General features: G+C 47.5%; 2 protein-coding genes across 4 annotated transcripts; one reads left to right on the top strand and one right to left on the bottom strand.

Annotated features, from left to right (window-relative positions):
• The first annotated feature begins 9,527 nt into the window (after positions 1–9,527).
• LOC146035883 (SLAIN motif-containing protein-like) lies at positions 9,528–37,533 on the top strand. 3 transcript variants are annotated; one of them, XM_083159576.1, is made up of 9 exons: positions 9,528–9,654; positions 17,830–18,453; positions 20,229–20,368; positions 22,943–23,092; positions 24,839–24,979; positions 27,932–28,246; positions 30,539–30,676; positions 33,282–33,588; positions 36,500–37,533. In XM_083159576.1, the coding sequence occupies exons 2-9, from the start codon at positions 17,843–17,845 to the stop codon at positions 36,564–36,566; spliced, it is 1,869 nt and encodes a 622-aa protein (XP_083015702.1). In that variant the 5' UTR covers positions 9,528–9,654; positions 17,830–17,842; the 3' UTR covers positions 36,567–37,533. The 3 variants fall into 3 exon arrangements, with proteins under 3 accessions (XP_083015702.1, XP_083015701.1, XP_083015703.1); XM_083159575.1 differs by having other exon boundaries at positions 9,645–9,776; XM_083159577.1 differs by lacking the exon at positions 22,943–23,092 and having other exon boundaries at positions 9,645–9,776.
• A 2,621-nt stretch (positions 37,534–40,154) lies between these two features.
• Positions 40,155–104,767, bottom strand: VAMP7 (vesicle associated membrane protein 7). The gene is made up of 9 exons (XM_083159574.1): positions 104,687–104,767; positions 80,224–80,268; positions 66,995–67,147; positions 66,052–66,109; positions 51,994–52,131; positions 49,965–50,055; positions 48,115–48,182; positions 44,145–44,237; positions 40,155–42,823 (listed from the first exon to the last, which is right to left on the bottom strand). Exons 3-9 carry the CDS (start codon positions 67,138–67,140, stop codon positions 42,755–42,757), a joined length of 663 nt encoding a protein of 220 aa, XP_083015700.1. The 5' UTR covers positions 67,141–67,147; positions 80,224–80,268; positions 104,687–104,767; the 3' UTR covers positions 40,155–42,754.
• Positions 104,768–128,369: the final 23,602 nt, after the last annotated feature.

Genomic DNA, 128,369 nt, shown 5'->3' with positions numbered 1-128,369 from the left:
GATACAAATACAATTATATTCTGGGGTTTAGTGGCAACTTGGAAGTGAAATGTTGCAGACTACTTGCTATCATTATTTTATATTCATTTAGCGAATAATATTTCTGTGAGTTTAATAAATATATTACACGCCTGATTTATTCAGAATAACATTTTACTCAATAAAAACTATATATTTCTAAATATGCATCCACATTTGTGCTCATTTATTGACTTATTATGACAATATATCCTTAGACTTATATAGAATTATATGGGATTCTAAAAGCATAGCGATGTTTGGGATGCAAGCAGTCAGGATACCAACGCCGGAATCCTTACACCGAGCAGAAAATTTTCACTGGGATTCCAACATTACTGACTATGATGTCAGCATCACAGTCATGAGTACCCTGGGAAGGGTTAGGCTGTTGGGGATAGGTAGTTATAGGTTGTGGGGTTACTCACTAATACCACTTTAACACCAAAACACCTAGGTACACCTGGGTTTTTGAACCTACCTCCAACCCGGGTGAGACGCAGCATTTGTCTCCTATTACACCCCGTCCCCATGGGTGGGTGACGTCGGCAGATGATGGTCCTGAGCTGGAGCTTTCGAAATTATATAGTGTCCAAGTTCCGGGTAATCCACCACCCAGGACCCCTGCAACGTCATTGTACACACTGGGAGAGCTGCTGGGCTGCCTTCAACCTCCGTGCCTCCATCCATAAGGTAAATGGATTCTGCACTCAGGCATCAATTCACTTCCTGGTAGAAGGAGATAATAAGGACCCTTGGCAAGGGTCCTTATAATCTCCTTCTACCACTATTTCCACTACTATTTCCACTACTGGTGTAGGGAACACCAGATAAGGAACCCAGGCAGCTGTGAGGAGGTGCGCAGGACAACAGTGCTCAAATCAAATTGTTTTCATATCATCACTTCCTCCCTGGCTCCGCTGCTGTCTGCGTAGTACAGGACTGCAGGATGCTGCCCCATTGTTGGAAATGGGTCGTTGCTCGGATGACCAGGGTTACCTGTTTACACTCCCCCTGAACTCAGGTCTCACCCATGTTCAATCAGGAACATTTCCCGGGTTAAATTGGACACAGGACCTGGTCTTTTTTTTTTTTAGCACATCTACACCAAGCAGTGACCCAGGTTGACTTGGCAACAACCCGGGATATTGCTTTGGTGTAAAATGGGGTTTAGTTAGTCTGCAAGGGGGTGGGGTTTAGGATTAGGCTGGGGGGGGGGTCGGTTGCAGGTAGGAAGAGTAAGTTTGCAGGTAGGAAGGGTTGCAAGGTAGGAAGGGTTGCAGGGTAGGAAGCTTTGCAGAGTAGGAAGAGTTAGGTTGCAGGTAGGAAGAGTTAGGTTGCAGGTAGGAAGAGTTAGGTTGCAGGTATGAAGAGTTAGGTTGCAGGTAGGAAGAGTTAGGTTGCAGGTAGGAAGGGTTGCAGGGTAGGAAGCTTTGCAGAGTAGGAAGAGTTAGGTTGCAGGTAGGAAGAGTTAGGTTGCAGGTAGGAAGGGTTGGGTTGCAGGTATGAAGAGTTAGGTTGCAGGTAGGAAGAGTTAGGTTGCAGGTAGGAAGGGTTGCAGGGTAGGAAGCTTTGCAGAGTAGGAAGAGTTAGGTTGCAGGTAGGAAGAGTTAGGTTGCAGGTAGGAAGGGTTGCAGGGTAGGAATGGTTGCAGGGTAGGAAGAGTTAGGTTGCAGGTAGGAAGAGTTAGGTTGCAGGTAGGAAGAGTTGCAGGGTAGGAAGGGTTGCAGGGTAGGAAGAGTTAGGTTGCAGGGTAGGAAGAGTTAGGTTGAAGGTATGAAGAGTTAGGTTGCAGGTAGGAAGAGTTGCAGGGTAGGAAGGGTTGCAGGGTAGGAAGGGGTAGGTTGCAGGTATGAAGAGTTAGGTTGCAGGTAAGAAGAGTTAGGTTGCAGGTATGAAGAGTTAGGTTGCAGGTAGGAGAAGTTAGGTTGCAGGTAGGAAGAGTTGCAGGGTAGGAAGGGTTGCAGGGTAGGAAGAGGTAGGTTGCAGGATAGGAAGAGTTAGGTTGCAGGTATGAAGAGTTAGGTTGCAGGTATGAAGAGTTAGGTTGGAGGTATGAAGAGTTAGGTTGCAGGTATGAAGAGTTAGGTTGCAGGTATGAAGAGTTAGGTTGCAGGTATGAAGAGTTAGGTTGCAGGTAGGAGAAGTTAGGTTGCAGGTAGGAAGAGTTGCAGGGTAGGAAGGGTTGCAGGGTAGGAAGAGGTAGGGTGCAGGGTAGGAAGAGTTAGGTTGCAGGTATGAAGAGTTAGGTTGCAGGTATGAAGAGTTAGGTTGTAGGTATGAAGAGTTAGGTTGCAGGTATGAAGAGTTAGGTTGTAGGTATGAAGAGTTAGGTTGCAGGTATGAAGAGTTAGGTTGCAGGTAGAGAGGATTAGGGATATATTTGTCTAATAGATGTCAGGATGCTGCTGTCGGTATTCTGACCATTGTCATCCCAAATAATGTTGGGATCCTGATACCATCCCCTTAATATTATCCAACCAAGCAAAGTTAGGGTTATGGTTAGGTTTTTTTTTATTATTTAATAAAAATCTTGAGCATGATACAGTAAGTGAAATATACTGGCAGTGGCGTAACTAGAAATGTTGCTCCCCCCTGCCAAAAAAATTCTGGCGCCCCCCCCCCCCCCCCCCTCCCATTTTTGGTCAAACAAATTATATATATGGCTGGAGTGTGGCATTTCTTGTGGTGTGTGTATGTGTATATATATATATATATATATCTATATATATATATATACATATATATATACACACACACACACAGTATATGGAAAAAAGACAGAAAAGAGTATAATATGAGCCAAATAGAAACAGTAGACTGGGGGCACGCAGGTGGCATGTTGGCGCTGGCTCCACCAAGCCACTAACAACTAACCTCACCGCACGAGACTAGGTGACAGTCCTCCCTCACTGTTCCTCAACGTGCCTCACTCCCTCACGGTACCGGGTGCGCACAGCACAGTCTCCTCCTCAGGCTCGCACTGCTGCTCCTGAGTCCCCGACGCCAGAGAGATGATGATGTACACGGCGCGCCTGCCCGCACAGCGTGTTTCCTTTCCTGTGCCCCTGTGCAGTAAGTGACGGGTGCGTGCGGGGGCCGGGGCAGCAAGCCGGGCTTTCATTAACTGCATGCTGGTCAGCGGCATGCAGGAACATGCTGGAGACTCGGAGGCTGTAGCCGGGGGTAGGGGGGTTCCGAGTCCACGTCTGTGCTGCACCCAGTATTGCCGCGACAGAAGGCACACTGCAGCAGCAGCAGCATGTAAGTCATTATTGATGATAATTTTCAAACAGTGTGCCGGACAGGTGCCGGCGCCCCCGCTGTTGCCCGCTCCCCCAAGCAGCAGCGGGGGCTGCCTTACACTAGCTACGCCACTGTATACTGGATATAAAATTGCCCCACTCATTGATGTGCACATTCACATAGGAACACTAGGGTTCTGGGCCCATTTTAATTAAGGTATTAAGATGTGGGTACTAAGTCAGTTTGTATATGGTATGGGATTTTTTTTTTTACTCCAGCATGTGAAATTCAGCACCTGACAGTCAGACTTAGTTGCACACAGATGTACAAATATTGAACATTGTATTGATCAGTGAAATCTAGCAGATTAGTTTTTGTTGTTTTATTTATGCAAATAAAAATAATAACATCCATATTAAGGGAAAAAAAAGCTGCTTGGTGCGCCAACTTGTCCGGTAAAATGTGGAAACTCCATCCTGGGTAATATTTAGACTTGGATGTCAGAGGAGAAGATAAGATACGGTACTCTTTACCTAGCACGGCGCCCACGATCTTGATCGTGGGCATCGTGAGGTAAAAAATCGCGTCGGTCGCGTCGTATGCGGGCTAAAGATGCCCGGACGCGACCGACGCGATGTCCACGATTTCCCCATTGAAAACCATGTTAAACATGGACATCGCGTCGGTCGCGTCGCGGCCGGCCATAAATGTGCACACGATGGCCGCGTCGCGATGCCCACGATTTGCCATAGGAATCAATGTTAAAAGGCCCGATGGACACGATTTTCATGTTAAATGGCTGAATGGACCCGATTTTACCATAGGAAACAATGTTAAATGGGCCTTAGAGCCCAAATAGTTACCCTGAACTCTGAAATGGCCCCCCCAATTGTTTACGCCACCCCACGATCAACGTCAACCCGAAGCGTGGCGAGCGCAGCGAGCCCGCGAGGGGCGGTGGTACGCGTCCTCCGACCTTTTCATACCCCCACTATCCACGTCGGCGTGGAGTTGAGAATAGAATAGTGTGGCGAGCGCAGCGAGCCACCGAGCCCGAAGCGTGGCGAGCGCAGCGAGCCCCGCGAGGGGACGCGGATACCTTCACAGGTAAATGCGTCCCTTCGCGGGCTTCACAGGTTTCCGCGTCGCCATGGACACCTGTGAAGCCCGCGAGGGGACGCGTATAGCTGTGAAGGTATCCGCGTCCCCTCGCGGGGCTCGCTGCGCTCGCCACGCTTCGGGCTCGGTGGCTCGCTGCGCTCGCCACACTATTCGGTACTTGTGAGTTATCTGGACGCCCGATTTTTTGATTGTATGCCTTAAGTTAAGGCATACAATCAGATGCGATATCGCATCGCATCGCATCGCATCGCATGCGACCATCGGATGCGATGACCTGATTTTTCCATAGGAATCAATGTTAAAATGGACTGAGTCCATTTTAACATGGAATTCAATTGGAAAAAGGGGTCCTTTTCATACCCCTACTATCCAAGTGGGCATGGAGTTGGATATAAACCTGTGGCGAGCCCGAAGCGTGGCGAGCGAAGCGAGCCCCGCGAGGGGACGGTATTCCGTGTCCCCTCGCGGGGCTCGCTACGCTCGCCACGCTTCGGGCTCGGTGGCTCGCTACGCTCGCCACAGGTTTATATCCAACTCCATGCCCACTTGGATAGTAGGGGTATGAAAAGGACCCCTTTTTCCCATTGAATTCCATGTTAAAATGGACTCAGTCCATTTTAACATTGATTCCTATGGAAAAATCGGGTCATCGCATCGCATCGCATCGCATCCGATGGTCGCATGCGATGCGATGCGATGTCCCGATCCGACCCGATTTAGAAATCGGGCGTCCGGATAACTCACAAGTACCCACTATTCTATTCTCAACTCCACGCCGACGTGGATAGTGGGGGTATGAAAAGGTCGGAGGACGCGTACCGCCGCCCCTCGCGGGCTCGCTGCGCTCGCCACGCTTCGGGTTGACGTTGATCGTGGGGTGGCGTAAACAATTGGGGGGGCCATTTCAGAGTTCAGGGTAACTATTTGGGCTCTAAGGCCCATTTAACATTGTTTCCTATGGCCACATCGGGTCCATTGAGGCATTTAACAGTAAAATCGTGTCCATCTGGCTTTTTAACATTGATTCCTATGGCAAATCGGGAGCATCGCGTCGCGGGCATCGCGGGTACATTTATGGCCGGCCGCGACGCGACCGACGCGATTTCCATGTTTAACATGGGTTTCAATGGGAAATCGTGGACATCGCGTCGGTCGCGTCCGGGCATCTTTAGCCCGCATACGACGCGACCGACGCGATGGGCGCCGTGCTAGGTAAAGAGTACCTAAGATACTTTAAAAACACTGCAGATTGGAGCTTAAATTAATAGTTTGATATAGCACATAGCAATGTTTCTGGTCTCTCATACATCTAGAGAGACAATCATTGCCAACACCAATGGTTCTTGACATCATAAACATAATAATAATAATTTATTTATATAGCTCTCTTTCTCAAATAGGACTCAAGGTGCTTAACAGATAGAATGAATGTAATACAATACAGGAACTATGAAGTACAGAAAAGCTTTTCATAAACTATACTTACCCGGAATTACATAAATGCTTCAGTAAACAGGAAAGTCTTGAATCTGTTTGTGAAGGATTCTAGAGTGGTGGTCTCTGGAACTGTGCAGGGAACTGAAGTCCATAGATTCAGTCGCATTTCTAAAATCTCAACCCCCAGATCAATTACAAATTATATTTTGTTTGCACATTATTTGGGGCTTATGATACTCTATTAATCTTTTCATTCAATCTGTCATTTACGTTTTCCTGTATCAGTTGAGTATTCTCACTGTGAGCGGTAAAAATGCAGTAAGACCTCCGAGAATGCAGTTTTCTGAGGTTTGGCCGCATTTCTCATATGCACAAAAATATAGAATTCAATACATTCCAGGGCTGGGACATGCTAGGCAACATCTGTACGTGACTTTCACTAACGGAAGCTTTGGGCTTCTTTTTGCAGTGTGCACTAATCCGATTTCTCCCAGTATCCCTTGGGGCATGGATGTCATCAGATGCATGCGCAGAAGGACTCCCGGGTCATAAACCCACGCATAGGGCATCATGGACGATGTAATGGTTAGCATGAGGTCATGCTCACAGCGCTGAGGTCATGGGTTTGATACCCATCATGGCCCTAACTGTGCAGAGTTTGTATATCCTCCCCGTGTTTGTGTGGGTTTCCTCCGGGTACTCCGGTTTCCTCCCACAATCCAAAAATATACTGGTAGGTCAATTGGCTTCAACTCTTCAACTATACTCTGTAAAGCGCTGTGGAATATGTGTGTGCTACATAAGAAACTGTTAATAAATACATAAACCATCGAGAGAGCTGTCCTTTTTGATTTTTTCAAGCTTACGGCATTAATAATAGCCACAGCACAACAATCACACATGTGCAGCTGCAGCATGCCATCTCCGAGCGTGCAGTGGTGAGTGACAAGCGGCGGCGGCGCCGCCGATCATGACGTCATTCGCCGATACCCGCTCCACTCAGCTATGCCGCTGCACTGCCGGCTCGGCCACCCAATGTTGCCCACTGCTGCCCATAAAATGTGCCGCCCCTAGGCCCGTGCCTCATGGGCCTAGTGGGAAATCTGGGCCTGGTGTCACCCCTGTTGTGTCCCATATTTGTACTGTTTTGCTGTCTACCTATCTAGCTGTTGCAATCACCAAGTGGCACCGCTGAGTGGCTGCCTGGGTGCTGTACAGCTCAGTAACTATATGTTCCCTTGTCCCTCATCAGAATACATCTAGTGCATATCTGTACGTGTTATATTCATCTGTACTGTGACTGTTTTTTACGTGTTCCCACCCTGGCTGTTGCACAGCAATCCAAACCAAATTCCTAGTATACGTAAGTAAGTATACCTAGCTAATAAAGCTGATTTTGATACCCATTGGTCAGTATGAATTAATATACATCGCCGCCCTTCGCCACGATGCAAGCGCATATGTACTAACATATGCGGCTGGCATCGCGGTGCGGTGACGGAGCCCCCCCGCAATACCTGTACTCCTCCTCCCCCCTGCAGCCGGAAGGATGTCCGGCTGCCTTGCTAGGGGGAGGAAGGGCTTACCTTCCGGGGTCCAGGAGGACCTGCAAGAAGGTAAACTGGAGGGAGGGGGAGCAGGGGGTCGGCGAGGCATCGGGGTTGTGGCGAAGGCGGCGGGCCCATAGGCTTCTATAGCGTATCGCCACCCAAAGGTGGCGATACCCTACTATGCGGTATCGGTGCGGCCGGATATTGGGGCAGATGTATTAAGCCTTAACAACATACCCTCCAACTGTACCGGTTTAGCCGGTACAGTACCGTTTTTTAACGGACTGTACCAGCTAAAATCCAAATGTACCGATGTAACGATTTCCTCCGGCGGTGGCAGCAGGCGATGACTCTGGGCTGCAATCAATCATGGACGGAACGGATCGGGCCCAGTGGGGGGTAATTGTCTCCTGGTGCAGCTGCTCCCATTCCCAGTGGTGCCTTGCGCGGCGTCCCGGCATCCAGCGTTCAAACGTCGCATGATGTCAGAATGCTGCCTGCGCACCCTTCCCGCACACTTCCTGGGCACCCTTTGATCTGGGCTGACTGGCGCCGCGGGACTCGGGCGACAGAGCAGCTCAAGGGGGTACCGTAATAAAATTAATGTTCGTTCGTCCTCATGTGGGGGCGTGGCCACAGAAATATGAAATGTTGCCACACCTCCTCTACATGTGGCCACGCCCCTCTATACGTGACCATGCTGTACCGATTTCCATGGACAAAATTTTGGAGGGTATGTAACAAGCAGGGCCGTCTTTTCGTATGGGCTTAATGGGCACTTGCCCAGGGGCCCCAGGTGTATAAGGGCCCTATTCTGATAGCTGAGGGTCCCCTTTTTCCAGGGATACCAGAATTTTGAAAATCGGCCCTGGAGAACTGGAGATATCCAACTTCAAAGCAGCAGTCCACATCTGACCTGTTAATTGCAATTCCCAGTCATATTTCTCAGGTTCTCTCTGACAGAGTTTTTCTCAGAGTATGTTCCAAAAGCTGGGACTCTCCCCTGTCGACACTAGCGGCTTGTCTCTATCATGCCCAGAACCAGAGATATCAGCCTTCCAGCAGCCGGTCCCTGCTCCAGCTCCAAACGTCTGGTGTACAGTTTTATATTCTTGTCAATGGATTACTCTGGCTCCTGATCTCTGATCCCCAAGTCCCCAGCACCTCCTGAAAGTTGGGACTCTAGGTTTTTATACTATTGAAGGCTAAGAAATCTATTTCCATATAATGGCGATATCTGCAGTCAAACAAGCTGCCCTTCCACTGTAAAATGACGAATATTAAGCCCACTCCATTATCCAACCCTCCCCTGCGTATAAAACACCCCCTACCTCCCTGGAAGTCATTTACAAGGGACCCTTCATTCAGCTCAGTGCCCCCTTCCACTCGTTAGTGTTTTCCCTCCCACCACCTGTGCAGTAAAGGGGTAATTAGCAGAAGTTACTGCTCCAGGTCCTACATGTTGAGCGGAAGATAGAGCACCCCCTGCCACCCGTGGGACATCAAAGCTGCTGCTGATAGCACCCCCGACCCCTAGGAGGGGAGAATGGGTAAGGGCCCCAGTGCATTGCTTTGCCCAGGGGCCCACACTGCTGTTAAGATGGCCCTGGTAACAAGAGATAAATGCAAGTGTGATAAGGAGAGATAAACATCCAGCCAATCACCTGCCAACTGTCATGTTACAGGCTGTGTTTGAACTAAGTAAGGAGCTGATTGGCTGGACGTTTATCTATCCTTATCACCCTTGAATTTACCTCTTGTTAAGGCTTAATACATCTGCCCCCCTAATACATAGGAAAATGGGGTAAAACGGGGGTTTTACCGCATTTTCAGCTTAATACATCTCGCCCATTAAGAGGGAAGTCCAGGAACAGAGCATTCTCTCTGTCCCTCCTGGAGAGGTTCATGTTGGGATGGAGGTACACTTAAGTTGCAATATCATTTGTGATCTTAACCATCGATGTCGACCACACCGATGGCATCATTAATAACAATCATTCTGCATACTCCCCGCCCCTTCCACTATTTGTGATGTAACGCTCGTTCACGTTTGGTCCCGGCCGCTAGCTGAGCGCGCCCCGCCCATTTCTGTTTACTCTGCATTCGAGCCCCGCCCCTATACTCGTTGTGACTCAGAACTCCAGGCACGCCCTCCCTCCTGTCCGGGGCGGGGCTCAGGGCTGCTGTCGGTGCCGCGCTCGGCGTTGCTGTCGGTGCCGCGCAGAGATGATGAGTGCGCGCTCCCGCGGGATGCTGCAGCTGTGCTGCTGGTGATAGCGAGGTAAGGAGCGCGCCCGGTGACAGGTGCCCGGGGTCGGGGAAGAGGAAGGGAGAGTCGGGCGGCGGCGGGCCTGGGGACAGGAGAAAGAGGCAGCAGGAACGGCATGGACAGGACGCACCGAGGTAGGATATCGGGAGGGAATGAGCCGCTATATGGCGCCCCAGGGTGTGATATGGTATCTCCGGCAGCTAGCTTTTGTCTCCGTGCGCGGCGGCGCTAGTCTTTCTAGGTGTCAGGGCCCTTTCCGCCTCATTCACTGTGTGTAGCGCCCTAACCTAGCCAGCTATGTGCCCTATACCGCTCGGACCTCCATCCTATAGGGACAATGCATCCAGACCACTGCTAGGACCTCCATCCTATAGGGACAATGCATCCAGACCACTGCTCGGACCTCCATCCTACAGGGACAATGCATCCAGGGCACTGCTAGGACCTCCATCCTACAGGGACAATGCATCCAGGGCACTGCTAGGACCTCCATCCTATAGGGACAATGCATCCAGGGCACTGCTAGGACCTCCATCCTATAGGGACAATGCATCCAGATCACTGCTAGGACCTCCATCCTATAGGGACAATGCATCCAGACCACTGCTAGGACCTCCATCCTATAGGGACAATGCATTCAGACCACTGCTAGGACCTCCATCCTATAGGGACAATGCATTCAGACCACTGCTAGGACCTCCATCCTATAGGGACAATGCATCCAGGGCACTGCTAGGACCTCCATTCTATAGGGACAATGCATCCAAATCACTGCTAGAACCTCCATCCTATAGGGACAATGCATCCAGACCACTGCTAGGACCTCCATCCTATAGGGACAATGCATCCAGACCACTGCTAGGACCTCCATCCTATATGGACAATGCATTCAGACCACTGCTAGGACCTCCACTCCATAGGCACAATGCATCCAGGGCACTGCTAGGACCTCCACCCCATAGGGACAATGCATCCAGTGCACTGCTAGGACCTCCACCCCATTGGGACAATGCATCCAGGGCACTGCTAGGACCTCCAACCCATAGGCACAATGCATCCAGGGCACTGCTAGGACCTCCACCCAATAGGGACAATGCATCCAGGGAACTGCTAGGACCTCTACCCAATAGGGACAGTGCATCCAGGGCACTGCTAGGACCTCCAGGTTTCACCCCATAGGCACAATGCATCCAGACCACTGCTAGGACCACCCATCTTAATCCTTATGTTGGTAGCAGCAGTGGCACCCTCATCACCATATTTAAAAAAAGGAAGAGTGTGTGTGCTGAAGATGCGCATCCCAAAAAAGGGGAGTGTTCTTAGTGGTAATATTACACTACACAGTAGTGCAATCTTATTCACAATACAGGATAGTGCCCCTTATCTTGTTACATCACTCAGAAGTGTTCTGTATTCACATTGTGCCTCCCCTTTGTGCTCCATATTCACATTGAGCATTAACCTTTGCGCTCCTTAGTTACACCACGCCACACTATACTGCTCCCTATTCGCATTACACCACCCAGTACTGATAATTATTTAAATAATTCCTCCTCCCCATTGTGTTCTGTATTCACTTTGTACCTCCCCACTGTGCTCCTTATTCACACTGTGCCACCCTATAGTACTAATTATTCACATGGTACCTCACCTATTGAAAAATAGGCCCCTATGACAGATTTAACATAAGAGCATTTACTGTTCAAGTTATGCATCACCTGGCTTGCAGATTTTCCAAGCAAAGTTGGAAGTAATATCACCAAAATATATTAAAACTGATTTTTTTTTATATGAGAAAGTGTGAAACATTTGTAGAAAAGTTTGTCACGGTGTGGTGCACCAAAGAAAGAGAAATAATCATAAAATATAACATTTTTTTTTTTTTTTTAAGATATTTATTGACAGATAATACAACAAAATACAACAATACACGTCTGAGACATAACTTGTAACACATACAATAATTTGTTGTCCTTGATGCAGTTATCATATAAATGATGCTTTGGTAGCGTAACATTATCTTTGCGCAATATAGTACCATAAACATACCTCATGAGTACACCTAACACACATGCACTGCAGGTTTTACCCAATAAAAACAAAACAGAGGAACATTCATAAATTATAGAAGAATTAGATTAAACAAATTGAGGCAGTTGGTCAGGCATGACAAACAGTCGAAAGGGGGCACCTGCGGCTAACACTTCCATGTTATACCAAGTGGTAAGCTGAAAGCATTTGCGAAGTGCATCTTTAACTTTTATTTTTTAATGTATAAAAAAATGCAAAGTATAAAACCAGAAATGCGTAGTTTCATATTGATTGAGGCACTTATATATGTAATAGGCCTGGTGGAGCCCTTGTCTAATCTGCAACATGTATTACCATTTTCTGTTACATGAAGAGTGAAACAGACAAGGACAATAATTGTTGAGTGGCTTATGAAGGAGATTACAGCTCTGTGGACATACAAGTCATTAGAAAGTTTGAGATTCCCCTTAAGGTTAGGTTTTTTTTTTTTTTTTTTTGTGAATATCCTAATACATGAACACGTAATCCAGCTGGATAGCACACAATATTATATTGCTTATTGGTATTATGGGTACAATAAATGAGATGCTAAGTATGCAGGGAGACTATAGAGAGAAGCAATTTTGTCTGCTGTAAATGCTTTATAAATGAGTTGTATAATGGTACAAGTATCAAACTACTGTTATAAAAAATTAGCAATACACACACTGCCCATCTCATGTGTCCCCTCCAAACAGCCCCCATTCCCCACTGCACTCCTCAACCCTTTTCTCTGGAAACCTATGTGGAAAAGTAACTAACCTTATGTTACACGAACTGTGCTTGTCGGCTCCTCCCATTGTCCCATCTCTATAACACGGACAGCGCTGCAGTGTCACCGACGTTAAGAGATGCAGGAAGCTATGCACCTCTACTGTAAATGGCTGATTGGGCCCTGCCTCCCTCTCAGATCTTCTGGGGACCTTTCCAAGAACATGATCCCTGTTCTAGGACAGTCTTTAAAAAAGTAACCGGCCATCTGAGTGTCCCTCTAGCCTTCAAAATGGCCAACATTACCATCCATCTAATCATGCAAGGCTCCTATTTGTAAAAACATGTTATCAGGTTTTTCAATGTATAAGAAACCAATTGTAAGAATAAAGCAGTAATAAACTAGTGAAGGCTTGCGGTAATTGGGGTGGGTGGAGGGTAGCATGCGTTCCTAGGTTCTAAAAATAGCCCTTTTCCCATCATATAACCTACTGTAGGACCTGGTTTATCAATCGCTAGAACTTCTAGCAATTAATTTTTTTGGTGGGTATTAAAGCGGTTAGGTGCAAAACCCAATGTATGGAGAATATATTCTCATCCACCAAACTTTGCCTTTAATGCAGTTGCCGATTTGGTACTTGTGTAGTTTCACGGCGCCAGTATGGCGCCGTGCGTCTGAGTCCCCCTGCGGGGCTCGCTTCGCTCGCCCACGCTGCGGGCTCCGTGGCTCGCTATGCTCGCCACGCTATTTAAAATCAACTCCATGCCAACATGGATAGTGGAGGTATGAACTATCCATGTTGGCATGGAGTTAAGTTACTTTTTTTAACATAGTTTGTGGCAAGCGTAGAACCCGGAAGTAGCACGGCGCCATGAAACTACACAAGTACCACCGATTTTAAAAAAAAATCTATTCTTGGCTCTTTTGGCCAAATGTAGCCTGCAAGATTTGCAAAGTACAGAGATGAAGCTGTAAATTTTTTTTTTTTTGTGTGTGTGTGTTTTTTTTGTTGTTGTTTGCTTTCCACATCCTGCAAGCCTACATTTGTCTCTAGAATGGTTACACTGTAAACTATATGCCTGTCTGGTCAGGTGGATTGGACCAGCATATCACCTACATCGCTCATTGTGTACCAGTAATATGCGCCCTCCTGCGGTCACATGCACCTTCAGGTTGGAAGTGCTGCACATCCAACCTGACAAGCTAGTGACCTAATGCATGTTAATGAAAAATGGAACAATGATCGTCCCCTCCTTCATTAACATCGTGCCAGTGTGTACTGGCAATTCCCGCTGGCAGGGATTCATTCCGATGTCACAATGAAGGGTGTGGTATAGGGGTCCGACAATCATTATCCCAACTTCGGGACCCAGACAGCATGGCGGGCGCAACAAAGCCCCTTGCGGGCTCACTGCGGTCGCCATGCTGCGGGCACGGTGGCTCGCTACGCGAGCCACCTATTCTATTCTCCCTCTATGGGGGTCGTGGACCCCCACGAGGGAAAATAGCCGACGGCCATCGGGAACCCGGCTGTCTGTGTTTTAACAGTCGGGATCCTGACGTTGGGTGAATGCCTGTCGGGATCACGACTGTCGGGACCCCGTCCGGCACCCACAATAAATCCCCTTCACTCGAGTATTTATTTATTTGATAACAGTTTCTTATATAGCGCACACAGATTCCGCAGCGCTTTACAGAGCATAGTTATAATCAAAAACACATAACAAATTACAGTACAAGACAGTTTAGGACAAGTACATGGTTAATATGGATAGTTGCACCAGGGGACAGGCACTGAAGCAATTATCAGGGTGGCAGAGGTTTATATATTCTAAGAAAGGCACATAAGGAGAGAGGGCCCTGCTCGTGAGAGCTTACATTCTAAAAGGGGAGGGTTAGACAGACTGGGGTGACACAGAAGGCGAAGAAATGAGCTTAAACAGGTTAGGTTGAGAGATTGTCAGGTTTTATGCAGGAGGGTGGGAAGAGGTCAGCTTAGTCTTTAATATTTTAAGTCTAAAAAAGCGCTGGGCCATCCAGGAGTAGACAGCAGAGAGACAGTTGGAGATATGAGTGAGGATATAGGGAGAAAGATCAGGAAAGGATTGGTAGATTTCAGTGTTATCAGCATAGATGTGATAGTGGAAGTTAAGTGAGCAAATAAGCTCACCCAGAGAGGACATGTAGAGACAGAGAAGAAGAGGGCCAAGAATAAAATGTTGGGGGACACCTATTATCAATGGAAGAGCAGGAGAGGTGAGGTCATTAGAGGTACAGCTGTGCATTTTCAAAACAGACAGTGCATATGCAAGCAGAAAGAGTAATATTCAAAGTTTTAGCAGTTAAGAGTTGCACTTATGTTGATTGTAGTTTCCTTCAGTTTCTGTCCAGTTTAAGTCCAGGCTAAGTCTAGGCGACAGTATGCGGTTGTATATTCCTACTTAGAATCTTCCTACTTTGAATTCTGACAAAATTTCTAAAGCCAGATTTCTATAGCCAGCCAAGGCTTAAGGTGCGTACCCACGGTAAGATATAGTGCAAAATCTAGCACACTATCTAGCTAGTTTCGAATAGCATGCTAGATAGTGCACTATATCTTACCGTGTGTACGCACTATCCGACGTACGATGCGCGCTCCCGCCGGTCGTCTGGGAGGGAGCTGCTCGGGTGAGCATGCAACTCAATCTGGCTAGAAAGCATAAGATAGTATAGTGTAGTACAGCTGTGTTGTCATATCGTATAAGATATCTTATGCACATTTGTACGTTATTTTAAGCACAAATCTTATGCTTTTGACCACTGGGGCTTTCCTGGGAAATCGTATACAATATCATACGGATCATAAATCGTACCGTGGGTATGCACCTTTAGTCAGCCTCCTATACTCTGAGTATTATTTAGAGTCGCATGCATTACCGATATTTACATAATTCAGCAACTTATTGCACAAATTTTCTAAAAATTAGCATTACACAAAGTATACACTAAGGCACTGTTGTGATCGAGACATAATAAATAAAAATGTGGGAAAGTGCTTGGGCAGCACGGATGGTGTAATGGTTAGCATTACTGCCTCACAGCGCTGAGGTCATGGGTTCAATACCCACCATGGCTCTAACTGTGCAGAGTTTGTATATTCTCCCCGTGTTTGCGTGGGTTTACTCCGGGTACTCCGGTTTCCTCCCACAATCCAAAAATATACTGGTAGGCTAATTGGCTCCCAACAAAAATTAACCCTAGAATGTCTGCGTGTGTGTGTACATGTGGTAGGGAATATAGATTGTAAGCTCCACTGGGGCAGGGACTGATGTGAATGAGCAACTATACTCTGTAAAGCGCTGCGGAATCTGTATGCGCTATATAAGAAACTGTTAATAAATAAATAAATAAATAAATAAAATAGGTGTCCCAGGCCAGTGACTGGTATGTGGCTAGAAATGCATGTGAAAATGTTGGAGAAATCCTCTGCCACAGAGTAGCATGTGCAGGTTTTAATGGTGTAAGGACCTGAGTTAAATCCGCTCAATTATCAAATGACTGGGCATGAATGCAGATCGTAGCGCACATGCGTCGAACAGCTACCGAAATAGCATATAGATCTAATCACAATCCCCTTGCAATTTGACTGACAGAAAGCTGGCATTTGGGGGTGGTTAAGGGACATTTTCTGGGTGTGTCAGAAAAAAAACGCAGGCCTCGATCAGCCTGTCTGTTGCGGAAGGGTCAAAAAGAAAGAGCGGGGGTAGCAGTGTTATTGTCTCTGAATTGAGACAATTTTTATGGAAATTAGAATATATTTATATATAAGAGATTGGACTGATTTCACAATAAACTGCAATTTTTAATATAAGTTTATGACCAAATAGTCATATCCAGTATGTATGACTGTAGTGGTCATAAAAGGTGCTGGATAATTGATATTGTACCTGTGTACATATAATGTGGAGCAGATCAAGGACTTCAGCCTACTGCTTTATTATATTTTGTGCGATCTGTAAAAGGAAACGTTCGTCTGACGCTGTAATTCCCGTTGCAGAAGCCCCTGAGGTCTGGAGGAAGTCTGTGGTAATTGTGGCTCTGTGGGGAGCTTTTCTGTTTAATGTTGCTTTTCCATGTGTGCTTAATGGTTGTTTATATTGTGCACAGGCGTTTGTTTCTGTGCTTGTCAGAGGTGGTTCCGTGCACACCCTGTCCTTCTGCAAACAATAGCAAATACTAACTCGGTGGCTATTTAACGTGTTACTGCACCCGGGAACCTATCACTTTTTTTATTACTGTCTTTTTACAGTATTTGGTTAACTAACTTTGAGCTCATTGCTGTATTTTTATGGTGATAATGCTTCAGACACCTTCAGATAAGCTGAAAGGATAAGTATTCTTATCCATGTTTGGTTTTGTAGATTATTCTGTAGAACAATGTAGGGGACGTGTATGTTACCCAGCCACAGGTGGCCCACGCCTGTGCAAAGCATTATGTAGTGTATGTAGTAATTTATTCCATCTTCCCTTCCTATTAGCAGGTGGTTTCTTTTGTGTTCTGCGATATTTCATATATTTGTGGGGGCCGGGGAATAAAGCTTTTTTGCTTTTTTGTTTTTTTGTTGTTTCCTTTAAGTATTTTTACAGCTAGGAAATGAAAACGCCAGACTTCTGCACGTGGGTGTGTTTTTATGTGACTTTAGTCTCTTAGTGTTTTAAACTTGAGCTTTTCATCCCCCATGCAAAGGAGCCCTAACGTAGGCTGCATGTACTGTAATGCGCCTACTCTTCCTGTAGTGAGCACTGATCCAGTGCGATCAACCCTCTGTGCCGCTTCTGTATTGCTGCACACTACATATATTGTTTTTACCAGTGGTTGGAAAAGTAGGAGTATTGGAAACTGCTTGTGAGTGGTAAGGTTATGCAGTAGTGCAACATGCAACCCAGAGCAAGAGTAGGCTATGGAGCTAAGGACCCCAGAGCTGCCCCTCCACTCTGCCTGCTGTCTGGCCATAATTCAGTCAGGCTTCCCTAGCATGGCTGCAACCACACTGAGGAGAGAGGACCCCAGGGCTGCCCCCTCCACTCTACCTGATGCCTGTCAATAAATTAGTCACACTTCCCAAGTGTGGTCTTGAAGTGCACGCTAGAGAGAGAGGACCACGGGGCTGCCCCCTCCACTCTGCTTCTGTGCGCACTGCCTTCCCCTCCCATATACAGTACAAACTCCTCAGTCTGAAGCTTTAACCAGAGGGACCGTGCAAATTTACAAGCGCTGGTACCACATACATTATCATAGCAGCACACTTCCCACAAAAAGTAATTTTTTGATTATTCGGCAAAAAGTTTGTTTTTTAGATTATCATTATTATTTTTTTATATTTTTGTAATATTTCTACTGTAAATTTTTTTTTTTTTTTTTGTAGTGACCATTTGACAATGGTGGTCCCTGGAAGCGCCCCTGGAATCCAGCATGATCGCACGATAGTGGCTAATGACAGCAGTATGAACACGAATACTGAGCCTGATTGTAGTCCTGACCTAAACGAAGTGCACAAGCTGCAGGAATTGGTCCGAAGACTTGAAATTCAGAACCAGCAGTTAAGGATAAAGAAGAACCCCCAGACCACCGGCGATTCTGGCATTGACAATTGCCTGTCTACATTAAACTGTACGGGAGTCATGAATAGCATGAACATCCAACCTGAGAAAGGAGACGTGGAGATCATTCCCAACCTCCACACTAAGCTAGAGGAAATGCACTCGGAGAAAGAGAACATCCCCCGACTAAGGGTGGACTCCCAAGTACACTATGACATGATGTGCTCTGATACGAAGCCTGTCAGTAAAGGAGGAAGTCACACCGACTCAGAGGACAGCTCGATCTTTAGTATGGACGTCAGTGGGATGACAGACCCAGATGGGGAACTACGCAAACTGTCTGAACGCAGTTCAAGCGGGGATTTAGTGGCGATCTTGGATGAAACGGCCCTGGACGATGTCGAAGTGCTGGAACTTGACTCGTGCAGCGAGGATGAGGAAGACTGCTGGTAAGTTCTCTGTGTTGTCAGACTAGGTGTAGAGTGCTGGCAGATAAAGCTTCGCTTGTTTGATGTTTACGCTGTATTCCACCAATGGTTTTTTAAGAATCCTAGTATTTGTTTTTAGAAGACGTAAAATGTTTTTTTTTTTTTTTTTTTTTTTACAGTTCTGACTGTTCATTGGTTTGGGTTAACTTTTAGCAGACCCTTTTAATAGGGCTGATAAATTCCGTACCAAAATATTATGCAAATAAAGCGTGGGCGATGGACAGGCGCAGAAAAGGGGCTCCTCTGTTCCTTTCTGCCTAATGGTGTCAGTCTTTTCCTGCGGCTGCTTGTTACATAAATATTAAAACTTTGCGACTGCTTTTGAAGTCTCCAGTTATGCAGAAACAAATTTGCTGCTTTGAAATATTTAAACAGCGTTCTCTAGTATGAAAGGGATAAACATTCTCTTGACCTAGATTTTACGATGGAGCTGCACTCGGCGCGTACTGAGTAACCGCCGAGGTAACTGCTGTTTAGCTGCAGATTTATTGAAAGATTTTGTTTTTTTCTTGTATACTAGAATGTTGAATCTGTGGTATGATCTCTTTGCATGTAACTGTTGGGCATATTCTATTATTTTTGGAGACCTTTCTATTTGAATTAAAACTGTAAGACCATTGGGACCTCTTCCCCTCCCTCACTCCCTTTTTTTTTCCCACACAATATTGAATGCCATCCCACTGCGTAGTCAGGTATAGAGTTTGTCTAACCACTGATGCGTTTTGGTCAGGACTTCAGCTGTCAATATCACCCTGCCTCTCTGAAAGCCTGCGTGATTCCTAATTCCTGCCCGGGGTGTCTCTCTGTTGTGGTGGTTCTAGCACAGACCTGGTCTGCATATCAGTACTGAAATACATAACACACTGTGCTAGAATCACCACAGCACAGAGCGACAACCCAGGCAAGGAAGAACTGCAAGGGTTTTGAAAGATGCAGGGTGTTAGAATGAACATTGTCAAGATAGTCCATCAAATGGTGACAACTTAAAGCCTAAAATAAAGGCTTCACTAGATGAAAATAGTACTTGAAAGTGTAGTTGTATTACGGGTCTGATTCAGACCTGTCCACTAGGCTGCATGTATTCATAGCCGAGCGAACCTCCCACCCCTCCACCGACCTAATCTCTGCATTTGCGTATGAGTGGATGTGTATGCTTACACATCCAATCACATGCGGTTGCACAAAGGAAAAATCATTCATTGGTCGCTTATCGAATGTTTTTTTTTTTTCATTCATAATGAAAAGTCAGCCTGGACTAACTTTCATTTCAATGCCGTCTTCAGAGTTTGGGGCTGGTGCTGCCAAGCAGGCATAGACACGCCTGCATTACCAGGGGAATGCCCAGCATTTCTATGGGCACGCCCATAAAATGCTGTGCCCCCTTCCCTACCCACACTTAACGAGCGCCTCAGCGAATGTGAAACTCACGATGGCGTTGGCACAGGGGGATTGCGCATGCACAGACCCCTCGCCATCGGCCAGGAGACAGAATTTGGCTCGCTGCGAGTCGCTCTGAATTGCCCCATATATATGACTACAGATTTGTTCTTCTACACCGTGGATGGTTCTAGATCTCTTTATTTGTGAACAAATATTACTAATTACCAGTAATGCCATTCCTTTATTTGGCATTCCAGCAGGGATGCCCTCTTTTATGTAGCGGGAATTTGTCGGCAAACTTGGGGTCTACGTTGGCAATGAGATCATATGATAAGTCCATCTATTTTTATTCAAAGGCTTTATGTCTCGCCAAATAAGCTGGCAATGGCGGAGATGAAACCAGATTCTCCCTTAAAGTGGTGCCGGCAAGTGTTGGACCATCACAGTCCGGAGACGGAGGCTGCATGTCGAACCCTAATTGGCAAGCTTGATCAAGGTTGGTAAAGTGATGCCTTGTAACATGTGCCGTTCCTCAGCCTTATTGCAGAGAATTCCTCTATGGCTGCCCCAGGACACTAGAGCAGAACATGGAGATGTCCCGACAGTCCGTTCCATATCTTTTAAATGCAGCTAAAGTATAACGGTTATCAGACTATAGATCATCTGTTCATAGTAAGCTGTGGGTGAAGAATTAGGTCTCCAAAGCTGAGCGTGTATTGTGATATAAGATGTCTTGGTGCTCTGTCTGAGGTTAGAAAATGCCAGATTGGGACCTTCGGCATTACATAAGTGATTATCTAATGTCTGCTCTCATGTAACCACCTCCCGCTCTTTGTTATAATATCACCCTTTAATATCTCCTCTATGGAACAACCTAACACTTTTTAGGTTCCTCATATCAGAATTCCACTGAAGACCCGATGCTCTAAAAACACATACACATTTCCCATGTAAATAGACGGTCTTTGAATGATAATATTGATACCTAATCTGCTTGCACTGGCTGAATCTACGATTGAGTCTGCCTGAGGGTTATTTTACACACTCCGGTTTCCTCCTTTCAGCAAAACGCTGGAGGGGCAAAAACCGTGCCGGACATTTAAATCACAATGGGCAGCTAATGTATCCTTTCACACGTGCCGGTCACAGCTGGCCACGGAGTAGCAGCCAGATATAACCACTGGAAAGGGTGGCTGCAGGGCCGGAGCCGTACCATCCTAACAGGTCAATGTGTGCAGAGGGAGATGGGGGGTCTTTCACACACACTGGTCGTTTGGTGTGCGCTTTTAGCTATCCCCCGCCCCCAACCTGACATCACTGTAATTCCCACCCACAATTTTACACAGCACTGGCTCACAGAGCCGATGCATGTAAAAGGAACAACTGTCAGGCAAAAGGCCAAACAAAGTTTGTCCGTCTTTTTGTCTTCCGGTCAAAACCGGAGTGTGTGAAATAGCCCTAAAGGGGCGTACACGCAGTGAGATGTGTGCTGTGATTTTGCGAAGCTATTTAGGGTAGGCGATTTCCCGGTGTCTAGATCGCCCATAGAGAGCCCATACACATGCAGCGATTTTGCTAAGCTAATTTACGTAAGCAAAAAAAAAAAGTCAGGCTAGTGGTTCAGGATGATGTGGATTGCTATTGCTCATACTGTACACACAGAGGGATTTGAAGTCTCTTGCTAAGCAATTTGACTAGATTTTGACTGCATGCACTGACTTAACTAGCGGGCGATAGCAACATGCGGGACTGTGCATCATCATCGCTCTGGGGCTCACACACGGAGCAATCTGTGCTTACTTTACTCTAATAGAGCACAAAATCGCTCCTTGGGTTTGCCCTTCAGTCAGGATACGGTCATTAGGTCAACAAGACAGAAGGTCGACATGGGGATTTTTTTTTGAGCTGATGTGCCAATAGGTGGTATTTCATGCCCTACCATCCACTAGGGCAGGCCTGGCCAACCTGTGGCTCTCCAAATGTTGTGAAACTACAAATCCCATCATGCCTTGCCACAGTTTGCTATAAGGGAGTGTTAAAACTGTGGCAAGGCATGCTGGGATTTGTAGTTTCACAACATCTGGAGAGCCACAGGTTGGCCTTTTCTGCACTAGGGCGTGGTGGTGGGAGAATAAAATAGTGTGCCGAGCATAGTGAGGCACCGTGCCCAAAGCACGAGCCATGCGAGGGGACATGGTGCTACGTTTCAGTGTCCATGTCGACATTCGGGACAAGAAGTGAAAAACACCATATCGACCTAACCCATGTTGACCTAATGCATGTCGACCTAGTTGTTGTCCACCCAATGATCCATACCACTTTAGTCTGTTATGTTCTATATACGCTTATGCTGTTGGTAAAGCAAATGCGCAGGTCTCAAAAATGTTTAGGCTATATTTTAGTTCTTTTAGATATATCACACTTACCCTCTTCCTATATTATGGAACATCATAGGCCACATCCATGTAGTCCTTCAGGTGCCCTCCCATCCAGAAAATCCCACCATTATCTGTAATCATTTCATGGCTCTTACAGCGCTGCTTTCTGTGGCCAGAAGATGGCAGTAGCCACAAAAAGGGGAAGCATCTGCCACGTGCTGTGCACCCATTTGTCCTAGCAGTTAGTGCAGAGCATCTGATAACTCGATCATCAGTATCCTGGTGGATGTAGGAAACTGGTAACCAAATGCGAAGTACAACATTGAGGGTTCTGAGCCATTGTCCTGCTATGACGTACAAAACATTTGGTACTCTCCTAACAGGGCCCAAAGATATACATGTGGCATGCCCTTTGTCGCAAACTATAATATTGCTGTATTTATGTTCTTGATGTTTGATAATAAAACCTTACTCCTTTGTATGCATCATTTGTTACTCCTGATCCATATGTGCACACCTCCTTTCTTTGCAGTAATGTCATACCGCCCAAGGTAAGCATTGTTCCTATTCCAATCTCTCTCAGCACTGGGCCTTTCCATAGAACAGATCTGTAATCTATGATAGTGTTTGCATCTCCTCTATCTGATCCTTGTTTCTGCTAACCTGGTACTACTTTTAAATTGTCATTGTAGCCAGTAGATGGAAAAGTCTGTACTGCAGCCCGCTGGCATCGCCAAGTGCGTATAACGGCATCAATGAGAGCAGCTGTTGTAGCAATACACTAAACTCACCGGGGTGCCCGAAATCCACTAACAAACCACTACTAACCTGTGGCAGCTCAGGTATGGCATGTTGTCATGCAGAATGTGAATGGCATGTTTCCTAATGACTGTGCTGATTGTTACAACCTTTTATAAATCCTTTAAAATTGTATGAACGGGAGGTTTTGTGTTAAAGTTCGTCCTCTGTGCGGCTTGGCTTGTATGTGTTGCTGCAACGCTGATGATGTAACTTGTATGGATTACTCTACACCTTGGACTTGTTAAACATGTTGGTGTCTGTTTACTTTGTGCGTCTGTCAGCCGTTCTGTAGCTCGCTCTGGTGCACCAGGTTGTGTTCCAGGACTCGGAGTTAAGTAAAAGTAAACTTTCATGTCAACGGAACAAAGAAAAGTTTCCTACAAAAGTATGTTTGCGGTTTGGCATAAAGTATTGGTGAATAGGTTCCATAGGCTAGTACATGATTTCAGAATATTCTTAATTGTTTTCCAAGCCGCAGTTCACCTGGTTCTGAGCTGGGAATAGCTCTCGTCATGAGTGCAAATATTTCCCGTAAATACCATGATCAAGCCACTTTGTCTCCGCATCTGCCGATAATAATAATAAGGGACAGATAAGGGTGCGAGAATGTCTCGGGCAGCCCATGCAAATTATAAAAAGTTAGAGGGACAGAAAATAGTTTTATATGGAGAATATTAGTAATATGCGTCAGGCTGTTTATACCAGCTCAATATTGCATGCAGATCAGTGGGACAGCTCTAATGCACCATGGTACAATGCTGTGCTATTCTACCACCTGCATGTGGATCACTTCTATGCTGGGTGAGGACATTAGTGCAGTGAAAGATGTGCACACATATATAAGACATCTACCAACTTGCCCTATAATGGTCTGCATAGTGTTGTATGAAGTTATTTATTTATTAGCAGTTTCTTATATAGTGCACACAGACTCCGCAGCGCTGTACAGAGAATATAGTTGAACATTCACATTAGTCCCTGCCCCAGTGGAGCTTACAATCTTTATTCCCTACCACATGTACACGCACATACAGACATTCTAGGGTTAATGTTTTGGGAGCCAATTAACCTACCAGTATATTTTTGGATTGTGGGAGGAAACCGGAGTACCCAGAGGAAACCCACGCAAGTACAGGGAGAATATACAAACTCCGCACAGTTAGAGCCATGGTGGGTATTGAACCCATGACCTCAGTGCTGTGAGGCAGTAATACTATCCATTAGACCCTATTACCATCTAAAATGTATGAAAACTTTTATAAACCACTTTACAAGTCCCTTAAGTGCCTCTCAGGCCTCCCCAAATGCCATTAGCAGAAATGCCACTTTAATGCTTCTCAGTCGCAAGCCTATCTCTGTGCCCAACATAGTATGCCACATAGTAGTACCCCTAGTTCATAGCATGTTACACAATAGGTCCTTAATGCATAGCATATCAATTAGATTTGGGTGAGTTATTTTGTTTCTGTGCAGGGTAAATACTGACTGCTTTATTTTTACACTGCAATATAGATCTCACTTTGAAGTAAAACCCCACCCAAATCTAATTCTCTCTGCACATGTTACATCTGCCCCACCTGCAGTGCACATGGTTTTGTCCATCTAAGAAGGATTTTGTCAGAGTGAACTAGAATAAGGCCCCCAGTCAGTTTGTCTACATTAGTTGTATTTACCTGATTGTGGCTTGCTTCATGGGGGTAATAGAGGAAAAAGCCACAATGTATTAGGTATGCCTTAATGTCTTCATATGTGTTCACTTCCTTTTTACCTTCTTCTGTTTCACCAAGGTTATTTGAGTGTCCATTCTGCACTCAGCTCTCAGTCTTCTGTGGACAGTGAATTGAGCACATCCGATGACTCCATATCTATGGGATACAAGCTTCAAGATCTGACTGATGTCCAAGTCATGGCCCGACTACAGGAGGAGAGTAAGGCCACTACTTGTATTCTGTCGGAGGTAGTGTGGTGGGCTTTTTCTCAATTGTGCTCTGGGACAAAAACATGGTGGTTCTGTAAGTGTGGCACAGTGCCGCCCTAGTACCCCTTTGAACACAAATGACCAGAGTTTTTCCCCAGTGTGACCTGTGTTGCTTCTAGTGCAGTGATGGCTAACCTTGACACTCCAGCTGTTGTTGAACTACACATCCCAGCATTCCCTGCTACAGTTTTACTATTTGGCCATGCTGAAACTGATGCAGGGCATGCTGGGATGTGTAGTTCAACAACAGCTGGAGTGTCAAGGTTAGCCATCACTGTTCTAGTGTGATCGCTTTCAATCTGGGTGTTTAGACAATGATCTCTTGGCCCTTGGTGCTGGTATTAGCTGCAGTGCACCCTGTATGTGTCTATGCATTATAATGCATCCTTTTAGAAAGGCTGAAATATGCATAAAAAACATTGGTTAGAACAGATCACCCATAGAAACCTCACTGTGTGTACGGGCGATCTAGCCACCGGCAAGCTCAAGGGGTATCTCCTAACTTACATTGACTACTTATTTCTAATGGGTTAGCAAACTCTTGGTCACAGCTGATTGTATTGTTGGTCCTCTATGGGCAGTATTCAATGAGAAAAGTTCTCCGTGTTTTGTGGAGAACTTGTGCTTTGTTCGCCTTGGACGGAGCATTTTGCTCTCCAAAAGCGAGCAACCCTATTCAATGTGAAATGTTCTCCGTCTTTCTAAGTGACTTTCTCCGTGTCTCTCCGTGTAGCAATTTTCCATCTTTTGATGGAGAGCTGGAATGTGAACTTTTAAACTAAAAGGTTTTTTTAAGAAATTTTGGTGTCAAAAAATCAGTTTTTTTTTCTGTGAAGGGGCATGTTATTTTTATTCATGTGCTTATAGCACATGACTATATATTTAATTTTAAAAAATATATTTTTTTTAATTTTTTTTTTTTTTTTACACAGTGCAGCCAGCAGGGGGCCGGAGCGCTCGAGCCGCTCATTAGATATTCATATATTCACTGCACCCGAACGTAACTATGCACAAACGGGTGCAGTGAATACTGGGTCCCCCGCTGGCTATAGGGGGGTGCAGCCTGGGTCCTGGAGAGCCCCCCTCCCCTCCACAGTCCTCTGGAGCAGCCAGGGAGACTTTAATCTCTCTGGCTGCTTCCGGCTCCCTGAAAGCTCCCTGCTCCCTGCAGGGGTTAAGACTCTCCGCGAGTGGCGGAGAGCATCAGCCACATTGAATAGAGGGAGCAGGAGTGGCAGAGAGCCCTCCGGAACACGGAGAGTGCATGGAGAGCGAAATAAAACGCTCTCCATGCACGGAGAACTTTTTCATTGAATACTGCCCTATAAGATAATGAAACAGCTGCTATTCACACCGTTCTAGTTAAGTTTCAGTAGGGAAGATGTTTGGGGTAAGGCTTGCTATGCGCAGCAGGCGTTCTGTTAGTAATGCCATTATGGGCGCCGTAGGCAGCTATTATTTTTCCTGTTGCTCTAGCGAAGCAAACAACCAATCGGAGACCATGCTCTTCAAATAGATTGGATGTTCACTGGAGTCTTGATGTAGAGAAAACTCTTTTTTAAGTTTATGGTAAAAGTCACATTGAGCAGGAACCTGTGTCCTCTTCTCTTCATATTTTCCTAGCCTCTACAGCCCAGTGATTCCTAGGAGACCGCACATCGGTGTTTGGCTTACATAGCACCAAGTAATAGAACAAACGAGTGGAACATGTAATAAGTACATAATAAAATACAATAATATGATTAAAATATTTCAAACTCAACTCTTCCTATATGTTTTAATAGTGTAACTCATTTATGTAAAGGGAACTTGAATTTTAGGAACTTTTATCATTGTGCAGGGGTAGGGAAGGTCAGAGGTCACAGCAGGTATAGCGGAGGTAATAATAATAATAATATTAAATTTTATTTATAAGGCACCACAAATGGTTTGCATACATTAGAACAATACAGGGTATACAGAACTAAATAGAACAGTAACTTAAGATCAAAAGCAGAGCACAGGTAGCAATTAGTTCGTACACAATACAGGGGAGCTGTCCGCGTACTACCAGGTGCAGGTTGTCATTGGTAGAGATGAATAAAGAACAGGTGAGAAGAGATGTGGGTATAGATGGTAGATGGGTAAAAGAGCTGTAATTTGAAGTGCAAGAGAAGAGGGCTGTGAGAACAGAGAGGAGGAGGAGGAGGGGGGAGGGCGGCCCTGCTCTAAGGTGCTTACAGTCTATGATGGCTAACCTTGACACTCCTCCAGCTTTTGTTGAACTACACATCCCAGCATGCCCTGCTACAGTTTTACTATTTGGCCATGCTAAAACTGTAGCAGGGTATGCTCGGATGTGTAGTTCAACAACAACTGGAGTGTCAAGGTTTGCCATCACTGGTCTAGCGGAAGGGGGAGACAGACAGGTGACACGAGGTGCAGGCCGAGAGGTCTGAAGGCCAGAAGTGAGCCTGGCAGGGATGGCTTAGGACAGGGGTAGCCAACCCTAGTCCTCGAGAGCTACCAACAGTGCATGTTTTGCAGGTCTCCTCACAGAATCACAAGTGAGCTAATTAGCTCCATCTGTGTATCTTTTAAAATGTGTCAGTGATTAATGAGTGCAGCTGTGCAGCAGCTAGGTTGTCTGGAATGTGAACTGTTGGTAGCTCTCGAGGGCTAGGGTTGGCTACCACTGGCTTAGGACGTGAGGTGGCAGGTAGGGAGAGCAGCCGCTGGGTTACCATCCCTGTGATTATTATTGTGCATACAGTAATACAAATGATGCGCCGTACACACTGGGGGTTATACATAGAGGGGCACATGGCCATGTTACTACCAGAGTAGATGCTTTTGGCTTTCCCTTGCATGCAGATGTATTGAATTTGTGCGAAGTCAGTGCCTAAACGTTGTCATTTTGCAGGTCTCCGGCAAGACTACGCCTCCAGTTCGGCATCCGTCTCTAGGCGCAGTTCCAGCGCTTCCCTCCATTCTCTCAGGAGAGGGACGTTCAGTGATCAGGAGTTTGACACCTACAGTCTGGAGGATGACGATGACTGCGACTGTTCTCTGTCCTACCGTAGTACACACCGGTATTCTCCTTCCCCTCTCAGTTCACCTCGATGCCAGTCCCCTTCAACCCCAGGTGACGTCCGGTCAACCGCCTCCCGCATAAGACCTCCTCGTAGATCTATGCAAAATCCTGTGCAGGACCGCATGAAGTACCCCAGCTGTGAAGGTAAAATGTACCCATACTATATGAAATTACACTGTTATCTGACTCGTTTTGATAGCTTGATCTGTAATAGGGGCTTCATTTTTGCAAATCTAAATCATGCTGAACTAAAGAACCAAAATCCTCCTAACAAATCGTATTATCAAATCAGACGTAGTAATCCGAAACTGCAGATCTGCTTTACACAGGGCAGGATGAACCGACACCTCAAACGGGGGAGCCTGTGAGCGTAAAATATGAGTATGCTTCTAGCATGTGTGTTTTTTTTTTTGGGGGGGGGGGCGTAACTATATATTTGTAGGTCCCATAGCAATAGTTTGTAAGGGCCCCCTATTTAGCAACTGATGGTAATACATGTATGTAAAACGTATTACTTAGATCAGGCATTTCCAACCACGGTCCTCAAGGCACACCAACAGTGCAGGTTTTGTAGATATCCAGGCTTGAGCACAGGTGACTTAATTAGTATCTGAGGGATTCTGATTAAACCATATGTGCTGAAGCCTGGATATCACTAAAACCTGCACTGTTGGTGTACCTTGAGGACCGTGGTTGGGAATGCCTGACTTACAGTAGATGGTTAAGATGGGCCCCATAGCAGCTGAACCCCTTGTACCTATGGTAGTTATGCCCTTGAGTATTTTCTGATTATGTTGACGCTAGTTAATTGCCCGTCAAAATGACGACTCCTGCAATGTACTTTCACTTTGAGCAGAGGCTCCACCCCCGGTCCCGATCTGCTCCTACCTCCACTCTGTCTTCACAGCTCCCTATCTCCATAGCCAGCAAGTTTGTAACAGATCAGTGCACCTGCAAAAATTGCTTTCACTTTCAATTTGGTCCGTAGAGTGGTCACTAAAGGTACTTCACCTTATAGAAGTGAGGAGTAGTTAGCCATAGATAGATACAGATAGGGGTGTGTGTGTGTGTGTGTGTGTGTGTGTGTAGATATTTAAACTAATCCAAGAATAACCAGGTTCACAAAATGTTAGAAGTGCAAAAGTAAAGTAATTTTTTAAACTTACCCCATTGATGCATCATGTGGCAGGACCATTCTACAATGAAGCACTGACCTACAGTATTGCGAAGACACTCGTTCTTATACTTAATCCGTTAATAGGCAAATTAACTTGAATCAACTAATTACCCATACCCATAAAATACCCATTTGTATATGTGATAAGGGTAATATGGCCAAATCTTCAAGGCTTGGTCTTGGAGAGGTTACTCTAAAGGTGCGCACCCACGGTACGATTTATGTTCTGTATAATATTGTATACGATTTCCCAGGAAAGTCCCAGTGGTCAAAAGCATAAGATTTGTGCTTAAAATAACGTACAATGTGCATAAGATATCATAAACGATATGACGTCACAGCTGTACTACACTATACTATCTTATGCTTTCTAGCCAGATTGAGTTGCATGCTCACCCGAGCAGCTCCCTCCCAGACGACCAGCGGGAGCGCGCATCGTACGTCGAATAGTGCGTACACACGGTAAGATATAGTGCACTATCTAGCATGCTTTTCGAAACTAGCTAGATAGTGTGCTAGATTTTGCACTATATCTTACCGTGGGTACGCACCTAAAGTCTAGGGCATTCTGACTCTACCCATGGGCAAAAAATCTTGGGGCATATGTAATCGCATCCAAGTAAGCGGGAGGTGCGGGATGCTGGCCGAACTGATTGTTGTGGCTTTTTTAAAAGCATGGCTTAAAAACAAAAACCGGAGTTTAGCCAGCGTCCTACATCTCTGGTGAACTCTGATGCTAATACCTATGTCCCCTTAGCTCATCTTGTGTTCAGGACATCTCCGTACATGCTGTGTTGATGCTAAAGACTACACAATAAAGAACAGCCTTTTTTTTTGTTAACTAAAGGTTCTATTCATCTATGGATCAGTGTCTAGTAAATTGCTATTATACAACTATCTGACTGAAGGGAAGCCATTTTGTCACAGTTTATAATGAACATGCTTTTCCCGACATACGTAGTAGTTGAGGTTGAAAAATGATCAACCTTTGACCTAGATTTGACATCTTTATAAACTCCCAAGGACACTTTTCTTTACACGTCGATATTGAGTCCCATCTTTCTGGCTCCTAATAGCATCTTATTGGCGCCTATAATTTGAGAACTGAAAACCAAAACACTAAATATTCAGAAAACCACGGTTTTCTGAGTATTTTGGCTTTTTTAAATACACTAGACAGATAAAGGAGACACGACCTGTATTAAATTCTATTGTTTTTGACCTAACAAACTAGCTATAATTGTCATTGTGTATTTTAGATGACCTTCGACACAGTATGCCTAACCTTGCAAAAACAAGTCTACGGTCGTTGGAGGCTGTGAGAAGTAGCCGAAGCTTGGAGTCTGATCTTCAGGGACCAGGCAGCCGACTAACCAGGATTCAACAACCAATAGCCAGTACGTTAAATAAAAACTAACATCTGAAATGACCAATATAAGCCCTACTGTTCAGAACAAAGTTTGGTAAAGTGCATTTGGCACTTATTTTGCACTATATTGGAAAATATCCCCCTCTGTTACATCTTCAGCCATGGCCAAACGTTGTGAGAATGAGACACATTTTTCGTTTTTATGATGGCAAATTGCATATACTGTACTGCAGAATGTCATACAGAGTGATTTAGATGAATTACAAAGTCCATTTTTACCATGGCAATGAACTTGAGCCCAAAAGCCTTTTCCACTGCTTTTCAGCCCTGCCACAAAAGGACCAGCTGATAATTATGTCAGTGTTTCTCTTGTTAATGCAGGAGAGAGTGTGGACAAGGCTGGAGATGACTTTGTTAGAATAACAGACTGGAAGCTTTATGTAGCTTTCACATCACACTTTTAAAACGGTATATTGCCGTTTTTTTGCCTTTTAAAACGTTTAAGGCTGCAGTGTGAAAGTGTCATAGTTGAAATACCATTTAAAGTTAACTGGTATTTCAACACGTTTAAAAAGCAGTCCTACCCGTTTTAAAGCCAATTCAGAGCCGTTTTTTGTGCTGTCTGAATGGCACTGAAATGGTATTTAATAAAAAATAAAGGTTAGAGCACTGTGATAGGCTGTCCCTTGTCTTGTGTCCCTTCCCTGAACCAGGAAATAAGCTGTGGGTAGAAACGTGTTCAGAGGTTAAACGGCTTGACTGGTGATGTGAATGGTACTTAAACTGTATTTTTAAATGGTAATCTGCTGCAATATGAACACTAGACCCGTTTAAAATACCATTTAAAATTACAGTTTTTCAAAACGTTTCAAAATGTTTTATGTGATGTGAAAGCTACATTAAAAGGAGGGTGGTGCTTGAAATCATTGTTCTTCCTCTGTTAATCATGGTTACCTGCAAGGAAACACATGCAATCTACATTGCTTTATAAGCAAGGGGTTAAATAGAATGGGACATGAGCTGCCAGGAATGATTGCTGCTTTAAAAATGCAGGTATTCTTGCCTGAAGTCTTGCATGCCGGGCAACGCGGACACTTACCTGGGTCTTGCAGTTTCCTGTTCTCTCTCTCCCTCCCCCTCCAGATTTTCTCAATGGCAGGACCTGCCAAATCAGAGAAGCAAGAATTGGTGTAACTAGCTATAATGGTTTAGTGTAGATCTCCGGTGTCTAGGTAGATTGTCATTCGGTCTACCCCATATCGTTGACATGCATTAGGTTGACAGGGACTGTAGGTGGACACACTGAAAGGTAGATGGTGAGATCACCACTTTCTGGCAAGGTGGCACGTAGTGTGCCACACCTATTCCCAATCGTATTCCACGTGAATAGCACAACAACCAAAAGTTGGGAAAACCTGTAAGAGCCTCCAAAAATCTGTTGACCTTTATGCATGTTGACCTTTTTGTATCGGTCAACCATATGGTGTAAACCTGTCATCTGGATACTGAGGCAAATGTTTTCTTTTTCTTTGGCTTCTAATAGCATTGTTGAGACCATGCTCTGGATAAAATAACTTGTATTACCCAAGAATACTCCTAAAGCCTGGAAGACCTATATCTTGATGCAAGAAGGAATCCTAACTCTGCATTAGGCGTTTGAAAATTGTTTGAAACTTGGGGTATACTATAAAAAAAAAAAAATATTATTTACTATTTGTGGCTAATGCTGCAGCAGGAATCTCTGATAATGGCTGTGATCCCTCCTGTCCTGCCCACAGCTGCATTCCCCATACAAAAATACTAGATCTTTTACTTTGGTAATTCTGACAGGCTTACACTGGGGAAAACAATTTATGTAAACGCGAGGTGCCTCCTGGCCGAGGTGGCTTTAGGCCTGAATCAAGCAACTGCCCCCTTTTTGTTGGGGTTTTATTTTGACGACGTATGTTTTGATGAGGTTTTGTTTCTCTTTGGATGGGACCTGTTGCCCATCCAACCTCCGACTCGGCCCCCTCCCAGCAGCATGTGAAACATTGCATATGATAGGACCGCATGTGATAAATCGAATGTAATCCTGCCGCTCAGGGGAGGTCGGATGACCATACACTGCTGCGATACATCGGAGCAGTGTGTGGCCACCTTGAGATTCCTGTAATGGGTGGCTATAGAAGTGGAGAAGTTTCAAATATACTGAGGAACTTGACATAAGTGACTGGTGTATGTAGCTTGAAACTATGAGGATTTTGCATGTCAGCATTATCCGATGGATTTCATATATGCGGCTCCAAGTGTTTGTGTAACTACTGGTCCTTGCAATGTTCTACTAGGCCAGTCTTTTTGATATCTTTAATACATTCCAGCCCCATATGCACTAGACAACTTTTTAAAAGCTATCAATTGGGAGGGCCCTTCTGCGTGAAGTGTCATCGGTTATGATACATTCCCTCTAATCAGCTGATATTGTTGACGAATATTGTTAAGTGTGTACACTCAATTAATTTACTCGCGGCTGATATCGTTAACAATATTGGCTGCAGTGCGGGTCGTCTAGTTGGGGCTTCAGAACAACTGTAGTTAAATGTTCACTAAATATGTGTATTTTTATGTATAACGTACAGTATATATTTTTGTAGGTCCCCAACCAAGTAAACTGAGGTACAGCACCAGCTCCAGCCAGTCGGCAGCTGTTCGTCAGTCAAGCAAAGCGGGTTTAAGCACAAGCTCCCTCCTGAACTCAAGGCAGCCAATAAAATCATCTGGCTATAACAGCTCAAGTGGTATCCGTAAAATACAGTCTTCAGCTGGATTAGCTGCAGCCATTCCTGGCGCAACTTCTAGAACCAGTAACTTAACACCCACCATTAAACACTCAGGTGTAAAATCTCCTGCATCTGCCGCATACATGACTCAGAAGAGTAAGATGATGCAGCCATCCAGGAGGTAAGTGTTTTATTTTTTGAAATTATGTCTATTTTGAGCAATACGCCTGTGAAAGGGGCTGATGGGAAGTGTAGTTGGCATGCTAGCTGTGGAGTATACAATAAAAGGGCTCAAAAGATGCATTAACCTATCAGGTTTTCATGGAAAGCCTTTAGAACCTCGCTCCTCAAGTACCCCCAACAGTGCATGTTTTCCAGGTCACTTGGCAGTTGCACTCCTGATTCACTGATACATTTTCAAAGATCTCAGGTGGACTAATTATTTTACTTGTGATTCTGTGCGGAGACCTGGAAAATGTGCGCTGTTGCGGGTACTTGAGACCGAGGTTGAGAACCACTGCTTTAGAAAGTATACAATTTGTTCTTCACATAACCTCACTGGAGACTTTTTTTCTCTTCTGTGGTCCATATCTGTACACAGAAGACGGGCTGGAGGAATCTGCCGCACAGGATTTGGTATTATAATTGAATGATGGATATTCTGGCCCCCTATTTTTTATAGAAGATGTTGACAACAAATTTATTCAGGGGTGTGCTACCACTGACACTATCATATTGAAATGTATACAACAAAAGAAAAGTGTGTCATGGTGTGGTGCACCGTAGAGAAAAATAAATGATACCAATAAAATATAGCCTTTATTTAGATATTTTTTAAAACTGCGAAATCCAAAAGAAACCTAGAAATAGACGACAAACCAGGTGAAAATAGTGCGTGTTTAAAACCAGCACGTGCAGGGACTTATTGTGTGTTTTTATATGGGGTCTATAATAATGGTATATCGAAAAAGAGAAAAATATAGCAGCGCTATACCATAAAAATTTGAATGATGCGGATTGGTTAAACTATCACAATAAATTTATTCAGGATAAATACACTGCTAAAATGATGGTTGTACTGCCAGCAAACATATTAAAAACAATGAAAATAATGTAAAATAACACTCAGGATTTGTGTGATAGTATGGTTCCTCACCAACCAAAGAGTTGGATGAGTCCTGTATTAAGGGCCCATAAGTTGGTTTAGGGGTTCCCCAAACGGTCATCCAGAGGGAGAATCACGTGTTGCAGTTCTTATGCTTGGAGTGGCCCAGATTGGCACAAATAACTCCTGCTGCAGAATTTTCTTGTGAATGATGGAGAATTTCTCAACCTTCAATGGATCAACCAACAATTTGTATCCACTTTTGGAGGGAGAAAGGAAAATTCATGGTCCAAATGGAGGAGTCAGGACTGCAATCCACAAACACTAGATGGTCAAAAACTGTTTCATGAAAGGCTGCCTATATAATAGACAGGATATGTGCACGTTTTACCAGTGATAAATAAATCTATTGGGACCAGTTTTGTGTGGATGCCTTAATGGCAGTATATTGATCTACTTAATGAGAAAAGAGTTGACCTAATGTGTCAATTAAGATATGCTCAATACATATGATGCATACTCACTGGTAGATCTTAGGACCACCTACTCAAAATTTGCCTTGATAAAGCGGGAAGCGAAACGCGCGCCGGCAGTACTGCCGTGCGGGTGTACTATTGTGTGCTGTCTCTCCCAGCCAGACTCATACCGCTTAGTGTCTCATAATCTAGCCCTTTTAACGGCTCTAATTTGAAATTGTAAAAAAAATTGTCTGCTATTGGCCTGAATCAGTGAATAGTAACAGCGACCATGCACCAGCATAGCGGGCAATGCTGTTACACTGAAAACTACACCCACTTGAGTAAAATCTATTGTCTTTCTGCATGCAATACTCTGGCAGCAGCGATAACATATTAGTGGTTTTCATACCCTATAAATTTATAGGGTATCGCCCGCAACAGTGCAAGAATGTCAGTTTGAGTAGGTGGTCCTAAGATCTACCAGTGTGTATGCATCATATTTATCTTTCAATCCAGTGTGCGGACACCTATATATAAGTAGAGTTAATATATCACTTTACATATTGACATATACAACAACTGTCCACGAATGTATTGAGCATATCTTAATCGACACATTATGTCAACTCTTTTCTCATTAAGTAGACCAATATACTGTCATTAAGGCATTTGCACAAAACTGGTCCCAATAGATTTATCACTGGTAAAACATGCACATATCCTGTCTATTATAGGCAGCCTTTGCATGAAACAGTTTCTGACCATCTAATAACATTGATAAAACAAATGTAACAGAGTGACTCTCATAGTGTGTACACACGGTTAGATTTGGCTTCCGATGTTCCCGACCTAGGGAACATCGGAAGCCAAATCGCATGCGCTCCGTGTGAGCGCATATCGGCAGCCAGATAGAGAGGGCAGGCAACACTATATGGTGCAGATCTGCACTATATAGTGTAAATTGTGCCCCTCTGGCATGCCATGCGATACGAGTCCCGATGCGATCGGATCGCGTCGGGACTCGCATCTCACGGCAGTATCTGCCGTGTGTACACAGCTTCACTTAGGTGAATGTATTTAAACAGAAACTGTTGCCATATCGAGACAAATTCACACAAGTCTCTATAATAATGGTATAATATAGCGTAAGTCCCTGCGCGTGCTGGTTTTAAACACGCACTATTTTCACCTTGTTTGTCATCTATTTGTATGTTTCTTTTATATTTCGCAGTGTTAAAAAAAAATATCTAAACAAAGGCTATATTTTATTGGTATCATTTATTTCTCTATGGTGCACCACACCATGACACTTTTTTGTATACATATCTGTACACAGCCAGCAGCCCTGTTAAGCCCATGTTTATTGGAGTCTGTGGTCACATCGCCCAGTACTGCTAATATATGACCTTATGGTTCCCTGCAGGACAGTGGGTTACATCAATAATGCCAAAATATTTTAAAATCTAAAAACCCACTGTTTTCAATGATTTATATATATATATTTTTTTTTTTTATTTATATGTATACAGATCTGCAAACTCCTCAAAGTCCCACACACTGGATAGCGACGACTCATGGAAAGATGGATGCTACTAGATCACCCCAAAGAGGAGGCTATTTCTCTATGTCCAGCTGGCTGGACTTCAACATTTTAGGGTGAAAAAGACGCAGTCTTGGCCCCGTGATGAAGACTTTGGCGTCTTCAGTATGGTTTACATTTCAAGGTTTTTGTTTTCATTCCGCAGGATTTTGGATTTGTAACAAAACGTAGTGTTTCCATAGCAGCCAATGCACCTGATCTGAGACATTGGTTTTAGGAGGATAAAAAAATAAATTAAATGTAGATTTGTTACCACTGACCGTTTTGCACGATTGCTGTTAAAATTTAGTGTCACCTGCCCTGACTGGAGGCAGCCATTTTGTGCAGAGAACTAGTGTACTTTACAATGCAGCATATCCGTTCCCTGGAATGTAGCGACATCAATCACTAACGACTACAAAATGTCTGCCTCCTTCATGGCGCACTTTCTCCGTTCCTCAAACCATGTGAAATCAATTGTTAGAATCCAATGTGTAATGTTGATGGTCTTAACATTTTTAATGTATAAATATCTAGTTTTTCTGTTCGGTCACCCATGTTTTTTCTACTTTTTTTTTTTCTTTTCTACTTTGCCGCAGAGACAATTTTTCATCTGCAAGTTTTTAAAGTCCTTGATGAATTGACTTCAGAAAAAAACAAAAAAAGTGTGAATATATATGTATATACATAGTTCTATTGGGGTGATATTAAGAGCCTGCTGCAAGGGTTCCTTTATATCTTCCTGGCCAGTTAGAATGGTATTAAGAGCCTGCTGCAAGGGTTCCTTTATATCTTCCTGGCCAGTTAGAATGGTTTAGATGAAGTCACAAATGATGATGATGGTGCACAATATTTGTGTGGTTATATGAAGTTGATTAGTTATGTGTAGCAGACTATGTTTTTGTTGTGGAACGTCTCCTTTTTGGTTATCCTGCCTGACGACCTCTCGATAAATGCAAAACAAAATAAAATGGACTAAATCAGCACTGCGCACTTTTGCCTCTTTTATCTGAAATGTGACTATTGCCTGGCAACCTTCTGTATTTACCATTTTAATGTGTTTTTTTTTTTCTTTTTGTCATTTTTATGTCTTATTTATTTAGAATTATTTGTCGGGAACGCCATTTAGTTTTGGGTCACCGTAGCAATGAGAAAATGTTTATGTTGCAGGTGGTGTCTGTGACAAAGGTGCGTCCTGACAGCACCGCTTCCATCAATCGCACTGCTGAATAATCGGTGGAATTGCTCAGTCATGTCCAGGAAATCTGCGTTCAAAGACATAAACAGAGGGCATGCCCCCATTTTGTAGAACTGTCACCATCATTCTGCCTCCCCACCCCCGAACACCAGGAAAAGACTGCCATATGTGCCAATCCTGTAATTTATCAGAGATGGATTGTGTACATATCAGATAGTTAGAGATTGGGAATCATATTAAAGCGAACTCTGTAGCCAAAGTTGAGATGAGGTGATGTGATGCTCATTAGAGGTGAACATTTCTGAGGTGCTGGGTGTTGGCGCGATCCTACGGCAGGGCCCCTACATGACTAACGAGCAGGAGAGGTGAAATAATCAAGGTGATACTGTGGTACCGCGGGCTTACCCCTGCCTGTTCGTGATGGACCTGTCAGATGTGGTGCAGCCTGCGTGAATGACTCGCAGTAGAGATGAAGCTTCCGTGGTGCTGGATAATGCTGCGGTTCCACGCCACCCCAGTGCTCACACGTGCAGGTGACAACAAGTACTTGGTGGGCCCCATAGGAAAATCTTCAAAGCATTTGGCCATGCAGAGGATGCCCATTACAGGTGAACCTGTCTGAGATGTACGGTGGTGGTGCTGCCCAGTGGCAGGGCTCTTGCATGAATGATGCACTGGAGGGGGTGAAACTATTGGGTAAATCTGTGGTCCTGCCCAGGTGACATGCTTTAGGGGTAATCCTGTAGGAGGTGTGGTCCTACAGATGCACTGGAGGCGTGAACCTGCTTGAGTGACACGCAGGAGGATGATCCTGCCCAAAGGTACTGGGTGGTGGTGCAGTCCAGAGGGATTGTCCCGCAGAGACTGATGCACATCAGGGGTGAAGCTGCAAGCCATCTACTGAGTGCATCCAGCAACAGCGCCAATGCCATTATATTTTCTAAAGTTTTTAGAGTTAAAAACAATTTTTTTTATATATAAAGGACAAATATCTCATGTTCCGGAAAGTTACTGACACACTTACCCATGTGACTGTCACTCAGCAGCTTTTAAATTTCAGGGTAGATTAAGGTGCGCCTACAACAGTGGTCAGGGAACTCGGTCCTCATTACCCCATGCAGTGCATGTTTTGCAGGTCTCCTCACAGAATCACAAGTGAAATAATTAACTCCACCTGCGGACCTTATAAAATGTGTCTGAGTAATTAGTACACCTGTGCACCTGCTGGATTACCAGCAAAAAATGCAGTGTGGGGTAATAAGGACCGAGTTCCCTGACCACTGGTCTACACAGTACGATTTAGACGATGTGATTTCTCTTGAACTCACCAGAGCCCAGAAACCATTGATATTGGGTATGGATCATTAGGTCGAATAATTTTTTTACCCGAATGTCGACACAAACACTAAAACGTAGCTCCACGTCCGCTCGCCATGCAGCACCGGGATACAGTCATTGGGTCAGCAATCATTAGGTCGACATGGTTCTAGGTCAACATGGGTCAAGGTTGACAGGTCATTAGGTCGACACAAGCATTGGGTCAAAAGGTCGACATGGGGTTTTTGAGCTGACATGTGCCGACTGGTGGTATTTCATGCCCTACCATCCACTAGGGCGTGGTGGGAGAACAAAATGGTGAAACATACTGTAGCAAGCGAATGCAGTGCATTGGATACTGTGTCCACGTCGACTGTCAACATTTGTGTGAAAAACCCTATCCCTATATTGGCCTGTCAACCTAACCACATGTTGACCATGTCGCCCTAGAACCATGTCAACCTTTCCCCATGTCAACCAACTTGCTGTAGACCCAATGATCCCAACCCCTCCCACCACACTAGTGGATGGTAGGGCATGAAATACTGCCTGTTGGCACATGTTGGGTGGACATGGACACCGAAATGTATCACCGCCATGCATTGAGCATAGTGCCTCACTACACTCGGCACACTGTTTTATTCTCCCACCAACCCTAGTGGATGGTAGGGCATGCAATACCGCCTGCAACTCAAAACACAGTAAAAAAAAACACGTGTCAACCTAATGCTTGTCGACTTACTTGCTGGTGACCCAATGACGGTATCCCTTGATATTGAATATACACACTACAATTTCAACTATGTATTCTTTTGGTTATACTACAAAAATTGCTGTTTCACATATATTGATAACACAGGCCAATATAGGTCACTCATTGACACACATACCAATATGCGCTAAACTGTACACTTTGTAGTTAAAATTGAGCTGCCTGCAGAGTATTTTTTCTAGCAATACCGACCCTGCGTTGGTACGTATGGGCTGCATACGCACAGTGCGATATGGACTATATAGACAACATCTTTAGTACATATCGCATCGCACACAGGATAGTGTTAATATTATACCACAACACTAAAAACAGTGCTATGATGATTTTATCTTTATTCAGCAATCTAAGACATTGTTACAGAGGAAAAAAAGCAAAAGTTCTCTCAGTCATTTAGGAAAACAATAGCAACAGATTAAACTACTTAACAAGTTATGGTGAACACAGATTGTCCCAACAAATGAAGGCTGTAGATTAGAACATTCAACTGAAGTGCAAATTTATCCCAGCACGGGTCACAGTTGCCTGTTTGTGTAGCTGAAATGATGGAGGGCGTTCAGGAATTGTTCTTCAGACACCAACCCTAATCTAGAAGGATTAGTTTAGAGTCAGGCCTGATGTCATTACATAAATGAGGACGCACACAGGACTGCAAGCCTTCCATAGTGTTCCCGCTAGGCTGTTTTAGTGGGGCGCTGCGCCCTGCCCGATTTTTAAAGGGCAAAATGCACCCTGCCCCTCTCGCAGGGGCCCGCTAAAACAGCCTCACGGGGGAGCCCAGCGTCGCCGTAGACGGCAATGCCCGGCGCTTCCCCGGCAGCATAGTGGCTTTGGAGGGGCCGGTCCCACCCCCTTTGACGACGCCAGCAGCCCGGGCACGCCCCTTTGATGGCGCCGGCGGCCCTGCCATGCCCCTTTGATGCCGCCCCCGGCACCCTGCCCTGTCTCCATCAGAGTGAACACTACTTCCATACGTAACAGAGGAATTTAAACTAGTAGTTTTACCTCAGCATTCTATTAGTGTTTCCTACATGTCATTCTAGCATATTTAGGTGCAGTTTTATCAAAGTTTGGAGAGAGATAAAATGGAGAGCTACTAGGACGATCTAAATAGCCCAACCAATCACTATCCCAACAGTCAGAATGCAGATACTATAGTTAACAGGATCTGTTGGGATGGCATGAACTCTTAAGGTGCATACACACTGTACAATTTTTTTGACCAATTTTGTTGAAAGATATTTCCATTGGACCCAGTGTCCTGGACGAAAGATGTTGACGAGAGACGAACAACGAATGATTATGCGCATACCCACCAGTTGTTCATCAACTGTGCATGCAGCTCAATTTGGATATCGTTCAAAAAGAGCCTATAAACTGTAGCTAGATCTTTCGTCAAGGACACTGGGTTCAAGGGAAATGTCTTTCAACAAAATTGGTCAAAAAAAATTGTGCAGTGTGTATGCACCTTAACCCATACGGAGCTTAACCCTAACACTCCTCCCACTGCCTAACCCCTCCCCTTAGTGCTTAACCATAACCCCAGTATTTACAGTCAGGAGTGTTCGGATGCCAATGTCGGCTTTCAGACTGTTGAGATGGTGATTGTCGTGACAGTAATTACATCCCAAGCTCTTGTCAATTTAAAGGCTGTGTGGCAGATGTATTAAGAGAAGAGATACATTTATAGGGTAATGCACCAGCCAATAAGCTCCTGACTTATTACAGACAGAGTGGTAGATGTATGAAGCAGTGATAAGGAGGAGAAGCGAGCCAGAGGAGAAGTGGCCCATGGCAACCAATCAGCACTGAAGTCAAATCTATAATTTGCATAATATAAAATAATGCAGAGCAGCTGATTAGTTGCACACGGGCCACTAATCACTGCTTCATACCTCTACCCCTGGGTTTGAACAATGACAGTTAGGAGCTGATTGGCTGGTGCGTGATCTATTCTCCAGGCTTAATACATCTGCTCCTGTGTTTGAAAAATGACCATTGAAAGCCGATGGGTTGGTACTTGTTCTCTCCAAGCTTTGATAATTATCTATATATATATATCATAATAAACCAATGACATAAAAAGGTCCACGACAAAAATATATAAATGGGTTAATGCTTGGAATATATAACCAACTTATATACTGTACTTCAGTAAATCTCGATGAAATAGGCCACAATTACTGAACTTATACAAAGATTTTATCTACGTAAATGAATTAAAACCTTAACGCCTGCACTTTTAGACTTAATTTTGAGGCAATTCAAAATGGCAGCACCATTGTACAAGACGCAATCATCAGCCGACAGATAAATCAGCAGAGCACAGTCACAATGTGGGTGAGCTTTAATCATAGTTTAACAGCAGCTGGAGAAAACATGAAATAATGTGTGTGCCGGACATAGATAAGAAGTGGATTATGGTTTGTGTCACATAAGAGGAGCATTATCTTCGTCACCGAAATAACACGTCTGCTAGTGCAAAAAGATAAAGACTGTGCAGCTGGATGAGTAAAAACAGAATGTAAACAAACATTCAGCGGAGGTTAAAAACATTAACCTGTCCAAAAACATACCAAGGATCATTGGACGAAAAAAACGTGGACAAACCAAAAAAAACCAAAATCTAATGCTGAAGAGGAAATCTCTGCGGTTTCCGAGCTTCTTCGCTTTAATTGTCTTTTGTCCGGGACGACGGGCTCCCCGAGTGAGGTTTCCACGTATATATGTTATAAGGCATAGAGATACAATGTCCATTAATGATGGAGGGATGAGAGCGTTAATGAGAATATCGGACACGTAAGTGCCTGGGGAAAAGGCTTTTCCATCAAGTCTCTTTTCTCGGGATGCTACGGGTGTGGACAGAACTTTATTCGCTGGTTACTGATGAACGCGGTCATGCATTAGACGGAAAGGGATTACTTGTTCACACAGCTGGACCACGTCAACCCTCCGCATGCTACTGACACAATGATATAGATGACAACCTAGAAGGAACATAAATACGAGGTTAACAAAGGAGAACAAACTGTATAATACAGGAGCTGTCCAATAGATTTTTGGTGCGTGCAAGTAATGGACACCTGATGGGCAATTTTCAACTGATCTATATAACATAAAAGACCATGCCTGAAGGTCATGGTTTACTAAAGGCTGCCAGTGTGCGCAGGGTGGTTATGGGATCCCCCCAGAGAGGGTCTATATGCCCCCTCCCCCTCAGACATGTTAGGGGTGTGCGACAAGCAGTGGGCGTTTGTACCGTGGCACAATGCCAGGCGGTACACTAACCCATTCTGGAATGTGTCGGCAGAAGGGATCGGCGCAGCACCTGAAGAGGTTGTATCCAACCCAACCGCCTGCCCTCCCCTTAGGTTCGACGTTGCACGCCCAAATAAATAAGTTTAAAATAACGAAGAAAATTATTACACATTATTCTAAACTGAGCTGTGGGAGGGGCATAGAGGGGAGGAGCCAGCACACACACTTTGAAGTTTTATGTGCACAGGCTCATTTGAACCCCATCTATACCCTATAGTACTGACTCCCCAGTATCCCTTATGGATGATAGAGAAATAGTTTCCCTATCAGCACAAATGGCATCTAATGGTCTGTGATATAAGACTGGCGAACTGTACACGCATAAGCAACTGATGCCAACCGTAAAACTATTGCAGTTCTATATATGTGGGGAATATGCGTTTGCAACTTTATCGATTGCTAATTTAACTCATCTTGCACTAAACCCTAAATAATACCTCATGATGATGGGATAAATAATGCCTTTGGGTAATTTACTAAACAGCATGTCTAGCTTTGTGTTCTATTTCCATTTTCTGCTAAAACATGCGCGAAGAGGCTACTTGCTTAGTAAATAAACCCCTGGTCTCTGTGAGCATGGGCCGGAAGCCCACATATAAAGACCAAATCTATCCATAGCCCGTGGGAAGGAAAAGTATATCATATATATTCAAATATTACTAACCACTAAAGTAAAGCCTAATTCTGAAGTCACGGTGTCCTTTAAAAAGGGACCTTGTACTGAAACTTTATTGAGATTATTTGAGTGTAGACAAATTACAGATGCTTTCTCAAAACATCAAGTACCGGGCAGGTTAGCAATTGCTCCACCCAGGATTGATTGGCAACACCCCCCCCCCCCCCCAACCAATACCCATCAGATATCAGATTCACTGAGGCACAGCAGGACATGATAAGCTGCAGAAGGATGAAGGTTACAAGATGGCTGCTGTGTCTCGTGGCATCTGTGGCTAGTAGTAAGCACTGGTACGGATAACACAGAACACTTACTATTGTTATGACAACAATAATGATGGTGAGCTTCAGATTCTTCATGCACATAGCTCGTGCCAGGTTTCTGCTTGTGGTCTTGAAGGTGACAGACTACAAAAAGAAAAAAATACATGAAATAAAAGAATGTGTCATAAATAACATCCACCATGCTCTCATTGCCTCTGCGTCATATTTCCATGTTAAGAGAGAGAGAGCTACTTTTCTAGCAGGCCTTGCACAAAGTGTCAATATTCAGTACATTGCACATATGTTGGTCCCCCGTATTGCGCATATGGGCACACTATGGCTTCAGACTGGCGGGGATCAACAGTCTGAAGCCTCTGCTTAGTGGGAGTGATGAGGCCATGATGTCCATCAGAAGATGGAGATTTCCTGGCCTTTTTGTTGACTGCAGCAGCCAGCTTGCACTTCCCCAAACGTCACGCAGCTGGGCGATGAGGTTGCAGGTGAGCCAATGCTGCATCCTGGTACTGGAAAATGACTGAATAGTAAAGGTATGCAGAGACTAATGCTGGTCATACACTAGACCAACTTTTCTACAACTATCCAACTAGTTGGTTGGACTGAAAATTGGGATTGTAAATGACAATACATTTTTCAGTCCAACCAACAAGTTGGATAGTTGTGGAAAAGTTGGTCTAGTGTATGACCAGCATTAGGATGTGTATCACTCATGAGATGAATGATGTGATCTGCTGTGAGCAGTTACAAAACAGCCATGCTGGGGAATTGTTTGGGGGCAGCAGAGTGTACACAGACTGAACCAGCAGACAAAACTGGGTCTGGGCACAAGGCCTGGGAATGTTAATGGCTACTAAATACTGAAGCAGAAAAGAAAGAGGGACCGACAGGGCTGCCATAATTGATAGGCACATAGAAACATAGGGCAGTATTCAATGAGGATAATTCGCCCTGTTTCACGGCAAATTTGTGCTATTTTCGCGTTGGAAGGTGATTTTTTGGGGTCAGAAAGTGAATCACCCTATTCAACGTGCACTTCTCGCCCTCTTTCTAAGTTATTTTCGCCGTGTGTTGCTGTGTAGCAAATCACCATCTTTTCATGGAGAAGTGGAAAGTGAACTTTTAAAATAAAGTTGTTGTTGTTTTACATTTGGTGTAAAAAAAATCAGGAATTTTATTCTGAGAAGGGGCATGCTATTTTTATTCATGTGCTTATAGCATATGAATATATATTTAATTTTAAAAAACATATATATATATATATATATATTTTTACACATAGCAGCCAGCAGGGGGCCAGGAGCTGCTCATTACATATTCATATACTCACTGCTCCCGATCATCATTACATATGCATGATCGTGAGCAGTGCATATTTGGTCCCCTGCTGGCTCTCCTGGGGGGGGGGGGGCAGCTTGTGCTGCCTGGCTCCCGGGGAGCCCACCTCCCCCCCCTACATACGTTCTGGGGCAGGGAGGGAGACTTCCATCTCCCTGCCTGGCACTGTCCTCCGGCTCCCTGCGGCGGTTCACACTCGCCTTCAGGGGCAGCGAGCCCCTGCCTCATTCAATAGGGGGATAGCAGTGGGACAGCGAGGCTCCGGAACACAGCGACTGTGCAGCGAATCCTAAACAGGATTCGCTGCAGGCCGTGAATATGTTCATTGAATACGCCCATAGTATTTGATGACCCTTCTAGTCTGCCCCTTTTTCTCCTGACTGGGACATTTTCTCCTCAGCTTCTGCCTTTGCACACCTGATCACTTTCTCAGCCTTACGCTAAAATAGAGCTGTAATTCCATTAAAGATTCGGCTTTGATTCATTGCAATGATTCACCTATAGTTTGTCATACATATGTCATATGGTGACCGTCAGGTCTTTGAGTGTCTATTGAATTTTGGCAAATGTAGGTACAAATAGTTATAGTCATAATAAATTATTCTTCGGCAAATAATGGTAATAATCAGATGCTCCTCTCTGCAGACAGCTCTACTCGGTCAGTTTACTGCAGGCATGTCCAACGTTGGCCCCCAGATGTTGTAAAACTACACATCCCAGCATGCTTTGCCACAGTTTTGCTATTAGAGAATGCTAAAACTATTGCAAAGCATGCTGGGATGTGTAGTTTCACAACATCTGGAGGGCCAACGTTGGACATGCCTGGTTTACTGCATAATTCCCCAATTGTGGGAATGGGTTCCTGACCAACAGTATCACAATCTATCATCCTCTTAAATGCTTAGACATAGCTATATATTGATGCATGTTAACCGTTATTAGATAACGGACATTGTGTGCTTCTGGTTAGGACAATACAACATGATCTTTGGTCAGGCTTTAATGAAAATCCAGCATCTGTGCAAAAAAAAAAAAAAAAAAAGAAGCAAGAAAAAAACAAAAAGAAAAAAAAGGGGTTCTCTTTACTTAGTTGGGCGCCAGCGATTGAAATCGCGGTCGTCGGGGGTAAAAATCGCGGTCATCGCGGGTAAATCGGGATGCCCGCGATTTTCCCATAGGGAACAATGTTAAAAAGGCTGATTGACCGCGATTTTACTGTTAAATGCCTCAATGGACCCGATTTGGCCATAGGAATCAATGTTAAATGGGCCACAGAGCCCAAATAGGCACAATTGACCCTTAAATGTCCCCCCCAATTTTTAACGCCACCCCACGATCCACGCCAACCCGAAGCGTGGCGAGCGCAGCGAGCCCGCGAGGGGCGGCGGTACACGTCCTCCGACCTTTTCATGCCCTACTTTCCACTAGGGCATGGAGTGAGAATATAATAGTGTGGCGAGCGCAGCGAGCCACCGAGCCCGAAGCGTGGCGAGCGCAGCGAGCCCCGCGAGGGGACGCGGATACCTTCACAGGTAGACGCGTCCCCTCGCGGGCTTCACAGGTGTCGGCGTCGCCACGGACACCTGTGAAGCCCGCGAGGGGACGCGTATAACTGTGAAGGTATCCGCGTCCCCTCGCGGGGCTCGCTGCGCTCGCCGCGCTTCGGGCTCGGTGGCTCGCCACACTATTATATTCTCACTCCACGCCCTAGTGGATAGTAGGGCATGAAAAGGTCGGAGGACGCGTACCGCCGCCGCTCGCCACGCTTCGGGTTGGCGTGGATGGTGGGGTGGCGTTAAAAATTGGGGGGGACATTTAAGGGTTAATGGGCTCTGTGGCCCATTTAACATTGATTCCTATGGCCAAATCGGGTCCATTGAGCCATTTAACAGTAAAATCGGGTCCATCGCGCCTTTTAACATTGATTCCTATGGTAAATCGGGAGCATCGCGTCGCGGGCATCGCGGGTACATTTATGGCCGGCCGCGACGCGACCGACACGATTTCCATGTTTAACATGGGTTTCAATGGGAAATCGCGGGCATCGCGTCGGTCGCGTCGCGGGCAGACATAAATGTACCCGCGATGACCGCGACGGGCGCCCATCTAGGTAAAGAGTACCAAAAAAGGTATAAAAAGAAGGAAGAACACTATACAATGCACTGTGAATATCCACGATTAAACAAAGGAGAAAAATAAAAAACTCTCTTTTTTGGGGCACAACTTGATTGGTCGATCAAGTTGTGCCCCAAAAACAGAGATCGTTCTTTTTTTCTCTTTCTCCTTTGTTTATACTATATCACTCTCTAGGGAGCACCTCCACTTAGAGCAGGGCTGGGCAATTGCGGCTCTCCAGATGTTGAGGAACTAAACATCCCAGGATGCTTTGCATTAGTTTTGCTATGTGGCCATGCTGAAACTGATGCAAGGCATGCTGGGAGGTGTAGTTCCTCAACATCTGGAGGGCCGCAATTGCCCAGCCCTGCCTTAGAGGAATAGATACGACTGTATCATACCTCTCATATTGTGGAATTCCATAAAATACTTCCTATAGAATAGTTCATATATAATAGTTGAAATAATCAGTGTACCTTTTGCATAGGCAAAATTCCCCAATTTCCCCCATTTCCCCCTCCAATCAATATCTAAGATTAGCAGACATACTTACAGAATCAACAAGGTTTTCGGTCTTATCGATTAATAATTCTAATCGTTCTCCTCTTTGGGCAACCAGATCTATAATACAAAAAAGAAAATGTAACTTCGTTATAAGCGATTCTCGTTTGCTATGCAAAAACCTTCTCGTGTTCTGACGGATAAACGTTGTACCCTGGCAGTATAGTGGTTCAATGGTATCTAGTGTCCTAACACTGGTACAGAGGTGTCCTCATTCCGCTTGCTGTATTTGACCAAACAGCTCCTCTTGGCACACCAGGTCCTGTGAGACTGTGCTCGCATCCAGCATCTTTTTGTCTGTGCAGATTCCTTTGATATGCGACACTTGTGTATCTGTATGCGACTCTCTGATTCTGCATACGAAGTTCTCCCTAACCGCGGCTACCGATGTTTTTCATACCAAGTTCTGTCGGGCTTCATATACAGACTTGGTCACACCCAGATATAGAAAACTTTCGCATATAAAACTAATCAGCAGTCGTCTCAAGCGTCCGAGCCACTTCATGAGGCATTATTGGTGCATTTGCGACAAGAAAAGACTGGTCAGCTCACTCGCGCCAGGCATCTTGTGCTGCGTGGCGTATTGAGACAAGATGTAAGAAGACGCATCACTGTAGAGGTAATCACCCACAATGCTCAGATCATATTCAATAGTAGGCCTAGATTATTTGTAGAACCATGGCTAAGACTTCCTATCACACTGGCACTCCACTCCAGTAATACGTGCCATCTAGAGACTGCAGTGGTGATGTTGCGGGTGATGTTGCGTGGGCATTTTAGCAAAACCTTATTATCCTTTTGAATTTAATCACACTCCGGAATCCCAATGCAATAGCCCTCTAGGGCAGTGATGGCTAACCTTCACACTCCAGCTTTTGTTGAATTACACATCCCAGCATGCCCTGCATCAGTTTTTGCATGGCCAAAAAGTAAAACTGACGCAGGGCATGCTTGGATGTGTAGTTCAATAACATCTGGAGTGTCAAGGTTAGTCATCACTGGTCTAGGGTCAGAGGTTTCATCTGCACACATGAGACACACTGATCACGTTACGTTGTACGACATCACCATCAAACAGGAGCAATGACTATATTTTGTTTCTAGCCCCCATTACCCCAGCCACATTATAGAAATACATTCCCGGGAACCTAATTTGTAGAGCCCTGCAGTCAGATATACGCCACCCCGCCGCCAGGGGATACGGTCACTGGGTCACCAACCATTATGTCGACATGCATGAAGGTCAACATGGGGTTAGGTCGACATGGGAGAATAAAATAGTGTGCAGTGTGTAGCAAGGCACCGCGGCCGAAGCATGGCGAAAGCAGCGAGCGGGTGCTACGATTCGGTGACCATGTCGACGGTGACATTTGGGTCAAAAAAACCTCATGTCGACCTAATTCTGTGACGACCTTCAGTCATGACGACCTAATGCTTGTCTGTACAATGATCCCATTCCTCCGCCAGAGAGAAATCCCGCCCTGTGCAGGCCTAAGAATTGTTTAGCACGGCTTCTCTCACATCTAATGATTTCCCCAGTGTGTGCAGTCTGTGCATAGCCCAGGACTTACTCGCGGCTACAATAGAAACAAGATGATCGGGGCCATAGCTGACATCACACACACCCTCCCTCCAAATGCCTGGGCACCTGCGTTTTCCTCGACACTCCCAGAAAACGGCCAGTTACCACCCATAAATGCTGGCTTCCTGTCAATCAACTTGCGAGAACCCAGCAATAAAAAATTAGCAGGATTTTATCGCTAGATAGGCTTGTGCATGTGTAGTCCTACTATCCTCCTCTGTTATAACGTATAAATTGGTTTCCCTCTCCGAGAGCTGTACCTATGTTCCGGACCATAATTCCTTTCAATTCATCCACCTGGGCCTGCGTCTCCACAACACGGTCCACACTCTTGCTCTCCGAGTGGTGTTTCTAATGAAAGATAAAAAAAACCCAGAAAAATACATTTATAAACAATCAATCCAGCAGACATGCAGACAGCTTTTTATGTATGCTCTAAACTTTGCTGTTCTAGAGCAGCTTCATCAATCAAAAATAAGTCTATTCTCATTCTATATCTGGTCTCAATGTAAAGCACCTGTATGTATACAGACATTTCCTGTGATTGAACATTTTGGTGTAGAAAAAAACAAATGGCAATGATGGCAACTAATGAGAATCTAGTGGAGTAATTGGTACTTGTTTCCTAGCACGGCACCCCCGATTTTTAATTGTACAAACACCCTGATGGGTACTTACAATGTTAAATGCAACCCCATTGGCAACGCCACCCCCACTATCAACGCCAACCCGAAGCGTGGCAAGCGCAGCGAGCCCACGAGGGGTGGCAGTACGCGTCCTCCGACCTTTTCATACCCCCACTATCCACGGCAGCGTGGAGTTGACTTTAGATAGTGTGGTGAGCGCAGCGAGCCACCTAGCCCGAAGTGTGGCGAGCACAGCGAGCCCCGTGAGGGAACGCGGATTACTTATCATGTATTCAATGTCCGCTCGCCATGCTTCGGGCTCGGTGGCTCGCCACACTATGTAAAATCAACTCCACGCCGATGTAGATAGTGGGGGTATGAAAAGGTCGGAGGACGCTTACCGCCGCCCCTCGCCACGCTTCGGGTTGGCATTGATAGTGGGGGTGGCGTGGACAATGGGGGTGCATTTAACATTGTAAACACCCATCAGGGTTGTACAATTAAAAATCGCATTTGCTGGCGATATTTAACTGTACATTCCAGGTCATTTTCCCGAATATCGCATTGCATCCCTTATGGCATGGTATTCGATGGGCGCCGTGCTAGGAAACAAGTACCCAGTAATTCACTTAACAGCAATAGTCCCAAAGTGCTAGAGAAAAGGTCTACAGAAAAATGGCCACACAGGCCGTACATTTTCCCTTGCACTCCATAAGGATGCACAGGATTCATCTGAATATATCCATAACGGCATTTTAGTACATCTGTTTGGGAAGTGATTGTAGCATGCTATTTAGTTGCTATGGGCAACTGCGGTTTTTCTACAATTTACAGTAAGACTATTTTCATATGCCCCAAACGGTGATTCTGGTCTATAAATTTTGGCAAACTGGGCCTGCCCAGCAAACTTATGTAGGGCACACACAGATTGTATGGAAATTGAAAGAATTGATGAAAAATCATTGTGTGTGTACCCAGCATTAGTGTGCCATTACATGCAGTACACACCACACTGTAATTATATGTAGCAATATTAACCTCTCAAAGCATTTAAAAAATATATATAGATTACAAGCCACGCGGAGAAGTCAGTGCAGCACCTTAACGATCCCAAATTCCAGAAATCTAAGTATGAATGAGAAAAGGTTGTGAGAAATGACCCTGGGTGCGGTCATGAGATGTGTATGCGGAATGCAGTGGTCACATGTGTCCGTATGACCGGCTTATACAGCATGTGACTGCTGAGTGCTCATATGACTACTGGCTGCTGTTATACACCCTCACAGGGAGATATGTGCCAAGAGAAACAAGCGAAGCCTAGAATAGGCATAGGCAACATGTGGCTCTCCAGCTGTTGTGAAACTACAAGTCCCAGCATGCCTTTCCACAGTTTTGCTATTAGGGAGTGCTAAAACTGTGTCACTCCTGCTGAGACTTGTAGTTTCACAACAGCTGGAGAGCCACAGGTTGCCTACGCCTGCTCTAGAGTATGTTCTACGTACAACTACAAACTAACTTCCATATAAAGAGGTTATATTCTAGTTACATATATAGCACTATACTACAAATATGTGTCATATAAGATAATAAAATGGCTATATAAATGATCGGAACTCTAGAAAGAAGCCCCTGAGCGTTCCATGCTCAAGTGTTCATATCTTACCAGCTGCGCTGCAAGGACACTCGAGAACTCGCTGTTCATGGCGTAGGGGAGCGCCGTCTGTGCCCTGGATCCATACGTGGTCTGGAACCTCTTCTTGACTTCATTCAAGAAATTAAAAGCTCTGGAACGTTCAAACTCCTAGAATAACAGACACCCCACGTGAATGGGCAGACTATGAGAACACAATGTTTATGCCATACACTTCAGCAACAGCTTCAGTAAGAGTATGCGTTATGTAGACGTTTACAGACAATGGGGACTCGTCCAACACGTGCAGTAAGTGTTGCGGAAGGAAGGGGTCAATTTACTAAAATGGGGGAGTTCTGTTGAAGTTGGGATGTTGACCATAGTAACCATTGAGATTCTATGTATTATCTTCTAGAGCAGTGGTTCTCAACCTTGGTCCTCAGGACCCCCCAACAGTGCATGTTTTCTCCACACAGAATCACAGGTGAAATAATTAGCTCCACCTGTGATCTTTTAAAATGTGTCCTTGAGTAATGAGTGCACCTGCCGGGCGACCTGGAAAACGTGCAGTGTGGGGGGTCCTGAGGAACTAGGTTGAGAACCACTGTTCTAGAAGGTGCTAAATAAAAAAGTAGAATCTGATTGGTTGCCATGGGCAACTTCCCATCTTGACTAAAAATCCAATCTTAGTAAATTTACCTCTTAGAAACAGTGAAACCAAATAATCTGAAAGTGGATATGCGCATTGACGGTATACTTTGTAGCTATAGGGCCTGATTGTAATCTGTTCTGTCCCCAGCGTGTTCGCACCAGGGACCGATGTTTACACTCTGCTCATATTTGCATGTGCAGTGCTGCTGTGCGGGCGACTTGCTGAGGCGTTTGCACAGGATGTTGGGTGACCCCATGCGAGCAAATGACGTCACTCACATTAGGATGGAAGTGTGAGGCTACACAGGCAGCGGTCACCAATAAGAAGATTCACCTGATAACTAATAAGCTCTTGTGCTGAGCTACACACACACACACACACACACACACACACACACACATCACTGTGTATTGTGCAGCACTGCGGTTTAATCTCCTCACATGAGCTTCAAGCAACTTATCTCCTATGTACAGTTTGACCTGGGCAGGAAGTGCTTATCTGAGCTAGAGAATGCACCACATCACATCTGGCTGACAAAAGCACCAGTGAAATCTCCAAAATTGAGTTAGGAAGGTCAAGTATATTTGTTCACATTTACCTATACAGTATACCACAGCTCTGTTCTACAGTGTTACCACACACTCCATTAGAGACCTCTGAAGCTGCTGCCACCTCTAAGGTGATTGCACTAATTGGGTAGAGATAAAGAAGCTGGGAATGCAGTTACAGTAAGCTCAGGTACTGTGACATCACTGACCTACGTATAAAAGAACCAATCCACTCGGTGCATTTCTGCACGCCAAGATGTCCCAGCACGCAGGAGCTTACAGCAGAAAAGTGGGAACTTAAACATTTATTACTAATATAAAGTCCTGTAAATTTCATGTAGATTGATAAACTCAGTGCTAAAAGCATTTAGGATATGGATGATATCAATCTCTTATATATTTAGCCAGATCTGTCACTCAACCCCTGTGGAGAACGTTCCTGTGTAGAACAGTTTCACTTTCATGTGTCTGACGTTCCACCCCCTTGACATCACCTCCCCCCGCCCAGCCAGGGCTACAGTACACGCCCACCATCCACCATTACTCCACAGCCACCATCCACCATTACTCCTGCACATCCCTACCCTCTGCCAGGACCCCCGCGACCCCCCTCCCGCGATTCGCGGGACCCCCCGCGACCCCCCCTCCCGCGAATCGCGGGACCCCCGCCCCCCCCCCCCCCGGCGAATCGCGGGACCCCCGCCCCCCCCCCCCCCCGGCGAATCGCGGGACCCCCGCATTCCACCCTCCCGCGAGTCTCGGGACCCCCGCGACCCCCCCTCCCGTGATTCGCCGGACCCCCGTGAACCCCCCCTCCCGCGATTCGCGGGACCCCCGCGACCACCCTCCCGCGATTCGCGGGACCCCCGCGACCACCCCGGTATCCGGACTATTGTTAGACAGCACTTACATCGACAGCCATTACATCGACACCATTAGTTCGACAGCTCAATAGGTCGACATACCATTAGGTCGACATGTCATTATGTCGACAGCTCATTAGGTCGACAGCTCATTAGGTCGACAGCTCATTAGGTCGACAGCTCATTAGGTCGACACTGCCATTAGGTCGACAGTTTCTATGTCGACAGTCAAAAGGTCGACATGGGTTTTTTCACTGTTTATTGAGCCGACATGCGGTATTTCATGCCCTACTATCCACTAGGGCGTGGTGGGAGAATAAAAAAGGGATTTTTGTAAGAACTTACCGTTCGAATCCCTTTCTCTGATATGGTCCTGGTGACACAGCTTCACATTGGGATGTAGGAGGGTCCGCAGGAGCCAGGCACCTATCCTAAAGCTTTTGGAGGGTAGGCTCCTCCCCTACTGCATCCCAGATTCCTCAGTTCAATCTTTCAAAGCCACTGGAATACATTAACTCAGTACAACGCCTGCACATATCATATGCACAATTTTAAATTTAACTTTTCAACCAATTATAACATGAAACATCATGAACACTGGCATACTTACTGAGCGTAAGGGAGGGATCGCTGTGTCACCAGGACCATATCAGAGAAAGGGATTCGAACGGTAAGTTCTTACAAAAATCCCTTTTTCTCTTTCAATGGTCCTGGTGACACAGCTTCACATTGGGACGTTCCAGAGCCGGTCCTTTTGGGTGGGTACGCTCAGGTCTGCAGTTCTCATCACTGCTCGCCCGAATGATGCGTCCACCGACGCGAACTCATGGAACCTATTGAATTTGGCAAAAGTATGAACAGATGACCAAATGGCAGCCCTGCAAACCTGCTCAGCTGTTGCCCCAAGTCGAACCGCCCAAGAGGTGGTAACCGACCTGGTGGTATGCGCATTAATCCTGGCCGGTACAGGCCTACCAACTTTAGCATATGCAAACGCAATAACAGAGCGCAACCACCTAGCAATGGTCTGCTTAGAAGCAGCCCAACCAATTTTGTGTATGTCATACAAAACCAGTAAAGTATCAGTCTTTCTGACACTCTTAACTCTGTCCACCTAAACGCGCAAGACGCGCCCAACATCCAAATTCCTCAATTTGTCCCTTTTCCTAGAACCCTCTGGGGGTTGAAACACAGGCAGAACCATCTCCTGATTTAGATGAAAAGCAGAGACTACTTTTGGTAAAAATCTTGGGGTACTGTCCGAAAGACAGCCCTATCATCATGACATATAAGGGAGGGAGACTTGTAGAACAAAGCTCCCAACTCCAATACTCTTTTTTCTGACGCCACCGCCAACAAAATACCAGCTTCCCTGTAAGGAAACTAAGGTCAGCCAACCTTAACGGCTCAAAAGGCGCCCTTTTAAGGTACTCCAGAACCAGAGATAATTCCCCTGGCGCTACTGGTTGCTTGTAGGGAAGGTTCAATAAAGAAAACCCCCTGCAGGAAGATCTGACTTCCAGTATTAATGCAACCCTTCTTCGGAAAGAAATTGACAAGGCCGAGATATGTACTTTGAGTTACTGAAGGCTTAACCCAGAGGAAAGTCCATTCTGTAAAAAACTCCAACAATTTTAGCCACTTTAAATCGGGATGTGTGTGATTTCTATCTTTCACACCATCGAATATAGGTCTTCCAGACCCTATAATAATTTTCAGAAGACTCTCTGGCTTTAATCATCGTGTTAACCACCACCTCTGAGAATCCTATATTCCTCAAAATGGCGGTTTCAACTGCCAGGCCATCAAAATTAATCAAGCTGAATCCAGATAGTTAAACGGTCCTTGTCTTAGACGGTCTGACCTCAGAGGTAGACGCCATGAGTCCACAGAGAATTTCTGAAGCCTCGAGTACTAGGACCTCCTTGGCCAATCTGGGGCCACTAAAATTACTGGAATTGTCAGAGCCTGTATCTTTTTCAACACTCTTGCCAGCATTGGAACTGGTGGAAAAACATAAAGAGAATTCCCCTCCCAGGGGATAGACATGGCATCCACCGCTTCTGCCAGTGGATCCCTCATCCTGGCATAAAACCTGGGTACCTGATGGATGAATCTGGATGCCATCAGGTCCCCCTCCAAGGTTCCCCACCTCCATGTAATCTGGTGGAATACTTGTGGGTTCAGGCTCCATTTCCCTTCCATCAGCTCCTTCCTGCTCAGGAAGTCGGCCTCTATATTCTCCATTCCTGGTATAAATATTGCTGATAATGCTGGAACATTCTGTTCCGCCCACAAGAAGATTCGGGACACCTCCCACATAGCCAGCTTGCTGCGTGTGCCTCCCTGGTGGTTCAGATAAGCCACAGCTGTGGCGTTGTCAGTCTGAATCCTTAAAGGGAGCCTCTGCAACCTGTCTCCCGCTAGAGAAAACACTTTCCACACAGCTCTCAGTTTCAAGATACTGATCGGTAAGGCAGATTCCTATGGAGTCCACAAACTCTGCAGACGCAGGTCCAAGACTACTGCCCCCCCAGCCCCTGAGACTGGCGTCGGTAGTGACTACCAGCCAGCTCCAGGACTGCAGTGACCAACCCCACTGAAGGGAGTCCACGTCTGTCCACTATTTCAGGGAGGCTCGAGTTTCCGAAGACAGCACTATCTGTTCAGATTTCATGGTCTGTGTGATTCCTGACCAAGCCTTCAAAACATTCTCACTGGAACACCCGAGAGTGGAACCTGGCAAACTGCCGCGTCTCGAAAGACGCCACCATCTTCCCCAGCAGCTTGAGGCACCTCCATACTGATGTGCTCCGAGAGCTGAGAATTTCCTGGACTAAGGCAACCAGATCCCTGGCCTTTGCCTCCAGTAAAAATACCCGATGTAGATGGGTAACCCGAATGACCCCCAAGAATTGGAGTCTCTGTGACGGCACCAACTGAGACTTTTGTAAGTTTAAAAACAAGCCGTGAGCCTGCCAAAAACCCAATGGCTTTTGCCAAGTGACTCTTCAACATGTCTGCTGACTCCGCTCTGAACAGCAGGTCGTCCAAATATGGGATAACGGTGTTTCCCCTCAGTCGAAGCACAGCCGCCATTACAGACATTATCTTGGTGAATACCCTTGGCGCTGAGGCCAGGCCGAAGTGCAACGCCTGGAATTGCAAGTGTATGGTCTCCTATCTCAATAGGGCCTGATGTCCTGGGTGAACAGGAACATGAAGGTACGCGTCCTGGACATCCATGAACGCCAAAAATTCTCCCTGGTCCAGGCTTCACAGCCCTGACCATAGAGACTCCATTTTGAAATGGTCTACCCACAAATGGATAATTAACGACTTTAAATTGAGAATCGGTCTGAAAGACCCGTCTGGTTTGGACACCCGACACAGTGGAATAAAAGCCTTTTTTCCATTCCGCTCTGGGGACCGGGATCACCACACCCTTCTCTAAAAAAGAATGAGCCGCTCCCAAGGGAGCTGTACGGAGCCGAGCCCCTTTTGGTATTGGCGTGGGAATGAATCTTCTTGGAAGAAGACCCTTGAAGGGAATTCTGTAACCCTGGGTTGTAATTTCTAACACCCAAGAATCCCGGTCTAACAATGCCCATGCGTCTTTGAACAGTGTCAGATGTCCCCCCATCTAGACCACCGCCGGGCAAAACCCTTGGCAGTCATGCAGATGGTTTGTCCTCTTCTTTGTGTTTTGGTTTCTTATTTTTGAAAGGAACCAAATTTAGACTTTAGGACCTTTCCCCTGAAGGGCTGCCCTCAGAAAGACGCACCTCCTCTAAGGGAGGGCCGCAAGGCTGGCCTGAAAGCAGGAACCTTGATGTCTGCTTGGCTGCAGGGACTGGCAGGAAACTACTTTTGCCACCTGTGGCCTGCTTAATAACTTCTTCCAGTTCAGAAGCAAATAACAGCTTTCCTTTAAAAGCTATTGTCTCTAAGGCTTTCTTAGACACATTATCTGCCTCCCAAGCCTTAAGCCAGAGGACTCTCCTGTCATTTACAGACACTGTGGAAACTCTGGCAGCCATTTTGAGAGCTTCCTCTCAGACTTCAATACATGCTCTGCAGCCGTTTTTAAGCTTCTCTGCAAGCAATAACACACAAGGGTCAACGTGTAAAATAGTGCACAAATTTCTGGCCCACACGATCATGGCCTTAGAGACCCAGGCTGAAATCATCAGAGGGCGTAGGGTGTATCCCACCCCTTAAAATAATGCTTTGAGGTTACCCTCCAGCTTTTAGTCTGCGGGGTCCTTAAACGCTGCTCCCCCTTGTACTGGTAGCACAGTGGCTCCACCTGAGGTCTTGATACACGTGTCACAGAAGCATCTACCACTGGGACCTTTTTTTCCAGAGGTCAGCATGCGCCTCAGGCATGGGGTACAGGCTTAGAAATCTTTTAAGTATCTGAAGCCTTTTATCAGGGGTTTTTTAGGCCCCTTTGCAGGGAGATATCAGAATCTTTACGCTGTCTCATAAAAAACAACCTTTGCAGGAGTTTATCCTTCACAGACAAATTTAATGCCTGTTTAACAGCAGTAATAAAATCCTCTACCCCTGAGGCTGAGGACTCTTCAGAAATATCACCCTGGTTTGGTTCTGTGTAGTCTCCTACCTCATCAGCAGCTAATAATGGCTCTGAATAAGACCTTTTAGGTGTCCCCACAGAATAACCATAAAACTTGTGCAACAAGTAATTTAAACCTGCTGATTCCCATAGCAGTATCCTGCATGACCAGTAATAAATCAGGATCTGTCTGGGTCCGAGGCACAGAGCTAGGGGACTGCTGAGAGAATGGCAATGGTCTAGAGAAATTACCAGCCATCACTCTGCCTGTCCAGTAATGCACCAAAGCATTTTCAGACCTGCCTAGGGCTTGGCCCATGCAAGTTCCGATGTACTACCCTCTGGAGTTCACTCCCCATGGGTTTCACAGCAGCGCATATAAATACATAAGCCCCCCTCAGGGACAATTCTCAGTGTACAACCACTGCAAGCGCTCAATGCATTTGAGGCTCCCTCCCCCAAGACCACAGGCTGTTGCTCAGACCTGATGTTCTCAATTAACACAGTCCCAGCATTAAATGTACAAACATTATATACAGAACCAATATACTCAGTTCACTTAGCTTTCTGTAGTCTTCAGAATGGGGAAAGCGATGCCCAGGAAATCCAATCACTCTGTCAGGATCTGTAAGCCAGCTCAGCTCCGCTGCAAGCGTTCTGAATGGCGCCAAAACAGAGTGAGGGAAGGGATCAAGTCCCTGCTGCTGCGGGGTCTGTGACTTTTGGCGCCAACTACCCCCAGACAGCCGCTCCCATTGTAGGATCTCCTTGTTCCAGTATCTCCCCCTCAGCTGGGGACCACTCGGAACATGCCTGTAACAACACTGCTGTCCTCTCGTACCAGGAGCTCAGTGTGTAAGCTCCGCATAAAATGGCCGCCGCCATCACGGAGCGCCTGTCCCCCATGATCCCCACCTAGCGTGAAGCCGGTTTCAGAGCGCTCCGGAGCCCAGGCAGCTTCTTAAAAGAAGCTGTAAGCGCTGCACAGGGAGGCCAGACAGCGTCTCCCATGTGCACAGTGAGCTGACAGGACGCGCTTCTGTCAGCTCCTGCTGCGCTAGCAGTGTGAAGATTCACTAATGAGAATCCTCACACTGTGCCTACCTAGCTAGTGTAAAAGTTAATAAAATAATAAAAACATTAACTAGCTCTACTCCTTCGGCTGCTCCGGCAGCCCTTTAGAATAGCACCCACTCCAGTGGGCACCTAACACGAACTGAGGAATCTGGGATGCAGTAGGGGAGGAGCCTACCCTCCAAAAGCTTTAGGATAGGTGCCTGGCTCCTGCGGACCCTCCTACATCCCAATGTGAAGCTGTGTCACCAGGACCATTGAAAGAGAAATAGTGTGCCGAGCGCAGCGAGGCACCGTGCCCGAAGCATAGCGAGCGGCTGCGGTACACTTCAAACTGTGTCCATGTCGGCCAAAACTGTGTCCATTCGGCCAAAAAACAGTGAAAAATCCCATGTCGACCTTTGACTGTCGACATAGACTCTGTCGACCTAATGGCAGTGTCGACCTAAAAACATGTCGACCTAATGAGCTGTCGACCTAATGAGCTGTCGACATAATGACATGTCGACCTAATGGTATGTCGACCTAAAACCATGTCGACCTATTGAGCTGTCGAACTAATGGTGTCGATGTAATGGCTGTCGATGTAATGGCTGTCGATGTAAGTGCTGTCTACTATCCGTCCCAGACCCGACCACCCCCTCCCGCGATTCGCTGGACCTCCGCGACCACCCCCTCCCGCGAAACGCGGGACCCACGCGACCCCTCCCTCCCGCGAGCCCCCTGCATCCTCCCCTCCCGCGATTCGCGGGACCCCTGCGACCCCCCCTCCCGGCATTAAAAGGGCCCCCCACGACCCCCCCCTCCCGCGATTCACGGCACCCCCCCCCCCCCTACTGTGATTTGCGACCCCCCTCCCACAATTCGCGCCGCCCCCTCCCGCGATTCACGGAACCCCCTGTAGCGCCCCCCTCCCGCGATTTGCGGGCCCCCTCGGCACTTCTCGCGATTTGCGACCGCCCCCTAATTCACACATTCGGGGACCCCACCTCCCGCGATTCATGCCCCCCTCACGCAATTCACGGCACCCCCCACACCCCCCTTCCTGCGATTCGCGACCCCCCCTCCCGCGATTCACGAAACCCCCCGTAGCGCCCCCCTCCCGCGATTTGCGGGCCCCCTCGGCACCTCTCGCGATTTGCGACCGCCCCGTAATTCACACATTCGGGGACCCCACCTCCCGCGATTCATGCCCCCCTCACGCAATTCACGGCACCCCCCATACCCCCCTTCCTGCGATTCGGAACCCCCCCACGACCCCCCCTCCCGCGATTCACGGACCCCCGCACCACTCCCTTGATTCACGCCCCCCTCATGCAATTCACGGCAACCCCCCACACCCCCCCTCCTGCGATTCGCAGCCCCCCCACGACCCCCCCCTCCTGCGATTCATGACCCCTCCCGTGATTCACGGACCCCCGCACCACCCCCCCTTGACTCACAGCACCCCACGCGCCCCTCCCGCAATTCACGGACCTCCGCAACCCCCCCTCCCGCAATTCACTAACCCCGACAACCCCCCTCCCGCAATTTGCGGACCCCCCTTCCCACGATTCAAGCCCCCCCGCGCCCCCGCCCACGATTTGCGGACCCCCCCCCCCGCTAATCGCGGATCCCCACACACCACCCCCCCTCCCGCAATTTGCAGACCCCCTTCCGGCAATTCCACCCCCCAGCGGACCACCGTGGCCCCCGCTCCCGCATTTCACGTACCCCCGTGACAATGGGGGATCCTGTACCACCACAAGCAGGTACCGCCCCTAGGTGGGAAATCCGGCCCTGGCTGCCGCACTGCAGGTTTCCCCACTGCCCTCTGCACCAGCGCCACAACTTTTATCAATGTCTTGCCCACATACCACTATTATACAGCCTCCTGCTCTCATGCACGCTCACTCCCTCCCAGTGGGAGGAGACGCTCACCCACTGCCGGGAGCTGCATACTGTCCCCCACCCTCCTCCAGTTCTAGGGATGCCCATCGACCATCAATGATTTTCAAATAATCGATGGTTTATGGCCGATGTTGAATACTTTTGCCATCAATGTGGGAGGACACTGCCCTGCCTCCTGTTCTCCTGCCCCGTAACTTCCGCCAGTGGAGACCCGCTCACCCTGTGTTGCCCACATTTCCCTATCATGCTTTACCGCCCAGCCTCCTGCTCTCATGCACCCTAACTCCCACCCAGTCGGAGGAGACACTGACTCCTGTATTTCTGTGCTGCCACGCTGGACCCTCACCCACTGGCAGAAGCTGCACAGTGTCCACCACCCTCTTTAGTCCCCCGTATGCCGACACACCCCTATCACTACCCAGCTTCCTGCTCTCCTGAACCGTAACTTCCACCACTGGGTAATCGCTGACGCTGTGTTGCCCACATACCCCTATCATGCCTCATATCCCAGCCTCCTGCTCTCATGCACCCTAACTCCCACCCAGTAGGAGGAGACACTGACTCAGGGCCACCGTCCGGTACTCCTGTGCTGCCACGCTGGACCCTCATCCACTGCCAGAAGCTGCAATACAGGGCATCTTTCATACAATTCTAACCATATTTCTCACAATACAAATGTTCACAAATTAAGGGGCGTAGCCCCTTACGCCGGTGTGAAGAGCGCCCGTAGGGCGCGATGAATCACCTAGTAAGGTTATATATTGCAAATTGGCCAGTATGTACGCTCGATGTCGTTAACGAAACCCCCCCCCCCCCCGTCATTTATACATGCAGCGCAATCTTGACTATCTAGTCAATTACTGCATGAACAGCGTAGGGGGCGGCGACATCACTGACTGATATCGGTCAGTGGCCCTTATTCTGGTTCACTAGCAAAGGCAAATTCCTTCTCAAATGGACAAAACCATGTGCACTGCAGGTGGGGCAGATGTAACTTGTGCAGAGAGAATTAGATTTGGGTGAGTTATTTTATTTCTGTGCAGGGTAAATACTGGCTGCTTTATTTTTACACTGCAATATAGATCTCACTTTGAAGTAAAACCCCACCCAAATCTAATTCTCTCTGCACGTTACATCTGCCCCACCTGCAGTGCACATGGTTTTGTCCATTTGAGAAGGAATTTGCCTTTGCGAGTGAACCAGAATAAGGGCCAGTGTGTACGCACTATACCCCCGCAGCAGTGCCGATATAGTGAACTATATCAGCGCTGCCAGGCATAGCCCAGTGTGTCCCCAATTAATGAGGCCACTGAAAACCTCCAGAGAAGCAATACTCCTAATATTGCCCTGTGACTTCTAGCAGACATAAAAGCCTACATCTTCATTTTTGCTTTTTTAAATATGAATGATAGCAGCGGTATTCATTCTGCCCGGGGATTTAGACAAATAATGGCATGATTCCAAGTCACGACCAGATCTGTTTTGCGACATCTTGCACTTTCCTGGTGCACAGCCATCTGTATGAATGTAGCAAAAAAAAGGGAAGGGTGAAACCGCGCTTTAACTAAAATATGCAACAGGTGTAGGTAAAAATATACGAATATTTATTAATATAAAATAAATGAATATAGTATAAAATAGCGGGATTACATATCCCATAAAAACATGGATACCATATGCGTAATGCGTGAGATAATAGTCACCCACAATATGCTGCACAGTCCTGAGTCCGTTCCTAGAATGCCTCTGTAGTATTGTCCCGATTCACTTGGTTAGGAGAGTGGTGATCTCCACTCCAGGGAGCTCCTTGTTGTTTGATAGGTGCTCTACCTGGGATTAGGTGGTGGGGACCAGGGAGCGCCAGATGTTGTTTAGTGCTCTACCTGGTATTGGATGTTATTACCCCAAATTGTAAGCTGATGGGATGAGTTTCCGAGGCTGGACCAGCCTCGGAAACTCATCCCATCAGCTTACAATTTGGGGTAATAACATCCAATACCAGGTAGAGCACTAAACAACATCTGGCGCTCCCTGGTCCCCACCACCTAATCCCAGGTAGAGCACCTAACAAACAACAAGGAGCTCCCTGGAGTGGAGATCACCACTCTCCTAACCAAGTGAATCGGGACAATACTACAGAGGCATTCTAGGAACGGACTCAGGACTGTGCAGCATATTGTGGGTGACTATTATCTCACGCATTACGCATATGGTATCCATGTTTTTATGGGATATGTAATCCCGCTATTTTATACTATATTCATTTATTTTATATTAATTAATATTCGTATATTTTTACCTACACCTGTTGCATATTTTAGTTAAAGCGCGGTTTCACCCTTCCCTTTTTTTTGCTATATGTTGTTTGGGACTGACATCCCAATTCTGAAACCGCTGCTTCAGCTTAACAACTCCTTCCAGGCGCACTCTAAGGCCACACTAGTGACCGATTCTTCTTCCATCTGTATGAATGTGCCAAGACTTAGACGCACACTGTCAGCGCCCATAGGCTATGAAATACAGATTAAAGAGTTTTAAGACAAATCATCCGCCACACCATCGAAACTTGCACCATTTTATCGCCATATTCATGTCTGCAACCTTATGCCAAGTCCTTGCCCTGGTGTATGAATGTGCGTGTGTAAGTGCAAACACTGTGATGCCCACTCTCTGTGTCTTTAGAGGTGAAGGACCTCCAGCAGAGTATGGCCCCTAATGTATGTGCCTGAGGCCACAAGCACTTATTTAACACACCTGCACCACTACTGTAACCCACCCTTAATACATCTCTGTGCATCTGTATAGCCACCTTCTAGTCACTGGTCAGGTATATCCAATACTTTCTTTCTGAGACCACGTGCCTCAATTGCAACTGCTTCTGTGCATCTTGGGATGCAGGGCGCTGTATCTTTTTAGCATTGATGTATGCCCAGTTATTATTACATGTTATTTACAAGGCACCACACGTGATTCGCAGCGCCATACAATAGAACAGTACAGGGAGACAAAACTTTATACTATAGTAAATAAATAACAAAATCGTGCACAGGTAACAACGAGCACCACAATTCAATACACAATACAGTAGCAGGAGAGAACTGTAATGCCCCTATTACATCATTCCCCTATGGACCCGGGTCAGCGTCTGTGTAAAAAGGGGTAGCTGGAAAAAAAAAAAAACACTGATCCATTTCCCCTCAAATCCTACCCTGGGTGGAACACAGGAAGGACCCGGGGGCAGTAAAAGTGGACCTCCCGTTTACAGCAATGGGAGAGCCCAACCTCTGGACTGCAGCAGCCTGCGGACAGTATGGAGGTTGGGTGGGGGGGCACACACACACAGTCTCCGCTGTTGTCTGCTGTACTGTGCAGACAGCAGCAGAGCCAGGGAGGAGGTGAATGGATGCCTGTTTGCGGCATCCATTTACCTCGCAGAAGGGGGGGGGGGGGCTAGCAGTGCACAGAGGCTGGGGGCATCCCAGCAGCTTACCTTGGTGCTGGCTTGCCCCCTTGCGTGGCGATAGGCAGTCCGGGCGGGGCAGTTGGTGGTCCCGGTGCTTGCCACCAAGCGCGCCCCCGTTTACACTGCGAGTCAGGGAAAAATCCCAGATCCAACCCGGATTGGAACCACGTTCCAAATACCGGGTCAGATCCGGGATTTTGGTGTAAATTAGGTATAAGTGAAAGGTGAGAAGAGGGTTTTGACTACAAGAGGGAGGAGGACACTGCTCTGAGGAAAACAGTGGGAAGGGGCTACAGCCAGATAACATGTGGAGCAAGCAAACGGGAGGTGGTCTGACGGCAGGAAGTAAGCAAAAGCAGAGATGGTCAAGGAATGAGGCCGGGGCTTGGAGTAGCAGCCTCAAGACTAGGTTATGCAGAGGAAGGGTAAGCGTTGATGAATAGGTGAGTTTTCATTGCCCGTTTGAAGCTTTACAAGGTGAGGGAGAGTCTAATGGAGTAGAGGAACTCATTCCACTGAAGGGGTGCAGAACTTGCAAAATCTTGAACACATCGCCCATTTGTGTGACTAAAGGTCCCATGTGTTTGATTTCTACATCAAAACTTTGCAAACTATATTTTGTAATCTAGTGTACAGTAGAGATCTATGCCATGCAGACAGTAGCTAATCGGTCGGCATAGAAAGCGCTGGAGGAATAATAAGCATTTCTACCTTTGGATGTTTACATTCAATAAAAACCACCAGCCACCTGACCAATTTGCTAGAAACTTAAGGCCCCCACACACTAGAACTATTTTTTGGCCGATTGTCCGATTTCCGACCGATCGTCCGATATAATCGGCCGATTTTTTACCGATAACCGGCAATATTCGGACGAATATTGCAGATTATCAGTAAAGAAAGGCCGAAATATCAGACGTTTGGTCGGAAATCGGACAATCGGCCAAAAAATCGTTCTAGTGTGTGGGGGCCTTTAGCCATATAAGAAATGTTTTACGGTTATGCTTTTAGAAAGTACTCACATCATCAGTAATGCAAAGGTATATGATTCTGTCCTGACAGATATAATGGAACAAATAACTGTGGAAGGAGAACACAGAAAATACATTAGTATTAAGAATGTGTTAATGGTCGTATTATATACAAAGTACCAAATTTACTAAAGCAAACTGTATAAACATACAAATGTGAGATCAATACCCTCACCGGTCGGATCGGTTTTGTCGGAAACGGCTGTAGATGGTCCAATTCACGCCCGTTTTTCCGACAATCCACAGCCGTTTCATTGATTCATGGATTTTCCGACACTCAACAGTCGGAACATTGAAGTCAGACTGTCGAGTTTGTCGGATTGGGCAAAAATGGTCCGGGATTCACAGGGCGCCACTGATCCGGAAGCCCAAGCCACAGGGAGCCAAAGCCGCAGGGAGCCCAATCCAAAGCCGCAGGGAGCCCAATCCAAAGTCGCAGGGAGCCCAATCTGCAGGGGCCTAAAGGTTTCATACCCAATGGCATTTATTGAATGTACATAGAAACAGACCCCAAGTGTCATACCTCCTGCTCTAGATGCAATGGTGTCCAAAAACGTCAACCCACCACCAGCTTTAAGATCCACTTAGGTGTGATGATGGTATGATCTTTGTTACACAGGATCCCCTATATTGAGAATTCCCGGTAGTAATACTTACTACACCATCTCTGAGAATATATGGACTTTTAATAATCAACGAGCGCTGTTCGGTAATAGTTATACCATTGTGTTAGAGTGTTGTCTTTAAGATTTGGGATAACCTTTCTTTTTTACTACATCCAAATAGCAGCATGTGTGTGCACAATTATATAGTCCGCTAATTTCTTTATTGAAGCATGAAAACATGTTTTAGAATTACATTTGGGAAAATAAAGAAAACGAATATTGTATTTATAGTTTACCCGATATATTACAGAAGACACTACAAATCTCACCTGCCATGGGAGTACGTCAGCTTGTTGTTTTCCGATGGGATTTTGGCTAGGATCTGCTCCGTCACCTCCAGGAAATTTCCTCCACACCAGGCATGTTTTGCCAATATGGTGGTTCCTCTGGCAACGACGGAAAACAGGATAGCCATGACGCACCTGCCGAGAGTAACATGGACGTGTTAGCGGTCAGTCTGCAGTGGGTCACGGACCTACAGAATGTCAGTAACTCGCTGGGGGACTGTAGTCTGTCTGATACTCGCTGTGGATAGTGTATGACATACCTCCTTACTTACATTGCTTTTATTTTTAATTCCCTCATATTCAGGTTCCTAGTGACTGTTCTATTGCACATTATTGTTGTTTTACATTGTAATCTGGCCTGCAACATTACTGTGCCTGGTATAGAAAACCCACTTAACATAGGTCTAATCCCCTTTGTCCCCTTCTAACTCACTTGATGTCCCCCTACAAGTAGAACAAGTAGTAAAAAGTACTAAAAATTTTTTACAAAATTAATCTCAATATATTATAATAACATTAACAATAATACCACCACAACCACTCTCACTAAATGTGAATAACAATAATAACAAGCTAATACCCCTTTCACATTGCAAAATGCAGGGTCGCACCGGGACTTTGAAACGGTTCAGTCCCGGTGCGACCCTGCATTTTGGTCTGCTCACATCCCTTAGGCGAACCAGCAATATTGCCGGTTTGCTGACGTCATCCGGGGGCAGGGCAGAGCGTCAGTCTGTGATCATGGGCGGGGGAGGAGTCAGTGCTTAAAAGCTGGCGCTGCTCCAAGTACTGCCTCCTCCATTGGTTTGAACTGGAAACGGGTTGCTCGACTCGATTAACCCGTTCACACTGCAAAGCAACGAACCGGTAAGAACCCTTCTTTTTTACCGGTTCATATAGCCGTGTTGCTACCGGTTTGCGGGAAACGTTAACCCCTTTTACATCGCACCAATTACTGGGTCGAACCGGCATGAACCCAGTAATTAGGTGTGATGTTAAAGGGGTATCAGATTAAGCAAGCCATACATCAGAACGATTTCAGGCTCGAACGCACAATTTTGAGGGTCGTATGATGCATTGTGTGTTTTTTCTTTTGTATGCAAATCATGAGGTGTTAAGGTACAATGAGCAGTCCCGCGGGTCGGGAGGTTGATCCTCAGATCATATGTGCTGCACATATGATCAGCCGTGATTGAGTGCATATACTGAGTGAGTTTTGGCGCATGCAATCGGTCGTTCGATGGATGGTACGACACGCATCATTTGGCTGGCATTTTCCCGGACACTGTGATGCATATGATCGATCGTGAGACGTACGCGGCAGCTGAATCGTACTATGCATCGTTGGCACATCGTGTGTCAAAAATGCACCAAATTGTGAGTCCAGGACTGTGGGGGAGTTCAAAGGAAACCGTGACACGATCAGGATCGCAAGCTGGTCGTTCTGATGTATGCCAGCTTTAGACAAGGATGTAGATGTTACTGGCAATGCGTAGGGCTACACCCGGAACTGTAACCGCAGGAAATGGATGGTGAAGAGCTGTGTCTGTCCATATTGCTATGACAGGCCATCATGAACACTATTTGTTGGGTATTTCCGTTAGAGAGCAGACAGCCCATCAGCATAACCCTGTGTCAGGGCATGATAATGGAATTGCAAGAAACAATGCAATATTTGTGCACTGCAGTAATATGCATGTACCATCATATCAGTCTTTGCTATTTCATTTGCAATGTAGTAGAAGATTTAACATTTGCCTGTTGCTCCCCCCCCCCCACCTTTATGTCCATACAAGACCCATGTGAATGCAGGCACTCAAAGGACCAGATAACGTGGTAGTAGCAAGCACAAAGCTGGCTGATTACCAGACTTCTCAGCGACTGCTTTATCTACTGTGTCTAAACCAAAAGTTCCCATTTGTTGCCCAAGAGGTTTCACAGTTCTGCAGAAAAACACAGCTGCAAAAAGATGCCACACTTCCTATTCTTACACCCAATAATGTAAAAGACAACTGTGTTGTATATGGTCTAAAGCCCCATAATTACTAAACGACAGTGGCCCTGATCGATATGATTAACCATATTGACCGCAGGTCTCGATATTGCATGTACACACTGAAGGATATCAGCCGCCAATATCGTTCAGTGACGTCACCAGGACTCGCTAAACATGCGGGTCCTTTGGCTATATAACCAAATTGACTTGAATGTTTAGAAGATGTCAATCATGGGAGCTGGCATAGTTAATGATATTAATTGTACACACTGGATGATATTAGGAAGCCCCTCTCTGAGCAATATTGTTCACCATATCCTCTAGTGCAGGCATGTCCAAACTGTTGTGAAACTACACACCCCAGCATGCCTTACCATAGTTTTAGAATTCTCTAATAGCAAAACTGCTGCGGCAAGGCATGATGGGACTTGTAGTTTCTCAACAGCTGGGAGGGCCATAGATTGGACATGCCTGCTCTAGTGTGTAGGGGCCTTAATATTACCAAAATGACTGAATCCATATGCCCATCTGCAGAGTTTCCACCCAAATCACTCTGCACTTATTGGCTAGATCAGTGTTTTTCAACCACTGTGCCGTGGCACACTAGTGTGCCTTGAGCTGTTCTCAAGTGTGCCCCCAGATCTAGAGATGCCCAAACCAGTTTACAGCCACCACCAGTTCAACTGTTATTTACTGGTCTCTTCTTTTCATGTAAAGGGCCAATGTATTTTATTTTTATTAACTGTGGGGACCAGTGTGATTGTGTTTTTATATGGGGGCCAATAGGTTAGTTTTTTTTTCCTGTGGGGGCCAATGTGTTTTGCCTTGTAGGGATCTCATGGTGTGCCTTGGCAATTTTAAAATCCTATTTAGTGTTCCGCAAGGTAAAAAGGTTGAAATGGGATAGATTATTAGTTCCTTAGATTGTAAGCTTGCAGCAGGGCCCTCTAACCACCAAGTCTGTCTGTTACCCAGTTTGTTTTATCACTGTCTACTATTGTAAAGCGCAACGGAATCTGCTGCACTATATAAGAAACTGCAAATAAACAAATAAATTTTGGACCCACGCACCTAGGAGTATCTTTTTTTTTTTTTTTTTTTTACCGCAACCCTAGTTCAAAAGTTTAGTCCTGAATCTACAGCCCAGGTCTTTGCATTTGAAAATGCACGTGTCTCGAAGTAAACTACCCAAGGTCAAAGTCCCAGGTCCCATGTACTAAAATATTAAATAAAGTACATTGCGTATTTAATGTTGTCTTTAGGATCAGTTATGTGGTGAGGGACAGGCTTCACTTCTGTGTGTGCACATATCTTAGGATTGGCAGCCACCAGCACTGGATTTGTCGATTACACTGACCATGAATAAATAGAATTGGTCCTAGGCCACCAACCCGAGGCACCCCAGGTTTTTTTTTTTTACATGCATCCGAGCAAATAAGTATTGAAGGGAGGAATTTGTGAAACACTAACAACTGTAGGATTCTGTGATGAAACGGACAGCATTGTGCTTCCGCTCTTGTTTCAAGGTAAAAAAAAAAAGACTGTTGCATAAGTACTCTGGGCCTAAAGGTGCCCCTACACTTAAAAAATTTATCGATCTGGCTGGTTGGAACAAAAACATGGTTATGGATGAGTGACAGTTTTCCAGCATTTCCAAGCAAATGGTCAACTGTCATTTGCTCTCATCCATAACCATGTTTTTGTTCCAACCATCCAGATCTGAAGATAAATCTGCTTGTGTATGGCCACCTCTGACACAAAAGCATCGCCACGGGGTCTTTGTATGCAGCAGCTATGCAATAGGACAATGCCGCAGGAGGTGTCTTGTGTAAAATGACGCCTCCTGTTGATTTTTGGGATCTGCTGCGGTGTCCTAAGATGCAGCATCAGATCACTCTGTGTGAACATCGGTAATATGAATGATCATTACGTTCCTAAGGGTTACCGACGGTATCAAGCAATGAGAGCCCTGTGAAATGCATTGCATCCCATTTTCTGGAACACTGGTCATCACAACCGCAAAATGGCCACAGCCTGTCGATTAGGTGGTGGCTTAGGGGGCAGTGCGAGAGGTCTCGTATCACATGGGCAGAGCTTAAACCATTGGAGATTTACACAACCATCGACTTTACAGAATCTGACCATATATAAGTGTTAAAATTAACTTGGCAAATCTCAACAGGATTCAATACCAGATTAGGGGGGTATAAATGTTTCTTTCCAAACCGCAGAAATAACGGGGAATAGTGGACATTTTCACGCAGAATGGATGGAATTCACATTACATTTATTCAATTTTTTTTTATTTTTTTCACGATTGTCAGAAACAATCCAAAAATTGGAAGAGACGTGGATCTGCGAATACACATCTTTTTAAGTGGAAACGGATGCTAATTTACAAATTTAGCAAACGCAGATTCAGGTTTTCAAAAGAGCCAAATCTACAGCAGCGAATCCTGGTCGTGAAAACATCCGGGATTGAACACTCGAGTCCCGTTAGACCTAGTGTGGCCGGTCAGCAATTTATACTAAAGAAACGGAATAGGGTACTAGAGTTGATTTCTCTAAATTATTATTATGAGTAATAATAATAATAAATAGTAATAATAAAAAATACTGTCACTGAGAGTACCACCATTGTCATGCTTCTAACAGGTATTTATCTTCCCCCTGTTCTTGTAAAGCAGTTGTGAAGCCACCCATGGGTTTATCAGCCAGAAAACTCTTAGATCAGCTGAAACAACTGAAATAGAGGTTAGACATTCTAGCGGCATTATGCATGTATGAAAAAGAGAGTTGGGTGGGGAGGAGCCTGCACTAGAAATTGGAAATAATTATCAATTATTGAAGGGATAATAAGTTGGGGAAAAGACTGACTATAATTGAAAGTTAAAAAATTCGGTACTTATGAGTTATCTGGGCGCCCGATTTTTTGATTGTATGCCTTAAGTTAAGGCATACAATCAGATGCGATGCGATGCGATATCGCATCGCATCGCATGCGACCATCGGATGCGATGACCCGATTTTTCCATAGGAATCAATGTTAAAATGGACAGAGTCCATTTTAACATGGAATTCAATGGGAAAAAGGGGTCCTCTTCATACCCCTACTATCCAAGTGGGCATGGAGTTGGATATAAACCTGTGGCGAGCGTAGCGAGCCACCGAGCCCGAAGCGTGGCGAGCGAAGCGAGCCCCGCGAGGGGACGGTATTCTATGTCCGCTCGCCACGCTTCGGGCTCGGTGGCTCGCTACGCTCGCCACAGGTTTATATCCAACTCCATGCCCACTTGGATAGTAGGGGTATGAAAAGGACCCCTTTTTCCCATTGAATTCCATGTTAAAATGGACTCTGTCCATTTTAACATTGATTCCTATGGAAAAATCGGGTCATCGCATCGCATCGCATCCGATGGTCGCATGCGATGCGATGTGCCCGATCCGACCCGATTTAGAAATCGGGCGCCCGGATAACTCATAAGTACCAAAAATTCTAGTCTAGCATCACCTACCAGCCTGTGCCAAAGGCTATGGCCTTAAGGAAAGTGATGGTCAGTGGTGCACCCCCGAGTATGGGTACGTTTAATTGAAAACACAAAGAGAAAAAGAAACTCGGGTGGGGTGCACTCTTATTCCCCAATCTAGGATTTGCTCAGCTGCTTGAAAAAAAAGATTTTTTTATTTTTTGTATATGCCAAGTGAAATAAATTTATTTAGAAGTCATATTGTGCAAAAATATCTAATGATAATTGATATGTTAATTTATGCTGCTCTAGCTGTTTTTATGAATAAATACAATAAAGGTGTATTTATTTTATCAATTTTTACTCCAATAGTAAGACCAATATAATTGCCTCTGGTTGCGAATTATCTGTAGACAATTGTAATGGGGCTGGTAAAAAGGATTGGCTGACCTTCATATATCCTCGGCATTATACATGTGACATAATAATACATGTACTTGCTGAGTAACAGTATAGTTAAAGGCTGCCCTTACGGTGAGGAAATATTTGCAAAATAGTAAAGTTGAAAGTGGAGCAATACAAGTGTATTGTGTAACGTCCTTACTCTTGTGGTTTTGTAATGTGACAACTTTATTCTTTCTTGTTACATAGAAGCAGAGAATTTTACGGCAAATAAAAACCATTCGACCCATCTAGTCTTCCCCTGTTTAACCATATTGTTACCTCAAACCCTATTTGATCCTTATTTCTTTGTAAGGATATCACATGCATGTTTAAATTGTTCTACCACCTCTGATGGGAGGCTGTTCCACTTGTCCACTAATCTATATGTGAAGTCATTTTTCCTGAGATTTCCATTGAACCTCCCTCCAGGCTCAGTGCATGTCCTCTCGTTCTGTAGTACCTGTGGAGCTGCTGAATTCCCCCGTATATGGTATGGGTCTATACACTATCACTCTATCATCTGGATACAGATATAAATACATGGAACCCCCAAATACATAAACTCTTTATACTACGCAGTGGGAAAAACCTCCTCTGTAATTCCCAGGTGAAGACAATCTATAGGTGGAGCCATAATGTAAACCCAGATGAGCGGTCTAATCTGTGGGCTCAACCTATCAGCTCAGCACAACATGTCCCTGGCTTCAGCAAAGGAACCAGATTCCAGGTGATATTCGCATGCATATTCCTACAGCCCGCAGTGGGATTCTTGTTCCTATAAGCGATGTTTTGAGTCTGCGCATGTGCAGAGTCAGGGTGCTTGCGGCCACGGTGAACAGGGTGTTCGCCAGATGCACACTCCCAAGTGTACGGGCGGGGGTTTGCATATGGGAACGGCCAGCGATGTACGGATGGTGCAATGGTTAGCATTACTGCCCCACAGCGCTGAGGTCATGGGTTCGATTCCCACCATGGCTCTAACTGTGCGGAGTTTGTATATTCTCCCCGTGCTCGCTTGGGTTTCCTCCGGGTACTCCGGTTTCCTCCCACAATCCAAAAATATACTAGTAGGCTAATTGGCTCCCAACAAATTAACCCTAGAATGTCTGTGTGTGCGTGTACATGTGGTAGGGAATATAGATTGTAAGCTCCACTGGGGCAGGGACTGATGTGAATGGTCAGATATTCTCTGTAAAGCGCTACGGAATATGTGTGCGCTATATATAAGAAACTGTTAATAAATAAATGGGCGTTCCCAGAAGAACGCTGGGCTTTCTCATGCAAATGCTCCCATGGTCATCTGGCCGCCCCCCACCCCTGTATCACTTTTATATGCGAGCACTTTCGCCATCAAATGATGTGGGTGGATCCCACTAGGCTGCGAATGGATATTACTGTGTAACATCTATTCGCAGGCCCTGCGAGGGAATCGCCCTTGTGAATGGGTGTCAGTCAGGCCACCACTCTCAAAGCGGGGCATGGTGGACTCGCAAGCACTTATCTAACAATTCCACGTAACAGGAATTCAGCAAGCCACAATGATGAATGGGCATTGTAAGCTGATGTCGGCACTAATGTCTCTGCTTTATATTTATTGTATAAATAGAAACGGCCAAGACGCGCACATTCCAGAAGAAAGAAAGGTCTATAGTGCTGTAAATGGCCTATTTGTACAATAACGGCCGGCTGCAAATGATATGGCAGGGTAAAATGCCAGCTGCATCCCTGCTAAAGAGGATGATTATGTATTGGTAGAATAGTCTGGTGACCGACCATTGACTAGTATTCTGATTAAATCACAGTTATTGCTCATTATCAAAGCTAGGGTTAATAGAGCTCATAATATCAGATGGAAGTTACAGGATTCCCCATAAGAACAGGACTTCATTCTCTATGGATTACTGGGAAATGACTGTTTTGCCTCCAGTTTCTTCACAGAATGTTAAACAGCTATTGTTAGAAGGCTGCAATCCACTAACAGGAATAATTACACTATTAAAACTTCCCGGTCACTAAGGTGTATGCACAAAGTACACAGCTGTGTTATTAAAACTCAAATGGACAGGAAGACTTATTGCAATGCTACATTATCCCCCCACCCCACCAGAGAGTGAGTAATGTCACATTACTCCAATATATTTATAACTACTACACACCTCTATGAGGTGAAGTACCACTAGTGACCACTCGATGGAACAAATGACTCCTTTGTGGGCTAAAAGAGGACATAACAAAAAGTGAAAGCAATATTTGCAGGGACACGGAATGTTTCAAACATACTTACCTCCACTCCAAGAATAGATGAGGGTCCCGAATATCAGGTCCCCTCCCAAAAGGGTGGGCAAGTCTCCTGCATTTAGCAGGGCCCCCTTATTAACTCCCTCTGCAGGTCAAATACCGGCATTCATGGCTTTTTGGGGAGGGGGTGGGGATAGAATGACGCAAATCGTATAATTTAGTACCACCCCCTCCCCAGCAACGAATAACTGCATTTACGTGGATGGGGTGGGGCTTCATGACAGCAAGCACCGCCCCCTGCAAAAGCGGCAAAGAGTCTCCTCCCAGGGCTTCACCAGGAGAGGAGAACTTCTAAGGTAGGCAAGGATGGTTTCAAACTTGCTGAATATAGAGGTAGCTGTGAAGACAGAGATTGGAGGAAGTAGCAGATAGGGACTGGGTGTGGAATGGAGAGTTTGTGGGCTAAAAACTGTCACAGCTCAAACTGGAAGTACACTGCAGAAGTCGTTAGTTTGACGGGCTTTAACTAGCAGGCCTACATATCAAACATCTCTATCTGCTCTGTGGCAGATTGCCATGATAAAGAAATGGGATACACCTCTTTTTTTATAGCTTATGTTATAGTTTTTGATGCCCTTTGACACATAACAGGGAACTGGTATAACCTTGTTTGCTAATTACAAATTATTTCAGGGACTGGTTGATAACATAAGTTCCCATTTGTTGCGTGAGAGGTTTAACCAGATCTGCAGAAAAACCATTAGAATGCCAATGACCACTTCCCATGTGTACACTCAATAACGAAAGACAACTGAAGTATATACACAGTCTAACAATGCAAGGAGGTGTGGGGCGGTGGGCCAGGGTCCAGCGTCTCATGGGCATTCCCATGAAAATGCTGGGCGTTCCCATGGAAATCGGTGATGCGGGGGGGAAGGCAGCTGACATCACCAGATTTCAGCTGCCCGCCCGTTATCTGTCGAGTGTGCACGCAAATCTAAGGGACTTGAGTCAGTTAGATAAGCGTGCACCCTCCATATAGTTCCCCCATAGGCTGCAAATGGATGTTTTGCAGCCGTGCGGGCGAACCCGCCGTGCGAGGGAGGGGGTCGGCCATGCTGGCGAGCGGCGTCTGAGGGACTCATGAGTCAACCAGAATAAAAGGCCTAAGTGTTGTCAATCTCTACAAAGCTCACTTACTAATTAAATGGAGTATATGGGTCTGTCAACAAGTTATCCTTGTACTGGAAGGTCAAGAAAAACTGGATCCGGCTGTTCAGTAGGCAGGCGTCCATCCTGTCCTTTTATCTACTGACCGGCCCAGTGTAATCCAATCACAATGTCATCATTTACAATGCTATAGGAGGAGGTCCTTGTGTTGTTGTAGTAGTCAAGCGGACTAAGGGGGCGATTCTGGTTGGTTTGCAAAAGCAAACTCCTCCTTTATTTGACAAAACCATGTGCACTGCAGGTGGGGCATTTGTACATATGCAGAGAGAGTAGATTTGGGTGGGGTTTGTTCAAAAAGAAATCTAAATTGTAATGTAAGAATAAAAGCAGTCAGTATTTACCCTGCACAGAAACAAAATAACTCACCCAAATGTAACTCTCTCTGCACATGTTACATCAGCCCCACTGCAGTGCACGTGGTTTAGTCCATTAAAGAAGAAGTTTGCTTTTGCAAACCAACCTGAATCACCACCTAAAGGTGGCCATACACAGGTCGGACCTGTTTTCCTTTGAACTCCCCCGGCATGGCTCCTTCCGAATTGGCGCTAGAAGTGCCATTTTTTTACATGCAATAAATTGCATGTGATTTATCACATGTGAAAGGACTCCCAGGGAGCTGCCGCTGGAGTTCAAGGGAAATCAGCATCCGCAATGTTTTGCCGATTGTCCGATTCCGATTGATCTTGTGAGCTGCACTTACGATCCAATAAGCACATAGAATCCGATCCGATATTAAAAAAAAAAAAAAAAAACTAAAATTTGGGCCGATTTCACCAATATATTGAGCCGATCCGTTGGAATCGGGTGAAATCGGCCCGGTGTATGGGCACCTAAAGAACACTTATCTGGAGCATGAAAAATAAATGAACCTACTGACATACCTTACCCATAATGCTTTGCGGTTTGTGCTTTGGGATGTGTAGTAGTTTTTATGCTTAAGTGCCTTATATCTAAAGTAAAATAAGCTAGTCTACAAACATCTTCCGTCAGTACTCAGTGCATCTACAAATACGATGTTTCATAGATTATAATCAATATAAAATCATATTCATCTCTGTATAATGTCCTTCATGAAGAGATGAGTTATGGAGGCTGTTCGTTACAGTAATGTCATGGATGGCTAAATTTCATTGCAATATTGTATTTCACATTAATATAAGTAGGGGACACTGACTGTCACAAGCTTCGCCAACAGCCTCAGTTTTAAGCATCTAAACTTAATATTCTGAGAAAGATGCAATACAAAACTGATAAAGTAAAAGTTAGTGTTCCTTCTAGCACCCGCTATCTTTGAAAACCCATGCAGTTCCTCTTCCCTGCCTGGGGTGTCACTGTCTGCTGTAGTGCTTCTAGCACAGTGTGGTCTGTATTTTCACACTGATACGCAAACCAGACCTGTGCTAGAAACACCACAGCAGACAGCGACACCCCAGGCAGGGAACAGGAACTGCATGTGTTTTCAAAGATAGCGGGTGCTAGAATGAACACTAAAAGTAACAATATCCTACATGATAAAAGTCACAAGGGTTGTACACACGGGGCAATTTCATCCCCATTTCTAAGCAAACTGACTAGATTGCTAAAAACAGACCACTGATCACTCAGTGCATATGCCCTGCAGCAATGGCGATGCGTGTCGCTATCGCTCGCAGGGAAAGAGTCTTTAGGTTTGCCTATATACTGCATCACGAGATGTGCTGAGCGATTGTGCTTAAACCCGTCACTCAGCATGAAGGCAGCAGTCGCCCAGTGTATACGGAGCTTAGCGCTGCTCCGGGGGGAGATATAAAGAACTAACCAATCAACTTCTAAATGTCATTTATGGTTGTGTTTAAAAAAAGATAGTTAGGAGCCGATTGGTTGGTACTTTGCCTCCCAGCTTCAATAAAATCTTCCCTTTGGTTTTCGCCAATTACATATTTCATAATAAAAATTATAGCAGAGATTTGCGGATATTTAGGCTTTCCATGTGACGGTATTCCCACACCAGGCTTTTCTGAGTGCCCATTATTCTTTACACCAGGGATGGGGAACCTATGGCCCTCCAGCTGTTGCCAAACTACACATCCCAGCATGCACTGCTACAGTTCTGCTGTTTGACCATGCTAAAACTGTAGCAAAGCATTCTGGGATGTGTAGTTCAACAACAGCTGGAGGGCCAAAGGTTTCCCATCCATGCTTTACACAGAGACAAATGAGATAAAGTCAATGGTCCTATAAATGAAATGTATGAGAAATATACATTGCATCAGAATTAGAACTACGACTGCATAATCTCAGGCTGTGTTATAAATGTGACCGGTTTATCTGATGATTTAAAAAGTGATCTGGTTGGACAGCACAGGAGTAGAGCCAAGAGCTATTTGGGGACCTGTGTACTGATTGTAGGCTTGATGAAGCATACGATCTCATACCAAGATCTGGATAGCACAGGAGAAACCCACAACGTGGATAATTCAGTATGGATAGTTTAAGCAATCCCAATTATTGGGAATAGGGATGCCAATCCCAGGGCCTTTTTTTCAATCACGGAATTCAGTATGGAAAAATGCTCAATCCCGGGATTGGCTTCCCTAATAAAAAAAATGACTGGCCGCCCCACATAATTCCCTGCATGGCCGGGCGGGCGCGTCAGGGAGCCGGGCGGGTGCAGTATGGAGCCCGGCCGGTGGGCAGCACTTAGCCGGGAGGGTGGGCGGCCGTCTGGAAACCGGTTCACCTACAATTGCAATGTTCATCTAGAATTGCGATTGCACTTTTAACTATCACAAATGCAGGTAGGGGTTGGTATGCACCTCCTCCTACATTTGCATTGCTCAGAATCGCTTGACAAGCTGCTGCGAGCAATTTATACAATACAGTCTGAATCAGGCCCAATGTTTGTAAAAAGGAAGCACAGCCTTCAGCCCATTTTGAACCAACACTGCAGGGTTTGAGAGAACAAATGAACCACCAATCAGAACAAACATTTGATGGATCCCAGATTTTGGCCAGGCACAAGTAAGCCTGCTTATGTTTGTGGCAACTCACACTCAAATTATAATACCATACACTTTCCTTCTCTATATTCATTAAATAGAATAGTGTGTAAGTAACAGTCCCAGCAGGCCCTGCTAGAGTTTAGTAAAGCATGCTGGGACTTGTAGTTTCCACATGAAACTGCAAGTCACTATAGGAATCTGGCAGTCTCTATTGACAGCACTTGCACAATATTTACTTGCCAACAACTCAAACACTGGAAATGATCCAAATTCGATATAAACAGCTTTATAGCGCTACTATAGGTGCTCTAGAATGTCTGTGATGGTCACCATAACAGCAGGCCCAGTACAGTAGTCACCCATATTATCTGATGGGTGCTGACCACATTACTGACCCCCCACAACACATTACAGAAGTGTCAGGCAATATGTGGCCCTCTAAACTTGTATTAAAAATATCCTTTTATTTTATTTCTGAGACAAGGGGTAATGTGTGGCTCTTATGAAGGTGAGGACCACCTAAAGTGTATAAGGGCCACACATCACTGCATCACATGGACTCATTTGGGTAATACAGTGCATATTCTTTGCATACAACGCAATTATTGCCCTTATTTTTGTTTTCAAACCTCCCTCCTCCTGTGGTGTGTGCCCATCCCTCCATCACATGCCCACACTACTGCCTGCTGCTGCCACCTCTCCCACAGTAGCCCACTGTTCCCTAGATCCCCACTAATGCCCCAGTGGGTAACCCCTCTCCCCCATGCCTACAGATGTATACCTGGCACAGCCGCTGCCTGCTCCCCCTGGTCTATCAGACACTAGCCCCCTTATGCAGCTGCCCCTCCACCCTACCTGGGGCTGATCAGGCTGCTGAGAAATCGTTGTCACATCCCAGACGGTAGATGCTAAATTATAGTGGGCTAAAGGACCTGTGATGACATCACACCCACGTGACCCGCAGTGATCAGTGGGAGGAGTCAATACACTGAGTTCCATTTCCTCCTTCCTTTCCTACTGCAGGCAGGATCAGCATGTGCTGCGGACTGGGTATGAGACATCCCAAGTATCAGGTACACCCAGCGGCACCCCCTACCCTCTCACCTGTCCGGTGGGCACCCTCTACGTCACCTGCTCTTACCACCCACCTTACCCGGCGGAACAAAACACCCCCCACCCCTCCTTCGACGGGCACCTTCTCGCCCGGCAGCACCCTCCGCTCCCGTTCTTACCCTGCACCACCACCCGCACATTCTGCCCCCACACTGTCCCCCCTGCACATACTGCCCCCACACTGTCCCCCCCCCCTGCACATCCTGCCCCCACACTGTCCCCCCTGCACATCCTGCCCCCACACTGTCCCCACACTGCCCACCCATCACATAATACCCCACACTGCCCACCCATCACATAATACCCCACACTGCCCACCCATCACATAATACCCCACACTGCCCACCCATCACATAATACCCCACACTGCCCACCCATCACATAATACCCCACACTGCCCACCCATCACATAATACCCCACACTGCCCACCCTGCACATACTGCCCCCACACTGCCCACCCTGCATATACTGCCCACCCTGCATATACTGCCCCCACACTGTCCCCCCCCTGCGCATACTGCCCCCACACTTCCCCCCCCTGCGCATACTGCCCCCACGCTGTCCGCCCCTGCGCATACTGCCCCCACGCTGTCCGCCCCTGCGCATACTGCCCCCACGCTGTCCGCCCCTGCGCATACTGCCCCCACGCTGTCCGCCCCTGCGCATACTGCCCCCACGCTGTCCGCCCCTGCGCATACTGCCCCCACGCTGTCCGCCCCTGCGCATACTGCCCCCACGCTGTCCGCCCCTGCGCATACTGCCCCCACGCTGTCCGCCCCTGCGCATACTGCCCCCACGCTGTCCGCCCCTGCGCATACTGCCCCCACGCTGTCCGCCCCTGCGCATACTGCCCCCACGCTGTCCGCCCCTGCGCATACTGCCCCCACGCTGTCTCCGCCCCTGCGCATACTGCCCCCACGCTGTCTCCGCCCCTGCGCATACTGCCCCCACGCTGTCTCCGCCCCTGCACATACTGCCCCCACGCTGTCTCCGCCCCTGCGCATACTGCCCCCACGCTGTCTCCCCCCTGCGCATACTGCCCCCACGCTGTCTCCGCCCCTGCCCACCCATCACATAATACCCCACACTGCCCACCCATCACATAATACCCCACACTGCCCACCCATCACATAATACCCCACACTGCCCACCCATCACATAATACCCCACACTGCCCACCCATCACATAATACCCCACACTGCCCACCCATCACATAATACCCCACACTGCCCACCCATCACATACTGCCCCCACACTGCCCACCCTGCATATACTGCCCACCCTGCATATACTGCCCCCACACTGTCCCCCCCCTGCGCATACTGCCCCCACACTTCCCCCCCCTGCGCATACTGCCCCCACGCTGTCCGCCCCTGCGCATACTGCCCCCACGCTGTCCGCCCCTGCGCATACTGCCCCCACGCTGTCCGCCCCTGCGCATACTGCCCCCACGCTGTCCGCCCCTGCGCATACTGCCCCCACGCTGTCTCCGCCCCTGCGCATACTGCCCCCACGCTGTCTCCGCCCCTGCGCATACTGCCCCCACGCTGTCTCCGCCCCTGCGCATACTGCCCCCACGCTGTCTCCGCCCCTGCGCATACTGCCCCCACGCTGTCTCCGCCCCTGCGCATACTGCCCCCACGCTGTCTCCGCCCCTGCGCATACTGCCCCCACGCTGTCTCCGCCCCTGCGCATACTGCCCCCACGCTGTCTCCGCCCCTGCGCATACTGCCCCCACGCTGTCTCCGCCCCTGCGCATACTGCCCCCACGCTGTCTCCGCCCCTGCGCATACTGCCCCCACGCTGTCTCCGCCCCTGCGCATACTGCCCCCACGCTGTCTCCGCCCCTGCGCATACTGCCCCCACGCTGTCTCCGCCCCTGCGCATACTGCCCCCACGCTGTCTCCGCCCCTGCGCATACTGCCCCCACGCTGTCTCCGCCCCTGCGCATACTGCCCCCACGCTGTCTCCGCCCCTGCGCATACTGCCCCCACGCTGTCTCCGCCCCTGCGCATACTGCCCCCACGCTGTCTCCGCCCCTGCGCATACTGCCCCCACGCTGTCTCCGCCCCTGCGCATACTGCCCCCACGCTGTCTCCGCCCCTGCGCATACTGCCCCCACGCTGTCTCCGCCCCTGCGCATACTGCCCCCACGCTGTCTCCGCCCCTGCGCATACTGCCCCCACGCTGTCTCCGCCCCTGCGCATACTGCCCCCACGCTGTCTCCGCCCCTGCGCATACTGCCCCCACGCTGTCTCCGCCCCTGCGCATACTGCCCCCACGCTGTCTCCGCCCCTGCGCATACTGCCCCCACGCTGTCTCCGCCCCTGCGCATACTGCCCCCACGCTGTCTCCGCCCCTGCGCATACTGCCCCCACGCTGTCTCCGCCCCTGCGCATACTGCCCCCACGCTGTCTCCGCCCCTGCGCATACTGCCCCCACGCTGTCTCCGCCCCTGCGCATACAGACGATATGCGTCTGCCGCTGGTGAAAGGAGCAGAGTCAGCTCTACAGTTGCATGTGAGTCGGCAGCGGGGTGGCTTTCTTAAGTGTCCTTTGGAACGCGTTTCTCCGCACACAGGGCGGCTTTCTTTTTTTCATTATCCCCAGGAATGATGTTTATAACTGGGGAATTTCCTATGCGAGCAATTGGCTAAACAGACCCATTGGTGGTCTGTACATGTGCTTTGCTCCCATGGGAAACCCCACTACTCCTGTTCTGAAATAGAAAATTTATGTTACAAGGTTCCTCACATATGGGATCCAGAAGGACTGTTTCCCCTGTGCTCGTATGCACACATATGTATTAAAATAGAAATCCTCCTTTCCCGTAGGTTCCATTCAGTTTCAAACACTATATATTGCTGTTCAGTAACATCATTGGCAATGTACAGACATCATCCAGCAGCTAATAATGAATAATGAATATTAACTCTATTTGAAGAAAAACTGTTTGAAATTAATAACACCACTATTAATACCAGTATTTCCCTATGTAAAGTTTAAATGGCCATATAACTGATTAATCATCAAATTTTCCTTATTGGTATGTTTTTTATTATCTCTAATTATCTATTGGTTCTTTATACCTGTATATTGACCATCATTGAATGATCTAATAATTTCTTCTCTAAAACTCTTTTGTATAGCATTATTGTCATTATCCGCACTGTTGGGTCATTTTGGATAATTATGTTAGTGATAATAGCTATGCACGTGTTCCTTGATATTTGCAAGTGGATTGGGCGATCATGAATTCCTAAACTCAGGAAATTATTGATATTTTATTATTTCCACATACAGATGTGAGGGCAATGTCTATAGCCATACATAAAATAATGCTATGTCTATCGAATCCAGACACAGAGACATATGCCATCTACATAAACGCCACATAGACGCGGTGACTGGGTTTAATGGTCATATAGCGCATCATCCAGAAATATGCCGGTTACGTGTCTACCCAGCCACATGTCGACCATATCTTGTATATTAACTAGCCAGCTTGAGTCTATCCGCTATAGCAATACAAGCCTTTTTCCTTTTATTATATATGTGTTTTTATGCAGATTAAATACATGCAGCTATTGGGTTTTTATTTTATTTATTTTTTCATTTTCTATATTTTATATTTTATATTTTTTATTTCAATTTATCTTATTTTATTTGTTATATTAACATGCAATGCTTAAAGAAAACAAAACGAAAGAGAAATGCTTATATCCCCATATGAATATACCATAAAATGGGAAACCACAAGCGATGCCTTTAAGGTTGTGCAGGTGTCTAATCAATGAGGGACACCTGGGCTAATTAATGAGACCAGCATTTAAAGCCGGTCAGGGAGGAAGTCTCCATACTCCGGTTGAGAAAGCCGCCCTGTGTGCGGAGAAACGCGTTCCAAAGGACACTTAAGAAAGCCACCCCGCTGCCGACTCACATGCAACTGTAGAGCTGACTCTGCTCCTTTCACCAGCGGCAGACGCATATCGCCCTCACGGACCAAGCGACAGAGTGCCGTGCAAAGTCAATCAGCCTGGTAACCTGCATTCAAAGGAGGCGACTGCTGTCAGGATATTCCCTAAACACTGACTGAGAGAATCAGCCGAGACAACTGAGCAGCAACAAGGGGTGAGCCAGCGCTGCGGCGCAGATTCAAATAAACATTGACTGTTTTCATTGTCTATTGTGCCGTGCAAACAGCTTACGGTGGAGGCAGGACGGACACTGTCAAACAGTCCCCCGACAGAAGTCCTTGCCTTCCACGTGCACGGGCACCCACAAATTAGCGCCACACGCTACAGAAGTCTATGTACTTTACAGCTCTGAACTGTCAGCCTGGACGCTTACAGCTATAAACCAGGAGTCACACTGGGACTCAATTCTTTGATGTTTGAGAACTAATCCCCGACCTCTGGCTGTTATTATATCCCAGAGTTAGGTATAAATGGTGCACCATTTGATGTGTTTTTAAATGCATTGTATGTTTTTTTGTCATTAATTATTTTCATTATTGTGTTGTTTTTAATAAAATTTTCTATTTCTTGTTCACCCCTAAGCGCCCCGCATATTTCTTTGTATTTTGGCCTTTTTAGAGGGTGGCAATCCTCTTTTGCGGTGGCAGCAGGGGAACAAGATACAGCACCTGGCCCATAGCGCCAAAGACCTAATTTCTTTTGTTTCCGCCCCTGCGCATACTGCCCCCACACTGTCTCCGCCCCTGCGCATACTGCCCCCACACTGTCTCCGCCCCTGCGCATACTGCCCCCACACTGTCTCCGCCCCTGCGCATACTGCCCCCACACTGTCTCCGCCCCTGCGCATACTGCCCCCACACTGTCTCCGCCCCTGCGCATACTGCCCCCACACTGTCTCCGCCCCTGCGCATACTGCCCCCACACTGTCTCCGCCCGTGCGCATACTGCCCCCACACTGTCTCCGCCCCTGCGCATACTGCCCCCACACTGTCTCCGCCCCTGCGCATACTGCCCCCACACTGTCTCCGCCCCTGCGCATACTGCCCCCACACTGTCTCCGCCCCTGCGCATACTGCCCCCACACTGTCTCCGCCCCTGCGCATACTGCCCCCACACTGTCTCCGCCCCTGCGCATACTGCCCCCACACTGTCTCCGCCCCTGCGCATACTGCCCCCACACTGTCTCCGCCCCTGCGCATACTGCCCCCACACTGTCTCCGCCCCTGCGCATACTGCCCCCACACTGTCTCCGCCCCTGCGCATACTGCCCCCACACTGTCTCCGCCCCTGCGCATACTGCCCCCACACTGTCTCCCCCTGCGCATAATATCCCCACACTGTCTCCCCCCTGCGCGTACTGCCCCCACACTGTCTCCCCCCTGCGCGTACTGCCCCCACACTGTCTCCCCCCTGCGCGTACTGCCCCCACACTGTCTCCCCCCTGCGCGTACTGCCCTCTCCTGCACAAAATACCCCCATACTGTCCCCCCTGCACATACTGCCCCCTCCCGCACATACTGGCCCCACACTGTCCCCCCTGCGCATACTGCCCCCACACTGTCTCCCCCCTGCGCATACTGCCCCCACACTGTCTCCCCCCTGCGCATACTGCCCCCACACTGTCCCCCTTGCACGCACTGTCCCCCTTGCACATACTGCCCTCTACTGCACAAAATACCCCCATACTGCCCCCCTTGCGCATACTACACCTACTGCTCAAAATGCCCTCACACTTCTCAAAACACCCCCGGCGGGGCTAGTCCCACGGGCTTCTCACCCCCTGAGCCCCGCCCCCCCCCCCCCCCCCCCACACTTACCTGGTCATCTTCCCTGCTTCTTACTCGACCGGGGCATGCCCCCCCCCCCCCCCCCTTACCTCTGTCCTGTCTGGCTGGCACACCACCAGCTTCTCGCCCATCTTGCGGCACCCCTTCCCCCCTTTACTTACCCAGGCACCCAAAATCCTCTGCTTCCTGACTGCATCCCCACCAGCATCTCACGCGCAGCACACACACACACCCCTTCTTACCCTGTGGCGACCCCTTCTTCCCGCTCGACGGACCACCCCCCACTTTACCTGGCATGCCCCCTCCCCGCCTGATGGCACCTCCTGCCCGGCGGCACCCCCCGCACTTGCCTGGCGGCACACTCCCCCTACTTACGCAGGCACCCCAAACCCCCTGCTTCTCACCCATCCGGGGGCAGCCCCTAACTGCTTCTACCTTACTTACCCAGGTGCCCCCTCCTCCATGCTTCTCACCCGCCCGGTGGGCACTCCCCCCTGACCTCTGTTCTTACCACCCACCCCCATTCCTTATCCCGGCGGCACAATTCCCCCCCTCTCGACGGGCACCTTCTAGGCTGTCGGCACCCTCCACTCCCGTTCTTACCCTTCGCCACCACCCGCTTCCCACCCGCCCGGCCAGGGGCTCCCCCCCCCTTTCCTCTCTCCTGTACGGTTGGCACCCCACCAGCTTCTCACCAGGCAGCACCCCCCACGCCCCCCCCCATTCTTATCCTATGGCACCCCTTTCTTCTGGCCCGACGGGCACCCCCTCCCCGCTTCTTACCTGGCATACCCCCTCCCCGCTTCTCACCCGACAGCATCTCCTGACCCGGCCACCCCCCGCAATTCTCACCCATCTGACGCCCCCCCCCCTTCTTACCTAGGCACCCCAAACCCCCTGCTTATCTCCCCTCCAGCATCATCCCCCCTCTGCTTCTACCGTACTTACCCAGGCACCCCCCTTGCCTCTCACCTGCACGGTGAAACCCCCTGTTCTTACCCTGTGGCCCCTCCTGCTTCTCACCACACACATCCCCCCCCCCTCCATCTTCTCACCTATCTGGCGGACACTCACAACCCCCTCCCCCCCACACTTACCCGGTCATCCCCCCGCCTCTCAACTCCCCCCCTCCCCCCTTCCCGCACCCCCCCAGCGGGCATCTCAAACCCCCTGCCTGCTTACCCGGGCACCACCCCTTGCTTCTCACCTACTTGGCATACCCCCCTTGCACTCCCTGCTTCCCACCAACCCCCACTTCTCACCTGTCTGGCGGGCACCCCCCAGCTTCTCAACCGGTGGGCACCCCCCACCACTTACTTCCTGTTTCTCACCCGGTGGCAAGCTTCTCCCAAACCCGCCTGGTTCTTAACCTGTGTGGCACTCCCCGTTCTCACCCGGCGGCACACCCCCATCCGCTTCTCACTCCCTGGACACCCAACAGCTGCACCCTTCCCTCCTCCTCCATCCAACACCCGGCGCCTGCACCCTGCCCCTCCATTCATCTCCTACCTGGTGCTAGCAGCCTGCACACACAGCGTCCTCCCCATATTTCACACCCAGCACCAGCAACCTTCCTCCTTCCATTTCACACCCGGTGCCAGCAGCCTTTACACCAAAAGAGTGCTGGGACTTACTTTTACAAAATTGGTGGGTCCCCGGGATGTGCTGTTCTATAGCACAGCAGGAGAGCCAGGGGCCAACTGTGCGGGGGTCCTCGGGGATGCACTGTGTTCTGCCCAGCTGCAAAGCAGGAGAGCCCAGGGGACAGCGCTGGTGAAAGGGAACCCCACCAATGCTGGTGAGAATGAGACCTGCCTCCTCTCCCCCTTTTGTGTTGGCCCCTCTTGCCTTCTTCACCCTTCTTTTTCCCTCTTTCCCCTTTTTCTCACCCTCTCTCTCTTCCCTGCTGCTGACTTTTTTTTTCTCTCCTCTGCTCTCTTCCCCCCTGCCCCCTCTTTCTCAACTCTCACTCTGCCACAGTCTGTCTCTTTCCTCCCCATCTTTCACCACGCTTCCTCTCTCTCCCTGGCGCTGTCTCTTTCGTTCTCTTCCTGACACCATCTCTTACTTCATCTTTGACACTCTCGTTTTCTTTCCCAGGCACCTTCTCTCCCCATTCTCTCCCTGACACGCTCACTCTTGCTCCCATCTTTCTCTCTCTCTCCCTCCCTGACGTTCTTACTCCTGCTTGTAACTCTGTCCCTCTTTTGCTCTTCTTCCTTTCTCTGACACCCTACCCCTCACACCACTTTTTCCAAGAAGCCCTCTCCCTTTCTCGCACCCCTTGCCCTTTCTTGCTCCTCTTTTGCTGTGTTTCCCCAACACCCTCTTTGACATCACTCCACTCCTTCTTTCTTCTGACCCCCCACCCAAGAGACTGCACCCTATCACAACCGACCACAGTGTTTCATTCCCCTTCCCACTGGCTTCACACCCAGTTGCATTGTCCCCCCCTTCTCCTAACTGTGCCCCACCTCCGATCTCCTACTCGGCAGCAGTGTGTCCCCCCCCCCCCCTCCCTCCTAGTCACAGTAATCGCACTCAGTGAAAAATAAAGTGTGTGTCCCCGGGACCCCTCTTTGTTAAGTTGAGGTCCTACTCCACAGGTTTTGGGTCCCATCACATAAAGCTTTTGAGCAGTGGCGTAACTTTAGAGGGTACAGGGGGATGGCACTGCTATGGGTCACGGCCGCTTAGGGGGCCCCATGGCCCTGGAAGGCAATCCCCTGCACCCTTTTTATTCTCCAGGTGTTTTTTTATATTAATATTGCCGATCGGGCATGGCTGCTCTGCCAACCGACTGACCAACACCCCCTTAATTACCTGCCCCCTCCCTTCAGTGGCTGTACAAGAGACCCTGCACTACCAGTGAGGATGATGGCACATGAGACCTGCGCCACCGGTGCCTGGGCAGAGGAGACCTACTACACTACTGTTTGTACTGGGGGGGCTCCCCTCGAAACACAAACACCTACTCTCCCTCACCACCCTTCTTGCCTCCCCTCCTCCCTCCTTCTCCCCAACACTGCCTCTATCCCCTCTCTCTCTCATTGAGAGGGAAGCTTTCTGACTAAAGTGAAGCTTGATTACTTAAGTGAGTTGGAAACTGAAGCAGGTGAGTTAGAACACTGAAAAAGGTGAGTTTGAACACAGTCTAAATTTTCATCTTCTATTTTATTGTATTATATTCATCTTCTTTCTATCGTATTGCAACCTGTTGCTCAATTTTGACATTTAATTCATTTTTATCTATATTTTCTCCAACATTGTATTTCATTTTACTCATTCACTATTATCTTCTCTTATCTTTGCCACACATTTATTGCACTCTGGTTCCCTCTTCACGCCTGCTCACATTTGCCTCACTTCTGACCTTCTCTGTTCCCTTCATCCTCTCACTTGTTGCTGTTTCATACTTAATTGGATTACTCAATCAACCTGATTTTACCCACTTGTCTCCTCTCTGACAGTAGTTCCTTGCCTGTTACCTTCTCTCTCACTCTGTTTTCTACCAAATCTACTACAGACGCTGTCTGTCCTCCCAAATCCCTCTGTCTGATTTCACTAACCTACCCTCTCACCTTCGGTTCCTCATGGCTGTTAATCTCTCAACTTCACTTTCTCCAACTGCTCCTCCCCCCTCCCATCCCATACCTATCCTGAACACTCGCCCCCGCACCCCCACCCTCCCAACGACCCCCCCTCGCTTCTGCAATCCCAAAAACCTTATCCACATAAATACACAACCCACCCCCCCTCTTTCCTGTGCACTATGGAACGCCAGATCCATCTGCAACAAACTCCCTGCCATCCATGACCTATTCATCTCTAGAGCATTCCACCTCCTTGCTATCACCGAGACCTGGCTCTCCACCTCTGATTCTGTCTCTCCGGCTGCTCTCTCCCACGGTGGCCTCTCTTTCTCTCACACTCCCAGGCCGGATGGTCGCCAAGGTGGCGGTGTGGGTTTTCTCCTCTCAGCCTCATGCACCCACAGTGTCATTCACCCTGAACCCTCTCTCCTTTTCTCCTCCTTTGAGTCTCACTCTATCCGTCTATACTACCCCTACCACCTCCGTGTTGCTGCAATCTACCGCCCCCCTGGCCCTATCTCCCAATTTCTCGACAACTTCGCCGCCTGGCTCCCACACTTCCTCTCCTCTGACCTGCCATCTGTCATTCTTGGTGACTTTAACATCCCCTTGGATAACCCCGCTGATCCTGGCACCTCCAAACTCCTCTCTCTCTGCTCCTCTCTTGGCCTATCTCAGTGGACTACCTCTCCCACCCACATCCAAGGACACTCCCTCGATCTCGTCTTCTCTCGCTCTTGTTCCCTTACTGACTACACTATCTCGGCTTTTCCTCTTTCTGACCATCACCTCATCTCCTTCTCCCTCACTGCTTCCCCCTCTCCCACTCCCCCTCCCAAGCGCATTGTCTCACGGCATAACGTCAACACACTTGATCTTGCTGCCTTCTCTAACACGCTGTGTCCTCTTCTCGCCCCAATCACCACCATGTCCTGCCCGAACCTCGCCGCCTCCTTCTATAATGACACCCTATCTTCGACATTGGACTCTGCCTGCCCTCCATCCTCTATCCCCCTTCGATGCTCCAACCCCCAACCGTGGCACTCGCCTATCACCCGATTCCTTAAAAAGTGCTCTCGCACTGCTGAGCGCTTCTGGAAGAAATCACGCTCCCTCGCGGATTATCTCCATTTCAAATTCATTCTCTCCTCCTTCAGCTCTGCTCTTGCTCTGGCCAAGGAATCCTACTTTAAGTCCCTCATCCTTTCCCAATCATCCAATCCCCGCAGGCTCTTCGCCACCTTCAACTCCTTGCTCTCCCCCCCTCCTCCAGCTCTTCCGTCCTCCATCGTAGCCGCTGATTTTGCTACCTACTTTTCAACCAAAATCTCCTCTCTCAGGACTGCCATCACTGCTGCCACGACCCCACCCTCTCCCTCCTCCCCTCCTACATCCCCACTCCCCTCCTTCCAACCCCTGTCCTCATTTTACCCCACCACTGCTGCTGAAGTCCACTCTATCCTTCAATCCGCTTCTCCCTCCACCTGCCCGCTTGATCCTATCCCCTCCAATATTATCCGTCGTCTCAGTCCGTCAGTCTGCTCTCACCTGGCTCACCTGTTTAATCTTTCCCTATCCTCTGGGATCTTCCCTTCCTCCTTCAAACACGCTCTTGTCTCCCCAATTCTCAAAAAAACAAATCTGGACCCCAACTCCCCATCCAACTACAGGCCCATCTCCCTCCTCCCTTTTGCCTCCAAACTCCTAGAACGTCTGACCTATAATCGTCTCCTAAACCACCTTACTGCTAACTCCATTCTCGACCCCCTCCAATCCGGGTTCCGCCCTTTACATTCCACTGAAACTGCCCTGACCAAAGTCACTAACGATCTAATATCGGCTAAATCCAAAGGCCTCTTCTCTATCCTCATCCAGCTTGATCTGTCAGCTGCCTTTGACACTGTTGACCACCCTCTCCTGCTCAACACACTCCGCTCCTTTGGCATCACTGGCACGGTATTCTCCTGGTTCACCTCATACCTCTCCGATCGCTCCTTCTCCGTCTCCACTCCGAGCTCCTCCTCTCCTACTACCCCGCAGCCAGTCGGTGTTCCCCAAGGGTCTGTCCTTGGCCCTCTCCTCTTCTCTCTCTACACCACCTCTCTGGGCACTCTCATCAGCTCCTATGGTTTTCATTACCACCTTTATGCTGATGATACCCTAATCTATCTCTCTTCCCCCGATCTATCCCCATCACTCCTGTCCAAGGTCTCTGAATGCCTCACAGCCATCTCAGCCTGGATGACCCAACGCTTCCTGAAGCTAAACATGGCTAAAACTGAACTTCTAATCTTCCATCCCCCGAACATCCCCTCTTCTCCCACTATCTCCATCAGTATTGGTGAAACCGAGATCACCTCCACCGACCAAACGCGCTGCCTTGGTGTCATCATTGACTCCTCCCTCTCTTTCACCCCCCACATTCGTGCTCTCTCACAGTCTTGCCGCTTTCACCTACGCAACATCTCACGCATCAGACCATTCCTCTCCACTGACGCGACCAAAATTCTCATTCACTCTCTTGTCATCTCCCGCCTTGACTACTGCAACATCCTTCTCTCCGGGCTACCTCTCACCCGCCTCGCACCTCTCCAATCCATTCTTAACGCTGCTGCTAGGCTCATCTTCCTCTCCCGCCGCTCTACCTCCGCCTCCCCCCTCTGTCTATCTCTTCACTGGCTCCCCATTCCTTTCCGAGTTCTCTTTAAACTCCTCACCACCACCTACAAAGCTCTCTCCTCCTCCACCGCTCCTTACCTCTCTTCACTGATCTCTATCCACACTCCCTCCCGTCCTCTTCGCTCCATCACTGACCGCCGACTGACCTCTCACCTAATCACCTCCTCCCACTCCCGTGTCCAAGACTTCTCTCGCGCTGCCCCCCTGCACTGGAACAACCTCCCGCCACCCATCAGGCTTTCTGATTCCCTTACCTCCTTCAAGCGCTCCCTCAAAACCCACTTTTTTCGACTAGCCTATCCCTCCTCCTAACCTCTTTTGATCCTCTTATCCTGCCTCCGTTCCCCTCCGTTCCTACTTATCCTATTGTTTTTCGTTCGTCCACCCACCTATTTTTAGTATGTTAACTCTTATGAGTAGGGCCCTCCTTCCTCACGTACTCACCCTACCTCTTTACCTCACCTGTGCTCCTGTCCTGTTCTTCCCTTCCTCTACTTCATCTTTAGTCTCCTTGACAATTTTGACACCTACTTCTGAACTGATGCTGATTTTAGTTCTACCAGCTATACCCCCATTTATACTGTATTTTTCAACACACCCTGTACGTTACCTCGTCATTTTTTTTTGTTTGCTATGTACGGCGCTGCGGACACTTTGCGGCGCCATATAAATAAACGTACTACTACTACTACTACTACTCTCACCCGCCTCTGTCAACTCTCCCCTCCTTTTTTTTTGCTGATTTCTCAACCCCTTTTATCTCTCCCCCCTTCTTCTCTTATGTGCTCTCGCTTGTCGCTCCCCTACTGCCTCTCCTCTCTCCCCTGCGCCTCTCTTTCTGTCAGCAATATCTCTCATCTCCTCTTTATTTCTCTCTCTGCCCCTAGTCTTTCTCCTTTTTCTCCTTCCCGCTCTTTCCCTTTCCTCCCTCTCTGACACTCATAAAACACTGCTGCCTCTCCCTCTTATTCCTCTCCCACTGCTGGCTATGAGTGGGGCACTGCTGCCTCTGCCAACTGAACTAATGGGCCCTACACACGGACCGATAATCAGCCACTTTCTGAGCGATTTTACATCATTTTACTAAACCGCTTAGAAAGTGGCTGAATATCGCTGTGTGTGTAACCCACACAGCCATATGGATGCGCAGCCCCGCGGGACCCCGATGAATAACAGCCCTGCCTGTAAATTTAAAGTGATCACTCAGAACGCCTTGTACATATCTGCTGTGTGGTGGCTTCTGAGCGATCACTGAAGGGGTCAGCCCGGCCGGTCACACAGCCACCTCGTTCCTATAATGTCTCAGGTACCTGGCTGCCCACCTCTCACTGTCTGCCTGCAGCAGGAAGCTCTGACCAGCGGTAACTTCCTGTCTGGACTCTGCAGCATGTCCCAGGAGGCTGGTGGGTGGCATGCAGCGGTCTCTGGCAGCGCAGGGTTAGGCGGGGCAGCGCTGGTGGACAGGGGGCCCTGCAGCGTATGTGAGATTATCAGCAGTGTTCCCGCAGTGGATGGGAACTACTAGTTCCCATCTGCCGCAGAGACCCTGCCGCTGGCTTCACATACGCGGCAGGGACCCCCTGCCCGCCAGCGCTACCCGACCCTGTGCTGCCAGACCCGGCTGCATGCCACCCACCAGCAGGCAGGGGGTCCCTGCAGCTTATGTGAGATCAGCGACGGGGACCCTGCAGCTTATGTGAGATCAGCGGCGGGGTCCCTGCGGCGGATGGGAACTACTAGTTCCCATCTGCCGCAGGGACTCCGTGGTGACTTCTCATACGCAACAGGGATCTCCTGCCCGCTAGCGCTAACCACTAGAAGCACCCCTCTACCTCTAAGATGCCCTGTGACCTCTTCCAAGATGCCCAGCTCCCTCCTCACCCTGAGATGCCCAGATGCAGCACCCGGACCCCTTCCCCACTCACGGCAATTCTGCCCCCACTTGCAGCACCCGGACCCTCCCCCACTCGTGGCACTTCCGAACCCCTCCTCACCCTAAATAAACTGACCCTTGTGGTGGCCTTGTCTCAGCGGTGGTCTTGGTCCCCCTCATGCAGCGGTGCGGAGGAAATAAAAATTTAAAATGGCCACGGCCAGACAATCATGGCTTGTCATTGCCCCACCCCCTGGAGCTGGCTATATTAACCAGTTCAAGACGGGGCAGCCAGTCCGATGGCGGAGGGGGAGCAGAGAAGAGCTCCAGAAGAACAATCCCTGAGAGGTGGTGGAGGCCATGCAAAAGAGCTGCCCCAGGTGAAGACTCCGCAAAAGCCCTGGGGGGGCAGGAGCCCCCCTGGGTGAAGACAAGATGAAGTTTAATAAAATATTTAAAAACCTGTGTTTTTTTTATATTTCCTTTACAGGGGGGCTATAGGTACCAGCAAGGGCGTAACTACCATAGGTGCAGGGGGTGCAGCTGCTATGGGGACCAGAGCTGAGAGGGGCCACCTTCCCTGTCACAGTTACATGTGTTATATACAGGGGTGTAGCTACCATAGGTGCAGGGGGTGCAGCTGCTATGGGGCCCAGAGCTGAGAGGGGCCACCTTCCCTGTCACAGTTACATGTATTATATACAGGGTGTAGCTACCATAGGTGCAGGGGGTGCAGCTGCTATGGGGACCAGAGCTGAGAGGGGCCACCTTCCCTGTCACAGTTACATGTGTTATATACAGCGGTGTAGCTACCATAGGTGCAGGGGGTGCAGCTGCTATGGGGACCAGAGCTGAGAGGGGCCACCTTCCCTGTCACAGTTACATGTGTTATATACAGGGGTGTAGTTACCATAGGTGCAGGGGGTGCAGCTGCTATGGGGCCCAGAGCTGAGAGAGGCCACCTTCCCTGTCACAGTTACATGTGTTATATACAGGGGTGTAGCTACCATAGGTGCAGGGGGTGCAGCTGCTATGGGGCCCAGAGCTGAGAGGGGCCACCTTCCCTGTCACAGTTACATGTATTATATACAGCGGTGTAGCTACCATAGGTGCAGGGGGTGCAGCTGCTATTGGGCCCAGAGCTGAGAGAGGCCACCTTTCCTGTCACAGTTACATGTGTTATATACAGGAGTGTAGCTACCATAGGTGCAGGGGGAGCAGCTGCTATGGGGACCAGAGCTGAGAGGGGCCACCTTCCCTGTCACAGTTACATGTGTTATATACAGGGGTGTAGCTACCATAGGTGCAGGGGGTGCAGCTGCTATGGGGCCCAGAGCTGAGAAGGGCCACCTTCCCTGTCACAGTTACATGTGTTATATACAGGGTGTAGCTACCATAGGTGCAGGGGGTGCAGTCGCTATGGGGTCCAGAGCTGAGAGGGGCCACCTTCCCTGTCACAGTTACATGTGTTATATACAGGGCGTAACTACCATAGGTGCAGGGGGTGCAGCTGCTATGGGGCCCAGAGCTGAGAGGGGCCACCTTCCCTGTCATAGTTACATGTGTTATATACAGGGTGTAGCTACCATAGGTGCAGGAGGTGCAGCCGCTATGGGGCCCAGAGCTGAGAGGGGCCACCTTCTCTGTCACAGTTACATGTGTTATATACAGGGTGTAGCTACCATAGGTGCAGGGGGTGCAGCTGCTATGGGGCCCAGAGCTGAGAGGGGCCACCTTCTCTGTCACAGTTACATGTGTTATATACAGGGTGTAGCTACCATAGGTGCAGGGGGTGCAGCTGCTATGGGGCCTACTTTGCCTGTCAAAGTATCATGTGCTGTATACATTTTTCAGCATTAGATGATAAATAGGGATCCTTAAAAACTTTTGCTATGGGGCCCACATGTATCTAGTTACGCCACTGGGTACCGGTGAGCCATTAATGCCCCACATGCTGGTACCTGTGGTTCTCCCAAGTGGGGCAGGCTTGTGGGATACTGGGAAAAGTCTTAAGACCTTGCGAGTACCCTCTAATACCCAAGGTCTTAAGACGATGCCCAGTATCCCATAAGGACTTTGTGAAAAGGAATTACCGGTAGGTATTAAATTCCTATTGTTACGGTTTAAACAAGCTATCAACCCTGCACCCACTGCTCAGGGGTGCAGGGGACAGCCTCGGGCTTCAGCCCAGGCCTGGGTTGATTAGTTAGGGTGGGTAATGTTTTGGCCATGGGACCTCATCGAGAGTGTCCCCTGGCTACGGCATTACACCCCCTTCTAGTGGAGCCTGGTGCTGGTCCCCAAAATACAGGGGACCCCTATTCATTTTGTCCCCTGTATTTTGGAAACCAGGGCCGGCTCAAGAGCCTGGTGCGTGTCCTCCATATCTTGGGAATCAGGACCACTCCGAGCTCTGGGCTGGTCATGAGGGGGGGCAGGGGCAGGAGGAGAAGAACCCCACGACATTTTTTTTTAGATTCAGGGTATGGCCGCGTAATAGTACAAATTCACATTACACCACACAGTAGTGCCACTTAAACACACTACACCAGCTAGAACCACTTGGACACACTGAGCCAGGGTTACGCACACCATAATGCCTGTTAGGCATTATGCCACGCACAGTCATGCCCATTATACAACATACCACACCATTAGGCCCATAACACAACATGCCACACACCGTAATGCCCACAATTTATGCCACACACCGTAGTGCCCCAGTACTCCTGCTTATACATACTGTATGATGCCTCCAGTAGTGTCCCCCCCACACACACACACACACAATTCCTAAAGTAACGCCATTACAGATAGGGGGACATTTACTAAAGGAAATGTGTAAAAAATAGGTGTATTTGTATCCAGAAATACACTTATTTTTGACATTTACTATCCCGAAAATATGGCAATTTGTATTCGTATTGATAGCACATGAATACGACTACGAATTGCCGTATTTTCGGGATAGTAAATGTCAAAAATAAGAGTATTTCTGGATACAAATACACCTATTTTTTTACAAATTTCCTTTATTAAATTTCCCCCATAATGTCCACAAATGTTCCACCACATAGGGGCAGATTTATTAATGGGGCTATATACGTTTAAAATAACAGGTCCCGCTTCTCCTGCATAACGAAGAGAAGTGGGCACGCTTATAACCTTGATGTATGATGCAGGCGGCTGTCGATAAGGAGAGATGTTATTTCCTGTCTCCTCAGCTCTCTTTATTGGCGGCCAGGCAGCACTGCGCGAGCACATTGTAAAGAAAAAACCTCCCCTGGTCGGCTCTCTGGGCATGCGCAAGATTTTGGTATCGCAAGATCTCCAGCGCAGCCCAGAGCCAGCAGCAGGGCTAGTGCTGTCCCCACAGTGGGGATAGGACAACACTAGCCCTAAGCTGAAGAAGCGGCTGTTAATACATCGCCCCGGCCGCTAATTGCTGGGGGGAATTACAGAGGACAGCCGCGCCGAGCGTTACTCTTCAGGCTGTCCCTAGAGCCCATTAGGTGTGCTGTTAATACATATAAAAAACCGTAATCCCCCCAGTTAACCAGCATTAGGTGCAGATATGCACTTAACATTGGTTGATACTTCTGCCCTATAGCAACGCTCCTGCTCCCCTCTTAGCAGACATTTCAAATGTGGTCGCTGCCGGACATTAGAGATAGAAAAAGAGTAAAGAGATGGGGTGAGGCGAAGGTAGGGTCTTGCTCCAGCATCAGCCTTCCATGCACTGGCTTTTACAGTTCTGCAAAGGCATGCTCTCATGCTTCCCAGCGCTGGCAGCCCGTGCTCACCTGTAATAGCACCAGCTGCCAGCACTGGGGAGCAGTAGAGCACTGGTGGCAGGTAGCATCGGGAGCAGCAGTACTCCGACAGCAGGCCCCCAGTTGCAGCAGCGGATGACCCAGGGAGGAGAGTTCAGACAGCAGTGGCGGGAGGTCCAGGGAGCAGGAGTGCTCCGGCAGAGAGACCTAGGGAGCAGAGCTCTGGCAGCAGTGGTTGGCCCAGGGAGGAGAGCTCCAGCAGGCCCTGGGGAGCAGCGTGGGTGTCCGGCTCTGCCATTCTGCAGATCAGGGCACAAGAGCACAGGATGGCGGCTGCAGCACTCTTCCCACATGGGACACTGGGGGGGGGGGGGGGGGGATTTATCAGTTTTCCTTATACACCAGCTGCAGCAGTGCACGAGGCATCCCTGGGGACCCACTCAGTTTAGGGGTCCGCAGTTAGGGCTAAAATTTTGCGAACTCTGCACTCAACCTATTACATTTGGCCCTCTGTCTTTCCTTTCTGTCTCTCCCTCATTGACATTCTCTCTGCTCGCACTCCTCCCTTTATCTTGATATTCCCCTTTCGCATTTCTTTTTCTTGAATCCCCCTCTCCCTCTTTCTAGCTCCTCTCAATTTTTTGCTCTTTCCCAGACACCCTTTTTGTCTATCAAACCACTTACTCTTTCTTCTGCCCCACCTAAGAGGCATTGTAGTGACGGTAGATTGGGTAGATCAAAGGCAGACTATGTAATGGAACCCATAAACAGTGAAGTGGGGTCCCAACTGTATAAAGTGAGGGGTACCTGGGCCCCACACATTTTTGCACCTAGCACGATCACTGGTTGTGTAAGAGGCATTACGGTGTTGGGCATAATGTGTAAGGGGCATTACTTTGTGTGTGGCATATTGTTTAAGGGTCATTAATAATAATAAAATAACGAGGGGAGCTTGAAGGGAAATATAGAGCTATGGATTGTTTGGATAACCCCCCAAACCGGTTTCTTGCCTAGGGTCCCATTGAGCCTAAATCCATCTCTGCATCCTTCCCACCACCCCTTCCTGCTCTCACAATCATAGGCATGTCCCTCAAAGCCTGCACATCCTACCTGCTATAGCATGTAGCATTTGACCCTAAATTGTGACCTGGAACTCATTTTAAAAAGAAAATTAGGGTCCCCGGGGACAAGCTCTTCTGACCCTGACATGAGCTGGCAATGGCGGGCAGGGGGAGGGAGGCATGCAGGAGCGGTTAGGGAGATGGGGAGCAGCGGAGCCAGGCAGATGGTTACTTGCATGAGAGCACAGCGCTAATGTATGGGAGACCTATTGATGCTGGTAAAAGGAGATCTGCCTTCTATTCCCACATCGCCCTTTCACATCATCTCACTGCCCAGCCCTCTAGCCCACTGTCACCTCAATCCATTTCACCTTGCCCCTTGTTACATTACCACTTCCCATCGCCCTCTTCAACTCACCCCCATCACCACCCCTCTGCCCCATGTTTTTGCTTTCTCGCTCTCTACCAGTTCTCTTTTCTCTAGCCTATGCTCTCTCTCTCCAACCCTCCGTCACCCTCTCGCCCCTTCTGTCCATCCTCTTTTTCTCTCCCCCTGCTCGCCTCTCTCTCCCTCTGACAGGCTCTCTCTTCCCCCTCTCTACCTGGTGCAGCCTCTCTCCCTAAAAAAACACTCCATCTTTAACCATCAATTGTGCACTGAAAATCTTCATTGAATTCTACTTTTTGAAAAAAAAAAAGACTAATAAAAATGATTGTATGGACTTCGTTTGTATACATCATTTGAAATAACAGTTAAAGGAGGCTTGAAAAGACCAATTAGGAGATCACGTAACCCCACAAGTTGGCCAGGCCAGGCGCCACCACTAGGCAACTTTAGGCATTTGCCTGGGGTACCGCCCACTGGAGGGCGGCACTTGGGCGCTGGACCCCCCCTGGCTCAAGGTAAGCAGTGCAACTCTCCCCCACCCCCTGCTACCCCCATGGATTAACACAGCTGCCCTCGCCGCATCAACTGCCAGCCCCTTCCCTCCCATGGAGCAATGCGGCAACTGCATCACAACCCTCCCCCCCCCACACGGTCCTATAACACCCTCCTGTGGTGCGACGTGGCGGCGGCGGATGCATCACCCACGCCTGGGCCGCTCCGGTGCCTTGCACCGTCCCTGAAGGTGCCATCCCACAACTGACAGATGTCTGATTCAAACCTCTGTGTATAGGCACACTTGGATTTATACCATTTTTATTTAGAAATATATATATCTGTGAAGTGACCCATTTACAACTTTTAATTAATTTATTGTGCCACCTAAACCAATCAGTTACACAATTTGTGTCCCATAGTTCCTTTTGTATCCATCCCCCATTCTGCCTCCTTGTGGCTCTAAAATCCAAGTCTGACCTGATTACCCTGGCAGCTCCTCGGGAGAGCTCACATACTATAAATCCCTGGAAGCTGCAGGCGGAGGTTTCTTAATTTCATTCACCCGCCTGGCTCTTAGTGCCCCCCCTCCCCCTACATCGGATGTGATACATTGTGGATGCTGAGCAGCACCCTCGATGTGCCGCTGACGGCTGCACATAAGGGTTATCTGCTGTATGTATGTGTGTGTATGTATGCTCTCCAGCTCTGATCTGAACGCACGGGACCGCGCATCGGATCAGATGTCATTCACATGCAATTTGGGCAAGATTCGAGTGAAATCGGGCCAAAATCACATAGGGTATGGGGGCCTTGACTGTGCCCTGTTATGACTATCTGTTCCTCTTATGGCTCTCAGAGCCTATGTCTGTGCCCCTTCTACCTAAATGTGCCAATATATGTGTCCTTTCTGCCAGTTTTCCTTTCCGTATCCTCTCCTGTTTTTTGTACTATCCTGTCTTTATTTGGCTCCCTCTCTTCTCGCCTCTATGTTCCATCCCTTGCCCCCACCACTTGTTGTATGCAACCTCATCTGTTTCAGTAGCACCCACAGCTTGTTCCATTCTCTGATCTGTGGTGCTTCAGTCAGTGCATACCAATTGCCCGCTATTCAGTGTCCCACTGGTTACCCATGAGTACAGCTGATTCGCTTCTCATCTGTGAGAACCAAGCTAGTCCCATAACCGGTTCCTGCCATGGATCCACACTTGCTGGCAGTGGCACCCGGTGGTAACTATCCTTCCTCCCACCCCCTGACACCACTGGCCCGAGAAATCCAACTACGCCCACAAGCTCTCCACCTAGAGGAGTGTGGCTGATAGCTTCACCCCGCACTTCTCTTCTGCAAGTCTGATGTATTCACATTAGAAAAGAAAACACGGTTTGTGTGCGGGGGGTGTCGGACATTTATGGCGTGCCTGGGCACACAACACACCCTCCCTTTGCCCACTAGGATTTAGCCTAGCTATGTCTAAATGGGCTACAAACTTGTGGTCTAAAGGACCTGGTTCTTTACGCAAGTGTCTTGTAAAATGTGATGTACTTTTGGATTTAGCCTACTTACATAAAATGGGCTGGAATCAAGTGGCCTACAGGACCTGGTCCTTTACACCAGATGCTCATAAAATATCAGGTCCCTCTGCCCACTTGGATTTAGCCTTCTTACATAAAATGGGCTGGAATAAAGTGGCCTACAGAACCTGGTCCTTTACACCAGATGCTCATAAAATATCAGGTCCCTTTGCCCACTTGGATTTAGCCTACTTATATACAATGGGATATCAAGTGGCCTAAAGGACCTGGTCCTTTAGACCAGATGCTCATAAAATATCAGGTCCCTCTGCCCACTTGGATTTAGCCTACTTATATACAATGGGCTGGAATCAAGTGGCCTAAAGGACCTGGTCCTTTACACCAGATGCTCATAAAATATCAGGTCCCTCTGCCCACTTGGATTTAGCCTACTTTTATAAAATGGGCTGGAATCAAGTGGCCTAAAGGACCTGGTCCTTTACACCAGATGCTCATAAAATATCAGGTCCCTCTGCCCACTTGGATTTAGCCTACTTATATAAAACGGGCTGGAAACAAGTGGCCTACAGGACCTGGTCCTTTACACCAGATGCTCATAAAATATCGGGTCCCTTTACCCACTTGGATTTATCCTACTTTTATAAAATGGGCTGGAATGAAGTGGCCTAAAGGACCTGGTCCTTTACACCAGATGCTCATAAAATATCAGGTCCCTCTGCCCACTTGGATTTAGCCTACTTATATAAAATGGGCTATAATCAAGTGGCCTAAAGGACCTGGTCCTTTACACCAGATGATCATAAAATATCAGGTCCCTTTGCCCACTTGGATTAAGCCTACTTATATACAATGGGATATAATCAAGTGGCCTAAAGGACCTGGTCCTTTAGACCAGATGCTCATAAAATATCAGGTCCCTCTGCCCACTTGGATTTAGCCTACTTATATACAATGGGCTGGAATCAAGTGGCCTAAAGGACCTGGTCCTTTACACCAGATGCTCATAAAATATCAGGTCCCTCTGCCCACTTGGATTTAGCCTACTTTTATAAAATGGGCTGGAATCAAGTGGCCTAAAGGACCTGGTCCTTTACACCAGATGCTCATAAAATATCAGGTCCCTCTGCCCACTTGGATTTAGCCTACTTATATAAAATGGGCTGGAAACAAGTGGCCTAAAGGACCTGGTCCTTTACACCAGATGCTCATAAAATATCAGGTCCCTTTGCCCACTTGGATTTAGCCTACTTATATAAAATGGGCTATAATCAAGTGGCCTAAAGGACCTGGTCCTTTACACCAGATGATCATAAAATATCAGGTCCCTTTGCCCACTTGGATTTAGCCTACTTATATACAATGGGATATAATCAAGTGGCCTAAAGGACCTGGTCCTTTAGACCAGATGCTCATAAAATATCAGGTCCCTCTGCCCACTTGGATTTAGCCTACTTATATACAATGGGCTGGAATCAAGTGGCCTAAAGGACCTGGTCCTTTACACCAGATGCTCATAAAATATCAGGTCCCTCTGCCCACTTGGATTTAGCCTACTTTTATAAAATGGGCTGGAATCAAGTGGCCTAAAGGACCTGGTCCTTTACACCAGATGTTCATAAAATATCAGGTCCCTCTGCCCACTTGGATTTAGCCTACTTATATAAAATGGGCTGGAAACAAGTGGCCTACAGGACCTGGTCCTTTACACCAGATGCTCATAAAATATCGGGTCCCTTTACCCACTTTGATTTAGCCTACTTTTATAAAATGGGCTGGAATCAAGTGGCCTAAAGGACCTGGTCCTTTACACCAGATGCTCATAAAATATCAGGTCCCTCTGCCCACTTGGATTTAGCCTACTTATATAAAATGGGCTGGAAACAAGTGGCCTAAAGGACCTGGTCCTTTACACCAGATGCTCATAAAATATCAGGTCCCTCTGCCCACTTGGATTTAGCCTGTTTATATAAAATGGGCTATAATCAAGTGGCCTACAGGACCTGGTCCTTTACACCAGATGCTCATAAAATATCAGGTCCCTCTGCCCACTTGGATTTAGCCTACTTATATAAAATGGGCTGGAATCAAGTGGCCTAAAGGACCTGGTCCTTTACACCAGATGCTCATAAAATATCAGGTCCCTCTGCCCACTTGGATTTAGCCTGCTTATATAAAATGGGCTATAATCAAGTGGCCTAAAGGACCTGGTCCTTTAGACCAGATGCTCATAAAATATCAGGTCCCTCTGCCCACTTGGATTTAGCCTACTTATATACAATGGGCTGGAATCAAGTGGCCTAAAGGACCTGGTCCTTTACACCAGATGCTCATAAAATATCAGGTCCCTCTGCCCACTTGGATTTAGCCTACTTTTATAAAATGGGCTGGAATCAAGTGGCCTAAAGGACCTGGTCCTTTACACCAGATGCTCATAAAATATCAGGTCCCTCTGCCCACTTGGATTTAGCCTACTTATATAAAATGGGTTGGAAACAAGCCTACAGGACCTGGTCCTTTACACCAGATGTTCATAAAATATCGGGTCCCTTTGCCCACTTGGATTTAGCCTACTTATATAAAATGGGCTATAATCAAGTGGCCTACAGGACCTGGTCCTTTACACCAGATGCTCATAAAATATCGAGTCCCTTTGCCCACTTGGATTTAGCCTACTTATATAAAATGGGCTATAATCAAGTGGCCTAAAGGACCTGGTTCTTTAAGTGAGTCTTTTAGACCACTAGGAAATAGCCTAATTTTATTGAATTGGCTAAATCAAAGTGGATAGAGGGACCGGTCCTTTATCCCACTAGGAAATAGCCTAACTTTAATGAATGGGCTAAATCAAAGTGGATAGAGGGACCAGGTCCTTTAGCCCACTAAGAAATAGCCTAGTTTTATTGAGTAGGCTAAATCAGTGTGAACAGAAGGACCTGTCCTTTAGCCCACTAGGATATAGCCTATTTGTATTGAGTGGGCTAAATCATAGTGCCTGGAGGGACAAGGTCCTTTAGCCCACTATAAAATAGACTCAACCCATCCCAGACCCGCTGCTTGCTGCAGCCGCTTCCTCCTCCTCTGTGAGCCGGACAGATCACGCTAATTTCCGCAGGTGACTGAGGGCCGAAGCGAGGCATCATGGGAGATGTAGTCCCGGCTTCATTCCCTGACACTGACTGATTGACTGCTGCTGCACACTCCCCCTGAGTCGACTGTCTGCTCTCTGTACTGTAGTAGTAGTACCCTCTCTCTCTCCCTGCAACTAGCTGTGTATCAGTAAAAGCATATGCTATAACAGGGCACCTACACAGATGTGTACTGCCATTACATAATATGTACATAATGTGTACTTTGCTGTGTAGTGGCTGGCACAGCCTCACATACTGGGGTGTGGAATTGGTTGACATGCGAAAAGTTCGACATGGGGTTTTCACAGTTTTGGTGCCTGTGTCGACATCTGTTGACATGGACCCTCAGTTAGTGTAATGTGTACCCTCGCTCTGCTGGCGCTCGGCTCAGCCCACTTTACCGTTCCCATTTGTAGTCCCTGTGAATTGTAGTATGAGCAAGTTATCTGAGTGAAAAAAAAAATCATAAAAAACCCATGTGGACCTTTTCATGTATTGCAATGTCGACTGATTGCTTGTGTCGACCTTTTGTCATTGTCAAGCTAGTGCATGTCTACCTTAGTAAGGACAGTGGATTAACTACAAAAAGTGCCCCCTTCCCCCCAGTAAAATGAAACCCCCCAAACCTTGCCTTACCCCTGCGCTTGCTGCTTGCTGCCACCGCTGTGTCTGTGGTCGCAGCACTGACTCCTCCTGGCACCTGCTGCTAATGAAAGTGACACAAGTCAGCTAAAAGAAAAACTGAAAATCTCATGTCGACCTTTTGACTGTCCACCTTCCCATTGTTGACCTAATGATTGTGTCGACCTTCCAACACTGTCAATCTTAGCCAGGGGCGCTGGAACGTTTTTAGGTTGGGGGGGGCAAGATATAATCTCATTTTGGCGCCCCCTAAATTGCTATATGTTACCCCCGGGCACTATACACACTGGCAGCGGCATATACACGTTGGCATTATACACAGGGCAGCGGCATATATGCATGGGCATTATACACAGGGCAGCGGCATTTATGCATGGGCATTATACACAGGGCAGCGGCATATACACGTGGGCATTATACACCGGGCAGCGGCATATACATGTGGCCAGAGACTAGATCTCTGTGGGCCCCATAGCAAAAATTTTATTAGGGCCCCCCCATTCGGTTGTCACTATGATGATCTTAGGGGACAGGAGAGTCGGAGACAAATAGGGCATTGGGTAGAGGAAATACAGGGGTAAGGGAGTGAGAGGGTTTCCTGGAAAAAGAGAGAATGAGAAAGAGAGACAGGGTCTCAGGGTGAGAAGGGGGAGAGAGAAGGAATCAGGGACATGGTGTCAGGCATACGCAGGAGAAAGCAGGCTGTCACTTGCAGGGGCACGGTTGCAAGCACACACTTAGGAAAGGTTTTGGTGGGCTGTTGGCAGGCATGTGCAGGTCAGATAGGGGGAGCAGGAAAGTGAAGGTCAGAAGGGGGCAGGTAAGTGCTGGTCAGAGAGGGTCGGCAGGTAAATGCAGGTCAGAGGGGGGGGCAGGTAAGTGAAGGTCAGAAGGGGCAGGTAAGTGCAGGTCAGAGGGGGGCTGCTACTACTACTATTACGCGCAGATGTCTAGAGTTGAACCATCGCACAATGACCAAAGAGTCCTGGGACATAAACCAGTGAGCATCGAGAAGATGTAATGTCCATGACAGACAGAGTTCCTCAGTATATGCCCATGTACGAGGTCAGAGAGATGATGGTGACCCCCCCCACCCCGACCCCCCCGAATCACCCGTCCGCCCGCCCGCCCGCAGTACCTGTGTGCTGCTGCGTCTTTCATTGGTGACAGCCGGGCAGACTGTATGTGCGCTGCCCGTCTGTAGTCTCCGCAGGATAATCTTTATTTTCATATCTCCCGCTGGACCGGCGGGCAGCCAATCAGGAGCGGCGGCATTGATAGCCGCTCCTGATTGGCTGCCCGGCGGTCCAGCAGGAGATCTGTGAAAATACAGAAACTCCTTCCTCATACTAGTACAGCCGGGCAGCGCACATACAGTCTGCCCGGCTGTCAGCTACCTATGCGCGTGTGAGCGCAGATGCAGGGACGTCTCCCGTTGGCTGTGGCGTCTCTAGGGGGGTGCAGCAGCACGGCTGATTTTGGTGTCACCCCACTGACTGGTGACACCCGGTGCGGGCCGCACCCCCCGCACTCGCCTAGTGACGCCACTGCGCCCGCTCGCCCGCCTATATTAGCGCCTCAGTAATTTTGGGGGGGGCAAGCTGCCCCCTCGCCCCCCCCCCGTTCCGGCGCCACTGATCTTAGCCATTTCATGTGTCGACCTAATGTATGTTGAACTTCATAGTGTTGACCTAGCGAGCATATCCCGTAGGGAAGTTTTTGAGAAAGAGAAGGCTGTCATTAGTGTGGCGCACTGGTAAAGAGAGGTGGTTTTAATAAAAATTAACTTTTAATTATTACATCTTAAAATGGCGATATATAAAACACATAACATACATGGGTAAAGTTTTGACAAGGTAAAGATAAAAAAGGAATGAATCCTTGCTTAGTGTGTTTCGATATCCCTTAATGAAAGTTATGGACAGTGGTTGTATCAGTGCCACACTCGATGGGTGCACTGATCACTGCCTTCAATAATATCACAAGTATCCCCACTGTTCGGGCCCCCTCACATTTATTTTACGATGATTTGGTGTGTCTTGTTCAAAATCGCCTGGTGTAGGTGTATGAAAGAGGCCGCAGTGAGGTTGGTGAGGCGGATTTGGGTATTTTGCCTATAGCATATGCCGCTCATACACTACCAAACTCGGGCTTTTATAAATACAGTTGGTTGGTTGGCTGTGGATATGGTGTAAGACACTGTTTATGATGCAGTTGGTTCACCAATCATCATTGTATTGGAGAAACAAGTGTGGGGATAAAATGCAGTGGGCCCCTACTGGGTGAGTCCCCTTAAAATTATTATCATGTGATTAAATGCGTTTTATCACAATCGCCCAGTGTGTACCCACAATGGAGATTGGTACAATAAATTGGTTGGTTCATACATTCGAATTTTACTGAATATTACAGCATAAAGGTAAGAGTCTTATCACTGTTAAGTTGTTGTTTTTCTGCACCTTGAAAACGGGGACATTCCCCCGAAACGTCGGACACCCACGCACTATTTTGCTGTGATGTAAATTAAAGATTTTTGACTTTTTTCATCAAGCCTGCCAGTGCCGCCATTTCTTCTATTCATCTACCTACTCGTATTGGAAGGCACGACAGCACCAACTGTAAGGGAAGAGTGCCGGTCCGCAATCACTGTGTATATATATATATATATATATATATATATATAGACAATCTTGTAGCGAGGGCGGCACTCTGAGACTTCGTAAGAGTTTTCAAAATGCTTTATTGCATATCAATACACAGGTGTATTGATATGCAATAAAGCATTTTGAAAACTCTTACGAAGTCTCAGAGTGCCGCCCTCGCTACAAGATTGTCTATATCGCTGTATATGCTGGAAGGGCACCAGAGCAAGCTGCAACTTTAACTTTGGGAGTGCCGGATCTACCTGTATGTATATATATATATATATATATATATATATATATATATATATATACAGTATATCCCAATCTATTGGAACACTGGCTCGATCTATGAAACTATCGGCCGGTGGGCCACCCTCTCCCACCCCTGTATTATGAAGATAAAACTAGTATCACCACCATTAGTTATCAGATGGGAGCAAAACATTCTACCATTGCTTATTTATTATGCGCTGTACGCTACAGAACATAGCAGCGGCCTGTTGGTTGCTATACTGTTTGTTTTTATTTGCTGTTACTTTTTTGCATCATATTACACGTTTTCTTTGGACAACATGCAGTAGGACAAATCAGGACAGAAATCTCTTGTACACCCCTCTTCTTCACCCCAACCCAAGTTCACAATATTCAACACAGCAGTGGGTGACAGAGAGACGCAGAAGGTGACAGAGAGAGGCAGAGGGTGACAGAGAGAGACAGAAGATGACAGTGAGAGGCAGAGGGGGATAGGGTGAGGCAGGGGGAGTCTGAGGGTGACAGGGAGTGGTAGGGGAAGGCAGGTGAGAGGGAGAGGCAGGGGAAGGCAGAGTGTGACAGGGAGAGGCAGAGGGTGACCGGGAGAGATGGGGAGGCAGAGTGTGACAGGGAGAGGCAGAGGGTGACAGGGGGAGCAGGGCCGGTGCTAGGGTGTTCGGCGCCCCCCTGCAAACTAAAAATTTGTGCCCTCAATGCCTGCTGAAGGCGTATCATGAAAAAACACATAATGGGCTTAGTAGCAGCAATACCATATGTAGACATTTTGATGCCCTGTGTTAAAAAATCAAATTGGCAAAATTTACACTGTAATTTACACTGTAAATACTATTACACATGATTGCCACACACCGTAGTGCCCATAACACATTGTCACACACCATAATTCCTTTTACATGTTATAACCCACTGTAATGCCTATTACACATTATGCCACAACCGTAATGCCTATTACATATTATAACACACGCCATAATGCCTAATACATATTATACCACACACCGTAATGCCGGTTATATATTATGCCACATAAGTGGCGCTTACCAACATGCTCATTGCCAGGAGTTACAACCCCCCCCCCAGGGGTTTCTTGCTCAAATACAGGGGTTACATGCTCCTTACTAGGGGTTTCATGCTTGTTGCCATGGACTTACCATTAAATGCTTATATGGTAAAGGTAGATAGCAGTTTTGGCAGTACTGGGGCAAGGAGGGGGTTAGGGTCAGGCAATATATATGTGCATGTGCTATATATATATATATGTATTGATTTCTTACATTTAATTTTGTGTGGTTTTAGATAAGCATATTTAATTGCTTTTAAAATAAGCAGTTTATCTATTATAACTCTGCTTTCCCTGGTGGTCTAGGGAGAAAGCACTCAGCAAGTGTTTATTACCAGACAACCTACCCCTCCCCCCTTTCCCAGCAGTTTTGGGGGTTGGTGGCAGCCAGCACAGTACACCTACCCCAGGCAGTGAAGAGAATTCAGGACTGGTCCATGCTGTTGCTGCAGCTCCAGGCGTGTCCCGCGCATGTCACACAGGCAGTGCCAGATTAAGGTCTAAATGGGCCTGGAGCTGAAAATGATTAAGGGCCTATTATTCGCAATAATAGGGGTTGTGGCCATCACCTAATAATGTGGGGGGCATGACCACTGTTCTGGTTGGGTGTTCATGTGCGAGCCAAGACATCCAGATATACATGTTTTCCATGTATTTGCGCTAATCATAACAAGTGCAACACACTGAAATAGTTTTCAGTATCTTTTGATACAACCCTACATTAATTTAACATTTAACATCTGCCGCATCTTTATGACTTACTTCGCCCCCACTTGTTTAAATACATTTATACACTAGCATGGATGACAGCAACACTCGTGTCTATTGCTTCCTTTTTTAATCATATGCATCATACAATCACCTTCATACACACACATCACTCCAATTCCACTACCTAAACCTTTACACAGGGGCGGATCCAGGATAAAATGACAGGGGGGGCACCATGACAAAAGAGGGTTTAGGTTGGGGAGGGGCGGTGTTAGTGGTGCCAGTGTACATGCTAAGAGAGCGGCAGAGAGAGGGTGGGAATGCTATTAAAAATAGGCCCTGGCATTTAAAGTACGCAGGCCCACCATGTCGACAAAAATGAAGGATGTAGTTGTGCGACGAAGGCGCGATCCGGAAATTGAGCCAGAATTCACATAATGCCACACAGATTAAGCCAAAATTCACAATACGCTTCATAAACAGGGACATTGTCCACCAAAGGCGCGCATTTAACATTTACACCATAATGTCCATTACACGTTAAGTTACACGCCATTATGTCCATTATGTATTATGCCAAACACCATAATGCCTATTAAAAATTATGCTACATAAGTGCTGCTTATCTACATGCTCATTGCCAAGGGTTCCATGCTCATTGCCAGAGGTTCCATGCTAGTTGCCATGTGGGATTACATGCTCATTGCCAAGGGGGAATACATGCTTGCGTTAAATGGGGGACAGCCGCCGCCAGGCAGAAGTGATAGCCAGCTATTTAAAATATTACCCCTTTCACACCAGAAAATGCATTCCCAGGTTGGCCCCTTTTGCACCAGCCTAGTCCCTGCATTTTCTGGTGTGAGGGGGAGAGAAAACCACCCCGACCCCCTTTAACCAGTTATCTCATTTAACTGGCTATATCTTCAGAACCAACTGACCCATTTACATGAGACAAGTATCATATTGAAGAACTTTTGAGTGGGCTTTGAATGATTTTGGTCCAGTGAAACTGGAACGTTTGGTTCCAGAGTAATCTGCCCTCAAAGAACATGAACAGCTATGAAATTACATTTCAAAAATAAAAAAAAATTGTTTTACATGCAATATCTCTGGAACCGATTGACCGATATGGACCAGCCTGGTATCAAATTGAAGGCCCAGCGATTTGGAATCGATTCGGAACCGGGTGAGGGTCGGAATTGACGGGTCCCATATTATCATATGGGGAAAAACGTTACAGCTTTGCCAGGCGATATCTCCAGTTCCCGGGGAGCTAGAGACACGGGGCTGGGCTCGTTGGAAAGCCCTGGTCCTCAGCTACAAAATGAAATGACAGGGGGAGCACGTGCCCGGGTGCCCCCCCCCCCCCTAAATCCGCCACTGCCTTTACACATGTACTTTGTATTTGCATGGAATTTTTTAATATTGAATAATGCATATTGATGTTCCTATAATTTCACTTTGATTGCACTGTTTTTTTCACAATCTCTCCCGCAGCCTCCCAAGCCGAAAGCAGCCCCATATACATCCCGCTGACAGGAGGTGCCGCTTGGAGCCGGCAAAGGCGTGCGTATCACACCACAGCAACCGCCATCCATGCGTTTCACAGACTGGAAGGCCGGGAACGGGTTTCCGTCCACCAGGACCCTTTCGGCGTCTAACACCCCGGGCGGCGTGGTGAAAGGAGGGAGCGGGTCTGACTATGTCATCTGTTCACCTTATTTAAATAGTAAGCTCACGATTTGTTATTTCACTTCACTTTGTCTTTTAGCCTTGAAAATGGGGCGTGCCAGCCCCCGAAACATTGGCGTAGTCTTTTATGCACTGAATTATAAAAGTTTTTTTCACAGTCCCCTTGGAGTGCCTGCTTATAGTTTTGCAAGTATATCTATATATCTATATCTATATACATATTTCTTTGTCAATGAATATTTTCTTTATTTAATAATATTGGAAGAAATGTATATTATTTATTGGTTAATCATATAAACTAATTGTACAAATCTAATTCTTCTTCTTCTTCTTCTTCTTTGCTATGTAATGACTTTTTGTAGATCATGTCCTGCTTAGTCAGTGCTGATCTTTAATAAAATATTTTGTATGATAGTGATCTACATGTAAATAAACATTAAAATAAAGCACATAAATCATTACATTCAGTGGTGGAGTGAGGCTGATGAAGTCACAGGCAGCCTTTGTGATGTCACAGGTGTGATAAAAAAAAAGGCTGTGCTTGGCACAGAATCCTCAGTTACTGGATGAGAGTGAGCTGTGTGGTAGCTTTATTTTTGTATTGCTATACATATGCGTTTTCTTATTGCTTTAACGCTATTTTAGAATGTGGAAGTCTAAGGTAAGCTTATTTTTTATCTGAATATTACAAAATAGTTTAGAGTTTTGTTTTTTGTTCCATTTCATAATTCATTTGTTGCAACTCATCATTATCAATAGAGTTTTCTTATTAAACAGGATTTTCTATGCAAATATTATAAATATTTCCTTATGAATGTGTTTGAGGATTATAATTTTTTGTTCCCATATTCAAATTGTTTAATTTTGTCTCAATGGGCTAAATTTACTAAGATGGGAGTTCTATTAAAGATGGGATGCTGTCCGTAACAAATCAATACATTTTAATTTATTAGCATCTAGAAGTTATTAAATAAATAAAGCGTATAAACTAATTGGTTGCTATGGGCAACATCCCATCTTATGTTTCCCTTTGAATCTGTTTAAGATTTGTAATTTTTCCTCTACTATTCAAATTATTTCGATTTGATTCTTTGGCTGGTTTGGTATACATCAGGGGTATTCAACATGTGGCCCTCCAGCTGCTGTGGAACTACACATCACAGCCCTGTCACAGGTTTACATGCATTAATAGCAAAATGATTGCAGGATGTGCTGCGATGTGTAGTTCTACACCAGTTGGAGGACGACATGCTGAATACTCCTGGCCTACATAATCAACTCTACGAGGATATTTTAATACATAAACCTTCTTCATTAAAGGGCTGATTCAGAGCCAAAAACCCACATGTATTTTTTGTTGTTGTAAGTGACATTAGTTTAGTATGTGCAAAAAACTTGAATTATTTTAACATTTATTTTATATTTTTCTAACACCTGTTTTTCATACATATTTACAGAACTTGTGGCTGCCTTATTTAAGGCTGACATGGACGGATAGACTCCAAATTCTGTCAGACATTGGTCTGAGTGACCGAGTTATTGATGCCGCCCAGAAAATACTGCGGAAACAATTTAATGTAGAAGGTTTGCAGTCTACAGTGAGAGCAGCGTCTGGCTCCTTCACCCCCATCTCCGGGCCAGCGGTACAGATCCACCCAGATACGGATCACAATCACTTTTACGTGTCCTGTTATCATAATGGACAAATCCAAATTGCGGACAGTGATGGATGGCAAATTACCCCCTGTGCTAGCAGACAACTGCGAGAACTCTATGGGAATGTTGTGCCAAGAAAACTGCTTCAAAGCCTGGAAATCCTGGATGTGGAACAACAGAGGCCAAACACAGCGGATTGTGGACTATATTCAATAGCCAATGCTGTGCAGATCCTCTTCACTGGCAGTGTCCCCAGCTGCAGATACAACTATGCATTAATGACGCCACATCTTATACAGTGCCTGGAGACTGGAAACTTTACTCCATTTCCTAAAATTAGGAAAAGAAGATGCCATTATAAATCGGGGACTCTTGATGCAGACAGCAGCCTACACACTGGAAAATCTACAGCAATTCCAGAATCGAGGAAACGGAAACACCTTGAAGGTGGAAGTACCAAACAGTGGAAACGTTCCGGGTATTATTAGCTGCAACTCAACATTAACTCTGAGGTGCAGCCGTACCATCAGCTGTCTGGTATGATTGGACTCTAACGTATATGAGCAGTCATGCATCTCCGATAGGTGTAGTGGCGACTCCATATCACTGTGACGTCATTAGGGGAACACCAAGAATATCTGGGGATTATGGCTACTGGCGACACCCCAAAACAAAAAAACGACACCTGGCAGCCACCTCATGGGTGTGTTGGAAGAGCTGCTAAGCTGCTAAATAGTTTTAAAATATTGACAGCAAGTGGGCCTATACACGGGGGGGGGGGGGGATGTTTCTGTGCGATCTGAACAATGTAGATCACTCAGAATTGCTCAGCAAGAGTGCTTAGCACACATCGCTGTACAGCGATATTTCATCAATGTGTGCTTTGTGATCGGACAGGGCCAATGTTCTCCGGTGAGAACACTGGCCCTGACAGGTGATTAACTAGATTTATAAAGCATGCTGTATCTTAATTGCCTGATGATAGCTAGGCGTGGGGCCGCGCATCGCTATAACTATTGCCCCTACACACGGAGCAATGTATGGGGCATTTTTGAAGGTAGGGTTGAGGTTGTAGGGTAAGTACACTCACCTGACTTCAGTCGGGATTCCCTCCATCGAGATGCTGGTTTCGGTATTCTGAGTGCCTACATCTTGACTGCAGGTCATCCATATGTATCCCTCTAAAATATTCAACAAGCCTGTATACTTATAGAAGTACTGTAGTACAAATCATTGTAAGAGTGTACCTATGTTTTCTATACATACTGATGATCAATAATCAAAGTAGATAAAAAAAACCCAGTGATTCTTATGGTGTAACATAATATATATATATATATATATATATATATATATATATATATATATATATATTGACAGTGCCAGTAGTCAACTTTGTGAATATAGCATTTATAATCCCTCACCCCCACACTAACCTAATCGCAGTTTAACCTTACACCTTACCCTAACTGCTGCAGCATAACCCTAGCTCTAAAACTCTAATGATGGGTACACCCCATAATGGGCCTAATTCAGACTTGATTGCAGGGTCCAGTTTTACTTTAAATGGACAAATCCATGTAAACTGCAGGTGGGGCAAATGTAACAAGCAGTGCCATATTAAGTTCTGGAGCTGAAAATGATCAAGGGCCTATTATTCGCAATAATAGGGGTTGTGGCCATCACCTAATAATGTGGGGGGCATGACCACTGTTCTGGTTGGGTGGTCTGCTCATGGGTGTGTCTCTATTTGTGTAAATACTTTCAACTAATTATATATAAAGTGTGTGTGTGTGTGTGTGTGTGTGTGTGTGTGTGTATGGGTGTGCATGCTGGAAAAGGCAGGGAGCTTGCATAGGAAAAATGCAAAGAGTTTAGTATAGGGTGGAAAATGGCAAAGAGGTTGGCATATGCAAGGGCCTGGCACAGAAAAGAGGGAAAATATAAACTGCAGATTTACTTACCTTCCATGTATCGCCAGCACTAAGAGCATCGGATTATATATATGCACACTCCCTCCAGCCAAAGAGTGTAATGTATATATATAATCTGAGTTACTCCCTTAGGGGTGAATCCATTCTATATGGTTGCAGGAAAGGCGGCACAAATAAGGCTCCAAATTTATTAAGAAAAGTGCTGGTGCAGTTTAATGCATACTGTATATACAAATTCCGACACCCGCAGGACACCGATGTCCTAAAATACTTGCTTGGTGAGGTGGCACTCCAGTCATAACAAAATACTGAAAGCCAAAACTTGTAGACATTTCAGCACCTTTTATGTGGTCACTTTAGTTTACCACACCATATACCCTATATACAAATCATGTAACACAATAGTAACCCCCTTATACAGTACTTGCCTCTTACACATTATGCCACATGGAATGAGCCAAAATTCACACTGACTGAACCAAAATTCACACTATGGCACACAGATTGAGTCAAAATTCACATTATGCCACACAGATTAAGGCAAAATTCACATTTTGCCACATGGATTGAGCCAAAATACAAACTATACCAAACGGATTGAGCCAAAATTCACAATCTGCTTCAGAAACAGGGACATTGCGCACCAAAGGCGCGCATTAAAAATTTACACCATAATGCCCTTTACATATTAAGCCACACACCATAATTTCCATTATGTATTATGCCAAACACCATAATGCCTATTAAAAATTATGCTACATAAGTGCTGCTTACCTATGTGCTGATTGCCAGGGGTTCCATGCTCATTGTCAGGGATTCCATGCTCGTTGCCATGTGGGATTACATGCTCATTGCCAAGGGGAATACATGGTTAAGGTAACTGGGGGACAGCCGTCGCTGAGCAGAAGTGACAGCCATTGAAAGCCAGGCAGAGAGCGGGGGGCAGCCTGGCTGTATTCAGATCACTGCAGGTCCCGGTTATTTGAAATAATACCCCTTTCAAACCATAAAATGCAGGGACTGGCCCCTTTTATACCTTTTACGTCCCAGCTTTGCCCAGCTGTATCTCTGGTTCCCGAGGGACTAGCGACGCAGGGCTGGGCTCGTTGGAAAGCCACAGTCCTCATCTACAAAATGGGTCTATTTGGAGAATGGGCCTGGAGCTGTAGCTCCATCAGGCCCATTGTTAATCCGGCCCTGCACACAGGCAGTGCAAAGCACAGCAACACTGCAGCTGCCCCAGCGGTGTCCAGCCTATTGCTGAAAATACTGGTAACTGGGACACTCGCGGTGGGGAAGACCCAATTAAGCGATAGCCGATGCGGTAGTCAGCTCTGCGCTGTTGCTGTGCTTGTCGCTGTCTGTATGACAGGCGCAGTATAGGAGGCACCGTGTCCCGGCAGAAGCAGAGTGGTATTGCAGGGGGAGGCTTGAACGCCTCTTCAGTCCGGCGCCTCCCTGCACTGCAGGAGCCGCTGAGTGGGTAGCGCCGGCCCTGCTCCGGGGGTTCGAGTTAGTATTTCTCAGTTCATGTTTAAATTGCTCGTCTCCACCACCTCTGACAGGAGACTACTCCACTTGTCTACTACCCTTTCTGTGAAGTAATTTTTCCTCAGATTTCCCCTGAACCTGTATCAGTGCATTTCCTAGTGTTCTAATACTTCTCTTTATTTGAAGAATGTTTCCCTCTTGGACATAGTCAAAACCATTGGTTTATTTGCAGGTTTCTATAGCGTAAACACACAACTCATATCGTCTCTTTTTTAGGCTTACACATCCTCCTGACCCCAGTATTGCTGTGTGACTCTATCATAGAGCCCACCAAAAGCCTTTGCAATGTGGCTCAACCAATTTGCAATATGTGGCAACCATGTGAATAAAGGAGTGTAAGCCTGTGAGCAGGGCCCTCTGAGCTTGTACGTCGGATATTACCCAGTCTTTTTCTATTGCTGTTTGTTCCCAATTGTAAAGCGCAATGGAATGTACTAGTACTATATAAGTAAAATATAATAATTAATAATTTAATAATTGAGGATGTCAGGAATGTGCTATGAAGCCCCATAACCCATCTACTGGTAGTGTCCTAGCATAATTATTAAAAGATCTATGCATCATATTTCATAACAAGAATACAATAAAACCACTGACAGCACACATTATGTATAACTGACTGACGTACCTGGCATTGTCCTGGTTTAAGCCTTCGAGTTTTTAAATTATCAATGAGTTGGATATAACGGTTATCATTTATAAATAATTGGCAGCTCTTCCAACACACCCATGGGGTGGCTGCCGAGTGTCGTTTTTTTTTTGTTGGGGTTTCGCCAGTAGCCCTATTCCCCAGTTTTCCTTCAGGTGTAAAAGTGTCCATACACGTTACAATTATTGAATACAACATTGTATATAATGTTGTATACAATAATTGTAACGTGTATGGGCACCTTTACTGCCGGCCCGATTGCTGTTCATGTGTGCAATGTGTAGTGACCAACCTTGAAAGGAGTGTACACCGTAAGATTCTGTGGCATTGGTCTCAAATTGCATTTGGGGATTCTTTGCTGGATACAGGGAGGAAAATCACGCAGCGGCCTTGCACTTTTTCTCACTTGATAAATATTCCCAGACCTGGGCAGGATCCCACGGCCAGGCTCTGGAGGATGAGGGACTTCCGGCAGCACTGTGGTCCCTCTGACGCCCTCGGAAGCCTTATTGGGGGCACAGACACGGTTTCTCTCCACTCGCGTCTTGATAAACTTGGCCTTGCTTCCGTAGGTCATTGTGCTGCGGGATTCTTCATAAGCACTATCCGCAGGGCTGATGTGCGTGATCATAACCAATCGGCTTTTCCCGCTCAGTGCTCCCTTTAGCAGCCAGGTCAGCTTGCTGTCCCGATAGTTTATATGGCTGCCCGGTCTGTCACGCAGCGCCATGATACACATCCTGAGGGCAAGAAGGGATCGGTTGATGTAACCTCCTTCTTTCATGGTCTGGCTGCTGTTCTTAGTCTGGCTTGCTCGTTCTGATCCCGCAAGGTCTACCATGTACAACTTGCCTGTGCTCACACTATCACTGGCTGTCTGGTTTATGGTGACCTGCAATACTGCATGTGAGCGGGATGAGGTCTTATTAGCGGCTGTTGGAGCTTCTGTCCGCCGCTTGTTGCCCTTCTTCAGCAGGGTCATGGCTTCCTCAGGAGTGCTAAGGGAGAATGTAAAAATCCCTTCTATGTTGGTGTTGCCATTGGGATCCTCTCTGAGGACCAAAGACCTAGAGGAAGGTCTTAATAGGTCTCGGACGGTTTCATTATAGATCTCCGCGTATGATAATGATACGGAGAAATTCTTTTTTTTTCCCAGTCTCCTCAATGGCTTTAAACAGGTCCTTCAGGGTGCGATATATTACTCCAGGGTCGAGGTCCTTACCCATCATGGTGAAGGTCTTTCCGGTGCCTGTGGGGCCGTAGGCAAATATGGCAGCATTGTACCCGGACAGGATGTCACCTAATAAGGGCTTCACTGTGGAATCATACACAGTCTCCTGGGTAGCTGCCTGGTCAAAACACCTGGTTAAATTGGAATGTTGTTTCTCTTGTCCTGGTGGAGCGCAGGACATCGTTAGGATCCTCACCGGGGTCCTGCAATAGCACTGTCTGCGGTCCGAGCTGGTGTGTGATGCATCGGGTGCGGTTCTTAGTCTCCGTCAAATTAACGGGGCTAAAATTACGTGACTCACGTCATTTCGCATTATTTTAGCCCCTCCCCCAATTCACGGACCCGCAAATTACATTGTTTGACTGCCATGGGGGCAAGGCTTGATGACGTCTGCCTGCCCCACCCCCCTGACTTGCTGCTGTCAGGTATCCTCTCTGGGCTTTAACACATTGTCACACACCATAATTCCTATTACATGTTATAACCCACTGTAATGCCTATTACACATTATGCCACAACCATAATGCCTATTACACATTATGCCACAACCATAATGCCTATTACATATTATAACACACGCCATAATGCCTAATACATATTATACCACACACCGTAATGCCGGTTATATATTATGCCACATAAGTGGCGCTTACCTACATGCTCATTGCCAGGAGTTACAACCCCCCCCCCAGGGGTTTCTTGCTCAAATACAGGGGTCACATGCTCCTAACTAGGGGTTTCATGCTTGTTGCCACGGAGTTACCATTAAATGCTTATATGGTAAAGGTAGATAGCAGTTTTGGCAGGACTGGGGCAAGGAGGGGGTTAGGGTCAGGCAATATATATGTACATGTGTGTATATATATATATATATAACAAACTTCGGACTTTTGGACTGTGCAGGAGCCCCACCTCTGTAATTGCCACTGGTAAGGAAGTCCAGGAACAGAGCATTTTGTACATAATGGAATGGGTCATGTTGGAGGGTATGCTAACCCATATTATGTAACTGTTACATTTTGGGGGAAAATAGGAACTAAAGATAGATACATTTACATTGAATCATCAGTGTCTTTTCCCAGCATTGGTGATAAAACACAATGATCCTCATGGCTACATGGTGTCGTGTGCTCATTTATATGGAACCACGTGCAAAACACAATAGATGAACAATCCCTGACATTTATCAGTGACTTTTCTTTACCAAGTACATTAGCTCTTAAGGCCCCCATACATTAGGCCGACTTGTCCTAGGGACAAGTCGGACCCAATTTACCTGCGAGCCGCCCGGCAGCTCCCCGGGAGGCTCACATACAATCTGGCACTTGATGTGCCATTTTTTACATGGGATAAATCGCATGCGATTTATCCCATGTTAAAAAAAAAACGGGGAGCTGCAGGGCGGTGAGCAGTAGTGGGGGCGGGCAGCGGCAGTAGTGGGGGCGGGCAGCGGCGGCTGCGGTGGTGGGGGCGGCCAGCGGTGGTGGTGGGGGCGGCCAGCGGTGGTGGTGGGGGTGGCCAGCGGTGGTGGTGGGGGCGGGCGGCGGGTGCGGTGAGCGCTGCTGACCTGGCCGGGCAGTGTACTTACTTACATAGCAGCAGCGGGGACGGGCAGCGCAGTGGCGGCTATTATATTTTGAAAATACTTGTCAAATGACCGGCCGCTCTCTGATTGGCCGGAGAGCTCTCAGCCAATCAGAGAGCGGCCGGTCATTTGACAAGTATTTTCAAAATATAATAGCCGCCACTGCGCTGCCCGTCCCCGCTGCTGCTATGTAAGTAAGTACACTGCCAGGTCAGCAGCGTTCACCGCACCCGCCGCCCGCCCCCACCACCGCTGGCCGCTGCCCGCACGCACCACCGCCCGGCCAGGTCAGTCAGCCGGTGCTCAGGGACCCGCTGCCCCCCGGTGTCTGCATGCATATGCCTGTCAGGTGGCAGGCATATGCATACAGGGAGGTCGGATGATCTTATGTGCTGACCGTCCGACCTCCCTGATCCGGTCCGATGCGCACGGGACCGCGCATCGGATCGGATCAGACATCACACACATACGATTTTGGGCCGATTTCATCCGATTATCGGCACCAAGTGCCGAAATCGGATGAAATCGGACCAAAATCGCATAGTGTATGGGGGCCTTAACTAACTGCTTTGGGGCTCATCTACATTTGTATAGAAGTCATTTTCAAAGATTCCTCTCAGATGTAGCAGTACACACCCACACTTCTAGGTGCCACGTTCACAATCTCTTTTCACAATCTCTCCATATATGGAACTTAAACATCCCAACATCTCATGTGTACCTTAAGCATGTCATAACATATGCAAACTTAACATAACTAAACCTGAAATAAAGACTCGGAGACATAGGTTTGGCAGAATTTGTTAACTGATTTATTTGTAGCAACTTTTAAGCTAATTTATTTGTTTGAATTGATTTGATTTAATTAATTTGATTTAATTAATTAATTAATGGTGGCCAAGAAAGAACGGCCCCAAATGTAACCCCACCCCAATTCTGACGTAACTGGCCTAACTCAAAATACAAGCGGTATCCAACTCTACCCACACATTGACTACCCACCCAGCCGGGTGGGGACGCTGTCCCCGACACGGGTGATACAGCGAAAAGGCCTAAGCCAATGAGAGGTGAGTGCACCGCAAACAAGCCATAAAAACGCCCACAAAACCTGTGGTGTGAGCTAATTGATTAAAACTGACGTTCTTTCCCGCCTATCAGCTAACTCGATTAACACCCACCACCCTCGATAAGCAACAGGGAAGGGAGGGCGGGGAATTCTGCAGGAAGAAGAGGAAATCTCCTCCCCTTCCTGCTATTATCAATCAGTCACCACTGCCAAATGGCAACCGGGACAACTGGTGTCACTGAAGACCACCTGCCTCTAGCTGACTGGTCAGTTTTAGACCGCCTAATTCTGAACCACAACGCCCCCGCATCTACACGAATATCTGATACTAAAAGCACTGCCTCGCGGGATTTACCTGGGGAAACTAACTCAGAAATCCTAAAAGCCCCATGAAACGCCATGGAAAAGGCTAATCTAAACAAAAGAGACTCAAAAGCGGAGTCCGCGCAATGACCTACTGCATTCAATAAAGAGGGGAGCAGTGACGCATCGATGGGCCTACGACAGTCAGGGCTAACCGGAGACAAGCGTGCCCAGCCCTTCATAGCTTTAACCACCAGGAAACACTTCGTACAGTCGGGCAAACCTTTGAGCTTAGCAAAAAAGGCTATCCCAGCCAAATAGCGCGCAGCCACTGCCCTGGATCTACCCGTGCAATACAATGACCATAAAAAGGACAGCAAAAGACGCTGCCCACGCCTACCTGACTGAGCTGCCCCTCCCGCGAACGCTTCCCATTTTGTCCAGGCCGCCCGATAGTTCCTAAGGGTGGCAGGGGCCAATGAAGATTCTGCTAACCCCTCCAGTCCGACCCGATCACCTGCCAAACATAAGAGGGGCAGGGCACCCCGACATCATCAGCCTGAGGAACAAGCTCCCGAAAACGTTGCCATTGGAAACGGGAGAGGGAATCGGCGACTTCATTCTCAACACCAGGGACGTGGCGAGCCCTGAACAGGATATTATGCCGCAAGCACTGCAGTGAAAGCTGCGCCAACAGACGTAAGACTAATAGGGACCTGGCCTTCTGATGGTTAATCGCATGCACAGCACTAAAGTTGTCGCACCAGAACACTAAACTCCTATTTGCCAAGCGTGAGCCCCAGATTTCCATTGAAACCATAATAGGAAAAAGCTCCAGCAACAACAGGTCCTTAGTGAGACCCCTTTCAAACCAGTCACCCGGCCACTTCTCAGCGCACCAGTGACCGGCCAGAAAACAGCCAAACCCCACCGAACCTGAAGCATCCGTGAACAGCTGCAGCTCACTGTTAGCCACTGCGGGAGCCAGCCAGATGCGCACCCCATTGAACTCCTCTAAAAAGGAAGCCCACACGGCCAGGTCACGCCTAGTCTCGGCGGACAGGCGAATGAGGTGGTGAGGCTTGCTAACCCCGGCAGTGGCCCTCTCAAACTTCCTGCAAAACAACCTCCCCATGGGGATAACCTTGCAAGCGAAGTTCAGCTGTCCCAAAACCGATTGAGCCTGTCGCAGGGTGATCTTATTCCTGGACCTACACCGCTCGACTGCCTCACGCAACTTAGCAACTTTGTCGGCCGGCAAGCTGCAAAGACCCTCCACCGTATCAATCTGGATCCCCAGAAAAGACAAGCAAGTAACCAGGCCCTCAGTCTTGTCATCGGCAATAGGCACCCCGAATTGGTGGAAAAGGGACTGCAAGGAGGACAGCAGGTGAACACAACGGTCAGAGTTGGCCGGACCGACACATAAGAAGTCATCGAGGTAGTAGGCGAGCCCGCTCTCCCCCGAGGACTGCTCCACGCACCAATGCAAAAAGGTACTGAACTTCTCAAAAAATGCACAGGATACTGAACACCCCATCGGCAAGCACTTGTCGATGAAATATTCGTCACCTATGCGGAAGCCCATGTACCTAAAAGCATCGGGATGCAGCGGGAGCAAGCGGAAAGCCGACTCCACATCCACCTTAGCCATGAGAGCCCCCCGTCCAAACGACCGGACCATCGCCAAAGCATCATCAAACGACTGATAAGTCACTGAGCAACGCTCGGCAGGAATGGCGTCATTAACAGAGAGCCCTGTTGGGTAAGAGAGATGTTGGATGAGTCGGAATTTCCCAGGGACCTTCTTCGGCACCACCCCCACCGGCGATATGACCAAGTTCGCCAAAGGGGGCGTGGCAAACGGACCCACCATGCGTCCAAGCTGTACCTCCTTCATCACCTTCTCCCACAACACGGAGGGCAGCGCTCTAGCAGATTGCAAATTTCTAAAAGCGCCCCCTTGCACCTCCCCCACCACAGGAGGTCGAAAACCTATGCTAAAACCATCCTGCAGGAAAGCAGCCGCTTCCCTGTCCGGGTACGAGCGGAGCCATTCGGCCATGGCCTCCACCCGCACCGGCGTAGCCGCCCTATCGAGCGCCCCCACCTCCGGCAGGCTTGGGGGCAGTGCCAGCGCCCGCCCCTCTGGCGGGGCGGGACCCTCGAAAGCAGGTGGCAGCAGGGTGGTTCCCCGAGCAATTGATGCACAGGTGTTTGTACTTGCACCGGGAACCCAGCTGACAGGTGGAATTATTGTAGGCAAAGCACTTGCCCTTAGCGGCCCCCAGGGGAGCCGGCTTACCCGCTCCAGGGAAGCGGCGGGCGGCAGAAGACTCCGCCACTGGCCGCTGTTGCGGGAGGGAAGCCGACGTGGAGGGAGGAGTGGCTGCCGCAGCCTCTATGGGGTCTAAATGTACACGAGCCACCTCCATCCAAACCTCAACGTCCTTACAGCCCAGGTCTAGGATATGCAAGCAATCCTGCTTACGCCTGAACTGCTCGTCGTACGTGCGCCAAGCATAACCCCCGTACTTCCGCTGCATCTCATGTATCATGTGAATGTAGCGTATTACGTTAATGTGTTCATCCGGCCGATCTTCCAGATAGCAGGCCGCGAAAACACAGAAATCTGCCAACCAGTTGTCATACGACCTATAGGAATCAGAGCCTATGCCGCCCTTATCCTTGGCTGCCTTAAAGGCCTTCTTGGTGTCCTCGGTCAGGCTGAACACATCCACGTAATCCCCTTTCTCGATCTTACGCCTACAACTCTCCCTCAGCCCCCTCAAAACTGCGGTATAATCGCAGTGTACCACCCCGGGCTGATTCCGCCTCTTCCTTTCCCTCCGGGACAGGGAGGAAACCTTCCTGCGCTTAACGTGGCGAGCGCGCCTTCCAGCCTCCTTCTTATCATATTTGGCCGCTCTCTTGCGAGCCTTCGCCGCGCTACCTACATCAGACCCCCCCAGCGGATGAGGAGGAGGAAGTGGAAGAGTGGCTATCTCGGGAGCCCCCTGAAGAGGAACTCCCCCTATCGGACCCTGAACCGTACTCCAAAGAGTCCTCACCTGCCGACTCCGGCTGAGCAGCCCAAGTGTCATCGTCCTCTTCCCGGACATCTGGATCATCCGAACCTGAGCCGGAACCATACTGCTCCCCAGCGGGCAACCCGCCATCGTCATACTCTGGCGGTGGAGAAGCCGCAGCCCTGCGCCTCCCGCTATGAGGCCGTCTACGCCCTGCGGCGGAATTCAGGGGTGTAGCAGACCTGCCAACCGCAGGCCCCCTATCCCTCCTTGCTCGCCGCTGCCGAGAGCGGCTAGGCCTGGGGTCCGTGAGTGCTCCGGAGGACCTGCGCCGTGCAGAACCGTGACCCCCAGTACGCGCCGGCCGGCCACCCGCCAGGGGTGCCAGGGCACCCGCCATTGAGGACAAGGCTGCCGAGAGTGCGGATGGATCAAAGGCCGGAGCAGGAGACCTTACCCTGGAACCCGCCCCGGACCCCGAAGAGGATCCGGTGCGGCCCCCGTGGCGCCGGGCCCCATGCCTCCCACCATCGTCCCTAGCCGCCCCCAGGTAACCCCAGCCCCCGATGGACTCCGGTGCCCGGGCATAAGTGGGCACATAACCAGACCTGCGTCTAGGTGAAACTCCGTCACTGCGCTGCCGTCCCCCATACACCTGCCGCGGTGACCCTGATCTATTGGCTGACTCTCCTCTATCCCCCCGCGCGTCGTCCGTATGCGCCCGACCACGGCCTGACTCTCTGTCAGAGCCGGAACTGACATGTTGGTGTGGTGGGGACGGGGACTGCGCTGCAGCCTGAGGCTGAGCGCCACCCCGCGCAGCTCTCCTGACACCCACCGCCACCGTCCTGGACCCCCTCGCACCTCTCCCAGACCTGCCGCCCCGAGCTGCGCCCGACGCGGCGCCCCTGGATGATGCACCCCTGCCACGCAGGACACCCGCGCCTCTCCCAGCAACCGGCTGCGCGGCGGATCGACCCGCCGACGCGGGCGGAGAACCTGCGCCAGCTCTGGAGGACCCCCGGGCACGTCGGCGTGGAGCAGCGGGTGAGCGCGTGCGGGCAGGGGGAGACAGACCAGGGAGCGCGTCAGACGCATCCAGGCCACCGTCCTCCGCGAAGCGCGCGGGTGGACGGGCAGACCGTCTGGGCCGCGATGAGGGGGCACTAGCTGACATACCTGGCACAGTAGCGGGGTACAGGGCGCGCTGGGTGCAAAAATACTTCACAAAGCAAGAGCTCCAAACTGCGACTTTCTCCACTGAATTCTGCAGGAAGAAGAGGAAATCTCCTCCCCTTCCTGCTATTATCAATCAGTCACCACTGCCAGACCTATGTCCTTATTGGCTCTCCGAGTCACATGCCTCTCAGTGTGACACGCAGATGTGGATGTTTAATTCACTCCATGTCAAGTGTTGGCATTTCGTTACTCAAACACGCCCTTTGGGTGGAGCATGACATGCCCTTTCAATGGGGCGCTGTGCAAAATTCTACTACCAACTATAATCTGCCGGAAACTAGTTTTCAAAAGTAGGCAAGTATGAGTTAGATGTATATACCAACCTAGGTGGCGAGTCCATGAAAAAGGGATGATGCAGACTGCAGTTATTGTATGACCCTGGTACTGGAGACTGAAAGCAAGTAACACATCTACTGTATATGAGAGTATACATATTGCTGGCATGTGTAGTGTGTAAAGGTGATGAATGCTTGAGACGCCAGGTATAAGTCAGAGGTTACCAAACTTTTTGGGAATCATGGTGCTCTAGAGTACCAGAATGTTTTTCACGGCACCCATAGGCCAAAGGTTTATCTATTAAATGAAGTAAACCATTATCTGTTGAGGGTATTTAAGGTGATCTTGAAGGATCTAGAAGTTCTGGATGGAATGAAAACCTTTGAGTTCATAGAGAGGAGCAGAGCTATCTAGCAGCACGTTTATCAGGAAAACACTTTCCATGGATCAGCATGTGATTTTTCCTTCAATATAAAGAACTCTTTTGTGTATCAGAATCGCAATGCCCAACTTTTGCCGTTTTATAGAACGTATCACAAATCTTGCAGGGAGGATGTAGCTTATCACCATGCAATTAGGCCCAGGCCTAGAACAAAGGCACATCAAGAAACATTTTGGGCAGGATGTAATAAAGTCCGAATTCAGCTGCCATGTGGGATGCCGGCCGAACTCGATGTTAAAAGGGGCAATCATTTACAAATGTTTAAAGGGGCAGTCATATACAAGGCAAAACCATGGCTTGTAAATGATTGCCCATTTGAAAAAAATGTCAACGTTTGGCCAGCATCCTGCACAGCCGCTGAACTCAGACGCAATTAAATCCAGCCCATCAATGGCCTCCACCAGGGACCCCCACAAGAAGGTTTGAAATTTGCTGTGACTGGTATGCAGATCTTGGCCCTCTGAGTGGATTCAAATGTATGGTGCCAGTGGATGTTAGAGAAACTGGAGGCAGGGAGCGAGACTGGTCCTCCAAGAGGTGTACTAGAGCATAGAAAACATAAACTGTCCAGAACCAAGCAGACATTGCAGTACAAAGCGATTATGGGTACAGTGTGCCGAGAGAGTGCCATATCTGATGGCCCCCATTACCTGACAGGAGCTCTTCAAAATGCAGCACATGCTGCTGTATGCTGGGCTGCAGTGTGGCCAGGAAGATGCTAAAAGTGCCAGGGTGCATGGCCACGCCTCCCATGATCAGACCACACACCAGTGGCGTAACTATAAATTTTGCTCCCCCCTGCCAAAAAGTTTGTGGCGCCTCCCCCACCCCCTCCAAGCTCCTCTCCAGCGTGGTTTTCCAGCGTGTGACGTGATGGCGTCACACGCATAACGCAGAAGCTGAAGCAGAAGAGAGACCAGCATACACTGCTGCTTCCCTTGGCTCCAACGCATCCCAGGCCGCCCCAGCACTCCCATCCGCCTGCCCATCCTGTACACATTAGCCAATAGCCAGCTCTGTGTACAGTTAATTGAATTAGTGGGGGAATTTGTCATCTCTGCCATGGCCGCACCCACGCTGCACCTGACTAGCCTCTGGTGCTCAGCCAGCTGCAGGCAGCAGCATGTCAGTGCGTCGAGCGGGTGCCGGCGCCCACACAGACCCTGCTGCTGCTTGCTCCCCCAAGCGGCTGTTGGGGCTGCCTTACAGTAGTTACGCCACTGCCACACACCCTAAATAGTACCTGGGCCAGGCCAGGCTCTCTACTGCCCTGCATGAACATAATTAGGTCAGCGGAATAGCCAAAGATAGAACCAGGAGATTTCTAGAAGCTGCACTAAGGGAGCAGTCAAGAACAGATCAGAACACTAATAACTCTAGGAGCCTGCACAGACCTGGCAGATAAAAGCCTACTAATCTGGCACTGAACAGTTCTCTGAGACTACCTTATATAACAAGGGATATTAGAATTTGGTGTGACATCAGGCTTTGCAATCCTACCACACAGCGGGGGAATGTACCGCCACTTACCGCACTGATGTTAATCGTATACGTATTGACAAACACCATGAGTATCGCAAGGGGGCAGCTGTGCCGGTAAGAGCGGTCCTTTGCAATG

The sequence above is a fragment of the Crinia signifera genome, chromosome 9 (assembly GCF_055691185.1).
Source record: "Crinia signifera chromosome 9, ASM5569118v1, whole genome shotgun sequence".
NCBI lineage: Eukaryota > Metazoa > Chordata > Amphibia > Anura > Myobatrachidae > Crinia > Crinia signifera.
Note: the sequence above shows the minus strand (reverse complement) of the source record. Positions and strands in the feature narration are given on the sequence as shown.

What these genes read in the sequence shown, in the direction of transcription:
- LOC146035883 (XM_083159576.1), top strand. Translation starts at nt 17,843, where the DNA reads ATGGTGGTCCCTGGAAGCGCCCCTGGAATCCAGCATGATCGCACGATA. An exon ending in GGCCCGACTACAGGAGGAGA is followed by an intron (nt 24,980 to 27,931) that starts GTAAGGCCACTA and finishes GTCATTTTGCAG; the next exon opens with GTCTCCGGCAAGACTACGCC. An exon ending in GAAGTACCCCAGCTGTGAAG is followed by an intron (nt 28,247 to 30,538) that starts GTAAAATGTACC and finishes TGTGTATTTTAG; the next exon opens with ATGACCTTCGACACAGTATG.
- VAMP7 (XM_083159574.1), bottom strand. Translation starts at nt 67,140, where the DNA reads ATGGCTATCCTGTTTTCCGTCGTTGCCAGAGGAACCACCATATTGGCA. An exon ending in GTGTCCTTGCAGCGCAGCTG is followed by an intron (nt 50,056 to 51,993) that starts GTAAGATATGAA and finishes ATCTTTCATTAG; the next exon opens with AAACACCACTCGGAGAGCAA. An exon ending in TTATTGTTGTCATAACAATA is followed by an intron (nt 42,824 to 44,144) that starts GTAAGTGTTCTG and finishes TGTTCCTTCTAG; the next exon opens with GTTGTCATCTATATCATTGT.